Source organism: Pinus tabuliformis, chromosome Q, assembly GCF_031772625.1.
Source record: "Pinus tabuliformis cultivar Carrire ecotype Pingquan chromosome Q, CPIR1, whole genome shotgun sequence".
Lineage (NCBI taxonomy): Eukaryota > Viridiplantae > Streptophyta > Pinopsida > Pinales > Pinaceae > Pinus > Pinus tabuliformis.
In genome coordinates, this window is record NC_142296.1 from 1,326,083,307 (window position 1) to 1,326,227,485 (window position 144,179).

The 144,179-nt window shown below is 35.7% G+C and overlaps 1 protein-coding gene across 1 annotated transcript; it reads right to left on the minus strand.

Moving 5' to 3' along the window:
- Positions 1-79,250: 79,250 nt before the first annotated feature.
- On the minus strand, positions 79,251-79,919 carry LOC149224730 (uncharacterized). The gene has a single exon (XM_089388268.1). It carries the CDS (start codon positions 79,917-79,919, stop codon positions 79,251-79,253), a length of 669 nt encoding a protein of 222 aa, XP_089244394.1.
- Positions 79,920-144,179: the final 64,260 nt, after the last annotated feature.

Sequence of the window (144,179 nt, forward strand, 5' to 3'; positions counted from 1 at the left end):
CTATATTGCTAGTGATTTTTCATAACCTTGCTTGAAATATTTTGCCAGACCAGAGCCTATAGGATATACAAATATTGAGATATGGGTATGGGAACTTAACTTATCAGAACTACAGGGAATGGAAAAACATAGTAAAACTAAGAACTGAAATCTAAATTAATTGACAATGTTAGGCTAGATTCTACTCTTGGTGAATAGAAAACAATTATGAATATCACATTCAGAAACAGATTTGCGAGTTTATTCACATAAAATCATCACATTTAAAACATCCATCCTCAAATGTTCAATAACTAGGCAACTGTAAATAACTACAAACAATAGAACATTTATAGGTAATTAGAATATTATAACAACAACTTAGAGGTTATCTTTTTCTACAACACAATTAGCTCAAGTTTGTTGGGAAGCCTATTAGGGTAGTTTAATTTCCTTAAAAATGGTTTTCTTTCAATTTTTTCATGAAATTTGAATGTACAAGGATTAAACTCACACATATCAATTAATCTCTATCTCATGAAATTTGAATGTATAAATATTAACCCCACACTTAACAATTAATATATATCTTATAATTATATAAAAAATTTGGAATAATTAAAATATCATTGAAAGAGACATAAAAATCTTCCAAAATATAAACCAAAACTTGTTCTACCTTGATTTATCTCGTAGAAAGACCTTGATGGTTATTGGTAACATACTTTCCTTGCTTCTGTTGTTATATGTTCATTATGTTTCATTTTTCATTATGTGTAATTCACTTTGCTTCCCTATTCGCTTGGAACATGGGTCTTATTAACTTCCTAAGATGAGGCATAATACACTCAATTGAAGGTTCTTGTATTTTCTCTTTTCAAGTAGTAGTTTATTTTTTAGAAACATCTTTTTCATTTCTATTTTGTTGGGTGCATGAGATTGAAGCTAATTTGAGTGTTGGCATTTCTTTGTCATTTAGTTTTGGTGTTTTAATTTTAATGTTATTGGGTTGATAATTAAAGTATTGGCATTGGTTTGTCATTTATTTTTGGTGTTTTAATTTTAATGTTATTGGGTTGATTTGTTCTACCTTTATTTATTCCTTGCTTCTGTTGTTATATGTTCAATTATGTTTCCTTTTTCAGTATGTGTAATTCACTTCAAGATTCCCTATTTTATTGGAACATGGGTCCTATTAACTTCATAAGATAATGTAGAATAAACTTAATTCAAGGTTCTTGTATTTTTTCTTTCAAGTAGTAGTTTCTTTTTTAGATACATTTTTTTCATTTTTATTTTGTTGGGTGCATGAGATTGAATCTAATTAGAGTGTTGGCATTACTTTTTCATCTATTTTTGGTGTTTTAATTTTAATATTATTGGGTTTTTAATTAAAGTGTTGGTTTGCTTTGTCATCTATTTTTGGCATTTTAATTTTAATGTTATTGGGTTGACTTATTCTACCTTTATTTATCTTATAGAACTATTGTCCAAATGCAACAAAATGCTCTGAAGAGAATCCCTATGATTATCAAAAGGCCCTACTCGATCAAAATGTTATATCCTAAAAATATGGGCATATGATGCAGTGCCAAAGAATTAGAATTGATGCACCTATCATTAATGCTAGTAGCATTTGCACATCATCCTAGCACATAACCTTTTAATCGACAAAATGAAGAATTTGATCAACAAAGACGACATTAATGAAAAGAAAGATGATATCATGGACATTGAACAACCTTGATGCTTCTTGGTAAAATATTTTCCATGCTTCTGTTGTTATATGTTCATTTATGTTTCCTTTTTCATTATGTGTAATTCACATTGCTTCCTTATTTTCTTGGAACACTTGTCTTATTAGCTTCCTCAGATGAGGTAGCATACACGTAATTGAAGGTTCTTGTACTTTCTCTTTTCAAGTACTAGTTTCTTTTTGAGATACATTTTTTCATTTCTATTTTTTTGGGTACATGAGATTGAAGCTAATTAGAGTGTTGGCATAGTGTTGTTATCTATTTTTTGTGTTTTAATTTTAATATTATTGGGTTTATAATTAGAGTGTTGGCATTGATTTGTCATCCATTTTTGGTGTTTTAATTTTAATGTTATTGGGTTGACTTGCTCTACCTTGATTTATCTTGTAGAACAACCTTGATGCTTCTTGGTAACATAATTTCCTTGCTTCTATTGTTATATGTTCATTTATGTTTCCTTTTTCATTATGTGTAATTCACTTTGTTTCCTTATTTCCTTGGAACATGGGTCTTATTCCTAAGATGAGGTAGAATACACTTAATTGAAGGTTCTTGTACTTTCTCTTTTCAAGTAGAAGTTTCTTTTTGAGATACATCTTTTTTATTTCTATTTTATTGGGTGCATGAGATTGAAGCTAATTAGAGTTTTGGAATTTCTTTTTTATCTATTTTTGGTTTTTTAATTTTAATGTTAGTGTTTTAATTTTAAGAAGGCAACATAGATATTAGATTTACTAGAACAAAACTCGGTCTATCATCTTTCATTTTAATTTCTTTCCTCTTTATTAGCTATATTCTGAAAAAAAACACATATAAATAGATCTACTTAAGCCATGTAAATACACATGCATTATAGTTTTAGTAAGAACTTTTTATAACAAGGTAATATAAGTGTTAAATTTACTAGAATAAAACCGGTCTATCATTTTTCATTTTTCTTTTTTCTTTTTTCCGTTGTTAACTATAGTTTTTAAAGAAGCATATAAATAGACACATGTATGGCATTAATAAACATGTATTATCGCTTTAATAAAAAAATTTTATAACAAGGAAGAATAAATGTTAAATTTCAAAGAATGTAAATAAAAAACAACTTAAGAAAAACTTTCAAACTTAGGTGATTTTAAGCTAAGCTGAATTAGAAAGCTTTGTATATGTGGAATGAACATAAAAATAAATTAGTAAATACTTCCAAACTTTATTTGAGTTGAAATTAAGTTAAATGAATTATATATGTGTAGTTGAGTTGAATTAGAGATCTCTAGTTGTTTTCTTCTTTCAATTCTCCAACCATCCAACCAAGTAGAAACAACCTTTCTTGCTACCTAGTGTTTTGACAAATTGTGTAAACAGTGATTTTTTCCACAACCTAACAATACGTATATAAATATATTAAATTCATTTTATTGAATTTTGTTTTTATAGGGATCATAAAACCCATTAAATATGGTTGAAAAATGGAAATTATGCATAGAAGTTTCTTGTTATCCCAATACAGGGCAAGCAGTGATTACTTATGTGCTTACAATATTGTGATGAACAAAGTCATCCAAAGGAAAATGAATTTACCTGGAAGAACAACAAACAATGAAGTATATTATATTGCATTGATAGAAGGCTTGGGAACGACTAGGGAGTATGGATCCAATGGAATTGTAGTCTTCACTAATTCTGAACTTGTGTGAAACCAGATGAAAGGTGTGTACCAAGTTAAAAAAGAGAGGCTAAAACAACTGCATGGAGAAGAAAGAATATTGTTAGTCAATTTCAATAATTTAGCATAAGACATTGTGCAAATTTTAATAAGATGTCTAGTGATCTATTGTATGGGGCAATGGCAATTCAAAATTTGTATGTGAAAGATGAATTGTGTTAAGAAGTTATCCATCAATATTTATTGATGTACATTATAAGATATGTTTGATAGGTGTGTGTGTTTTAGCTATCAATGTGTCATTTTTAATGACCATGCGTTTTTTTCAATTCTATACCAAGTGTGCCCCCACTATGTAAGCACAACTTGATGAACTTGACATGGACATTGTAATATATCTTTGATATGTGTGTGTCTTTTAGTTATCAATGTGTCATTTTTAATGACCATGTGTTTTCTTCAATTCTATACCAAGTGTGCCCCTAGTATGTAAGCACAACTTGATGAACTTGACATATTTTAGAAAATTATGTATTTATTTAAAAACGTGCTTGCTTCAACATTTGTGTTTTTAGTCTTGAGTATATTTTAAATGAAGATCTTCAAATTGTTACATTAATTTTATGAATTCTTTCAGTGTTTTCAAATAACAATTTTAAGATCTTAAAATGCATGATGTAATTTCAAGGGTTACATCAATTAAATGCATGAGGTAACTTCAAGGGTTATATCAATTTTCTGAATTCTTAATCTTTTTAAATTGAAATTTGAATATTTTTAAATGTATGAGGTAACATCAAGGGTTACAAAATTTTTATGAATTCTTGATCTTTTCTAAATAACATTTAAAAAAAGAATTGTAAATACACGAGGTAAATTTTTAAATACCATGCATCTATATATCTATAAATATCCATATAATGTATGAGCATTTTCCACATGATTATTCGAGGCGAACATCAATTGAGTCTCATGCATCTATTAGAGCGAAAGGTCAAGGTCATGGATAAAAGAGAATATCAAATGAATTGGGGGAGGTCCATCATTCACATCGTGGTATATATATGTATGTATGTATGTATGTATGTATGTATGTATGTATGTATCTATATATATATATCTATATATATATATATATATATATATATATATATATATATATATATATATATATATATATATATATATATATATATATATATATATATATCTAAGTAGAATCGTATGTATTTACACATAAACATTGAATTGATTTTCTATTTTTTCTAGATCCTCCGCTCACAATGGTTTCATGTGATGGTGGTCAAAATTCTCTAGGTGGTCATCAATCTTAAGGTGGTCAACATTCTCTAGGTGGTCAACATCATTTTGGTCAATTATATATATATATATATATATATATATATATATATATATATATATATATATATATATATATATATATATATGTTAAAATGAATTGTATGTACATATGCTTATTCATGTCTATCTTGCATATATGTATGAATACATTTGTTCACATTTATGTAATTTTATATATTGATCCAAAGGGTGAAAATGTTGGTCCAAGTAGACATAAGAGAAGCTGTATAGTTCAAGAAGAATGTTAGACACCAACTACCATTTATCCATCTGATATTCCAGAAAATATTCCTTGGGATACTAACCTCCAACAATGCACATTACAAAGGCGCAAAAATCGTTATTATAAATTGAGGAAAAATCTTGGGAGTTTGGAGCTCCCTACAAAAATTAGAGAAAGCTTGGAAATAGTTATGCACTCTCTAAGCTCATTTCTTGATATTTACAAGAATCTTGGGCCAACCACAAATCCATTTATAGATATGATGAGGCATAGAAAAGAAGCAATGATGGGTCTCGATAAATGGGTCAAGGTTGATAAAAGGGTTACAAAAAAAAGTGCAAAATCTATATTTAATTTCAAAGAAGGGTCAAAAAGAAAGATGCTCAAGGTGCAATATTTCAAGCACCCTGATATAGCCAACCATTTGTATGATAGGTTCTTTGCAGTGTATGGAAAGCTCCCATGGAATGATGACGTTCCAGTTTATTTTGTAAAATTATTTTATGCATAATTTCTTTTGGGTATGAAACATGATTATACAAACCTTCCATCTAAATAATATGGTACTAGGAAAGGTCGGTTATATGATCATAAGGGCACATTATGTGATACTGAATTTCCTTGCCCTCAACCACTTTTGGTACACTAACCTCCTCGTTTGGTAACTTTGCGGTCAGAGATTGATGCCACTTCTCAAATTAGTTGAGAAGGAAGGGATGCCATTATAGAAAACATACAAAGTGCCTTGACTGGAATTGATATCATTCTAAATCAACAAAGAGCACGAGATGATGCACGTGATAATTTCGTATATAAAATAGATTAGGAGATAGATAATATGAGTACTGAGGAGCTTAAATCATATGCAAAGGCTTGCCATAATGGTTGGGAAGACCTAATTGTTCATGAAGAAAAGGGTGTGGAATCAGTATGTGTTAATGGTTAGGGTGGATACTCTAATGTAATTTGTAATGTATGTGTTAATGTCATTTCACATACATTTTGTTATTTTTTTCAGATATAATCTAACATAAATGTGTCATATGTTCACCATTTGCAATTAACTCGTTTGTTGAATGAAAATTTTGATAACTTCATGATCCGAGGTTCAGGTTCCAATGAAGATATCTTGAGAGATGTTGGTTTTTTTGAAGAGTTCATGTTGATACAATTATTATTTTACTTTTATTATACCATATATTGTGAGGACATATTTTTAAAATAAATAATTATGTATATATAATTAAATGTTAACATATTCTGATTCCACCTGATGTTTTGGACATAGTGCCACCCTCTTCCTCCTTATTAGGAGATGTACCACAAGTATTGAATATTTCACTTTTGTTCTGTTATAAATTTAAGTGCAAGTTTCATTAAAAAATGAGATAGATTTATCTTATAGTTTTAAAATTTTGGAATTTTAGGTTTGGGGAGATGATTTCCATTCTCCAAGGACTTTAGCGATGGAGTCAACAATGGGGATAGGATCATCTAAACAATTTGAAAAATTCGTGTAACAATTTTTTTAGTATTGTGAATTTATGCATAATTTTCATGTGAAATTTAAAATTTTTAACACATACATGTACATGTATTGTACAGGGTATCCAGGATGGCACAATGCATGGTGAACACCAAAAGGGAATAATGGAGGGGGAACACCATGAGGTATTTCATGGAATTTGAAACTTTTATAATTTTGTTTTGATGATATTACATTCTCATTTAATTTTAAAACATTAAAATTTAATTTTAAAGTACAAAATACTATGTATATATGAAATTACACATGTTGTGCAGGGCACCCATGATACTGATGAGAGCACGAGGATGTTGATAAATTGTATATTTCAGCAAGATTCTCTTTGATGCAACTTTTTACTTGACGGTGTTTTTATATTATATTTACTTTTATCATGATATAAATCTTGGACACATGTACATTTTGCATTCATGTATAGAAAGGCTACTATGGATGTAGGTTGATAGTTAACTTTTAATTTAAATTTGTTTGAATGCACATTTACATAAGTTAGATAAATTTGCATTATAAAACATGGCCTTCAATTTGCATGATGCATGCATGGTTGGATGCTTTTAAATGTTTTACATATTTGCATTTAGTTGGTACATTTTGCATTCAATCATTCCTATAATGTTAGTAGATGATTCTTAGTTTTTTTTTTTTTTTTAAGTTGTTTTGTCTTGCCTTATTTAAAATGAATTTATTAAAATTACAAATTACAAAATGTGATGTCTACATTTTGCATTTGAAGGAATCTTATAATTTGGTGTAAATGTCTAAAACAATGATAACTTAAAATTGAATTATAAAATATGGTATGTAAATTTTGCATTCATGTATAGAAAGGTTACTATGGATGTCGATTGATAGTTAACTTTTAATATAAAGTTGTTTGAATGAAAACTTGCATAAGTTAGATAAAGTTTCATTATAAAACATGGCCCACAATTTTCATGATGCATGCATGGTTTGATGCTTTTAAATGTTTTACATATAATTTAAGTTCATGAATATGTAGAAATGAAAGTAAATTTGCATTTAGTTGGTACATTTTGCATTCAATTATTCTTATAATGTTAGTAAATGATTCTTAATAAATGGCTTAACCAACTAGAATCACATATTAACAGAGTAGTAACATCGCAATATACATCACAAATTATTAGAGCAATAAATCCTCAATACAAGTCTACATAATAGGAAGTATACATATAACTTTGTAACTCAATACAAGACCCAATGAGTATCGCTTTCACATCATCACATTCTTAAGAATGTACAGCTTAAGAGTGCACAAAAAGAAATGTTAACAATCTACTTGAACTCAGTTCTCAAAGATGAATCCAAGTAGAAGAATACATTTAACTTTGTAACTCAATACAAGACCCAATGAGTATCGCTTTCGCATCATTACATTCTTAAGAATGTACAACTTAAGAGTGCACAAAAAGAAATGCTAACAATGTACTTGAACTCTAAGTTCTCAAAGATGAATCCAAGTAGAAGAAAATGTTGGGTTGTTCAATTAAAAAAATTCTAATGGAATGCCATCTTCAATGATCTGTTCATGGTCAACTTTTGAAATTATCCATTTTTTAACTTTTAATTGTCTTTTTGATTAAACTTCTATAAACTTTATGCGCACTGAGCACACCAAGTGACTATATTGACAAGTTATGACATTAGGTTGATAGTCTTGAAAGTAAACATTACTCTCAGTTTGGTGAGTTTCTTGGAAAAAATAACTTTTCAGTATAATAGACCCTCGTTCATATATAAAGCCATTATCATCATAGTCTTCCAATAACCTCATTTTTCGTCCAGTGCAACACATCAAATAATACTTGAAATTTTCTATGTTGTTTATGGGTGAAACTACAACAAAAACATCTCCTACACAATAAAACAAGTGTAAATTCAGATCATAATTAACATGAAATTAACTAAATATCAATATGGACTTGATTTTATTATCTATTTCGAGATCTCTATATTTTAACTATTATCTAGATACTTATATGCATTGATTTTAAAAACATAAAACACACACACACACACACACACATCTTTTGAAATCAATTGAAATGTTACCATCTCTAACAGGATCAGAAATTCGATCACCTTCATATTATACTATAGTATCCTCTAATTCCATATCTTCAAAGCTTGCAACTAACATTTTCCCCTTTATATTTAGTTATGTATGTTGCCAAGGTTTTACATACATATTGTTTTCACAAACATCATTGGATTGCGTGTCCTCTATGCAAACAGGACAAAAACAAGAATATTTTCTTTTATCAAATGAAAACACATTTTGGTAATCTTTTATTTTAATTGAATGCAATTTTTGAGTCCGTTTTACTGTTTCAACTTCATATATAATTGATCTATCTACTCCTTTGACTCCAATATCCCAAAAAAGCCTATAGTAAATTCAAACAAAAAGTTAAATATGTTATTTAAAATACAAATTATATATCAAAGACATTCATCCTCATACTGTTTAAACTATATAATTCATAAATGTTTCAAACCAGAAAATTAATAAAAAAATATCATATATTAAAACTATATACAAGTTAATTTGCATATACATACATACCTCCATATCTCCCTTGATGGATTAGTCTGATGGCTTAGTGCAACATTGTACCATTAAACAACTTGTCCAACTAAGACAATTCTATTTGTAGAGTGGTCCATTTGATATCTTCGAAGTGCTTATTTTATACATGCCCCTGCACCATCATGTTCTCGTTTTCCATGACTGGTCTCAAAGAAATTCAAACAATGTTTAATGTGAGTTTTCATATGAAGATGACACAATCGAAAAAATGATCGTGAAGATTTGAATTGACCTGCACATCCATCTGACCATATCCAAAGTTCATTGAATTCTATTCCACAACCTTTCAATGAGTCATAAATCTTATCAAAACAATGTTCTACAAAATCTGTATCCTGTGTACAATCATCGTTGATATAAAAGTGATATTCTTTAATAACATGTTGATCCTCACTAGTGCTTTCTATAGCATCAAAAATTTGTTCAGCATGTCTATATAGAATATGGACAAGCATAGAGACTTGGTTAGAATGATAATATTCACTCTGTATTTCATTTTGTGCAGGAGATGTGTAATTATCTACAAAATCAACTATTGACAAAATGGTCCCTAGTGGAAAAATTTCATGAGATTTTTTGAATTTTAGGTCCTGCCATCGAGCTCTATTTGAATGCTTGGTGTACTCATAAATTTTTTTCTAAAATTTCTTCAAAAACTCTATCATAGGAATTTCTTCTTCTTGTAAAGCAATCCTTTAAGCACTTGTACTATTATTTGAACTAATTGATGCATGTATATATTCATGTCTCTTCCATTTCACTTTTAGGTTAGAGAATGATTGATCATTTATATCAATAGAATGTTTATTGTGAAATAAAGTCGAATTTCCACAGTGAACACATTTTTACCACCAACACATTTCTTTCTCTTTCACATACAATTTCAGATATGAAACCATGGATAGTGGAAGGAGGAGGTGAATTTTTCAAAATGTTTTACCAAAATTAAGAAAGGTGTCATAATATAATTGAAATTCCACATGATAACAACAACAAGAAATTTCGTGTATAGTGGTAGGTTTAACATACCATGGCTTTTGTTGCACAAATAATCTAGGTGGATATTGGTGGCCACCCGCCTATTCCACTTGGATCCTTACCATTGTTCTGTCAGTTATATTCAGTTTCCTTAATTGTAGCAAAGTTGACTATTTTTGGTAGTCTTTCGGGTCTTCAACTTCTGGAGCCGTTTTGAGGCCCTAAATGAAGTTTTTTGGAAATATTCCTTTGGGAAATTTCATAGAAATCGCATTTTCAATTGTATTCCTCGGAGAGATATTTCCAACGAGGTATCATGCACGTCAAACAAAGATAATATGGCCAAGTTATGACCCCGGGAAGTTGGCTATCCAACTAACCCCAACGGGGCCCATAAATGCTTGGTGTTACATCTCCTCGGGTTAGGGTTTTGGTTGTTTAGGGTTTTCTCTTATTGTTCAATAATAAAAAGGCCCTTGAGCCTCATTGTAACTTAGTTTTAGAGGCATGTAGCCACCACATCTCTTCTCAGAGATAAGCTACTATCACCCGAGCCAGTCTCATTTCCATTAAGTTCGTAAGTATATTTCATTATTTGATATTAATGAAAGAAACAATTATTTCTACTGTATCTCTATATTTATGGTTATATCTGTAATTTGTTGTGTTCATGTTTAAATTCAGATCAATGGTATCAGAGCGAGTATGCTCTTTCTTTGTTCTTCATTGCATGTTCCCAACGACGTCGAGATATAAAGAATTATGGCTCGAACTGGTTGAACCTTTATGAGACTGGCCTCGTAAATATCGATGACCACCCATGGGGGAAGAAAAGAAATATGAGGGAGAAGGAGATCCTATCAAAATATTACTTGAGGAGGCCCTCAAGAAACAAAGGAATGCGGTGATGGATAACTTTTCCTAGATCCTTCAATGGTTGCCCACCAATGTCGAATCCACATCCAACAGCCACTTTGGAGGAAACACACCTTTTAAGGTACATGTAAAATTTGGCATTCCCATATTTGAGGGCCAAATATATTTAGACGCTATAGATAAATGGTTTAATCTACTAGGACATTTTTTTGCATGACTTTTCCAGCGGAGAAAAGTTTAATTTTTCTCTTGTTAAAGATACCCGCTACGTAAAGGACTGGTGGTAAACCTATAGTGAGTAGAAGGATGAAAGTACAACCTCACTGTTTTCAGCTGAACCCACTTGGAATTCATTCTGGGATGCCATCAAGGAGCAATACTACCTCGTCGAGAGCTACGAGGAAAAATACATGAAGTGGACCACGCTACGACAGGGAAGGGACCAAGATGTGTCGGAGTTTACCAATTTTTTTCATACCCTTCACATGAAGTTGGGTATCAAGAATTCTAAGAAATATTTGGTACTCAAGTACCATGGTTTCCTACATAGATACATCTAGGACAAGATGCAGTTCCTGGACATCTCCTCGCTCGACACAACATACTGATATGCCATCAAGATCGAGTAGAAGTTTATACGGATGAAGCGAGACTTTGGATATGCGAATTCGAAGCAAGGGAAAGGTACCCCCAAACCACATAACAAAGGACAAAGCCAAGGTGGGACAACCCAAGACCACCCGCTAAGGCCACAAGCAAAGGAAAAAACTTCAAAGTCGAATAAGGACATGGGAAAGTGGTTTGCATTCCATAAAAGCTCCACCCACAACACAAGTGAGTGTCGGGCCAAGCAGTCACTCATGGCCAAGCTGAAGGCTTCAGAATTAGATGCATGTTCTAGCTCTGAGTCAGAACCCAATAAGGGGAATGAAAAAGGGAAGAATATTATTGATGTAGAGCATGATGCCATTGTCCCCACCAGAAAGATGCAGAAGGAGGAACCCGAAGATCCAGAGGAGGAGGATAGTCTCTTCCACTCCCAGATGTTGGTAAAGGGTTCCCCACTACACTTTATTATCAACAGCGGGAGCTAAAATAACCTCATTTCAACAGAGGTCATGAAGCGCTTGGACTTATTGACCAAAATAAACCCACAACCATACACCATCATGTGGCTTCACCAAGGACGAGATGTGTGCATGAGCCAACAATGTCACCTTCTATACATCATCAAGCCCTTCACTGATGGGGTATTATGTGATGTTTCTCTCCTGGATGTTTGTGATGTATTATTAGGCCAACCATACTTGTGGAAGCAAAATGCTATGTATAAGTCAAGGCCTCGCATTGTTATTGTTACATTGGGAAATAAGTTGTATAGGATACAAAAGGTAGAATTGCCTACCACCATCTCTCTGGTTACTGCAAAACAATGTGGTAAGCTCATTTCCAAAACCGAGAAATTTATTTTCCTGGTGATATGCCCTCAAGGAAAGAACAAGACGGTGGCCATGATCTCCAGACAAGGCCCCTCCACACAACAAAAGATGGACAAGGTCGTGGAGGAGTACAAGGACATCTTCACCTTCCCCACAGGGGTACCTCTACACTGTTAGGTTAAGAACTCCATCGATATGACTCCGAGTGCACTGTTACCTAATGGACAAATCTATTGGCGCTCTGTTATGGAGAATGATGAAATGAAGAGGAAAATTCAGGAGCTGCTGCAAAAAGGTCACATTCAGTCGAGTTCATCGTCTTGTGGGAGTCTAATCTTGTTGGTATTGAACAAGGATAGGACTTGGAGACTTTTTATTGACTATAGGGCGCTAAACAAGATCACTATCTAGAATAGGTACTCGATACCATAGATTGATGACCTTCTAGACCAACACAAGGGGGGAAAATATTTCAGCAAGATCAACTTTAAATCTGGATATCACCAGGTAACAATATAACCCTTTGATGTGTGGAAGATTGCCTTCAAAGTCAAGGAGGGACTTTTCGAATGGTTGATTATGCCTTTTGAGTTGACAAATGCTCCTGCAACCTTCATGAGATAGATGGATGACATATTGCGGCCATCCACCAACTCATTTGTAGTGGTATACTTGGATGACATCTTGATCTTTAGCCAGAGTTAGGAAGAGCACCTCCACCACATCCGACATGTTCTCCAAACATTGTAGCAACACAAGCTATGTGCTAATTTGGAGAAATGAACTTTTGGCATGACCGAGATTTAGTATCTGGGATACATTATTGATGAATGGGGGGTGAATGTGGATCTAGCCAAGATCCAAGTCATTCAGGATTGGCCAACCCCAACCACACTGACAGAGCTCTGCATATTTCTGGGTCTTGCCAGTTTCTACCATAGGTTAGTGTTGGGGTTCTCTCATATCACCTAGCCCTTGAGTCAAGTCACCAAAGGAGGGGCGAAAGCAAAATTCTTTTGGTCTAAATCTCAACAGAAGGCATTTGCAGAGTTGAAACATCGCCTCTTCTTTGCACTAATGCTCACATTACCAGACTTGCAACAACCATTTGAGATCAATACATATGCCTTTGACTATGCTATTGGGGCAGTCCTTACTCAATAGGGGCATCCAATGGCATATCATAGTGAGAAACTTTCAAACACAGTCTGGAAGTACCCACTTATGAAAAAGATATGTGTTCCATTGTACAGGCCTGCCGACAATGGAAGCACTAAATTTTGGGGAAGGAAACGATCATCGACACATACCACCGACCCCTGTAGTTCATAAAAACACAAGGGAAGTTGTAGAATGACCGCGATTAGAAGTGGTCCATATACCTACAACAGTTCCATTTGAATATCAACTACAAGAAAGGAAGCACAAATAATGTTGCAGACTACCTCAGTCGACCACCGTGCTCAACCCTTGTGGGAACGAGACTTCTGATTGGCCACTTCTCTACCAAAGTGACCCATAATTTGACCACACATACCATACACTCTTGGAGGGTCAGCAAGTTCTAGGTTTTCACCTCCAGGATGCTTTGTTATGCCACCTAGGACACCTTCATGTTCCTGAAAGCGAGCGTGCGAAGATGATTTGGGAAGTGCACTACAGTCAGGCCACTGGGCATTTTGATGTCAAGAAAATGATGGCAATACTTCAAAAGTATTTCTGTTGACCGAATCTTCGACAGTATGTTGGGAAGTACTTAAGATCTTGCACTTCCTACACCATTGCCAAACTGATAATCAAGCAACAAGGTCTCTATACTCCACTGCCTACCCCTAGTCGACCTTGGGAATACATCTCCATAGATTAAATGTGAGGCCTTCCTTCTACTAAACATGGCAATTCCTATGTTTTCGTGGTTATCGAGAGATTCTCGAATATGACCATTATGGCAGCCTACAAGAAGAGTATCACAACAGAAGCCACTACTAAACTCTTAGTTAAATGGGTGTGGGTACACTTTGGGATCCCATAGTCTATCATCTTAGATCAGGAAAGGAGGTTCCGCAATACATTTTGGTCTAGTCTCTGGTCAATGCTAGACACCAAGCTCACTAAGTCCATAACTTTCCATCCCCAAAATAATGGTCAGAGAGAGGTCGTCAACAAGATGATCGTACACATTTTGTGCATGTACAATTCAAAGCATCCATGCACATGGGATGAGAGCCTTCCCTATGTCTACCACATCTACAACTGAGCTCTCCACAGTTGGACTGGCCACAACACTTTTTAGGTGGGCTTGGGATTCCAGCCACTATGTCCCATTGATGTGGCCATACCATTTGCAGTGACTCCAATAGATTCGGCTTATGTCCAATCCGAAACCGACAAGGAAAATAGTTTCATTGAGCACATTCAACACATCTGCCAATAGGTCCAGGACATATTGGACAAAACCAATGCTAAGTACAAGCAACAACATGATCAGCATCGGGTGCCACATAATTTCTAGGTGGGTGACAAAGTTTGCCTACATTTGCAGAATGAGTGCCCTGTTGGGCCCCACCGTAAGATTCACCCACTTTGTTATGGATCATACACCATCACCAAGGCCATGGGAGATAATGATTTTGACCTCAGAGTTCCCCCATTCCTTGGCCTGATTGCAGTGTTCAATGTGGATCACCTTCGACCATACTTTCCACCATTACTGGACACATCCAACATTGTAAAAAAACTCACACCAATAATGTTAAATCTAGACTACATGGAACAAGCTGCAACTAATTGGATCATGGACACACAGATCAAGAACAATGGCCAACAGAAGATCCAACTGTATCAAGTTGTCAAAGTTGGCCAACTCCTGCACCAAGGAAAATGTCTCACTAGGGACCAAGTTTAGCAGAAGTTTCTTCATCTCATGGAGGAACTCAATGCAATGGAAACCATTGCTTCGTAAGGAGGGAGGAATGATCTAGGTGGATATTGGTGGCCACCCACCTATTCCACTTGGACCCTCACCATTTTTCTGTTAGTTTTTTTTAGTTTCCTTTATTGTAGCAAAGTTGACTATTTTTGGGAGTTTTTCAGGTCCTGAACTTTCTAGAGCTGTTTTGAGGCCCTAAACGACATTTTTTAGGCAATATTCCTATAGGAAATTTCACTAAAATCATGTTTTGAGTTGTATTACTTGGAGAGATCTTTCCAACGAGGTATCATGTGCTTCAAATAGAGACAATATGACCAAGTTACAACCCCAAGAAGTTGGCTTCCCAGCTAACCACAATAGGGCCCATAAACTCTTGGTGTTACATCTCCTCAGGTTAGGGTTTTGGTTGTTTAGGGCTTTCTCTTATTGTTCAATAATAAAAAGGCCCTTTAGCCTCATTGTAACTCAATTTTAGAGGTATGTAGCTGCCACATCTCTTCTTAGAGATAAGCTACCATCGCCTGAGCTAGTCTCATTTCCATTTTGTTTGTAAGTATATTTCGTTATTTGATATTAATGAAAGGAAGGGTTATTTTTGCTACATATCTGTATTTATGGTTATATCTATAATTTGTTGCATTCTTATTTAAATTTAGATCAATAGAAGTACTGATTGAGACGTTAATTCCATGATTCGCTTCTATGAACTTATTGAACAACTCTATCTGAGTGGTGTCCAAGATATGTTTTACATGTACTTCATACTGGTTTCGTGTTATTTTTCGCTGCATCACGTCCCTTGGTTTTGGTGAAACACATGATATTTTCATCCAATATTCATATATTATTTTTTTAACATATTTTCCAAGTCTATCTTTGTATGGTTGCCTACAAATAACTGCCCAACAAGCGAGCTCATCATTTACATCTATTCGCAATCGAAATTTCCTATGTTTGTGCAATGTTTTTCGTGAGGTCCCTAATACTTTTGTGATGGATTTTGTCAAACAATTTTCTTTAGTACTTTATGAAACCACTTCTATTTGTATTTCTCTATGTGCATCTACATTGTTTTTCTTTCTAGACCTTCAATTTTTTTTTAGAGCACTATTTGTATTTTGAATCACATTTTCCTTCACCTTTGTATCTTTTGTTGATATCCGAATACCCAATATAGTTGTAGCATATTTTAATTTCTTTAATGTTAAGAGTCCTCTAACATTTTGAGCTTGATATGTCACACTTTCATCTTTGAACAACTTCTGAATAATGACTTTAACATGATATCATATAACATGGTCAGTTTTTTTATCTCCATTTATCTCAGTGTCAACATTTTCTAACATCTCATAATCGATATTGATTCCATATGTACATATGAAAACTAAATATAAATGGGTATAAATATTCATTAAATAATAAAATTGAAAAATAGAGTCTGAATGAAATTGAAATTAATAAACATGTATAATTTCAATAATACAAATGACACACACACACACACACACATATATATACTTGATGTTGGTTCAACTTCTTCACTTGAATCTCTTTCAACTTCTTCAATGAAATCATAAATCATTGGTTATTATATTTTTCACTTTGTTTTTCAACATTTTCCATATCATCATCAATGTTATGAGGAATTTCTCTCTCTGTTTACATTGCAAAATATTTTTCAAATTAGTTCATCATATAAAAATTAAAATTCACAATGCACTAGTTAAATTTTAAATATCATTTATAATATTTACATTTACATACCTACTTCAACTTCTAATTAAAATTGATTTGGCCTTTCAATATTTGCATGCTCTTCCTTCTTTCATTTATAATAGTTTCTCCCATATTCTCTACAAACCTCAATGTTTCTTGTTCAATCAAGTTTTCTCTTGCAATTTCTTTGATTTCCCATGATAATTCAATCTATATAGATTTTTAAATTCCAACTCAAAAAAAACAACTTCAAAATTCTGCAAAAAAAACTCACTTTCAAAATTTAGGCCAAAAACTCACTCTAATTAGTACAAAAGACTTACTTTAAAAAAAAATCACTTTAAAAATTCAGCCAAAAACGTTTACTTTAAAAAAATCTCATGTTAAAAATTCATCACAAATAAATCAATTTAAAAATTTAGCCCAAAAGAATTACTTTAAAAATTAAGCCCAAAAGACTTAAACTTTAAAAATTAAGCTAAAAAGTTTTACTTAAAAAATTTAGCCCAAAAGATTTATTATAAGAATTAAGCTAAAAAATCTCACTTAAAAAATTTAGCCCAAAAGACTAAGAATTAAGCTAAAAAATCTCACTTAAAAAATTCAACCCAAAAGACTTACTTTAAAAATTAAGTCCAAAAAATTCAGCCCAGAAGACTTAGCTTAAAAGTTCACTCTAAATGAGGAAAGAATGTGAAAATAATATTTCAGCTCCATTTATTTATATCGTTCGGGCGAAACATTTTTTTATGGAGGATCACATCGTTTCACTTTTGCGGCCGACGAAAAATATTGACACATTTTTTATTGAACTTTAAAAAATTATTCGGCCGAACTTTTAAAATAATTCCACCGAATTATTTTTCTGTATATTTTAACGGGCGTCGTCAACAAACACAAGTTCGACCAAATGTGGTTTTAGTTCGATGGAACTATTTTAACTTGCAACTCTGTAAAAACTTGGCTTTGGTCACCCTTTTTCAACTTCAGAATGCTTAAAATCCATCAAATTTGGTGAATTTACTATTAGAACTAATACCAACATTTGAAGAACTGAATTTGCTTTCGGCATATATAAATTTCATGGAAAATTGCTAATTTTAATGAAAAATGCGTGCAATTTTTTTTTGAAGGTCATTATGATTCAGTGAAATAAAAAATCCGTCTCTCCCAAAATACGATATAAAAGTATATGAAAAATTTAAGGTTCATTACATTGGTTCGTCTTCTATAATGGGTAGTTTTTAGTTTTTTAGTATATAACTAATATGTTGAGAAATTTGATGTTCAGTTAAACATCTTCAAAATCTGCAGTGTTTTCATATTGGTTCAGTTCAAAAAATCTAGTAATTATGATGTGCATCAGTTGGTTTTGTAAATAAAATGATATCGAAGTAAAGTCTATATAGATTGTTGCAACACATTTGTTTTTAAACACCAAGTTAACAAAGAATACACTAGTACTTAAAAACATGACGTGTTATGAAGCCCTTCATTTTTAAAGAACACACAGTCAAACAATTCCTAAGTTGACATATCAAATGTGAATAAAAAATTTCCAAAAAATAAGTAATAGAAATCTAATAAAATTTCTTACAAGTTTTTTTTATTGTAAAATGAAATTCTAAACAGAAAAAATTCTTGGGATTGAGAAATTTGAATAACTTCTAAAAATGAAGTGGCTTGTTGGGATAGGGTCCCTGGGGTCAAGTTTGGTCAAATTTTGGGTAAATTTTGTCATATCATTTTGAAAGAATGTAAAGTCTCCGCGAAATGTGGAAGCAGAGCATGAAGCTATTATGAGTCAAATGGGCTTTTGTCCCTCAGGTGGGTAAGTAATAGAGAATTTTGAGACTCTTCCATGGTTTGAGGACTATGGTATTGTAAGCGAAATGCTATATATAGATGAGTCATTGTGAGTCTAGGGAAGTAACCTTTTGATAAGAATGTTTGTAAGGGAAAGTGAGCTAAAGCAGGAAAGGTCTGTTTCCTGTACTTAGGTGAAAGGGGAAGGTTCTTGTAGTTGAGTACGTGAAGACCTTGGCAAGTTCGTAGGCTGAGTGTGCAGGTCCCTACAGCTGATTGCGTAGGGAAAAGAAGTCTGTACTAAATTGATTATACTTAATAAAGAGAAGTTTCGAGTCAATTCCAATGCATCTATGTTTTATTTATTACTTCTGCAAGTTGTTGTACTCTGTCTTATAATTTTTATGAATTAATGTTTATCTAGTGTGCAAAAATAGTAGATCACTAATAATTATGCATGTTATGAATGATTAAGAGCCTTCGCGAAGATCTAGAAGTTGTTAAGTGCATTCTCAGCAATTGTTTGTTCGGAAAGGTTAAGGGTTTGTAAAGATAGATCTAAGCCCTAGGAACTACAGGAACCTATCACATCGACCTTTGGATGCAGAAACCTAGTTCTGTCATCCCCAATACTGCTTTGGGTGAGACTGTAGCCTACACTAGACATGTTGTTGTCGAAATGGCCAACAATTATGGTTTTGTTGGTTGGCGCAGATAACAATAAACCTCAGTTAGGACCCATAAAGCCAACAAATGGCTTTGTTGCTGCGACTAGGATCTTGCTAAAGGGATGTGTGATAAATGGTTCCCTATGAAGAAATAAGTTGAGAAGTGGATTTATTGGAAACTACACGCATTTGCAGCATAGGAAAACGTAAATTCACACTTGTCCAAGGAAGAGTGGCTGAATAGATACATGTATACTAAAGAACACGAAATATTTTTTTACTTTTTCCCCTGTGAACTACACGAGTGGCTGTCCAAATTAGTGGATAGTTACAGTATGTGGGAGATTGAAGAACCTATTATGTGGACCCCAGAAGTGAAGTGCTTGGAAGCTTTAGAAAATAACATTGCGTGGGTCGTCGACCATTGGATTGACTGTGTTTTGGGAGGATTCATCACTAAATTCAAAATCGATACATCTATGAGCTATAGCGAAGCAGAGCGCAGATTCCTCAAGGGACCAAGAGGTAAGTACTTAAAATATCTAAGGTCCTGGATTAAAATGTTGTTGTGTGAAAAGTGGGTTATGGAATTACATTGATGTTTGGGACTACGCGAAGTGGAAAACCCTTCAGAAGAAACGAAGAATCAGGCTCTGAATATGGTCTGCTATTAGGATCTCCTGATAGTGATGGCGAAGGAATTATTCAGAGAACACCACGAAGAGCGCTGAAGATAGTAACCTAGGGTATCTTGGGGATACCCCATCCATCCACTGCACCCGCCACCTCCACCTCCACCACATATACCTAAACCTATACGTCCACCTCCATCTCCACCTCCGTATAAATCATTCAACATGGGAAACATGATGAAGATTCCCATATATAAATGGGTGGGAAGTGAGGACCTCAAACAATTTTGGTTCGTTACAGATGCTATATGGAAGGCACAACATGTTATTGATGATAATATGAAGAAACTGCAACTAGTCACAGCACTGTAGGACAAGGCATTGACTTGGTATATCAAGCTTTGTATGGATAAACCTGGAGCGATGATGGAAGAGACTCAAAGAAGCCTAAGTCTCAGGTGTAGTTTGTAACAAAGTTTAAGGAAATACAACACAAGGTAAATGAATCCTCGTGGGACTTTGATCAGAGGCTAAAATTCCTGACCTGGTAGGATGATATGATGATCATGGATGATCAACATAGAGACTGGTACATTGCATCACTATTGTCTCATCTCAGATTGCCATTATCATAGAAGAAAATAGGAATGTAAGCAGAGGCCATGGAGATCGTGATGAGGTTGGAAGCCTCACTATTGAAGGATACGAACATTGGAGTATAATAGATTCAGTTGCATCTGGAAAGCCTACACATGGAGTTGCAGAGTTTGAAGACAGACAAGGAAGCTCAACCTGAGGTGCACATAGAATTTTGGTGCATAAAATGTAAAGGTAAGGTACATGATAAGGATCATTGTCCCATTTATCAGAATTACCTGATTGGAGGAGGTCCTGTTCCTTTGAAGTGTGAGAACATTGTGGGACCAAGACCAAGAGTAACCTTATGGTGCGTTACCTGCCAGATAGCTGGGAAAGACGTGATTGACTATTGTCACCTCTTGCAAAATTTTGTACAAAATCTGCAACAATTGTTTTGCACCTTCTGTAAATCAGTTGGGCATGATGAGAGAAACTGTCGAAGCTACGAATTGATGATGGATCATACACCTACATATCAAATGCAAGTAGAAACTCAGCCTCAAGATTAGGGTGTAGGTGCAAAGCACAGAGGATTCTAGGGCCGAGGAAGAGGAAGAGGAGGAGTGGCTAGAAGAGTTCACGAACAAGCTATTTGCTACAACTGTGGAGAAGCAGGAAATTTTGCGGGCGACTGTTAGAACCCAATGCATCCATCCTGTCAGTATTGTAGATAGTTTGATCATGTGATAGAGGATTTCCTGGTCTCGATAGCGAAAATGGAGGAGAAAAAGAATCAACCAACCACGCAAATTATAGAGATGATGAGGGTGGAGCCTCATGAAGAGGACCATAGCATTAATATCATGATGTGAAGTGGTATTTCCATGGGAGAAGATAAAGGAAAGCAACCAGAAATCGATAGCTGGGAGCACAAGGCTGCTGAAAAAGAAGTTGGATTTGATACCAATAGGGCTAAAGAAACTTTCATGGAAGCTAAGAACTTTGTTGAGGCTTCTACATCAGGAAGTCAAGAGAAATTGACTAGAAACAATGAAGCATAGGATGTTGATCCCTCACTGTTGGTTACTTTTTTGAAAACTTGTATGAAGCTATTACGAGATAGGAAGACGGTGGAAGGGATCTAGGAGATCATTGATAACTATACGGGTAAAATTAGGATTCCTCCTTGGTTCGAATTGGATCCTCAAACAATTACATGATTGGTCAGGATGAATGACAGACTTCAAGAAATATTATAGCTATTAGAAATAACCTCTGAATAATGGCAATTTGCAGCCAGCACAGAACAATGAGGACATTCTATCAAAGCGCGCTGACTATTGGCCCATGGGGACAGCGCATGGTGCAAAAATGGCAATGGGAAGCTCAGATCCAGAAATGGAGGTTGTTTCTGATACGCAATTCGTTGGGAGAAACCCCTCGAGAAGGAAAATCCCTGAGCGCTCAGTCACAAGGAAAACCGGAAAACCATGGGAAAGCGCTAAAATCGACAAGGCTGGTCCTGCACTCAAAACCGGCAGAATATCGGAGGCATTTCAAGCGATAAGCAGGTTTGGCCAAGGACCCAGCAATTCCATACACCGAGTGACACATGTCCGGCGGATGAGAGAGAAAAACTGCTTACATCACGGAGTAACGGTCGAGCAACTCAACCGTGCGATATGAGCGAAGACTGTAGGATCTAGGGGCTCCAGATCAACGGTGGAGGTTCAACCCGATGGATGACCAGACTTGAGTGAGAAATAAACTGCAGCGCATAAGATTTGAAGTCCAATTTGACCGACGAGTCAACAGAAGGATCCGTTTCACAGGCATCTGGGAAATAATGGAAATAACGACCGTTCAAGAAGAACTGACACTCAGTTCACAAAGAGACAGGTGGCCACCTCTCTACGAAGCATTACACAGTGATGGTGATGCAGGGCAGAGGAGTTCTAGCGGATAGAGGCAGGCGATCCAGAGAGCCGGGAAGCAGAAATGAATAGTCGGAGGAATGAACTGGCTTTAAAGCCATGAGCAGACAGTGAGGCAAAGAGGAAGCCGAAGGCTGAGAGACACAGAAAGAGAGGCAAAATTGCAGAGAACAGAGAAGCCGAGCTGACCATCAGAGCAAAGGTAGCAACGAGTAGACAGAGACCAATTGAGGTCGAAATTCAGTAAGGGGAGTCTGTGAACTGTAAGGACTTGGGAATTCCAAGTGCCATCCTACTAATCATTCTTTGTTAAGTGAGACTTAGATTGAGCTCCTTATTGTAAAACTTTGTTTTAAAGACATAATAAAAAGGCCACCATTGAAGGCTAGACCAGGAGACGTAGCCTAGGAGGATTGGGTGAACTCCTTATTAAATTTTTGTTATGTTTATATTTTACTTACTGTGATCTCTTACTATTTCAAGTGTCTGTGTATTTCGTAATCTTATCAATCTGTTGCCTAAAATAACATAGACACAAACCAGCACATGAGTCTATAATACCTTCGTTAATTTCTTGAGGTCACTTAAGGGTGATTTCAAATCAAGTGGTATGAGAGCAGTAGGTTGTTAAGGTTAGACAAGCTTGTGCTGGATTTATCTTTTGAATGCTAACTAGATCAAAGCTCAAATTAGGAGAAGGAGAGTTGTTCGAAACTAAACCTGAAATTGGAAGACTCCATCCTCAAAAGAAAATTTCGAAGTAAGGTTCCTTGGGCCTAGACCCACAATTTATAGAGAGTTTCCTAGCCATGAGGTCCATGGTAGAGGAAATGTATAGGGACTTTAGAAAACAAAAAGATGAGGAATCATCAGGCTCCAAACAAGATAAGGGGGAAGAAGAATCTCTCCTCCATGACCACTCCAAAGGCAAAGGGAAAGAAGAAAGCTTTCTCTTACCTCCTAATAGCCCTGAACATACAAAGAAAGCATCTTTGATTAAACTAGATGTTAAACTTGATTTGCCAATATATGATGGAGAGTTGAATGCAAAGAAGCTAGACAATTGGATCAGACAAATTGATGTTTATTGCGGAGTGCAGAATATTGACTCAGACAAGAGCAAGATTTAGTTGGCCAGCCTACGCCTTGGGGGCACTCCCTTGGCATTGTGGGAAGCCAAGACCCAAGCTGACATGAAGAAACATGGTAAGACTCTTTCTGTCTAGAGTGAATTTGTTTCTGCAATCAAAAAGTAGTTCTATCCACTTGCTTACTTGCAGCAAGCCATGATGAGATGGAAAACTCTTCGCCAATTGAAAGGGCAAAGTGTACAAAGTTAGACTTAAAAATTTAGGAAGAGAGATTTAATTCTAGGAATTTCATTAGACTCACCTAATACTCTGTTGAAGTACATAGGTGGTCTACACAACTACATGAGGCACACTATCGTCATGTTTAATCCCACTAGTCTAGATGAGGTATCTGTTCAGGCTACGCATCTAGAAGCTAGAGGAAAGAATGGAACCTAGAAGTTGGGGGATCATCCCAACCCACTGTAAGCAAGAATAAGGAGAAAATAAAACAAAAATGGAAAGACAGGAAGGCAAACACTGCACAGAAGAGCAAGTCCTCATGTACTCACTGTAAGAAGGAGGGGCATGATGATGAACAATGTTGGATCTTGTATTGAGAGCTGAGACCTAAGAAGTTTGAGGGCAAGAAGAAGAAGACTACTGCAGCTATTCAGAAATATTTGGGTCAGACTCAGAAGATGAAACAACCATTGCAGCCACAGGTATAAGAGGTTGTCCGCTTTAGAGAATGCAGATATCAAGAAGCAGGTGCACGAGTTGCTTGAGAAAGGGTTTATCAGACCTAGCACATCACCATGTGGATCTCAAATCATTTTGGTAAAAAAGAAAGATGGCTCGTGGAGAATGCGCATTGATTATCGGGAACTGAACAAGATAACAATAAAAAATTGTTATCCCCTTCCTCGCATAGATGATCTGTTAGATAAATTGAAGGAAGCTGTTTATTTTTCCAAGTTAGACTTGCATAGTGGATATCATCAAGTTAGAGTGGCAGAACAAGATGCATAAAAGACTCCTTTAAAAAAAAAGCAGGGATTGTATGAGTGGCTAGTTATGCCTTTTGGCTTAACTAATGCTCCTGCTACTTTCATGAGAATGATGAATGATGTACTCAGACCTTTCCTTGATGATTTTGTTATTGTATATCTAGATGACATTATTATATTTAACAAAACATGGGAAGAACACTTAAATCATGTTAAGCAGACATTAGATGTTTTGAAAAGAGAAAAACTTTATGTTAAACTCTCAAAATGTGAATTTTGCAAAACATCCTTGAATTATCTGGGTCACATTGTAGGGGGTGGTAAATTGAATATAGATCCCTCTAAGGTTGCATTCATTGTAAACTGGCCTAAACCCAGGTCTGCCACAGAAGTTAGAAACTTCTTAGGAGCAGCACAATATTGGAGAAAGTTTATTTCTAACTTTTCCTTAATTGCAGCTCCCTTACATGCTTTAACAGGATTGAACAAGATGTTTCAGTGGGGAGGCAAACAACAGAAATCCTTCGACACCTTGAAAAAAAAGATTAGTACAACACATGTACTAGCACTGCCCAATCTTCAAAGACCATTTGAGATCCAAACAGATGCCAGTGACTATGCCATGGGAGAAGTGTTGATACACCATAGTAAACCCATATGTTATCATTATGAGACATTTAACTCTACAGTAGTTAACTATCCCACATATGATAAGGAATTGTATGCATTAGTATAGAGTGTGAAAAAGTGGAAACATTACTTAATGGTCAAAGAAACAGTGATACATACTGATCATCAACCACTTCAATATCTACACTCCTAAACTAAGTTGCAGCAATCAAGACAGTACAGATGGATGGGGTTCCTACAACAGTTTCATTTAGTCATCAGATATAAAAGGGGCATACATAATAAAGTTGCAGATATGTTATCTAGACCCATTATAAATGCATCTACTATACTTAAGCATAATTCTGTATTGCATGAGAGCTACATTGAACAATAAGCTCAAGATATAGACTTTAAAGATGTATATGCAACTTTAAGTGAAGGAAAACAAGTAGAAGAATTGGATTATCACATTAAGGACCAACTCTTGTATCATTGTGGGAAGCTATGCATTCCACAAACTGAAAGAGTAAAGATAATACGAGAGGCACACACTTCTCTAATATCAGGTCACTTTGGGGTAAGTAAAATAGTTGCATAGCTACAAAGGTTTTGTTATTGGCCAAAAATGAATGAGAAAATTTCTAGAAATGTAAGAGGGTGTACTATGTGTGCCAAAAGCAAGCCCGACAATAGGAAACTAGGCTTGTACACTCCAGTCCCAGTTCCTTCTCATCCTTGGAAAAGTGTTTCCATGGACTTTGTTGGAGGACTGCCTAAATCTAGGAAAGGTCATGATTATCTATATGTTGTTGTGGATAGGTTCAACAAAATGTGTATTTTGATACCTTGTAACAAACAGATTACAGCTAAACAAACTGCAAAATTATTCTTTTAGCATGTATGAGTTCATTTTGGATTACCCACTTCCATTATATCTGATTGAGACACCTGATTTGTGGGGAGGTTTTGGTCAGCTTTGTGGGAACTGATGGACACCAAACTGAAGAAAAGCATAGCTTTCCATCCACAAACCGATGGCCAGACAGAAATAGTCAACATGACAGTGATCTAGTTGCTCAGGGTATTACAGTAAGCATCCCAAGCTTTGGGATGAACATTTGTGTTATGTACAGAATGCTTACAACCAAGCCAAACATTCTTCCACACATAGATCTCCTTTCGAGACCTGTTTTCGTTTCACACCAAGGTCTCCCTTGGATTTTGTCTTTGGTAAGTACATATTAGTTGATGGACACAGTGACGTGGACAAGGTAACTAGGTTCATTGAACAAATCCATGAGATCCATTAGGCATTACAGGAATAGTTGGAAAGGAGCTAGGTCAAATACAAGGCAAGGCGTGACAAACATCAGATGGAGCATAGTTTCCAAGTTGGTGATCAAGTCTGGTTGTATATCAGCAAAGACAGGATGCAAGGTGAAGGTAAAAAGCTAAAACCAATAAGGTATGGACCTTTCAGGATCCTTGAGAAAATTGGTGAGAATGCATTTCACCTTGATTTACTAGCTTACATGCACATCTACTCAGTCGTTAATGTAGACAACTTAAGACTATTTAAACCTTCGTTAGTTGAATATCCAAAAGAGAAGAGTCAATTGCCTTCTATTGATGACCTATTACCTGAATATCTTAATGAATTGCAGGAATACATAGTTCTGGACAGAAAGGTGAGAACAATGCATAGGGGAGATGTTGAGTACCTCAGAATTGGACTCATGGGTTCAAAGCCAAGCAGTGCAAAATGGATAGAGATTGGACAGGTGAGAAAGTTGTATCCTCACTTAGTCGATTCTTGAAAACCAACTTTTGGTGGTCCAAAAGCTTTTTCAATGGGAAGGTCGTGATTCAAATTGGATCCTTAAACAATTCCATGATTGGTCCGAATGAATGATAGACTTCAAAAAATCTTATAGCTATCAGAAATAACCTCTGAATAATGGCAATTTGTACCCAGCACGGAACAATGAGGACCTTCGATCAAAGCACGCAGACAGTTGACTCATGGAGACCGTGCATGGCATAAAAATAGCAATTGGGAAGCTCAGACCTAGAAATTGAGGCTGTTTCTAATACATGATTCGCTGGGAAAAACCCCTCGAGAAGGAAAATCCCTGAGTGCTCAGTCACAAGGAAAACCGGAAAACCATGGGAAAGCACTAAAACTGACAAGGCGGGTCCTGTGCTAAAAACTGGCAGAATATCAAAGGCATTTCAAGCAGTAAGTGGGTTTGGCTGAGGACCTATTGATTCCATACAATGAGTGAGATGTGTCTGGCAGATGAGAGAGAAAAACCACTTACATCGCGGAGTAACAGTTGAGCAACTCAACCGTGCGATATGAGCGAAGACTGTAGGATCTGGGGGCTCCAGATTAATGACGGAGGTTCAACCCAACGGATGATCGGACCCGAGTTAGAAATAAACTATGGCAAATAAGATTTGAAGTCTAATTTGGCTGACGAGTCAACAGAAGGATCTATTTTGCAGGCATCTGGAAAATAACAGAAATAACGATTGTTCAGGTAGAACTGACACTCAGTTTGCAAAGAGACAGATGGCCACCTCTCCACGAAGCATTACATAGCAATGGTGACGCAGGGCAGAGGAGTTCCAGTGGATAGAGGCAGGTGATCCAAAGAGCCGGGAAGTAGAAACAAATAGTCTGAGGAATGAACTGGCTTTAAAGCCACAAGCAGACAGTGAGGCAAAGAGGAAGCCAAAGGCTGAGAGACACAGAAAGAGAGGCAAAATTGCAGAGAATAGAGAAGTCGAGCTGACCATCAGAGCAAAGGCAGAAATGAGCAGAAAGAGACCAATTGAGGTCAAAATTCAGTAAGGGGAGTCTGTGAACTCTAAGGACTTGGGAATTCCAAGTGTCATCCTACTGATCATTCTTTGTTAAGTGAGACTCAGATTGAGCTCCTTATTATAAAACTCTGTTTTAAAGACATAATAAAAAGGCCACCACTGAAGGCTAGACCAGGAGACATAGCCCAGGAGGATTGGGTGAACTCCTTATTAAATTTTTGTTGTGTTTATATTTTGCTTACTGTGATCTCTTACTGTTTCAAGTGTCTGTGTATTTTGCAATCTTATTGATCTGGTGCCTAAAATAACATAGACACACACCAGCACATGAGTATGTAATACCTTCATTAATTTCTTTAGGTCACCTAGGGTGATTTCAGATCTCTCCCAAACAACGCACTATAAGGAAATTGGGAAAACATAAGAAGCGGACAGGGCACGAAATGAGGCTGGCCGCGCAGATTGGAGAGTAGGAAATGGATTAAGTCATCCTAGACCTGAGATATGATGTGAACGTGCTGCCAAAACGGACATGGGATAGGATGGGAAGACTTGCACTACAATAGTCTCGTATACAGTTACGCATGGCCAATCAACAAAATATCATTCCTATGGGTTGCCTATACAGGGTAATAGTAGACATTGAGGGAGCTAGTGTTATGGACGACTTCCAAGTAATTGAAATGGTGGATGACAACAATACTTACCCCGCGCTATTAGTAATTGATTGGGCCTTTGACATGGATGTGGTAATTAATCTGAAGATGCGAAGGATGACATTTGAGAAGAAGGCACTTCGCATTACTGCACCACTGGATCCCGCTAAAGGAGTGTGCTACACTGAATGAGTCTGTGACTATGAAGAGGAAGATGATTTGGATCAAATATACAAGATCACTGCATGCAATGAAGATTAGATCAATCCCATTATATGTGGGCGAATTGCATGGGATAGAGATAGCTCATGTACCTTAGATTTAGATGAAGAACTTGATCATTGGCAGAATGGGTTGCACGAAATTTCAATGCTACGCTATAATATGATGACAAAATCACTTTGGTGCATATCAATGGAGGTAAGAAATCTTCCACATTCTGATGGCTTAGGTGATGTTATTTTATTTTTGGATAATTTTGAAAATAAGGTGCCACAAGAGCATTGATTCTATGCACTTGAGCTAGAGCTACGCGCTAAACCTACTTGTTGGTGGGGTACACATAAGGATAGCTTTGCTGACTCGAAAGAGTAAAAGAGAATTATGAAGCTAATGTTCGTGTACACGAATGAGAAATACTTAGGTAAGGATGATCCACGTGAGCATATGGCATGATGGACTAAAGCTTGGGGGGAGGAGCCTCAACCGGAATGGATACATACCTTTTGTCACACCCTATATAATATTCCAGTGATCTCTTAGTTAGAAATAGAGCTCCGCCATGGGATGGATGAGTGGGATATCCTGAGGAAAAGTTTCTTGTTAACTTTTAGCTTTGAGGATGGATTTGTGTGTATTGATGAGGCCCTCTAGGAAATTAAGGCCACAATCTTCAAGATGCCTAAGGAGCCTATGGAATGGGTTCAACTAGACTGTAATACACAACTATGCCGCACACTCAAATGCTACAACATTACTGCAGAAGAGGAAGAGGATCCATGAAATATCAGCATTCTAGGTTCCGAGGGACAACACGAGGTTGAAGGACCCACAGCAGCAAACCCTGATATCACAAAACCATTGAAGACCAAGCAAGTGAAAATTGGATTTGATGCACAACTTAAGTTTGCAAAGATAGATGATTATTTGGATGAAGTTATAGTCGATAAGGTTGTAGAACTACTGCATGAATACTAGGACTTGTTTCCTACCAAGTTCTCATATCTCAAGGGAATAGTAGGGGATCTAGGTGTAATGAAGATCACCTTAAAGCCTGATGAAAAGCTTGTAAAACAGAGACCCTACTATCTAAATCCAAAGTATAAGGAGAAGGTGCATAAAGAGTTGGACAAAATGCTGGAGGCTGGAATCATTGAGCCAGTGGAAGAGTCTGATTGGGTGAGCCCCATGGTTGTTCAGGAGAAGAAGCAAAAATATGAAATCAGGATATGCATAGACCTAAGAAAGCCCAACAATGCATGTTTTCATGACCCATTTCCAACACCATTTACAGTTGAAGTCCTAGAGAATGTTGGAGGGTAGGAAACCTATTCATTCACTGAATGGTTCTCAGGGTACCACCATATTAAGATTGCCTCGGAGGATCACAACAAAGCTACCTTCACAACAGAGTGGGGATGCTACACATTGATTCCATTTAGGTTGAAGAATGTGCTTGCGATATTCTCAAGGGTCGTAATTTAAGCTTTTAAGGAATTCATCCATAAGTTCCTATAAGTCTATTTTGATGACTGGACTGTGTTTGGATTTGTAAAGCGCCATGTTGCAAGTTTGCGCCTTATGTTGGATACTTGTCGTAGATATTAGATTTCCCTGAATTTGAAGAAATGTAATTTTTGTGTGCCCTATGGGATATTTCTAGGTCATGTGGTATGCAAGCAAGGATTAATGGTAGACACTGTAAAGATAGTTGTTATTGTCAATTTAGTGGCTCCAAAGAACGTAAAGAAAATGTGCACAATGCTGGGCCACACCGGATACTATAGGAAATTTATCAAAGCTTATGCACAGATAACTGTGCCAATGGAGAAATTACTGAAGAATGATGCGACTTTCTGTTGGAAAGAGAAGTGTCAGGACAATTTGGATGTTTTAAAGGAAAAGATGGTGACTACACCCATTTTTTTTTCCCAAGTTGGAAGAAAAAATTTCATGTTCATGTGGATGCTTCCTTTATTGAGCTAGGTGTGGTATTGACCCTGCCAGATGAAGGTGATATTGATTATCCTATAGCCTTCGCAAGCATGAAATTATAAAAGTCTAATAAGAACTACTCAACTACAGAGTGCGAAGGGTTGGAAATGGTATATGTGCTACAAAAATTCTAACATTACCTGTTGGGTGCGCACTTCAAAATGTATACAGATCACTCCGCTCTCAATTACTTGGTCAACAAGCCTATGTCAGGGGGTGAATTTGTCTATGGCTATTGCTTTTTCAGGAATATGACTATGAGTTGATTGTGAAGCCCAAACAATTGAATGTGGGACCATATCACTTATGCAGAATTGAGATAGGCGAAGAGCTCACTAGTTTGGAAGAAGGGTTGCGTGATTCGCAACTCTTTTCTATCCATGTTGCAGACGATCACTTCGCTGACATAATCTAGTTTTTATCCGCTCGTGTAGCCCTGGAGGGATATTATAGATTGCAGAAAAAGGAGTTGGTTGTCTAGGCAGCTGATTTTTTTGTGATCTCTCAACACTTGTATAAATGGGCTCCGATGAAATACTACATCGATATGTTCCAGAGTTTGGATGATCCAACATCCTTGCCGAAGCACATGGAGGAGTGGTGAGAGGAAAATATGTTCGCATAGCAACGACGCAAAATATCCTGCACGCAGGATTGTGGTGTCCAACGATGCATAAGGATTCTAAGGCACATTGTAGGGCATGTGATGCTTACCAAAGAACTGGAAAGCCATTGTGAAGGGATGCACTACCCTTAAACTTGCATATTTCGTTGCAGGTGTTTGACAAATAGGGAATTGATTTTTTGGGTCTGATACAACCACCATGGAAAAATACAAGTGTGCGATACATTACTACTGCAACTGAATATTTCACGAAACTATTGTTGTGAAGCTGAATGGGGAATTATTTCTGGGAAGAGTTAATGGTAGTCAATTGAAGTTGTACAAGGGTGATCCCACCCCTGCGCAATGACTATATGATGGCGAGATAGTATTATTACTCTAGGAAGCTGAAAGGAGGTAAGGAACTATGAAATACACTACCTATGAGTTGGAAAGACAAAGTAAGGGGGCTGCACGATGGAAGCGAAAGGGGCACCAGGAGGAGCTATGCCATGAGGGTTGTCCCTAAAGAGTGGTACTGCACAGCCGGGTCAAAATGTAGCCGTTGGGTGCATTGTAGATGATTGGATGAAAAAAAAAATTGTTAGGAGGAGCGGGTGGGGGGGCACATTTATTGGGAAAATCTTCAGAAATTTGCCAGCAAATATGCATTAATGATAGAAAATTGGAGGGAATGGTTGTATTTGAATTCAAATTTTCCATAAATATGGTAAGCTGACCAACATTCGAACACTTTTCTTTCAATGAGTTTTTCTTAGTCCCTTCTACTAGAGAGATTGTTGTATGTCTGAGAATATCTGGGAAGACATTTTAGCTTGACCATGATTTGCTAGCTTACTTGAGTGGCATCGAGATATCATCTTTGAGAGAATGATAACCACTCCCCCTGAAATTGTTGAAGCCATAACCAGTGAAGCCGCCGCCGCTGAAGTCCTGCCCCCAGTTTGAATAGTGCCTATGTCGCCTAGGGCTAAGACGTATTCCGTTGAGAAGAAACAAAATAAGCCGCAACAAGTTCCGATAAGACAGTCACCACAGAAAAACCCCACTAAGGTTTGCCAAAAGGGGAAAATAGATAAGTCACAACAACTGCATGAGCCCCTTGGTATTGATGAAAAAGAGCTTCACAGAGGAATTGAGGAGATGAAATTCGACAAGGGTGAGCCAATAACTTAGCTCCCAAAGCATATCCCACCACGGAAAGGAAAAGAAAAGGTGTCGAAGGACCCAAATATTGCAAATTCATGGTTTCTACACCACTCTTGCCAGAAAAGGTGGTGTTCGAAGGTGCGCTACTGGGGAGCATTCCCTTGCTCAAGCTAGAGGATTGAGATCTAGCAGACCATGAGAAGTTCCCACAACTTGTGCCGAAGTTCCCACAGAAGCTCGTTTCTACCTGCACTGTTTCTTCATAACATTCTGGTTCACTAGGATCAGTCAACAATACATAGTATAATGAAGGAGAGTATCGTTCAGTGGGTCTACTTATCCTGCTAGATCTTCCAACACCACTTTTCAGGTGTTTGAGGTGTTTGTTGTTGTTGTGGTTATTGTTGTTGTTCTGGTTGGTGATCATTATGGTTTTTAGGCACCATCACTTTTTTCTGTCATCTCATCAAGCACTGTGTATTCTCTGTTTTCTTTTTCTTGTTTCTTTTCCTGTAGTTCATCCTTATACAAAACCTTTTCATTGAATATGACATCTCTGCTTCTAATGATTTTGTGTTTTTCATAATCATAAAAGAAATAACCAAAATCATTAACACTATATCCAATAAAGGTACATTTCTTTGATTTTGCCTCAATCTTTGTTCTATTTTACTTATTAATGTGGACAAAGGCTTCACAACCAAAATTCCTTAAAAATGAGTAGTTTACCTTTTTACCTGTCCATGCCTCCTCTGGAATACCAGTGACCACCATCCAAGGAACTTGAAGGTGATTTTTTTATTGGATAAACAATAGTATCTATAACATCTACCCAAAATTGTAAAGGCATTTTTGCATGAAATCTCATGCACCTTGCATGCTCCATGATTGTCATGTTCATCCTTTCTAACACACCATTTTCTTGTGGTGTTCCTCAAACTGTCTTCTCTCTGCCAATTCCATTCTATGAACAATGCCTATCAAAATCTTTTCTACAATATTCACCTCCATTGTTTGATCTGAGACACTTCAACATTTTTCCTGTCTCATTTTCAACCAAACCTTTCCATTTCTTGAAAGTATCAAATGCATCAGATTTATTTCGAATACAATAAATCCATGTTTTTATGGTTGCATCATCAATAAAAGTAACAGAATAACAAGAACCATCGAGAGATGATACCTGAGCAGGTCCCCATACATCTGTATGCACAAGCTCTAATTTTTCTCTCTTCTTTTCTTTCCCAACTTTGACGAATCTGACTCTCTTTTGTTTTCCATACACACAATTCTCACAGAATTTAAATCAACATGCTTCAAACCTGGAAAAAAAAAATATTGAGTGAAGAATATACATCCCCTTCTCACTCATGTACCCAAGCCTATGATGTCACAATGTCGTATCTTCTCCTGTAGAGCATGGAAAATTTTAGGGGCTAATGTTTGCCTAGTGGGCTAATTTTCCATGATTTTTCCACAAAGAGGATTCACCAATTTCCAATTTTTATAAATTATGATTCGCCCAAATTTTAGAATATAAAAATATTTTACCTTAAAAATTGCCAACATTATATAGAGACTATATATAAAATCATTATAAAATTGAATAATTTTACAAATATATCAATAAACATTTTATAATTTGCATATTAGGGATTAGTGAGATTCACCAATGTTTTTAAAGTTCAAGAAAATTTTCCATCCTTAAAATTTTCCTTGCTATAGAGGTTAAAGCATTAACATAATTAGAAATACCATTGCATAAATACCATGTACCAACCTTTTCTCCTTTTGATATTACCATGGCTCCTTTAATGACCTTTTAGGTTTTATCTATAAAAGTAGTCACACAACCTTCACCTCCCAACTGCCCTATTGAAATAATAATTTTCTTCAGATATGGAACATGCCTTACCTCCTTCAATAGCCATTGATTTCCATTTTGTTGTTTTATGAAAATTGTACCTATTCCAATGATTTTACAGAGTTTATCATCACCCAATCGAAACTGTCCAAAATCTCCTTGAACATAATCATGAAAATGTTTTCTATCAAGTGTGGCATGGAATGAGGCCCCTGAATATACCACCCAGGCATCAATAATATTTTCTAGTGAAAGAATCAAATAATCTTGCAACACATTACCTATCACATTCTCTTCATGATTGTTTTCTTGATGTGCATCTCCTTCTTTTCCCTTCCGAGACTTGTAGTGTTTCTTCAGATGTCGTGTCTTCCCGCATTTCCAGCACACTATCCCTGATCTGGACTTAGATTTGCCTTTCCTTGACTTACTACGATATCCTGGGCTCTTTCCTCTTTCCATTTTTGTTCTACTAGTCTCTATAGGGTAAGCATTACCTGATGTCTCACCGGAGCTTTTCTGTCGCATTTCCTCGGTAAAGATTGCACTTACAATGTCATCAAAATTTAAAGTACTAGATCCAGAGATAGAGTTACTAATGGCCACACCTAAACCATTCCAACTTTCTGGAAATGAGCATAAAAATAACAAAGCCCTAACTTCATCATCAAAAGTTACCCGTATAGAACTTAACTCACTGGTAACTGTATTAAATTCATTTAAATGATCATCAACAGATCCACCTTCTAACATCTTCATATTAAATAAACGCTTCATAAGAAATACCTTATTTGAGGCTGAGGCCTTTTCATATAGTTTGGCCAATGCCTTCATTAAACCCTCTATTGTCGTTTCCTTTGAAATATTAAAGGTTAACGATGCCGCTAGGCACAACTGTATTGTTCCAAGTTCCTTTCTGTTGAGAATATCCCATTCTGTGTCTGTCATACTCGTCAGATTCTTTTCATTTCTGCTCAATGGTTGGTACAGATATTTCTGGTACAAATAATATTCCATCTACATCTTCCACATCTGGTAGTTTTTTCCATTAAATGTTTCGACACTAAAACTACCATGTTCTGCCATTGATCCTAGTCAAACTAGGAACCCTTTTCTGCTATGAGTTTATCAACCAAATAGAAATTCAGCTATGACACAATTTGTTAGAAAATTATATATTACAGAGCAATGGAACACATAAAATATATTGCCAAAATATAAACACAGAAAACAAACAAAACAACAGAGACATAGATATACATGGTTCACCCAATTTGGGCTACGTCCATGGGGAACAGCTTGTCCTTCCTTTTATATTATCCAACAAACTAAAGAGATACAACCTATAGTAGATCCACTGCATTTCCCTCCTCTCTTGCTCAATCTCCTCTCTCTTTCACGCTCAGAATACAGATCTACATAGGCACAATACTATTCCCTCATATATAGCAAGGGGTTGCCTTCTAGGGAAGAAAACCCTAAATTAAGCATAACTTCTACTGTTAGATATCTGCCTAATGAACGACCCGGATTGACTACAAAATTACAACATTTTACAAGGAAATTTTACATCTATTTTCAGCTTCAGGGGCATTACCCCCGATCCCCGCTGGGGGGGCTCCTAAAGATCATTGTCGCCCCCCTTGGATCCCCCTTTCAACGCAAATATTACGGGTGATTTTGCCACCACATTACGAACTAGGGTCCAATGTAGTGATACCTCTGAATAAAGAAGATAATCAAGCTCCATACCCAACACCAACTGCTTCGCTAGAAGTCTAGGAGCACCGCAAAGCATCGATTAAGGACGGGATGGCCAAATTAGACACAACAATCAAGGACTACACCAACTTATTTGAGGAGGCCATGGAAATTTGGACATCTTTGTAGGAGGACCCCACTCTATAGAATATTGGCACTAATATTAGGGAGAATTAGTAGAAGTTTGATGAAATGAGGTCGACTACACAAACTTTAGCGCCAGTCTAGTGCTTCACCCGACTACTTGAAGGAAACTAATTGTAGATAAGGATTGAAGAGCTGCACCATAAAGAGGCCATCTTGAGGTCTAGAACACAACCATGGACAAAGGAAGCAAGCTAGCTCACTCTATCAGTTCAAGAAAAGTTTAAGACCATCCAGGGGACACAAAGGATAATGGACCTTGTGGTGGAAGGCCCTACTATAAAGAAGTTGGCTGAAGAACTATAACAAGCCACAGTGCAAGGTATGCTGATTTGCATGTGCTGAAGATGGAGTTCCTTGACCTCCAAGACAACATTGCTGCATTGGTCGAGTGACTCAAGGGTGAGTCGCCCAATTTGTGTTGGGGGCTAGTTAGGATAGGGTCCCTGGGGTCAATTTTGGTCAAATTTTGGGTAAATTTTGTAATATCTTTTTTAAAGAATGAAAAGTCTCTGCGAAATGTGGAAGCAGAGCGTAAAGCTAATATGAGTCAAAGGGGATTTAGTCCCTTAGGTGGGTAAGTAATATATAGCTTTGAGACTCGCCCATGGTCCACAGACCATGTTATTATAAGCGAAATGCTATATATAGATGATTCATAGTGAGTCTAGGGAAGTAACTTTTTGATAAGAATATTTGTAAGGGCAAGTGAGCTAAGGCAAGAAAGTTTTGTTTCCTATACTTAGGCTAAAGGGGAATGCTCCTACAGCTGAGAGCATGGAGACCGTGGTAAGTTTGCAAGCTGAGTGCGTGGGCCCCTGCAGCCGAGTGTGAGGGGAAAAGAAGTCTTTACTGAATTAATTATACTTAATAAAGACAAGTTTTGAGCCAATTCTGATGCATCTGTATTTTCTTTATTACTTCTACAAGTTATTGTATTTTCGCTCTTTGTTATAATATATATGAATTAATGCTTATCTGGTGCGCGGAAATAGTAGATCAATAATAATTATGCATGTTATGAATAATTAAGAGACTTCATGAAGATCTAGAAGTTGTTAAGTGCATTCTCAGTAATTTTCTATTTGGAAGGGTTAACGGTTTGTGAAGATAGATATAAGCCCTAGGAACTACAGGAACCTATCACATCAACCTTTGGATGTATAAACCTGGTTCAGTCACCCCCCAATACTACTTCGGGTGAGACTGCAGCCTACGCTCTGTACTTCGTTTCCAAAAGGGCCAACAGTTAGGGTTTTGTTGGTTGGCACAGATAACACAGAACTTGGGTAAGGCCCCGTCAAGCTGACATGGCTACCTCTCTCATCCTCCCTCCTTGAGTCACCCCGCCCCCCTTTCCCTTTCTCACCCTCTCTCTATTCTTATACCTTTCTCTATTTATCTATTCGTCCCTCCATCCATCCCTCAATCTCTCCTCCATAATAACCGTCCCAATAAATTATTTCTTCCTCCCTCTATCCTTCTCTCTCAACCTTCCTACCCTCCCCCTCTTCACCCTCACTCTTCTCTTTCCATATTCCCCTCTCTCCTTCCCCCCTCTTTCTCTCCCCCCTCTCTCTTCCCAAATTTCTATTGAACTATCTGATGCAAGCCAAAAATCATTTCTGATTTTTTGTCAAATGCATAACCATTATGGCGTTGAACCTAGTCTTCTCAAAGGCGGAGTAAAACCTCTAGGGGATTCCTTTTATTCTATTCCAATTCATTTTTTGGTAGATTAATCCACTGCAATAACAACCCTATAACCAAGTAAAGGAACATGTATTTCTTTCCAACCTTTGTGTATTGTTCTGAAAAATTATGGGGGTGTGATCCTCTGTTTTTAGGGGGAAGTAATGAAAGGAAGGAAGTTTTGATCCCATTTAGCCTGTCACTTGTTCGAAATAATGCACATAACCTATGAAGGAAACTCTCCCCTACCCACTATAACTTGAGGTATAATATAATATAGAAAGTAAAAAAACCTTTGCACCATAGAGAAATGCATTCCAGAAAAAACAATATGCATAGAAATCTGAATTGAAACTTCAAGGGATGCACATACATACAAAATGCACAAACGAGATAAGATCCTTCACGAGATTCCACACTGGACCTCTCGATACTCTGAGTGAGATTCCAAGCCAATTTTATTATCAATTTTCAAAATAACAAGGAAATTACAACCATGTTTAGGCATAAATCCAAAAAACATGGATTTGTTCACGAACTTCACTAACATAAGTTAGTTTAAGCCTTGTTCGGTTCATTACATTGACTAATAAGTAAAATAGGCCATTACTTAATATTCAAAAATATCTAAATGTCCAATTAGGCCTTATGACATGCCACATCCATTAAAATGTCTAATACGATAAGAAAACTCATGAGGATCCAACCACTCAGGTAACGTTTGACCACATGGTCCTTTGAAATGGGAAATGCTCTTGCATCATGCTCTTGAGGCTGAAAACTATTCTTGGCTCCTGAAATGAGTTTATTAATGGACTTTCCACATTTCTGAATAAGTGTGGTTGTGATCCAAGTGGCATATTCCACTGGATGATCCATCCACCTGACTAAGTACTCATAGTACTTATTTCCTCTGGTTTCCTGAATAAGCCTATTATCTAAGATTTTTGCAAGTTGCAAAAGATTTGTTGAAGGCAACTATTTTCCCCAATTTATGGTTGATTGATGTTGTTGATGATTTTTTCTTGTTGTTGATGTTGACGATTATAAATATTTATAGAGGTATGAAACATTAAAAATAGGGGAAATTCCTAATCCTGGAGACAATTCTAATTCATATGCATTATTAGAAAATTTCCTGAAAATATTATAGGATCCAATCTTTTTCTATTTTAATTTGTTGTATTCACCTTTTGGAAATATTTCCTTCTTGAGGCAAAGCTAGTACAATGTCCCCAAACTCTAAAATCTACTCCTTTTTCCTCAAGTCCTCCTGAACTTTATACTTGATGGTGTTTTCTAGTAATTTATGCTTGACTTGCTTGTGAATTTCCTGCATTGTTGTTGCAAACTCTTCCTCTGCTACACTTTTGTTTTGATCTCCCTAGATTTTTTAGTTCAGAAATGCCCCATAATGCATGCCATACAAAATTTGAAAGGGAATTTGACCTATGCTCCTATTAAAAGAATCATTATATGAAAACCTTCCTATGCAAAGACTCGATCCCTTTACTTTGGGTGGTCTCCTACCAAACTTCTTAGGATGTTTCAAAGGCTCCTGTTTACTACCTCAGTCTGTGTATGGTAAGCCGAACTGAAAGTCAATCATGTCCCAAATTTCTTCCATAGGGTTCTCCAAAAATGTCCCAAAAACCTTGTGTCACAGTACGAAACAATACTTCTTGGAATGCCATGCAGCCTAACCACTTCCTTGAAAAACAAAATAGCTATATGAGAAGCATCACTAGTCTTAAAGCATGGAATAAAATGTGCTATTTTGGAAGACCTATCAACTACAACAAAAATGGAATCATTCCCCTTCTCAGTCTTTAGAAATCCATGCACAAAATACATGCTAATGGCATCCAAGACCTATTAGGAATTTGTAGAGGAGTGTACAACCTTGTATTTTGAATCTTACATTTTGCAAGTTGGAAAATTCTGCAATTGTTGACAAATTTTTGTACCTATGTTTTCATATTTGGCAAGTAGTAGAAGTGCCTGAGTTGTTCATAAGTATTGTCATGGCCAAAGTGACCAACAATACCCCATATTCTTCCCCATGGAACATCTAGGAATGCAAATATGATTCTTTTTGAAGAGTAGTCATTCCTATAACATAAAATCCATCCATGGGCTTCTATCTTGCAAGGTAGGATTCTTGCAAGCTTGGTAAGCCTCTTTAAAATCACCGTTTTCTTCATAAAGATCGTTCATAAAATCAAATCCCATTACCTGGATCTGATTCTCCTGCATGATTAAAGATCTCCGTCTTAAGGCATCAACACTTCTGTTATCTTGTCTACTCATATGTTTTTGTTGGTTGGTGCATAATGTACTGTAAGGCATGGTTGTTAGTAAATGACACAAACTTATTGGAAATGAAATAATGTATCCACTTTTTAAGTGCCTGCACTTCTGCATAAAATTATTTGTCATAGGATGAATATTTTCTGCGCGCCTCATTTAATTTTTCACTAAAATATGCAATTGTCTTATTCTCTTGACTCAGGACAACCCCAATGGAATATCCACTAGCATCACAAGTCACTTGAAATGGCTTTCTAAAGTTTGGTAGCCTCAACACATGTTGTTTTGTGATTTTCTTCTTCAATAATTGAAATCCTTTTTTTTGCCTTAGCAGTGGACCACTTGAAAGGTTGTTCGATCTTCTTAATGGTTTCTATAATAGGTGTACATATCTTACGAAAATTTGTGATAAATTTTCTATAGAAACTTGAAAGACCATGGACACTTCTTACCTCAAACAGACTCTTGGGTGAAGGCCATTCCATTATTGACTTGACTTTATCTGGATCAATCTTCAAGACATCCTTGGACACCTCAAATCCAATGTAAAATAGTTTTATCTTCATAAAAGAACATTTCTTCAAGTTTATTAACAATTTTTATTGTTGTAATCTTTCCAGAACATGCCTCAAATGCCTTATGCGCTCTTCTTTTGGTTGACTGAAAATTAAGATATGATCAATATATACTATATCAATCTTACCTATGAGCTCCTTTAGTACTTCGTTCATGAGCCTCATAAAAGTGTTGGGAGCATTTGTCAAGCTAAATGGCATGACAAGCCAGTCATATAAACCTTCATTTGTTTTGAATGTTGTTTTCCATTCGTCTCCCTCTCTAATCCAAATTTGATGGTACCCACTCTTTAGATATATTTTGGAAAAATAGTTTGCTCCACTAAGACAATCCATCAAATCATATATTCTAGGTAATGGAAATATATACCTGATGGCAATTTTTTTGAAGGCTCGAAAGTTTGTGCACATTCTCCAACCCCCATCTTTCTTCAGGCTTAGTAATGTAGGTACTGCACAAGGACTCAAGCTCTCCTAAATCATTTCTTTGTCCAAAAATTCATGCACTTCATTCCTAACCTCCTCATTCTCCTTTGGAGTCATTTTTTAGGCAACCTTATTAGGTAATGTGGCACCAGGTATCAGATCGATATGACTATTGATGCTTCTAACAGGTGGCAAATCATTTGGTATGTCATCCACAATGATGTCATTGTATGAATTTAACATATCATAAATTTCAATGAGAAAATTAGAAGTTGTAGTTGAAGTAAGGATTACATTGGGTTTCCAAACTACTGCATAGCTTATCTCCGCCTTTTCTAGTTGGTGTAAGAACTCCTTCCCACTAATCAGCAAGATCTTTGGGTCACTTATTTCAACAAGTTCTTCTTCTTGTATGGGAAGCAGGGAGTGATGATTCCCATCCTTGCTAAATTTGTAAGCATTCCTTTATCCATCATGAAAAATACCTCGATCAAAATTCCATGGCCTTCCACAAAGGATGTGAAAAACATCCATATGCATGATGTCACATAAGATCTTGTCTTTGTAGGTGCCTATTTGCAGATCTACCTCACACTGTTCACTGACTAAGAGTTGGTGACCTTTTTGCAGCCAAGATACCTTATAGGGTGTAGGATGCTTTCTCTTGGCCAACTTAAGTTTTTCCACCACCTCAGTGGACACCAAATTGTCTGTTCTCCCACTGTCCACCACTAACTTACAACATTTGCCTTGTATTTTGCAGGTGGTCCTGAAGATTTCTTTTCTCTGGGTTGGTCCAACAATCTTCTTCTCTTGCTTCAACAACACCTTATTAAGCATTAGGGACTCTCCTTTCTCAGGCAAGTCATCTGGTTCATTTATTGCAACCTCTTCTTTTTTATCCATTGGAGCCACAACAACACTCCTTTGACCAGGTTCTTTGTTTTCTAGGAATTCAAAAGACATATGCCCAAGTTTCCCACACCTGAAACATCGAACTTCTCTTCTGCATCTTCCTCTTCCACATCCTTTGGAAGAATCTCTCTGGCCTTTAGCCTCTTCTTCATGCTATGATGTTGTGGTTGCTCCACCATTGTTTTTAATGGACTAACCTTTTTTCATTGTACCTCTTCCTCTGTATGTTGGTTGTCCCCTTCCTCTACTGTCATCACCTCTGCCTCTACTTGTTTGCTTCCTACTTGTATTTTCCTCGATTTTTCAGGCCAACTCGTAGGCTTCTTCCATAGTTTTAGGGGATATCATAATAATTTCATCTTGTATTTCCATCCTCATTCCATTTATATACCTCGCAGTTTTCTCAGCAGAGTCTTAGAAATACCTTGCTCCGATGTTTAGTTTGTAAAAGTCCTTTATGTATTCCCTAATAGTCATGACCCCTGCCTCATATTTTGAAGGTGTTTATAAAGAGTAAGATGATATTCTCGTGGAAAAAACTTACCTCTAAGCTTGGCGATCATCGAATCCCAACTCTTTATTTTTTATTTTTTCATGTTAACTCTCCCACCAAAGTGTTGCATGCCCTCTAAGCTTTGTCACTGCAAACTTAACTTTTCTCTCATCTCCCATCTCCTTATAATCGGAAAAAAATGATCCATAGCGGTGATCCAATTCACCAGCTCCTTTAGACCCAAACTGCCTATATATGTAGGTATTTTAGGTTTTGGTTTTACTACAAAGCTCAAAACAACGTTCAGAGCTCGCACCTCTGCCTAGTTTTCTGCAAGATCGTCTTCATATTTACGTTCACCTCGTTCCTTTCTTCTTCTTCACTGACATGGCCGATCTTTGGATCTCTTTTAACACCAGCCTCTGTTGCTGCCATGTGAGCTTCCATGCGCTTCATGGTCTTGCTTAACTCTGCGTTTTCTTGCTAGGCTATAACTGCAGCAGCGGCTCTTCAAACTCCTTTTCCACGTCCTACATGAGCCATCGAACTTTTTTTGTCTTCTCGTTGGCTGCTTTGATACCAATCTGATGCAACCCAAAACCCATTTCTAATTTATTGCTGATTTTTTAAAATCAAATTCATTAACTGCATGAAAAACATTGTGATAACAAATCGTACACATTGAAATGTTTATAAATGGAAGACATGTTTGGAATATCTATAATATGATAAAATTATAATGGGAAGATATTCACACAAATTGGGGTTACCACACTACGGTTCTTTGCAATAACATTAATGACAACGTTTTCATTTTTAATCGCACGACAAACATTGAGAATGTGGTTTATTCCATTGATAAAAAAGATGAAGACGATTTAGAAATGGTAAAAGAAACTATTTTAGGTACATGACTATCTAAAATGGACAATCTTATTTTACATTATATGGTTTTTAAAGAGATTTATTAAGATTTAGTTATTAAAATTATAATATTTTTAAAATTGAAGGAATAAAATTTTAAGATCACTTTTGAATTTGGTTGTTAGTTAAATCCAGATTATTTGGGTTTGACCAAAACACTTTGCAAAATTTATATAGTTAACATTACATAATAATTTCTTTTTTTAAATAATTTAATTCATTTATGTCCATTTTGATTGGCTATTAAATTTATTGCAAATTTCGTAGAAATTAGTGTTATTAAAAACGAATCATTTTTCCATTTAATAGTTGTATAAAGCCAAGCTTTTCTACATAAAAGCTTGCCTTTTTCTCCCGTAAATCTTTTATGTTTTTCTCAATGGCTATTTATCTCCAATCCATCTAGCTTATCTAGAATTGAATCTAAAAGCTTTATCATGGAAGAATTACCCCTTTCCATTCACCAATGGGATTTGGCAAGAATCTCATCTCTTGGTGTCTTTCTTTTCCAAGTGATTAATTATTTTATTTATTTCATAAAGTATTTACTTTTCTTGTTACATATCAGACCTAGTTTTTCTCAGCTTAGGTTAGTAAAGTTTTACATACAAGGGAGGGGTGTTACATACTGCCCCACTTAAATTTACACCATCCTCGGTGTATTACTGCATCTTATAATGTTAATTCCTCGTTCATAGGTAGTTGTTTCTGAATATACAGGCTCCCATGGCCTAGCCATTTGATGCATATCTTCCAATAGAAATATATCAGTTACAAAGGAGTTCTCCCAACACATCTCCTTTCCTTTCTACCTGTAACATTGGTTTCAATCAATTTTGTGAGAGATTTTAGATGTAGAAACTCAACTATGTTTACCACAATTAATATCATAATTTGATATACAATACTACTATTTGAGTAGATATGACTTGTATGGGCCGCCATTTATTGTGTTTGAAGAAATGCATGTTCTTCCCCTGCATTCTTCCAAGCCTTTGTGTTCTTTCCGAACACTTGCTTCTTGTAGTTTCTCTGCATACAAAAAGTCACCTAGTACATTTGCCAAATCAATATGCAAAAAATATCATATCAGGTTAGCTCACACATAACCATCATAATCATATCTACTCATGACTTATATATCACCTGTAATCAACATAGGTCAGAATCATAATCACATGCATACAAAAATGAAAATAAACCAATGTTACTTATCCTTGAATCAATTCTTAGCTTCCTTCTTTTCTACTTACTCCAGGTCGGTTGCCATACCAGACAAGCACCCAACATCTTCATCCATACGTGCACATATTGTGTATTACACACACACAACTATACATGTCATATATTATCCTTCAATACTTGTATCTATACCGGTACCATATGTACCACTTGTACACCATACCAATGTCCATAGCATCACATGCACGACATATACCTCATTCACATGTTTCCAACCATGTTAGTATTATGCCTAAAAATTCCTTGATTTCTTTATATTACTTCTAGATAAGTTGATCAAATCGTGCTCAATTTACCGATAGAAGAATAAGGAATTTCATGGACCTGTTCAACTTTTGCAACCAACGAATATTTTTATGTCAAATTGATCAAGTGCTTTTATTTAGCAAACCATTTTCCGGTGCCATGTGGTTGTAGTACAATGTCAAAAAAATAGTATCATAAAAGTAATAATGCATACTACAACTTTATCATACCCATAACTTTGAGTTTTGGGATTAAATCTGTCACTTGGACCAAGTTTTAACAACAACGAAATATGTTTTCCACTTAACCATAAAGCAGACTATTGACTATGATACTTAACTTTATCTTTAACCAAGAAAATGATTGTTTGGTACTTAAAAGTACTCCATACTTAACTAATCATGTCATATGATCTTTCACACCTCTTCCAACATATTGTTGGCCACGAATAATTCAATGTAGGTATAAACCCATTTCACCTTCATGAGTTATAAATATAATTTACAATGTTTGCATTCCACACCATTTAAGTTTTTCTTGACATTATGTCTACCAGGGTGTGATCCTAGGGTATTTACATGTTAAAACCTTAATTTAACATTAAGTCACCCTAGAATAAAGAGATCAATTATCAATTTTATTAACATGAATTCCTGCTTGGTTTATGCAACAATTCTTATGTTTTCTTATTCAACTCTGACAACATTATCAAGTAAACTTCTCAATATTGCTTGGTAGGGAATAGTGGTACGACATATGTATTCTAGGTGCTATGATTGTGACTTAAGTGACTAGATTTCTAGATCCCCATATCCTTGCACAACAACCTTGATTACCAGTACCACATATTCGTCTCCATGGTTGAATCATCCTAATGTTTTTTATTGCACGAGTTTTTATCCTTAGAACCTTCTTGACACATGCGTTACATTATTAGTAGCATAAGATCCTTAGATCAACATAACTTGTATTAATGCGAAAATATTTTGGGGTTATCAAGATTTTTCTTATTATTTCAGACCATAATGTTCTGAATGTAGTGTACCATTCTTGTTATTCATTAGTATGCTCTAAATTGCATCAAGAACCATCATGTCTAATCTACAAGTATACTTTACTCAGCTAAGTAGAAACCCACTGATTATTATTCCTTATCACTTTCCTCAAAAAGTATAATTGTAAGATCTTCAATCATCCTACTGTAAGCACCTTTCTGAAAGGTTCCTCTTTGTGAGATATTAACGAAACCCCATCTATATCTAGATGGATATGTCCATTAAGGTTGTGGAGTTTGAGGTTGCACATTTTAAGTCATATTAGAAATTTGAGTGAACTTTTGAGAATGTGCTCATAAGCTTAATATTGTCTTTTTGCTATTAACCAAGAAGCACCAGGAGTTGCTTTTACACTCCCATTATGTATTTACACTAGAGGTACTTTTGTTGTCAGTCCCATTGACTTTCTTATGAAGGTCATACAATTATTAATGTATGATGTCTTCCTGCATACAGTGAGTTGTATTACATGTGTGCTTGTTCTTCACACCTTGACCATAACATTTGTGCTTTTTATTAATTACAATTGTTTGGGTATGGTTTCGCTCAAGAACCTGCATATGTTACTAGTTCAGGTTAATTTCCCTTCAATAGAACTTTCTCCAATGGAAAGAAGTACATTATGAAATAGATTACATCATTACATGTATATGCACTAATCAAAATATTAAATTGAAAGACAAATTTGTACAATTACATAGACTTATACTATAAGATGTTCTTTATGAACTTAATGCTATTTCATGGGAACCTTTATAATTATATATCCTTCCATAACACCTTATAACTTATTCTAGGGTGGAACCCACTTAATTAAACATCAACTTCTGTTAATGTGTATAGTATGTCCTGGGTCTCTTATCTGATGAGGTATATAATTTCATTTTATATACTTTTACTTTTGATATTTTTCCTCATGTTTTCCATGATCTATGAAAGGAAACACTTGATATTTTATCTCTTTTTGTTTGTGAGTTGCCTTAATAGAGTTTAACATTTCCTTTTTTTATATAATTATGCTTTTTTAGGATTTCTATAAAATTTATTCCACTAAGTTATGTCCTTCAGTGGACTATCCTTTCAGGTATTAGTTGGAATTTTATTAATCCATGCTGTTGTATAGCAATCATATATCTCATAATTTTCTTTTACTATGAGTAAAATAACATGATGACCATATCATTGAAATTTTATTCCAATAGACATATTTTAAAATTACTTATTTACCACTAGAATTTTCATGATAGAGATACTTCTTGTGATTTAATTGAATATGTCACCAATACTGTAGCTATGGTACCATACTTCACCCATATTACCAAATTGCTATGCATATTTATAACTATAAAAGTATCACTTTTAACTTATGGTTTATAATATCTGGGCCCCCATGATATCATTCATCAATAACTTAGGTTTTGAAAAATTCCACATATATAATAAACATAATTTTAAATTATTCACATCATCTGATAGTAACCAATTGAAATTAATCAATATGGTAATTTGTAGTTATCTTTTTTGTATTGCTCTTTCCTCCACTATAGTTCACTGAGAGCATATGACATGTTTAGCACGTTGAAAGTTGATTGAATTTTCAACAAAGATAATTCGATCGGAATAACTTGCAGGAAAATGGTGTTCTTTTTTAATGGTAAAAAGAAAATAGCCTTATTATGCAAGCAATATTTCCTAATTTCCTACCTCAATGGACCTTGACTCAACTATAGTTAATTTCATTGTGCTATTGTAATTATATTTACAGGTCCAATTTAACTCCCCTTTGCATTCGATGATTCACAACAATAGGTATTAGAGTGATAAAGAAATATTCCCATGTGGAATTCCAAGGGCCACGCCACAAGTTGTTTTTACAGTGTTAGAGTGGAGTGTTGTGCAACTACATAACTTTACGTGGGATTTAGAGGCCTACCATGACTTTTCTTTGGGATCCATACAACCTGGAAGACTTATTGTTCTAATATAATCCTACCTCGCTCATTCATCAAACTCCCTATCAGGTGTAAGGTACTCAATAAATGCAAGCAGCCTATGCATAATTACTAAAAATTGGCACCATCACTGTATGATGCACGCAATTACATCTTATGGTAAGGACACAATGGTCATACCTGTATGTAAGTACATGAGTGCTTTTGGTCATTATTAACATAGGAATCCTATGCCAAACGGGAAAGATACCCATACCATGTTCAAAATGTAATGAAATCACCAGAAAAAGCTAACCATACCATCTTCAAAGTGCAACTAAATCCACAAAAAATTATTCATGTCACTGTAATTTATAAAAAGAATTGAATAGTAGATTATCCCAAACTACTTTCTCCTTTAAAATGACCAACTGAGGGGTTTGAACCCACACATGATTATGCAAAGATAATCTTCATTCTGCTCTAGCAATTGAACTTAATTAAATAGAAAATCTGAGGGCCCTTGTAGTAAGGAGATTTCGACGCATACAAGGGAACGTGCCAATTGATTCAATTATTCCCTAAGAGCAAAGAGCAACATTGTGAGCATGGCCAGCTGCTCCATCAAGCCTCCTCTGAATAATGAGGTTCCACACAAATCTGAGTTTGGCCTGCTAGGGCAGCAAATAATTTACAATGTTTGGCTCTTCTCTTTTCAGCTAGAATTTTATGCTATGGTGGCCTCAGGGACGTTTCTCAGTCTCCCTTACTAAACTACCACAACACCTTGCAATAACTCCCTCTATGGAAGGATTCAAAGGAAAATTAAAGTAAGGGCTTCCCAAAATATGTTTTTTGCACTGAATAAGAGGTAATTTGATGCCAACGTATGGGTAGGAGGAGTATTTATATTGGAGAGCTGCTAGTCAGGCAGACACAGTGTGACCTCCAACAAAGGAGAAAATAGGACTAGAGAGGATAAGATTAGCGAGATTTTTCCAGTGTGACTTATCCTCATGCTAGTAAGGATAAATGGTACCCAATTGCATGAGAATACAAGGGAATAACCACTCGCAACAAGTTTCCATTTGTTGGCTACAAGTATGGTAGCTTCACTCGCTCGATTGCCTTAGCAATTCAATACTCTTGCATGCATGTCCAAACAAGCTACTTTTTCTCAGATAGGGTGGATACTCATAATTTTTTTCTCAGCAATAAGAAAATATAACCATTATCCCACACCACATGCTTTTGAATGCCTCGAGATTAGTAGATAAGCATTCAAAACGGAGAACTACAATCAACATAGAAAGGGAAACAACAATGCTACAACTTTTTTCCATCAGTCCTATTGGAAAAGTACCTTTGGAGCTTTAAATCTACGAGTTTTTAGCAAAACTTGTGAATTGCATGGTGAGAAAGCAATTGATTCTAAAAATCATTGTTGAAAAGGGTGTAATTCTCCACATAGCCTCATAACTTCACTTATCTTCATCCATCGTTCTATTCTATGACTATTGATATTAGAGAGAAATTTTGAAACCACATCAAAAAAATTTGGGGGAAAGGTATTTCTTGGCTATGGATGTATGAATATCACGACAACCTACTTGAGATCAAACGTGAAAATAGAAGGTTCAGTTGGTTACTATACTACTCACTTTTAGAAGGAGGCAACAATAGCTCTGTTGTAGCCCCCTGATTATTCAGGAATGCAGAGGCCATGTGTCATAATAGCAGAACCACTTGCAACTCAGGGTGTCAGAACTGACCTTTTATTACCATGCACTAGCAAGGTGATGAGTATCCCATGATTGTGGTCATTCAGTCAGCTACCCTAGTGCTAAATGTAAGGGTGCTAGCACACCTGAACTGCTTGGTAGGTCTGTACTCCACAACATCCTAACCTACTGACATTCATGTAATGTCCTCATCAAATTTGGTGATTAGATCAGACTTCCATTTCTCAAAAAACGGAAAATCCACGAAAAGACTATCAAACTAGAAAAACTCATTCCTTTGAGAGGAGCTCAGCCAATCACACTGTAATCTTAGAAATGTCTACAACACATTTCACCTTTGGGAATTTTGTTTTTACCCTATTCATATTGTTATGTAATAGAAACTTTATTACATCATTCCAAAATCTCTTGTAAATGACATAATTTCAATTGCGGTTCAAGGCATTGAAAATGAAAAAGTTGTACACCAATGACCTTGTTAATATATAAAGTGAAGTCATACAAATGTCCTCAATCCTACATAGTAATACATCTTACCAATATCGTTTCATAAGCCCATCTTTAATGACATGTTGGAGCTAGAATTTACATTATTGTAAATAACAACTGGAGGACCATACTACTTTATTATGTATCATCCTAAGTTCCTATGTACATCATTTTGGAGATCATTAATTTATCACATGCATCCCCTAAAATGGTTTCTAATGGTAATTTCTTAAATAATACAATCAACCCAATAAGAATCTTAATGCCTTTTGTATCCATTCCCCTTTTTGATGTCATTTCTTAATACAAAAGAATTATTTAAGGGACCAATTAGATTGATATTATTCAATTCAATATTTCATCTTAAGACAAAGCAAATTAGTTTTTCGCTGCTCATTTGTTCCTATAAAAAAAATGTATAACTAAAACCCTTCATATCTTACATAGGTGGCTTGGCCCATAGGCCGAAATGTTTGAACTATGCTCTGATACCATTTGTAACATACCCCCTCTACCAAGACTTTTTTCTTTAAATTATCTTCAGGTAAAGTTAAGATTCAATTGCCGACACAAGTAACAGTATTCCAACATTACATGAACAAATATTACTCATGCAACTATACTAATATTCTTTAACAATTGAAGAACATCAAGGTAATGAACCATAATACTACATACTCCTTCTATGCTTTACTGAATCCACAATGTGGTCTTTTAGACTAATTTCTAAGACTTGTATATTGGATCAACCCTTAAGCATAATTTACATTTTGGAGAAAGGAATTAGTCATGGAATGCAACCCATAAAATTATTTGCTGACTCCACACAAGCATTAATGGAAAATTATCTTGAGTCTATTATAGCTAGCATGGCCATGAAACATGATCATAGTCCTATAGGCATAATCAAAAGTGTTACTGACATAACTCTTATGCAACAGGAAGAAATAGATAAACTAACCAAATTGAATGCAATTCCTATGACGAATAATGCATGGCATAACTAATCGGTACCACAGGCTATACAATTTAAAACATTACGCCATAACGGTTCTGCATGCACCAATGTCTCATGCATAAATATTCACCCAATTAGAACATGGATATCACATAAGGTTAGAGGTGTACTATGTTCCTTCACTAAATTTAATGGTGATCAAATTTAGATTCAATAGATATCTCACACATTCGTATATGATCCACTCATAAACAAAGTTAATACATGCAATTCTAATTATGCATGCAGATTCTACCATGAGCAACATTTGTCAGATAGCTCCTTGACCCAAGTATTAACAACTACCTACTATGCTTCCATTACTAACTCTACACTTGGATGCAATAAAAATCACATGCATAAGAATTCAATCATTCTCATAATAAAGATAATACAAACATCTATACATCTGTGTTGAACAATTCCACAACATAAAAATTAAGGAGTACACATACAATATATCCCATGCAAGTGAATCCAACTAGATTAGAAGAGAGAACACCACTTGGAAAACGGAGCACCACCACCCAACCTAGAACTGACTCTTCCAGTTCACCCCCGAGCCGAGAGTTCTTGCCATGGATCAACTGTCCCTCTTGATCTCTGCAATATGTATTTAATACCCTCTTTCATGATATGATTTCCATTAGCAAGGTCCCACTTTTATGTATCTTTTTTATCCATTTTCGTAGGATTTTCCCAGGAAATCTCACCTTTCTCTCTCACGAGAATTTTCTACATAAAATCTTGCCTTTCTCTCCTGCAAATATTTTATGTTTTTCTTAATGGATATTTATCTCCAATCCATCCAACTTATCTAGAATTGAATCTAGAATCTTTATCATGAAATAATTATCCCTTCCCATTCACCAATGGGATTTGGCAAGAATCTCATCTCTTGGTGTCTCGCTTTTCCAAGTGATTAATTATTTTATTTATTTCATAAAGTATTTACTTTTCTTGTTACACATTAGACCTAGCTTTTCTCAGCTTAGGTTAGTAAAGTTTTACATACAAGGGAGGGGTGTTACAAATTTATTCATAAAGCTTGATTTTATATCTAAATTCTTAGAACATGGTTAATTGCTCACTCGGATTAGTAGAAATAGCTGAAAAATGGTTATATGTTTTCACGTTCCTTTACTTTTTACCTCCCTTCATCCATTTCACATGGTCAGAACTATGGTCCTCACTAGAAGTTTTGGGTGGGACAATGTGTTTACTCAACGCGTTTCAATGTAATCTCATCTTGTAAGACTTATGGAATCAGTGGAAATGTCTAATCTAATCTTTAGCTGTAAATCCTTATAGTCCCCCACAACTGGAATTTCTTCATGCATTTTAGATTTAATAAAAAGAGCACGCGAAGATTTTGGATTATCTCTAGAATTTGTTTGAAGAATATATAGATTTTGTTCTAGATTTAAATGTTTTAGGGAACATATTACCTTCTCATAAGTCAAATATCAAATAAACATCATCATTATTTGGAAATTTATGTAACAAGTGTTACATAGTAGCTATTCTTTGCCATTTAGTTTAAATATATCTAAATTAAAACAAAATTATTGAATTCAATTTACTCTTAAGGTTTAAAATTGAGTCAATTTAGATTTTATTAATTGGTAAATTGGGGTATTTTGTTAATTTTAATTAAGCATTGTTTGTAAGTATGAACAATCTCGTTGCTAATTTCATTTGTTAAAATATGAATTCATCCACGGTCACCCCTTGTCATCATTAAGTTAAAGGGTGATTTCAGTAAAATGATTACCTAAGAGTCTCATTCTTAGCCCATTAAAATATTGAGAGAATTATATGGAAATAAAAGCTATATATGTATATTTATTATATAATTATTATTTATATATATATGCATTAAAAATATGCATAATAAAAAATCAATTTTTTTTATAAAAAAATATATAAATATATCCATATTTTTAAACCTGTGTTGATAAACTTCGTGAAAATAGGTAGAATAGAGCAAGAAGAGTATTAAACATTAATTAACGATAAAATTTTATATAAAAAAATAAAATATTAGTAGACTAAAAGTTAGGATAATAATAATTAGTATGGAGAATATACAAAAAGAAAATTACCTATCAAATTATTAGATTTGTTTTATTATATATTTTTGATAATTTAATAATTTAAAAATAGAAAATATCTTTAATGATTTAAAAAGCTTTTTAATAATCCCAAAATGACATGTTTTTGTATAAAGTATAGACATAAATAAAAAATTTAATTTTTATCTAATGTTTTAGAATATTTTCCATGCTTAATTGTGAGTGTGATGCCCACCCAATAAATTTTAACTTGAACTCAGTCATCTTAAATTTAAACTTAGGTGATGTTCAATTTCTTAATTGCCTGCCAACCAATTTGACACAGATCCAACATTGGTTGTGGGTGTGCACGAGGTTAATAAAGACAAAGCTCTGATTTTTTAGTAGTCATATACCTTGCAATTTAGTCATTGCATCATTGAAAGTCGTGGATTATTGTCATTTATGAATGCATGTATTCCTTCAGAAGTCATCTATAAATGATACATAGTACATAGACTTACCCAGTGATGGAACCTTCACAGGTCCAAACACATCACTGTGCACAAGTTCTAATATCTGTTGCGCCCTCTTACTACCAAGGTGACCTCCTGGGAAGTCCTGGTTACCGGGTGCAAGCCCTGGAAGTGATGATTGATGCTATGTGATTCATTTCACTAGTTTCAATCCCACTTCTTCACCCCTGTGAGCATCACCCGATGCAATGAGTGCTAAGTGAACTATTCAAAAATCATGAGAAATTAGTCAGTTACGACTACCTCTCATGGAAATGGTCATACGTGAATGACTTACTTAACGCAGTTGAATCCCAAAAATGATATCTAATATGAGTATAGTTGCATGAGTAATATTTGTTCATGTAATGTTGGAATAATGTTACTTGTGTCAGCAGTTGAATCTTAACTTTAACCAAAGATAATTTAAAGAAAAAAGGCCTCGTAGGTAATTCTTAAAGTAAGCTCAGGGGTTATGTTACAAATGGTATCAGAGCTTAAGTTAAAACATTTTGGCCTATGGGCCAAGCCACCTATGTAATATATGAAGGATTTTAGTTATAATTTTTTTATAGGAATAAGTAGCAAAAAACTAATCTACTTCGTCTTAAGATGAAATATTGAATTGAATAATATCAATCTTATTGGTCCCTTGAATAATCCTTATGTATTAAGAAACAACATCAAAAAGGGGAAAGGATACAAAGAGCATCAAGATTATTATTGTGTTGATTGTATTACTTAAGCAATTATCATCAAAAACCATTTTAGGGGATGCATGTGATAAATTAATGATGTCTAAAATGATGTGTGTAGGAAGTTAGGATGATACATAATAAGGTAGTATGGTCCTCCAGTTATTATTTACAATCATGTAAATTCTAGCTCCAACATGTCATTAAAGATGGGCTTATGAAACGATATTGGTAAGATATATTACTATGTAGCATCGAGGACATTTGTATGACTGCGCTTTATATATTAACAAGGTCATTGGTATATAACTTTGTCATTTTTGATGCCTTGAACTACAATGGAAATTATGTCATTTACAAGAGATTCCAGAATGATGTAATAAATTTTCTATTATATAACAATATGGATAGGGTAAAAAAAAAAATCCCAAAGGTGAAATGTGTTGTAGACATTTCTAAGATTACAGTGTGATTGGTCGAGCTCCTCTCAAAGGAATGAGTTTTTCTAGTTTGATAGTATTTTTGTGGATTTTCCTTTCTTCAGGAAATGCAAGTCTGATCTAATCACCAAATTTGATGAGGACATTGCATGAATGTCAGTAGGTCGGGATGCTATGGAGTAAAGAGCTACCAAGCAGTTTAGGCATGCTAGCACCCTTGCACGTAGCACTCGGGTAGCTTACCAAATGACCACAATCATGGGATACTCATGACCCTACTAGTGCATGGTAATAAAAGGTTAGTTCTGACACCCTGAGTTGCTAGTGGTGTTGCTATTATGACACATGGCCTCTGCATTACTGAATAATTAGGGGGCTACAACGGAGCTGCCGCTGCCTCCTTCTAAAAGTGAGTAGTATAGTAACCAACTGAACCTTCTCTTATCACGTTCGATCTCAGGTAGGTTACCATGATATTCATATAGCCGTAGCCAAGAAATACCTTTCCCCCAAATTCTGTGATGTGGTCTCAAAATTTCTTTCCAATCTCAATAATCATTGAAGAGAACGATGAGATGAAGCTAAGTGAAGTTATGAGGCAGTGTGGAGAATTACACCTTTTTCGACAATGATTTTTAGAATTAATTTCTTTCCCGCCATGCAGTTCATGAGTTTTGCTAAAAACTCGTAGATTTAAAGCTCCAAAGGTACTTTTCCAATAGGACAGATAGAAAAAAGCTTCAGCACTGTTGTTTCCCTTTTTATGTTGATTGCAGTTCTCCCTTTTGAATGCTTATTCGCTGATCTGGAGGCATTCAAAAGCATGTAGTGTGGGATAATGGTTATCTTTTCTTGGTGCCAGGAAAAAATATGTGAGTATCCACCCTATCTGAGAAAAAGCAACTTGTTTGGACATGAATGTAAGAGTATCGAATTGCTAAGGCAAGCGAACGAGTGAAGCTATCATACTTGTAGCCAGCAAAGGGTAACTTGTTGCAAGTGGTTATTTTCATATTCTCATGCAATTGGATATCGTTTATCCTTACTGGCATGAGGATAAGTTACACTGGGAAAATCTTTCTAACCCTATCCTCTCTAGTCTTATTTTCTCCTTTCTTGGAGGTCACACTATGTCTACCCAACTAGTGGCTCTTTGATAGAAATACTCCTCCTACCCATACGTTGGCATCAAATTACCTCCTATTCAATGTAGAAAACATATTGTTGGAAGCCCTTACTTTAATTTTCTTTTGTGTTGGGTTGTGTTGTATTCTTTCCATGACTAGCCCATGTAGTTAACCAGGGGTTAGAGGGGGGGAGGTCACAGGGGGTTTGAGGGGCAACCGTAACCCCACTTTATGGGGTCTGGGGCAATGCCACAAAAAATTTTGGTTTTGAACCCTATGTTACGTTAGGCAGACCCACCTATGGTTTTGTGCATGATTTTTGCACATGTTTTTTTGGACGCAATGGCTTTCGGTCCATGGTATTGGACGTGACTGTTTTTGGTCCATGGTATTGGATGCTTCGGCATGTATAAATATGTATTATAACATTGAAAGAAACATAATGAAAAATCAAGCTGGTAGTCCTGGTTTTGGGATCCATGGGAAAATCTCTATGTATATGTGTTTTATGTGTTATGCTCTTGCATTGTTTATTTTTTGCATTTTAAAATTCGTATGCAGGTAATTTCTATATGGGGTTAAAAATTACATTTGGAATTAGAGCAATTTTGGCTTCAAGGGGATGCCTTTGTTGTTGAGGGGTTTTTCTCGGGCCTGTGGTAGACCCCGTTCAATGGGAGATCTGCGAGATCGATTCTAGTGGTGAAAGAAGATGGCGAGCAGTGGAAAGATAGAGATAGAGAAATTTAATGGTCAGAGTTTTGAGTTGTGGAAACTCAAGATGGAGGATCTATTGGTGGATAAAGATCAGTGGACCGTGGTAGATCGAGGCACTAAACCAACAAGAGTGTCTGATGAAGAATGGAAGAAGTTGGATAGGAAGGCAAAGAGCACAATGCGATTGTGTGTCTCAAATTCAGTATTTTTGAATGTATCATGGGAAGCTACGACAAAGGCTTTGTGGGACAAGTTAGGGACTTTGTACCAATCCAAGTCTGGTGAATAAATTGTTCCGGCGAAAAAAGTTGTATAACATGATGATGAAAGATGGAGACTCGGTGACAGAGCATCTGAATTCATTTAATATTGTGGTAAGTCAGTTAGCATCTGTTGATATTAAAATTTCAAATGAAGATAAGTGCATTAGTTTGTTGTATTCTCTACCAGATTTGTGGGATAGTCTGGTTATTGCAATAGGTAGCAATGCAACTGCCTTGCAGTTTGATGAAATAGTCTCAGCCTTGCTGACGAACGAGATGAGACGGAAAAATATGGAGAGCCAGAATGGTGATGCCTTGCCTATACGAGGATGGTCCCAGAATAGAAACAAAAATAAGTCATCGAGTGGGAGATCTAAATCTAGAGGTAGATCTAAATCTCCAGGAAAACTTGTAAAGGTGGTGTGCTAGAAATGTGGAAAGGAAGGCCACTTCAAAAGGGATTTTAAATCTAAAGCTCCTGACAAAGGAAAGGGATCTGATGAGGCTCCTTCTGTAGAGTCAAAAACCACCTCAGATGAAGGTGGGGATGTGTACTTGGCTCCTTCAAGTACACATGTGGATCATGAGGCATGGTTGATTGACTTAGGTGCATACTTTCACTTCACTCCCCATAGAGAGTGGTTCTGCGAGTATGAGAAATATGATGGTGGTGATGTCTTCTTGGGGGATGACAGGAAGGCTAAAATCGTTGGTCGCAGAAAGGTAAAGTTGAAGTTGAAAGGTGGAAGATTCAGAACACTTCCGGGTGTTCTACATATTCCTGCATTGGCCAGAAATCTAATTTCTATAAGCAAGCTGGATGATGCAGGTGCAAAAACAGTATTCGAGAAGGATACCTGCAAGATGGTTCAGGGAGCACTGGTATTGATGTGGGGAGTTCAGATTGGAACTCTATACAAGTTGCAAGGTAGCATGGTTGTTGATGGGTGCAACAGCTCTGTGGTTCTTGAAAGTGAAGCAGAAAATCTAGTGGTCTCTGGAGAGAATACCATGTTGTGGCATCAAAGGCTTGGACATATTGGAGAGAAAGGCCTTCGAATACTTCATGGTAAAGGTATGGTAGAAGGTATGAGTAATAGCTCTTTGGATTTTGATTTCTGTGAAAATTATGTATATGGGAAGCAGAATCGGATGAGTTTCCCCTCTGGTAGTAAGAGGGCGAAACAGATATTAGAACTTGTGCACAGTGATGTGTTTGGACCTGTGAAGGTTCCATCACTGGGTAAGTCTATGTACTATGTATCATTTATAGATGACTTCTGAAGGAATACATGGATATATTTCCTTAAGATGAAACATGAAGTCTTTGACAGGTTTAAAGAATTTAAGGCTCTGGTGGAAAACCAGATAGAGAAGAAGATAAAGGTGTTGAGGACAGATAACGGTGGAGAGTTTTGCAGTAAGGAATTTGAAGAATTCTGTAAGAGGTGTGGTATAGCACGGCAGAAGACTACTCCATATACATCTTAGCAAAATGGATTTGCAGAAAGAATGAATAAGATGTTGATGGAATGGGCAAGAAGCATGCTCAGTGGTGCCGGGTTAGGACAAGAATTCTGGGCAGAGGCGGTGGATACTGCATGTTACCTAGTCAACAGGTCACCTTCATTAGCATTGGAGGATAAGACTCCACAAGTGGTATGGACTGGTAAGAAACCCTCTCTTTCACATCTGAGGGTATTTGGATGTGATGCATATGTACATGTTCTGAAGGAGAAAATAACAAATTTGGATAGTAAATTTGAAAAGTGCATCTTTATTGGGTATAAGGATGGTTTAAAGGGTTATGAGCTTTGGAACCTAGTAACAAGGAAGGTTATGTACAACCGAGATGTGGTGTTTAGAGAGGTGAAAGATGTTATTAAACATGAATCCCAACCAAAGGAAATTGAGAATATAGAGTTTGAGCTAAAGGGGGAAGAATCAGACTCTATAGTAGAGGAGGAATCAGAAGATGAAGAGCCACAAACTCTAGCTGTGAGAAGATCAGTTCGAGAATGAAGGTAGCCAGAAAGGTATAGTCCATCTGCTTTCTGTTCCAATTTTGCTTTGTCTGTTACTGATGATGATCCCAAAACTGTGAAGGAAGCAATGGATTCAGAGGATGGAAAACTCTGGAAAGAGGCCATGATTGATGAAATGGCATCTTTGCGCAAAAATGAGGCTTGGGATCTGGTGGAGTTGTTGGCTGGAAGGAAACCCATTGGTAGCAAATGGGTGTTCAAAAAGAAGATAAATACAGAAGGAAGAGTGGAGAAATACAAAGCTTGGTTGGTAGCAAAAGCTTATTCCCAGGTGTCGAGAATTGATTTTGGTGATATTTTTTCTCCTGTTGCCAAGGTAACTTCTATTAGATTACTTTTATCTGTTGTTGCTTCTTTTGATTTTGAGGTAGAACAGATGGATGTGAAGACAACATTTCTTCATGGGGATTTGGAAGAGGAGATCTACATGAAGCAACCTGAAGGCTTTGCGGTGAAGGGTAAGAAAGAACTAGTATGCAAGTTAAAGAAGTCCTTGTATGGGTTAAAACAGTCACCAAGGATATGGTATTAGAAATTTGATACATTTATACGGGGACTTGGCTTCACCAGAATAAAAGTAGATCACTATGTGTATTTTAAATTAATTAGTGACCGTGTTATTTATCTGGTCTTGTATGTGGATGATATGTTGCTAGTTGGAAATGACAAAGAAATTATCCAAAATTTTAAGAGCCAATTGTCCTCCAAATTCGACATGAAATATCTTGGTGCTGCAAACTATATTTTGGGCATGGAAATTAAAAGAGATTGGGAAAAGAGGAAGCTTTGGTTAAACCAGAGGAAGTTTGTTGAGACAATACTTTAGAGGTTTAATATGCAGGATAGTAAATCGGTAAAGGTTCCTATTCTTGTAGGTGTGAGGTTATCTACTGAGCAGTGTCCCAAGACACAAGAAGAGGAAGAGGACATGTCCCATGTTCCAATGCAAGTGCAATTGGTAGCCTGATGTATGCAATGGTCTATACTAGACCAGACATTGCACATGTAGTGGGAGTATTGAGCAAGTTTATGTCAAAACCAGGGAAGGAGAATTAGATAGCAGTGAAGCGAGTTTTCAGGTATTTGCGTGGTACTAGTGATTATGGTTTGTGCTACCAAGGAAGACTAGGATTGGACAGAGTGTTGGATATTCGTGGCTTTGTTGATGTAGACTGGGCTGGAGATCTGGATCAGAGAAGATCTACAAGTGGGTATGTGTTTAACCTATTTGGAGGTGCAGTCAGTTGGATGAGTAGGAAAAAATATGTAGTGGCACTATCAACTATAAAGGTAGAATACATGGCAGCCGCTCATGCAAGAAAGGAAGTAGTTTGGTTGCAGAGATTGTGTTCAAGTATGGGATTACTACAAGAAGCTATAAGGATACACTGTGACAGCCAAAGTGCAATTTTCTTGACAAAGAACCCTGCATATCATTCAAAGATATAGCACATTGATGTTCAGTATCACTTTGTGAGGGATATGATAGAAGACAAAAAGGTTTTGCTAGTAAAGGTGGACACTTTGAAGAATATTGCAGATGCATTGACAAAATCTGTGAGCTCTGAGAAGTTCTCTTGGTGTAGAGAAACAATGGGCATTGCAGGGGTGGATAAATGACTAAGCTCTCTTGTGGCCCCTTGTGGAAAGAAAACAACAAGTGGAAGAATGTTGGGTTGTGTTATATTCTTTCCACGACTAGCCCACGTAGTTAACCGAGGGTTAGAGAGTGGGAGGTCACAGGGAGTTTGAGGGGCACCCATAATGTCACTTTATGGGGTCCAGGCCAGTGCCCCAAAATTTTTTGTATTTGAGCACTATGTTAGGTTGGGCGGACCCACCTATGGTTTTGTGCATGATTTTCGCACATGTTTTTTGGACGCGATGGTTTTCAGTCCATGGTATTGGATGCTTCGGCATGCATAAATATGTATTATAACATTGAAAGGAACATAATGAAAAATCAAGCTGGTAGTCCTGGTTTTGGGATCCAGGGGAAATCTTTGTGTATATGTGTTTTATGTGTTATGCTCTTGCATTATTTATTTTCTGCGTTTTAGAATTCGTATGTAGGTAATTTCTGTACGGGGTTAAAACCTACATTTTAAATCCTTCCATAAAGGGATTTATCGCAAGGTGTCATGGTACTTTAGTTAGGGAGATAGAGAAATGTTCTTGAGGTCACCATAGCATAAAATTCTAGCTCAAAAGAGAAGAGCCAAACATTGTAAATTATTTGGTGCCCTAGTGAGCCAAACTGAGATTTGTGTGGAGCCTCACCATTCAGAGGAGGCTTGGTGGAGTAGCTGGCCATGCTCACAGTGATGCTCTCTACTCTCAAAGAATAATTGAATTGTTGGGCACGTTCCCTTGTATGTGCTGAAATCTCCTGATTACAATAGCCCTTAGATTTTCTATTTAATTAAGTTCAATTGCCAGAGCAGAATGAAGATCATCTACGCATAATCATGTGGGGGTTCAAAGCCATTAGTTGGTCATTTTAAAGGAGAAAGTAGTTTGGGAGAATCGACTATTCAACTCTTTTTATAAATTGCAGTGATATGAATAAATTTTTGTGGATTTAGTTGCGCTTTGAAGATGGTATGGGTATCTTTTCTGGTGATTTCATTACACTTTGAACATGATATGGGTATCTTTCCCATTTGGCATAGGATGCCTGTGGTGATATTGACCAAAAACACTCATGTACTTACATGCAGGTATGACCATTGTGTCCTTACCATAAGATGCAATTGCATGCATCATACAGTGATGGTGCCAATTTTCAATAATTATGCATACACTGCTTGCATTTATTGAGTACATTACACCTGATAGGGAGTTTGATGAATGAGCGAGGTAGGATTATATTGGAACAATAAGTCTACCCAGTTGTATGGATCCCAAACAAAAGTGGTGGCAGTCCTCTGAATCCCATGTAAAGTTATGTAGTTGCACAACACTCCACTCTAACACTATAAAAACAACTTGTGGCATGGCCCTTGGAATTCCATGTGGGAATATTTCCTTATCACTCTAACACCTATTATTGTGAATCATTGAATTGCAAGGGGATGTAAATTGGACCTATAAATACAATTACAATAGCAGTATGAAAGTAAATATAGTTGATTCAAGGTCCATTGAGGTAGGAAATTAAGAAACGTTGCTTGCATAATGAGGCTATTTTTTTTACCATAAAAAAAAATACTGGTGTCCTGCAAGTTATTCCAATCAAATTAACTTTGTTGAAAATTCAATCAACTTTCAATGTGATAAACATGTCATATGCTCTCGACGAACTATAGTTGAGGAAAAAGCAATACAAAAAATATAACTAAAAATTACCATACTGATTAATTTCAATTTGTTACTATCGGATGATGTGAATAATTTAAAATTGTGTTTATTATATGTGTGGAAGTTTTCAAAACCTAAGTTATTAATGAATGATATCATGGGGGCCCAAATACTGTAAACCATAAGTTAAAATTGATACTTTCATAGTTATAAATATGCGTAGAAATTTGGTAATATGGGTGAAGTATGGTACCATACCCACAGTATTGGTGACATATTCAATTAGATCACATGAAGTATCTCTATCATGAAAATTATGGTGGTAAATAAGTAATTTTAAAATATGTTTATTGGAATAAAATTTCAATGATATGGTCATCATGTTATTTTACTCATAGTAAAAGAAAATTATGAATTATATGATTGCTATACAAGTGCATGGATTATTAAAATTCCAACTAATACCTAAAAGGATAGTCCACTGAAGGAAATAACTTCGTGGAATAATGTTTATAGAAATCCTAAGAAAGCATGATTATGTAAAAGAGGAAATGTTAAACTCTATTAAGGTAACTCACAAACAAAAAGAGATAAAATATCAAGTGTTTCCTTTCATAGATCATGGACAGCATGAGGAAAAATATCAAAAGTAAAAGTATATAAAAGGAAATTATATACCTCATCAAATAAGAGACCCATGACATACTATACACACTAACAAAAGTTGATGGTTAATTAAGTGGGTTCCACCCTAGAATAAGTTCTAAGGTGTTATGGAAGGATATATAATTATAAAGGTTCCCATGAAATAACATTAAGTTCGTAAAGGACATGCTATAGTATAAGACTATGTAATTGTACAAATTGTCTTTCAATTTAATCTTTTGTTTAGTGCATATGTATGTAATGATGCAATCTATTTTAGAATGTAATTATTTCCATTGGGGAAAGTGCTATTGAAGGGAAATTAACCTAAATTGGTAACATATGCAGGTTCTTAAGAAAAACCATACCCAAACAATTGTAATTAATAAGAAGCACAAATGTTATGGTCAAGGTGTGAAGAACAAGAATGCATGCAATACAACTTACTGTATGCATGAAGACATCATACATTAATAATTGTATGACCTTCATAAGAAAGTCAATGGGACTGACAACAAAAGTACCTCTAGTGTAAATACATAATGGGAGTGTAAAAGAAAATCTTGGTGCTTCTTGGTTAATAGCAGGAAGACAATATTAATCTTATGAGCACATTCTCAAAATTTCACTCAAACTTCTAATATGACTTAAAATGTGCAACCTCAAACTCCACAACCTTAATGGACATATCCATCTAGATACAGATGGGGTTTCGTTAATATCTCACAAAGAAGAACCTCTCAAAAAGGTGCTTACAGTAGGATGATTTTAGATCTTACAATTATACTTTCTAAGGAAAGTGATAAGGAATAATAATCAATGGGTTTATACTTAGCTAAGTAAAGTATACTTGTATATTAGACATGATGGTTCTTGATGCAATTCAGAGCAACCTAATGAAGGACAAGAATGGTACACTACATTCATAACGTGATGGTCCAAATTAATAAGAAAATCCTTGATAACCCCAAAATATTTTCGCATTAATACAAGTTATGTTGATCTAAGGATCTTATGCTAGTAATAACATAACACATGCATCAAGAAGGTTCTAAGAATAACAACTCATGCAATAGAAAACATTAGGATGATTCAACCATGGGGATGGCTATGTGGTACTGGTAATCGAGCTTGTTGTGCAAGGATATTGGGATCTAGGAATCTAGTCACTTAAGTGACAATCATACCACCTAGAATACATATATTGTACCACTATTCCCTACCAATAAATATTGAGAAGTTTACCTAACAATTTTGTTAGAGTTGAATAAGAAAACATAAGAATTGTTGCATAAACCACGCAAGAATTCATTTTAATAAAATTGATAACTGATCTCTTTATTCTGGGGTGACTTAATGTTAAATTAATGTTTTAACATTTAAATACCCTAGGATCACACCCTCATAGACATATTGTCTAGAAAAACTTAAATGGTGAGGAATGCAAAAATATAACTTCTATTTATAACTCATGAAGGTGAAATGGGTTTATACGTACATTGAATTATTCATGGCCAACAATATGTTGGAAGAGGTGTGAAAGAGTATATGACATGATTAGTTAAGTATGGAGTACTTTTAAGTGCCAAACGATCATTTTCTTGGTTAAATATAAAGTTAAGTATCATAGTTAATAGTCTGCTTTATGGTTAAGCAGAAGCCATATTCTGTTCTTGTTACAACTTGGTCCAACTGACATATTTAATCCCAAAACTCAAAGTTATGGGTATGATAAAGTTGTAGTATGCATGATTACTTATGATACTATTTTTCTGACATTGGTATGGTGTATAAGTGGTACATAACGTACCGATATAGATACAACTATTTCAGGATAATATATGACATGTATAGTTGTGTGTGTGTAATACACAATATGTGCAAGTATGGATGAAGACACTGGGTGGTTTTCTAGTATGGAAACTGACCTGGAGTGTGTACAGAGAAGGAAGCTAAGAATTGATTCAAGGATAAGTAACATTGGTTTATTTTCATTTTTATATGCATGTGATTATGATTATGATCTATGTTGATTACAAGTGATCTATAATTCATGAGTAGATATGATTATTATGGTTATGTGTGAGCTAACCTGATATGATATTTTGTGCATATTGATTTGGCAAATGTACTAGGTGACTTTTTGTATGCAGAGAAACTACAGGAAGCAAGTGTTCGGAAAGAACACAAAGGCTTGGAAGAATGCAGGGGAAGAACATGCATTTGTTCAAACACAATAAATGGCGGCCCATATAAGTTGTATCTACTCAAATAGTAGTATTGTATATCAAATTATGATATTAATTCTGGTAAACATGCTTGAGTTTTTGTATCTAAAATCTCTCACAAAATTGATTGAAACCAATGTTACAGGTAGAAAGGGAAGCAGATGTGTTGGGAGAACTCCTTTGTAACTTATATATTTCTATTGGAGGATATACATCAGATGGCCAGGCCATGGGAGCCTGTAAATTCAGAAACAACTACCTATGAATGAGGAATTAACATTAGAAGATGCAGTAATACGTTGAAGATGATGTAAATTTAAGGGGGTAGTATGTAACACCCCTCCATTGTATGTAAAACTTTACCAACCTAACCTGAGAAAATCTAGGTCTGATGTGTAACAAGAAAAGTAAATACTTTATGAAATAAATAAAATAATTAATCACTTGGAAAAGAAAGACACCAAGAGATGAGATTCTTGCCAAATCCCATTGGTGAATGGGAAGGGATAATTATTCCATGATAAAGCTTCTAGATTCAATTCTAGAGAAGCTAGATGGATTGAGGATAAATATCCATTGAGAAAAAACATAAATGATTTGGAGGAGAAAAAGGCAAGCTTTTATGTAGAAACGCCTCGCAGAAGAAATGTGATATTTTCTAGGAAAAGACTAGGAAAATGGATAAAAAATATCCATGAAAGTGGGATGCCACTAATGGAAACCATATCATGAAAGAGGGTATTAAATACCCATTGCCGAGATCAACAGGGGAAGTTGATCCATGGCAAGAACTTTCGGCTTGTGCGTGAACTGGAAGAGTCAGTTCTAGGTTGAGAGTGGTGCTCCATTTTCCAAATGGTGTTCTCTCTTCTAATCTAGTTGGATTCAATTGCATGGGATATATTGTATGTGTACTCCTTACTTTTTTATGTTGTGGAATTATTCAACTTAGATGTATAGATGTTTGTATTATACTTGCATCCAAGTCTAGAGTTAGTGATGGAAGAACAGTAGGTAGTTGTTAATACTTGGGTCAAGGAGCTATTTGACACATGTTGCTCATGGTAGAATCCGCATGCATAAGAATAATTGACTATACTAACTTTTCTTATGAGTGGATCATATATAGATGTGTGCGATATCTATTGAATCTAAATTTGATCACCATTAAATTTAGAGAAGGAACATAGTACCCCTCTAACCTTATGTGATATCTCTGTTTTAAGTAGGCAAATATTTATGCATGAGACATTGGTGCATGCAGGACCATTATGGTGTAATGCTTTAAATTGTATAGTCTATTGTACCGATTAGCTATGTCATGAATTATTCGTTATAGGAATTGCATTCAATGTGGCTAGTTTATCTATTTTTGCCTGCTGCATAAGAGTTATGTCAATGACACCTTTGACTATTCCTGTAGGACTATGATCATGTTTCATGGCCATGCGAGCTATAGTAGACTCAAGATGATGTTCCATTAATGCCTGTGTGGAGTCAACAAATAATTTTATGGGTTTGATGCCATGACTAATTCCTTTCTCCAAATTGTAAATTATTCTTAAGGGTTGATCTGATATGTAAGTCTTATAAATCAATCTAAAGTACCACATCATGGATCCAATAAAGCATAGAAGGAGTATGTAGTATTACTATTCATTACCTTGATGTTGTTCAATTGTTAAAGAAAATGAGTATAGTTGCATGAGTAATATTTGTTCATGTAATGTTGGAATAATGCTATTTGTGTTAGTGGTTGAATGTTAACTTTAACCAAAGAAAATTTAAAGCAAAAGGGCCTAGTAGGTAATTCTAAAAGTAGGCTCAGGGGGTATGTTACACAATGTTAACACAAAAATGTAAAATTGTGATATTGTTCTTATTAGTTCTTACCTTGCCACGGACTGTAGCATTCGCATCATTGTCAAAGTGCATTGAATCTATATTATTTCACTAGGTTTTTGCAATTTTAATCAAAGTTTTCAGAAAATGCTGAATATTTCTATTTTTTTGTAATTCAAAAGGAATTTTCTAATTTCTGGAAATTTTGTTTCTAATTTTCTATTAGTTGAGAAAGCCTCGATGTGAAATAATTTCCTTAGTGAAGGGAAATTTGTTTTTTGTATTTATTGCTATTTCAAAAATGATTCTAAAATCCAAAAAAGACTAATTTTCTGAGCAATCATTCTGTCAGTCAGTGCTATGACACTTACACTAAAAGAATGTTATGAGCAAGTTCTTTACATGACCCGAGGGGCTGGGGGGGAGAAGGAGGTTGGATGGGGAGGGGAATTTGTTTGGTTAGCGCTCTTACACTAACAACAAGGGTTGCATAGGGCCATGAATCTATGTGGAATGAAGGATGTGTAGAGGAAGGGGCATGTGTGGGAAAACAAAGATGCAAAAGGGATTTTACTCCGCAAACAGGAAATTAATTTTAAACTCTTTTCCATTTAAAAATTTTACATATTTATTTGTGCAGGGGAGCATTGGCATAGAGCTATGCATATGTGTACATGACGGGTAAACAATTTATTTCTTTTCCATTTACTATTAGACAAGTGACTGTGAAGACTGAAAGCCATCTTGTAGAGCTTGGAAATTCTTTGCATTATTTTAATTTGAAGAACCTAAAGCCCATTGAGGCTTTGATCAAGAAAGCTTATTTATTGCACGTCTAGGTGTCATTAAATATGAAAGATTGTTTACAAGAGTTGTAAAGAGAATCAAAGAGAGTCACAATGATCCAAGCAATAATTAAGAAATGGTAGCAAGTACTACATAAATTGTTGAAGAAGCGAGCATCAACATCGAAACAAAGTACAAGAAAAGAGGTGGAAACCCTCCGCAACAATCTTCAACTCTCACATCCATAACTAGTCCAAATTCATCTTTGATTCAAAGGAAGCAAAAAGATATTGATAGTGAAAAGTTAATTTATGATCATCTATCAGTTAGTAAATATGATGAAAATCCTCATCAGACATTTATTCCAGAAAAAATGCACATCATTGAATCATCCAAACCTAAAAATCCTTAAAAAATAAAAGGCATTGAACAATCTATGAACTTGAAGATTGAAAGTTCTATGCTACCTGATTGGTTCAATACTTGATTAATTGAAAATCAAAATATAATGGAGAAAATTGCCAACGAAACTTCTACTTTCAATGATCACCATGCCACTTTTCGAGATGAAAACTATAGCAAGGACAATAAAACAATTAAAATTGAAAAAATAAAGGTGCATCGTAAAAAAGTTATTGATAAAGTAGAAATGAGTGTTGATGTATCTGGAATTGCAGCCAGTAGACTCATGAGATTCCATCAATCTACTAGTAATTCACTTGTAGTGTCTATTGAACAACAAAAAGTAGAAAAACTAATACTAAAAGTAAGAATAGAAGAGTTGGAAAATGCTTTAAATCTGGGTTCTTTATTGATGATTCCACCATAATACAGACTCGACCATCTATAATTTCCGTAGCTAAAACATCCCATGATCTAATATTCTTAATGCAATCATATATTATATTATCACCAATACATGCCAAAGAGTAGAAATCATTGAACATGCATAGAAAGTAGTTTCCGATCTGCTACATTTAGCACCAGAAATCAACTTATTTGTCGATTCGGTTAAAAGTAATGTTAATTAAGACAAGCATTTTGTTAATAATGACTTACTTACTTTTAGTCGAAGTTTTGAATTATTGTATGATCTGGAAAGAAAAATAGAGAAATACCAAATGCTAATTGAATGAAACAAATCAGAGTTAGATGGTATAAAAGAATCAACACACTAAGAAACATTAGTTTTTAATGTGAGAGCATAAAGAATAGAAGAAGTGATGTGCTTCTAGACATGGTGAAAATTGTTCAAGATCTAAATGGTCCATGCATCATACAAAATTATGAATTGATCACAAAAGATACACTAACAGCTAAATTGAAAGAGCTAAAAGTGTCAATGGCAAGACAATTTGATGATATAATTGATTTTACTACAAAAGTAATTAGAAAATGGCTAATTTCCTTTGCTAGTATTAATGAAGATAATTTTGTCTTAGCTTCTCAATTATAGAAAGAGGCCATGGAGATCAAGAAACAAATACTCAATCAACATGTTAAGTTAAATATTACAATTGGTCCACTGAAAGATTTCGTTAAAGCTATGTTGAAGAGATTTGTTCAAGTTGTCATCGATTCATAAGACAATTGATAGTGACACAATTAACATATATGCTTTCACATACTAGAAGTTCCCTTAAATCTTCGCACATTCATTTTATGTTACTAGTATTTATTTATTGGGATTTCTAAATTGTGATAATGTTAGCTTATCTAATTCCTCAATGTAGTCCCTTGCTTTCCTTTACAGTTGATTTTTTACATATTATAGTTCCTAGGAGCTCAATCGCAGTCCCCATTAGGATGACCACATTTATTTTCCTAGAATGTAGCAACAGTTAGTTAAAGACAAAATTCCATAATCAAATAGTGAATGAGCTCATGAACTAATTTGATAACCATTTTCACTACCGATATAAGTGACTTCCACTCAAAACCAATGTTTTTAATGTTTTTCATAAGATCTTATATGCATATGAATTATGTGACATTATTCAAAAAGATTGATTGAACATAAGTTTTTGAGGATATGCTTTTAACTTTTAAATTATATCTTCTTTTTTGGTACTAATCATAGTGAGAATGAATAGTCAAGAATAAGTTTATATTTTAGATATATGTTCTGTGTATTATATTTATTTTAATCATAGTTATGTTGATTTAAATTTGAGTCTCGATAAATTTCTTGCTAATGTGATTGTGTCACTTAATTATCGAGACTTATGCTTCGAGATTTTTTATTATTTCATTCATACATTTGCCAAGAATTCATAAAAGAAATAAAGTTAAGATTTTTTTAACTTTAGTAGTTCTATTTTCTATGAAGCTTGAATAATGTTGATTGCTTTAATATTTTAAATTTGTGTGAAGTGCGGTACTACACAAAAGGATTTTATTGTTCTTTACCCATCTCTCCCTATTGTATATAGTAAAATCTTTTTCTGTATTTCGAAATGAAATTGAGATATTGATTTTGCGTAATTTTGATTTTTGACTATACAGTCGCTTGTTACAAAATGTTTTGATATTAAGTAGAATAAGAAATTTGACAAAAATAAAGCGTTAGTGTTCAAAAAAAATGGAGAAAAACATTTTCTTAGTTTTTATCTTGCTTCCATTATTTAAATTGATTTAAGATAATGATATAAATTATTTATACATTCGTTCACACATTCTAAAAAATGTAGTAAATTTTAATGGTTTTAATTTGTGCATAAAGCAGAAGTGCGGGAAAGCCTTTCATTGTTTGTTTCCCCTTCTTCACAATTAAAACATTGACTGCCCCTATGCAAAACAAACTTTTTTCACATCCCCACTCTATTACATTTCTAATAAATTCCCCTCCTCTGCACATACCCCATCCCCCACACATCCTTCATTTTGCATAGATTCATGGCTCTATGCAACTGCTATCTAGCGCAACGAAATCTGTAAAGTTTTTAATTTCAACAGAGTTTAAAATTAATTTTGTGTCTGCACCCATTCGCCCTTCTACATTGCACACGCGAAAATGATGTTTGCACTTTAATATTAAATGAAGTATCCTTTTAACATGTAATTATTAAGAATGTTCAGTACAATGTATGGATATGCATGTTAGCATTTCGAAAAATGTATAAAAAAATATTGATATTCGACTATAATTCTAAGACAACCTCTCCGCATTTTGCACTTGTTGCACTTATGAAGACGTGTAAATAATGATAAATTGCGGAAATGGAGGCATTTTCAAGTAACGAGAAAATGGAGGTTCTATAAAGTGAAAAATAACCTCTGTATCTAAGACGCATTGTCGAAGGACCATCTTTGTGAAGTGCAAAGGTGTCGAGAAGCACTATGTGTGAAGATAAGCGAGTTCGACTCCACTTTTGCATTCTTCACAAAGAAAATTTTCACTACCCTTCTGCAATATAGCCTTAGTATCTAATATCAAATGCAATGTTCTTTTAAATATTAACTATGTTCAATACAATGCATCAGTCTATATAATGTAGGAATTCGTAACTCTTCATTTCGTACAATGTATAAGAAAATATTAGTATTCTAACATAAGTTTATGACACGTTGTTGGGAAGCCATGTGTGTGAAGTGCAAAGGTACCAACAAGAGCTATGTGTAATCCTTTTCTTGTTGCTTCCTTCTCTTTTGTTGTTTTCTTTTGGCCAAATAAACCAAATTATTTTATAGCTTGTGATACTTATTATCCACAAGCAAATTCTAACTAAAATTGACCCTAGAAAAATGAAGAACCAAAAATTTAGTATTTTTCGAATAACGACAAAATTTAGGTCTTGCAAAAATAAAGATAGCCTTATTGCCTAAGACACATTGCTAAAGGGACACGTGCTAAGTGCAGAGGTTCTGACAAGCTCAATGTGTGGAGATAAGCAAATTCGACTCAACTTTCACACTCTATACAAATAAAACATTGACTATCCTTTTGCACTAAATCCTTAGTGTCTAATATCAATTGAAGTCTCCTTTTAAGTATTAGCTATGTTGAATACAATGTATGAATATACACCTCCGCATTTCATACAATGTATCAAAAAACCTTGGTATTTTGTTATAATTCTAAGACACATTGTTGGGCGGCCACATGTGCGAATACGTGCATGGAAGCCATAGTTGCAAGGATAAATGTCTCATTGTTGGCAGTTTCATTGTGCAGACGCATAGAGATTACAATGAAACCTTTCATTGTGTAGAGGAAGAATACACATTGTTTTTGTGATCATAATCATTTAATGAAAGCATGTAGAAAAGCTAGAGTGGAAGGGATCAATGTTTCATTGGGCAAGGTTTTCTTGTGCAAGAATTTCATTGTATAGAGATTTCATAGTGCGAGGCTTACAATGAAATAGTTCATTGTGTGGAGGAAACTATGTCATAATACATTAAACCATGGGTTTTATTGTAGCAATCTACTTCATTATGCGAAGGAAGCTTATCTCTATTTTAATTTGAATAAGTTCATTGTGTAGAGGAAGCTTTCTCCACACAATGAAATATTTCATTAAAAAACTATAAACCTAAAAATCATAAATATAAATTTAAAAAAATTAACTTTATGACCAAATCAAATTTATTTAATAATTATTTTTTATCAATTGCTAAAAATAATTAATATTATTATGAAAGAAAATTTAATGTCATTTATGAATGCATGTAGGGAAACAACTATAAACTTAGATTAAAAGATTCTAAATGAAAAATGACACTAATAATATAATATAGTTGTATCCACTAAATTATGTGATTTTTTTATATCTCAATGAATTTGATACCCAAAGTTAAAATTGAACACCTGATTAACATTAAAAGCATTGTATTTTTAGATTCTAAATGCAAAGTGAAAATTGAAAGTTGAATTAGTCAAAGTTATCATTTTCTAAAATTATCTTTATGTTTCTGTTATACTCGTCTTCATTTTCCCATATTTCATATTAAATTAAAATTTCAAAGCTACTTTCGCATATTTGTTTCCAATATGTTTTGCAATATCATTTTGGTGTAGTTCTCCCACAACCTTTCTCTTTAATCTATGTATAATAAAAGTAGCCTAATTAAACAAAATAGCGATGTAACATTAGTAGCTCTGATTTTTCCATGTAGCAATGATTTTTCTTGTTTCTAGAGATACTATACAAGTATTAACGCTCAATATTATGTTTAAGCATTCTACACAATGTCATCTCTTTAGCAATAACCATTGGCTTCTCAATCAATTTTAGCATGTACTTTCAACTAATGATCTTACAACTTTTCCAATAAGAAACATAACCATAATTGTAGAAACATGTTTCATTATATGAAGCTTTCCTTATGTGGCGCTTTCATTCTGAAGAGATTTCATTGTCCATAGCTTTTCTTGTGCAGAGATTTCATTGCTCAGAACTTTCCTTATGTGAAACTTTCATCCTCCTTTTCTTTGTTTATGCTAATGATTTGTTCTTATAACAAGGAATTCCTAGGACCTTAATAATAATTGAAAAATCGTCAAGCACTTTCTTTTTAGTATTGGTATGACACAAACAAAATAGAAGTTACATTAATCATATCAGATATGATCATTTATGACACTTTCATATATGACAATAATAGTTTGGAAGAAGTGTCTTTTCATTCTGTACAATGAAACATTGAATATGGCCAAATCAAATTTATCTTTAACTTTATGAGAAAATCAAATTTATTTAATGATAAATTTGTATTAATAACACTCTCTCTATGATCCAAATGTGTTCCATGTTCATTATTTTGCGTAAATTATTATTATTATTATTATTCCCTACCTCACTATTAGTCCCTCCCTCACTAGGGACTATAGTACTTGCCTCGCAATCAAAGCTTGCACATCGAATTCTATTGACTATTGATTATTTATATCCATGCGATAACTATAGTTTCGAAAAAATGCTAAATATTCTGGATTTAAGACCTCTGTGGTTTATTTCTTTTGAATCAGTTACTAGAAAATCCACAGTAAGAACCTTTTTCTACCAACGTTTCAAATCCCAACTGGGATCCATCATCAAGACTACTTGAATGCTTGATAGAAGAAGAGCTTAATTGAGAGATGAAATAGTAATGAGGAGAGTAAATTGAAATGAATGTTGACTCTCTTTTTTGAGAGTAAATTGAGATGAATGTCGACTTTCTTTTTTGAATAATAATTTTGATTAATTATTCATTTAAATTAATATAAATTATTATTATGTTGATCATTCTCATAATTAAAATTAATATTAATTATTAATTAATTAATTATAATATTTTTTATTTTTATTTTGCTAAGTAAGTTTAATCTATTAAGAGAAGAAAAAAGATACTTACAGAGTGGTTCTGGCTGTAAAGGAAAAAAACCTATCTCAACTTGCCGAAGAAATAGTTCTAAGGCTACCCCAACAAAGGGGAAACCAACCTGAAAGTGCGGGTATTACAAAAAAGAGTACATCATTGAACATTTGCCACAATTTTCTGGAAAGTGCTAAGAAAACAACATTGCTCTGTGTTGACTGGGTTTTGCTTTAAGTGTATCGCTCTCGAGGAAGGGCATCAGGGTGCTCTGAACCGATTCCTCAGAGAAGGAGATGGCAATGGTTGCAGTGATAATTGGCTGATTGAGAGTGCTGCGAAAGTGGAAGAGCGTGGTATGGGGGGAGGGATGTTAGGGCAGAGGGAAGGGAGCTGAGCGAAGGCCTGCTCAACCCCGTCCGCTTCTGGTATTGGGATAGTGAGGATTTTCCGCCGAGGAAGAGGGAGAGCCCGAGGTGCTTTGCCTCCTGACCTGCTGTCGAGAGCTTCCACCCCTCGACCGCCCCTTCTGCTGATCAAACACTGTCTCACCATGATGGGATAAGGAACAGAGAGAGCGGAAAGGTACTCTAAGAGTGGAAAGAAGAGCAAATTAGGAGCAGGTAGAGGGCGTGACTCAGAAGCCAAGCATAACCCAACAGTTGCCCATAACCCACCTTCGCCAGACCATCAATGCATATGAAGCTTCCAGATGAGACTGTTGCAATACATGAATTTAACTTCAACCGCCTCTCCTCGGTTATGCCCTGCCATTACTCCTGCATTGAATGGAGCCGAAGCCCAACTTGGCCTGAAGCATGCGGAGGTGATGGTCCGTTTCGTGTTCAGATTGTGCATGTCGTCTTCCCAATGCGTGAAGCCATGTGATCTCCCCTTCCTCTGTAATAAACGCATCCCTTCCTTTTCCAAGTGGTGCTGGGCTGGCAGGTGTCGTCCAGCGTTGCCGCACCACTGTCCCATCACCCTAACTGTCAGCTGAAGCACCTGCATCTGGGGAGGCTGCATCCTTTTGGACCAAAATGTTGCATTCATGTTCCTATTCATGATTCTGTATTATATCTTGGGTCCCTGTGAGAAGAGAGTTCCTATTTTCTACTCCCATGTTGGCAGGGAGATCCACTACCTTGTTGCTTTCCCTCCTGACATGGTTGAAACTAATTGCTTTGTTGGAGTTGAGAATATTTTCTATGGCTTCCAGTCTGGCCTCAAGTCTCCAGCTAGTGGAGATTTTATTCACATGAGCTCCATTGAGTAGCTGTTTGGCCATATTGATGAGGATTTGGGAGTCTCCTTCGATCTCCAGAGGCTAGAAGCCATGGTGTTGGGCTAAGAGTAATCCCTGCCAGAGTCCCTCCAGTTTAGCTGAGTTATTTGTGTCCCATCCTATATTGCCGAAGTAGATTAAGAGAGGAGAACCCTTATGATCTCTGAAAATTCCACCAAATCCTGCGTTCCCTGGGTTGCCCTTAGAAGCTCCATCAAAGTTGAGCTTGAATCTGTGTCTAGGAGGGGGGAGCCAAAGATGCTTACTGATGTTTGTTTTTCCTATGGTATTGCAATCAGGGGTTCCTTGCGGGAGTTGGAGGTTCCAATTTTCCCATATGGTTTTCTTGTTAGCCTACTTGGGAAAGTCAACTGGGAGCCAAGTTTTAAGCGACAAAGTCTCTTCCAGGTTCTTGCCGAACTTGTCCCAGATGATTTCTGAAGGAGTGCTTTGGTCTTTAAAAATACACTTGTTCCTTTCTTTCCATATAGTCCATATAAGGAGGCCGGGAATGGTTCTCCATGGATGGTTAAGGATAGCGCTTTTGTAGGGAATTTGGTGCCAGGGGTGAATGGAATTGATGATGTCCTTCGATGTTCGGTAATTTCTTTGATAGCAGAAACTGGTTTTCCCCCACAGATGGTTGGCCAGAGAATAGGAAACCAGGAGATGTTGTAACGTTTCCTCTTGAGATTGACAGTTGGGGCATATGGAGGGCCCATGTATGTTCCTTTTTCCTAAATTGTCCCAAGTTAGGATTTTACGATGCCCAGTGAGCCACAGAAATATTAAGACTTTGGGCCAGATGCCCGGAGTCCAAACCCTTCCCCAGATGGGATCCTAATGCACATCATCTTGGCATTTGATTTTGTATGCTTCTTTCGTGGTAAAGGTTCCCCTTGGGCTATATCCCCATCTCAATAAATCTTTACCTTCAGTGTATCTGATTCTTCATTTTTGGAGCTCTCTTTCTAGGTTTTCTCTTGTCTCGTTGTCGATATTTCTTATCAGTCTTTCAGGGTGCTTCCATTGTCTGTGGCCTTGGTTAATCTCCTGTGACCATTGTTGTTTGACCGTTTCCTTTTGTTGTTCTTCCCAATCATAGATGTGTGGAAGATTAAGAATGCTGTCAAGCCTGGGAAGCTGATTCCAGGCGTCCGTCCAGAAACGAGCTATATTACCACTTCTAATATACCAAAAACTGTGTTGTTGGATCAATGAGAAGTGTTGACTGGTTGCATTCCACATCAACGAGCCTTTCTCAATAGGGGTGAATCTGATAAGCTCCTCCACTGGTCTGTGGTTGGCATATTTGGCTATCCAGATGGCTCCCCAGGGCTTGTTTGGTGCAGTAAGCCATTGCCACCAAATTCTCACACCCATGATTTCATTGTTGTGACTAGGGTCTCTCAGACCTAAACCACCTTTTTCCTTGGGCTTGCAAGCTATAGTCCATTTAACAAGGGCCCATTTACGATTTGTTCCATGTGTTCCCCACAAAACGTTGTGCTGAAGATCTCTGATTCTTTTAAGAGCCCATTTATGCGCTGTTAGGATTGAGAAGAGATAGAGAGGCATTGCCTGAAGCACCACTATGATAAGTACTAATCTGCTGGCTATGTTCAAAGCTCTATAGGTCCACAAGGAGAGACAGGATTCAAGCTTCTCTAAGAGCCTGCGCTAGGAGGCATGCTTAATGGCAGAGTCAATGAGGGGGGCACCTAGGTAATTGGAGGGCAAGGAGGCTATGGAGAAACCAAGAATGCGGGCAATGGCATGTTGAATGATGGGAGGTGTGTGAAAGAAAAATATTTGTGATTTGGCTTTGTTTATGCTTGTACCTGAGGCATCTGAGAAGTCCTTTAGAAGGGCTTTGAAGATGGTAGCTTCTTGAACAAATGGGTATCCGAAAAGCATGTTGTCATCCATGAATTGTTGATGGGTGGTAGCAGGGGTATTGTGAATGGAGATTCCCTTAAGAAGCTGGGAGTGAAGGGCATGCTTGATGAGTCTCCCTAGCCCTTCTGCCATCAGTACAAAAAGGAAAGGAGATAGAGGGTCCCCTTGTCTAATACCTCTGGAGGGGCTGAATGGTCGAGAGCGGATATCATTAATGAGGATGGAAAAAAAATTAGAGGAGATTAAACTTTGAACCCAACGAACCCACATTGGTGAAAAACCAAAAGCATGTAGCATTTTTTGAATGTAAGTCCAACTTAATTAATCAAAAGCTTTGGAGAGGTCAATCTTGAGAATCATACCTTCCTATTTGGAGATCTTGAGGGAGTGTATGATTTCATGAGTGAGGATAATGCCATCCAATATTTGTCGACCTTCAACGTACCCTGATTATTCCGACGATATGAGCAGGGGTAACAGCGGCTTCATCTTATTTGTAATGACTTTAGAGATGACCTTGTAGATGAAATTACAAAGTGAAATTGGACAAAATTTGTCCGGAGTGATGGTGTTTTCTTCTTTGGGGATGAGAGCAATAAAATTTGAATTGAGCGAAGGCAGCAGCCAGTGAAGAGAACGAGATTCCTTCACCACTTGCCAAACTTCCCCTTTTATGAGCTCCCAGAATGAGTGGAAGAATGTGGTGGAGAAGCCGTCCAGACCCGGTGCTTTTCCTTGCTTGAGCTGCTTCATGGCTAAGTCCACCTCCTCAGGCATTACAGGTCGGTGAAGGAGTTGGTTGTGTTCTTCTGTGATGACTTTTGGCACATGTTGAGTGATCTTTTCTATGGAATCCCTTTTGTCAATTTGGGGTTCTTGTAGGACTTCATGAAAGTGATTGATGAATTCCTGTTCGATCTCTGCATGGTCCTCCACTCTTTCCCCCCCTTGCTTTTGGATAAAGGAGATAGTATTGTGCATTCTTCTTTGAATAATGGTTTTGTGGAAGAATTTGGTGTTTCTCTCGCCTTCTTTCAGCCATCTGATTCTGGATTTTTGCTTCCAGAGAATTTCTTCTTGCTTGTCTCTCTCCTCCAGTTGATTATGTATGTGATTCTCCCATTCCAAAGTTTCATCATTGTACCCCTCTGTTATTATCTGTTGCTGAAGATCCCTCATTTCCTTGTTGAGGTTTTGTTGGGCCTGAAAGATATTGCCAAAAGTCTCCTTATTCCATCTTTTGATTTGGGCTTTCAGATATTTGAGTTTCTGTTGGAATTGGAACATTTTTAATCCTTCTGGCACCGAGAAGTGGTTCCAAGTATGTCTGATGAAGTCTTTGAAAGCGGGATGAGATAACCAACATGCCTCAAATATGAAGGGACGTCTAGTGGAGTTACCTGGTCGCTACCATTGGAGCGCTATAGGCCAATGATCAGAACCAGACTAAGGGAGGATGGATGCTGAGAGGTCGCCTTCGAGATGTATTGCATTATCCGAGATGAGGAATCTGTCATGTTTTGAAGCAATTTGATACTTCCCAGCCCTACGATTGCTCCAAGTGTGCATGCCATTGGGAGTTTGCATGTCGATAAGCATGTCGTTGTGGATAAAATATTTGAAGTGGTTCGTTTCCTGATCCATCTTGGCCCGGCCTCCCTTCTTTTCCTCTGACTTGGTGATCATATTAAAGTATCCACCTATGAGCCATAGGGAGTGCTCTCTATTGGAGTTGAGAGTTGCTATGGTGTCTAAAAGAGAAATTTTATTGGGAGCGTCCTGTGGAAAGTAAACGCTGGTCAAGTGACCATGTATGTTGGTGCCAATTATATGAAACGTTTCCTGGATGATGTTGTGGGATGCGTGGAAATTTGATAGCAATATTGCTTGCATGTTCCATGCAATTTCTAAGCCTCCAGATGCTCCTAATGCATCCACTGCCATTGAATGAAATCCTGGCCAAGCTTTTGAAAGGATGCTTCCCAGGGTGTTAGTGTTGCACTTTGTTTCCTGCGGGAAGAATATTTGGGGTTGTTCCTGCCTTATCATATTTTTAATCATTCTGAGTTTCCCAGGGCTATTGAGCCCTCTTACATTCCATGAGGTGAGCTTCATTGTTCACTGTGTGGAGTGGGCCTATAGTACTTTGTCAATTTAGCATATCTGCCTGAGTCGACCAGGATTTTCCCTATTGCTATAGTTCTTTGGAGATCTGTCTCTCTTCCCCTCTTTTTGGAGTCCTTTGGAAGGAGGTTGCCATCCCATTGAATTCTTGGTTGTATTCCCAATTGTTGTTGCTGATATGCTCTAGATAATATGGTTTCCAGAGTACTGAGCTGATGCTCTTGGATTTTTTCATACTCCTTCTTTCTACAAGCTTGCTCCAGTCCAAAAATGTCTAGCCCTTTTAGATCTATGCTCTCTGGTTCTTCCTCCATATGCTGCACTTGACTGCTTTCCTCTGAGATAAGCGCTAGTTGCCAGGATTGATTTTGTGGTTCATCTGTCTCCATGGCTTTGGATGTTCCTTCAGGGTTTTTCGGGTCTGCTATGGGAGTTCCACTTGATTTAGATGGAGTGCCCTCAACTTCTATATCCTTTACTTTCCCATCAAGTCCCTTTTGGCTCTCTTTGGAGGATGCATTTTCATCCCTGGGGAAAAGTGATGCATGGGAAGAACTAGGGGGGGGGACGGAATGTAGAGGAGGAGATGGGCATGGAGCTGTGCTTTGAGTTCAAGGGTTGCTCTTCTGAGGCTTGTGCTAGAATTTCAAAGCTATAACTTGTGGATGGGATAGAAGCTATATCTTTCTGGGGGTTTTTCCCGGTGGAAGGCTTTTTTTGCGCTCGTTTGCAGCTAGGTACCTTGGTAAAACCATCTTGGGCCTGCAATACAAAGGGATCGGAGGCAGTGGCTTTGGAATTTAGTGGACAATCCCTAAAGAGATGCCCGTGGGCATGAAATTTGCGGCAGCGAAAAGGTACATGTTCATAATCCAAGGGTTGAATCCATTCATAGTCATCATGAGAGAGACTTACTGAGTCCAGTAGGGCTTTGTCCAGGCACATGAAGACACAGATGCAGGCATAGGATGTGTATCTTCGAAGCTTCATCTCTTCCGCTGCTTTTACGTATTCCCCCAGTCCACTTCCAATGTATTTGAGCAACCCTTCATCCCAGTATTCCTCTAGAAGTGAATACATTCTGATCCACACTGGAGCCCAGGTGAGGTCATCCTTATCTGGGTTAAATCTTGCTACCCAGTCCCTTAGATACAATCCTACTGAGTTGAAAAAGTATGGCCCCTCATCCATGATTCTAAACTTGTCTTCTAGGGACAAGAATATCACAGTAAAGAACCCCTTTGGTCCTAGCTGCAGTGTTATATGGCCCTTGGGTTTCCATTTAGCAGCAATCCAACCATACAAGGCTTTTTATGTCGGCCAGAATCCTATAAATTTCCCGATGAGTGCATGATCCGTCATATATTGAATTCGTTCATTGATCTTCTGACTGGGCAGTTCTATCTTGGGTCTTTCGGCTGCTATTGGTTTGCATGTTTTCGAGGTAACCTTGGTTGTTTCCTCTGGCTTGTCTTTTCCTTCTGGTGTTTCACTGCTCTTGTCTGACTGACTGGCAGGTGCATTGGGCTTATGTTGTTTCGGCATCTCACTGTTATCCACCTCTGCTTGGATTGATCCAAAGACTAAAGACCCCGTTTTCCCTGGCGATGAGGTATTGGACAAGGGGGAGGGCTTTGAGGCCCCCCCCTGCGGGGGATCCATGCGCTTTGTTGTTATGCCTACGGTACTCTGTCGAGACCAGGAGGTCAGGCCCCCGGTGGATGCTGAGTTGTGCTTGTCTGCGCCGTCTCAGAAGGTCACCAGAACCCTAGATGCAGAGCTCTCAGAATTAATTATAATATTATTAATAATTAGTTACTTTTAATTTAATATAATAATTATTATTATTATTAATATAATAATTAATAATAATAATGAATACTAATAATATTAACATTGATCATAATTAATATTAATAATATTAATCCTAGTATATTGTATTAATATTTTTATATATATATATATATATATATATATATATATATATATATATATATATTTATATATTTATATATATATTTTTTTCTGGATAAAGACTATTCTATTAAAAAGATATTTACAGAGAGGATTAAACCTCTGAGGGGGCCGTAGCCTGCCCTTCACCAAAAAGACTATTGCAGGTAGCAAGCTGCATTCCTTTTACAAAAATGAGAGTTGTAGAAGCGAGAATTGTAGTGAGCTTGAGAGACCAAAAACTAAATTGTTCTATAGGTGATCGAAGCTTCAGAGGTAGCTGATCACTTACAAAAATGCTATCCTTTAAAACTGCTATTACAAAAAGATTCAAAACCAGACTTTTGACCTGAAGACTGTAGTATTTCATGCTGATATCAAAAGAAGCCGAAGACATGCACATAATGAACCATGGGAACTTCACACGAGTACCAGAAATCAGAAGAGGGATTGCTGTCATGACACTAGAGCCAGAAGTCTTTAAACCTGCAGAGGAGAGCCTGTCGCGTCCACGTTTGCCTGGTTGGGGGAGCCAATCCAGGTCACCATTACATTGTCTTCAGCTTCCATCATACTGCCTTCTGGAGGAAGAACAAGATTCAGAACGCTTCCAGAGAGGCGCGCTGGTTCACAAGCAAGAATTTGCTCTTGTGGTGAAGCTGGCTGGGGTTGAGGGTCTTCCTGAAGGCCCTCCTCGTGCTGCACGGAAGTGTCATTGAGAAAAACTCCAGCCATGTCACCCTAAAAGTCACTTGAATTCTAAGACTGAGACTGAGCCCTGGAGGTTTCATCCGAGCTTGTAAGCTCATCTTCCTCCTCTGAGAAGATAACAGTAATAGTGGCGGAGATTAGAGGCTTATTGAGCCTACTTCTGAACTTGAACCGGGAAGTTTTAAAGGAGCTATTTAGAGAGGGCTGAGAATGATCAGAGGGCGGAGAGGATGGAGAGGCAGAGGCTAAAGGAGTGATGCATTGAGGGGCAGAGCCACCACGACCCCGAGAACCTCCACGAGAGCCTGAATTACTTCCACGCCGGGGGACGCCGCGTCGACGAGCCATTACAGGGTGCGCAGGCAGCTTGGGTGAGTAGGGAGACCGAAGCTGGGAGTAAGGCGACCAGACACAGGCTGAATGGACCCAGTTAAAGGACCAGACACCTACGTGATAAACCCAATTGCTAGACTCGCCACAGATGGAGTAGACCAGGTTAAGAAACCAGGCACAGGCAGAATGAACCCAATGAGTGGACCAGACACTGGCTGAGAAGACCAAATCAATAAACCAGACACAGGCGGAGAAGACCAAATCAATAAACCAGACACAGGCGGAGAAGACCAAATCAATATACCAGACACAGGCAAAGTGAGACCGGTTAAGAAGCCAGAGGGGCTTCCATACACCCTGAGCTGCGCAGGGGTGCTGAAGGCATAACAAACAGAGGAAAACCAGATTACCAATGCCTGAAAAACTCGTATCGAATGAGCCGTGATTAAAGCACGCCATGATTAAATCCCTTGCCTGAAGATCTCGAGCCGAATGAACCATAAATGCTATGACCAGAGCCTTGATATCACTTACCGTAAACTGCCGGATCCGTCCAAGTGTGTGGACAGCTGCCTCTGTCGCATGCATTGCGATTAACACGCAGTTATTACACCCGCATCCGGGTGTGTATCTTCCTTCGAATGCATGTCATTTTTTACAATGGTATGGAAGTTGGAGAGTTGGTTCTCTGATGTTATGCTGGAGAGAGGGCCTTCCAAGAATTCCATTCCGATGTCCACTCCTAAATTAGCAAGAAAGTCTGCCAGCTTGTTTCCTTCCCGTCTGATGTGTTTGAAGAAGATTGCTTGGTGATGAGAAAGCCATTGATTTAGAAGCTCAAGTCTTGGAGCCATTCTCCAGCTGCTGCTGACTTTGTGAATGGGGGATCCTTGCATAAGTTTTGAGGCCATATCGATGATAATTTGGGAGTCCCCTTCAACAATTAGAGGAAAGAAACCTCTTTCTTGCGCAAGATTAAGCCCTCTCCATAATCCTTCCAATTCCGCTGCATTGTTGGTGTTCCAACCTTTTGAGCCAAAAAATGTTAGAAGGGGAGTGCCCTGATGATTTCTGATGGCTCCGCCAAATCCTGTTTTCCCAGGATTACCCCTCGAAGCTCCGTCAAAGTTGAGTTGAAACACATTGATTGGCGGCGGAGTCCATCTTGCTGGAGGATTATGATACCTTGAGGAATTGTTAATGGAAGAGAGCGGATGATCTAAGTGAATCTTCCAGTTGTCCCAGATAGTTTGTTCTTGCGGGATTGATGGGAAGTCTTCTTGGGACCAGGCTTTAATAGACAAGGTTTCTTTAATATTTTGGTGCAATCCAGTCCATATCTGCTCAATCGACAGTGATTGATCTTTAAAGATTCTTCTGTTTCTCTCCTTCCATATATTCCACATTAGTAACCCGGAATAAGCTGCCATAGTGTGTTTAAAAGTTTGCTTTGATATGGCTCTTGGCTCCAAGTGCGAAGAGTGCCTTTAATGTCCCCATGTACTATGCCTTCCTTTTGACAGTGGAATGTAACCTTTTCCCACAATTTCCTTCCTAGCTGACAGGTTTGCATTAGATGTAATGCTGATTCCTCTTCCTGTTTGCAGTTAGGACATATGGAGGGCCCAGAGAAATTCCTTTTCCTGAGGTTGTCCCATATGAGACAGAAGCCACAGAAAAGTAGACACCTTCGGCCAGATAGATGAATTCCAGATCTTATCCCATAAATTATCTCTGATTATCCTGTCTTTGATAATGATTTTGTATGCTTCTCTGGTGGTGAAGGTGCCCTTCTCCTCGTATCCCCACCTGAGAATGTCCATTCCTGCCGATGATAGGATTTTTCGTTTTTGAAGTTCTGAGGAAAGAGAAAGTTGAATTTGCTCCGTGCTGTGCGGTATTATATGACTAGCTTCTTTCCACTTTCTGTATTCTTGTGTAGAGAGTGAGTCCCAAAATTGACTCACCTTATCATACTGATTTATATCTTGTTCTGGAAGGTCAGAGTGTCTCTGAGATTTGGAAGCTGCTGCCATGAGTCTTCCCAAAACCGTGCTGTGTTGCCATCCTTCACATCCCAGAAGCTATGCTTTTGTATTAGATTTCGATGTTGAATGGCTGAGTTCCAGATGACTGAACCTTTACTTACTTCTGACATTCTAATTCTATCCTCTATGGGTGTATTGCTCACATATTTCGCTGTCCATAGGGAGGCCCAAGGAGTGCTGGGATTTGAGAGCCATCTCCACCAAATTTTGGCCCCCATTACCATATTGCTGTGTTCTGGGTCTCTTAGCCCAATACCTCCAGCTTTCTTTGGGAGACAGACATTCTCCCATTTGACCAGAGCCCACTTTCGATTTGGACCTGAATTTCCCCATAAGAAATTGCGCTGAAGCTGCTTTATTGCTTTGAGAACCCACTTAGGTGCAGCTAGAATAGAAAAAAGGTAAAGAGGCATGGAATGAAGGACAGCTTTAATGAGCACCAACCTGCTGGCCATATTAAGAGCTCTGTGGGTCCATAGGAATAGTCTGGCTTCAAGTTTTTCTAAAAGGTCTTTCCAAGAGGAATGCTTGAGAGCTGAGGCAATTAAGGGAGCGCCCAGATACTTAGAAGGAAGGGAAGCAATGGTGAAGCCTAGAATGCGGGCAATGGCTCTTTGGGTGGGGGGAGGAGTATTAAAGAAGAATATCTGAGACTTAACTTTGTTAATGAGGGCTCCTGAAGCATCAGAGAAGTTTGAAAGAATGGATTTGAAGGAACGAGCTTCTTGAACAGATGGATGACCGAAAAGCATATTATCATCCACGAATTGCTGGTGAGAAAAGGAGGGAGCATGGTGGAAAGCGAGACCTTTGAGGCTTTGAGAGAGGAGAGCCGATTTGATGCTGCGTCCTAGTCCTTCAGCTAAGATGACAAACAGAAAGGGCGAGAGTGGGTCACCCTGTCTGATACCCCTAGAGGGACGGAATGTGGGCGACGGGATGCCATTAATGAGAATAGAGAAGAACGAGGAGGATAAAAGATTACTGACCCATCTGACCCAGGAAGGGGCGAAACCAAAGGCATTAAGGATTTTTTGCATATAGGTCCAACTCATACTGTCAAAAGCCTTAGATAAGTCAATTTTGAGTAACATACCTGGTTTTTTTGAATGCTTGAGAGAGTGGATTATTTCATGAGTTAAAATAATTCCATCTGTGATCTGCCGTCCTTCTACATATCTAGATTGTTCTGGAGAGATAATAAGGGGAAGCAAAGGCTTTAATCTGGAAGCTATAACCTTGGAGACAATTTTGTATATGATGTTGCACAAAGCAATCGGTCTGTATTTGTCCAGAGTATTGGATTCCTCTACTTTGGGGATTAGTGCAATAAATGTTGCATTCAGACCTGGATACATCCATCTTAAAGTACGCGATGTGAATTCGTCTGGTCCCGACGCTTTCCCTGCTTTTAGCTGATGCACAGCAGTCTCAACCTCTTGAAGGCTTATGGGCTTGAGAAGGAGAAGATTATGATCCTCAGTGATTAATCTGGGAATATGTCTAATGACTTTATCAATGGCCTCTGTTCTATCTATGTTAGGTTCTTGATTCACCTTTTTGAAGTAATTGAGGAATTCCTGTTCAATGCCTTCATGGGTTTCAATTTTGCTTCCTTGCTCATTTTTTATATGGGAAATTTGATTGTTCATTCTTCTTTGCACTGTAGTTTTGTGAAAGAATTTCGTATTCTTTTCACCATCCTTCAGCCATCTAACTCTTGATTTTTTCCTCCAGAGAGTTTCCTCCTGTAAGGCTCTTTCAAGGATTTGATTTTCTATGTACTGCTCTTTCTTGGCTAGCTCTTCGGAGCGTCCTTCTGTGATCATCCTTTGCTGAATGGTTTTCATTTCGTGATTGAGGGTTTCCTTAGCTTTGAAGATGTTGCCAAAGATGGATTGATTCCAGCGTTTAATTTCCCCTTTGAGATATTTCAGCTTCCGTTGGAATATAGACATTTTAGTGCCATCCGTAGGATTGAATTTTAACCAAGATGCTCTGACAAATTCATTAAATTCAGGATGAGATAACCAAAAAGCCTCAAACTGGAAGGGGCGCCTAATATTGCAACTAGGTCGATTCCAATGGAGGGCTATTGGCCAATGATCAGAGCCTGAGACAGGAAGGATAGAGGCAATGAATTCTCCTCCTAGGTGAACTGCATTATCTGATATCAGAAATCTATCAAGACGAGAGGCTATTTGCATTGGTTCTGCCCTCTTGTTGTTCCAAGTGAATAGGCCGTTATTTGAAGGGAGATCAATCAGCCAGTTGTTATGAATGAAGTCTTTTAATATGGATCCATCTCTATTGATTCTGCATCTGCCTCCCTTTTTTTCCTCCATTGTTGCTATCATATTGTAGTCACCTCCGGATATCCATAACGGGTGCATCCTCTCTGTGTTCAGCTGCGTCAAGGTATCCAGAATTTCAACTTTGTGCTGGGTTTCTTGAGGGAAATACACATTTGTCATATGGCCATAGATATTGGTGCCAATTATGTGAAATATAGCTTGAATGAAATTTTTATTTGCATGTATGTTGTTCAGTTGAATCACTCGTGCATCCCAGAGCACTGCAAGTCCTCCTGACGCACCCTGAGCATCAACAGCTGTTACTAACCCTCCTGGCCAGGCCTTTGCTGCTATTTTTTCCAAGACTGTCGAGTTACATTTTGTTTCTTGCAGAAAGAGAATGGTAGGTTTTTCCTCCATTAGCATGTTTTTTAGTAATCTTCCTTTCCTTGGGCTATTGAGCCCCCTAATATTCCATGAGATCAACTTCATTGAGAAGGTTTGGGGTTGGCATTGAAATACTTGGTTAACTTGGCATATCGGCCTGATTCTACCAACACTTCTCCTATCTTGATGGTTCTCTCCAGAGTGGTCTTCCTTCCCCGTTTTTTACTATCTTTGGTGATGAATTTCCCATCCCATTGGCTACCAATTTGAACCCCTAATGAGTATTTTTTTTGGGCTTTATTGAGGACTGCCACTAGATTATCCACTTGTCGATCAGGTATTTTGTCGAAGTTTCCCGTTTTACAGGCTTGTTCTAAGCCTAGAATATCCAGCTCGCCAATATCTATAGATTCTGTGTCCTCCTCCATGATCTGAGGTTCTTGAAAGTTTCCATCGCTTTCCTTCTCGTCTTCTATATTGGGATTGGTACCATCTATATCCATTCCAAGGAAGCTCCAGGTTTTTGAAGCAGTTTTAAGATGATTATCCGATTGTTCTGCTACCTTTTCCCCTGTTTTCGATTGAGATCCTTCAATCTTTTCCTGACTGGTTTCTTTTTCATTGGAAGGTGTGTTATCTGGATCCTGCATGTCTTCACTGGCTAAGGCTGCAAAGCTATTGCTTGTCGAGGGTTTTGATTGGTCAGCCGGAGGAATCTTTGTAGAGACTGCTGTTTTTTTATTTCCTCTTCTGCGATTCAGCACTTTAGTGAAACCATCCGGCGTTGGATTTTCTGGGTCCATTTGAAATGAGGGCTTACTATTCAGCGGGCAGTCTCTATAGAGGTGTCCTAAATCATGACATTTCCTGCACCTAAAGGGTACATGCTCATAATCAATCAACTGTATCCATTCAACATCTTCATGAAAAAGACTTACCGTATCAGGCAGAGCTTCTTTAAGGTCCATGTAGACACAGATCCGGGCATATGAGGTGTATCTATGTGTCTTTGTTTCCTCTGCTACCTTGACAAACTCGCCCAGAACATTACCAATCATCTTTAGAGATTCCTCTTCCCAGTATTCCAATGGTAGAGAATACAACCTGATCCACACCAGTGCGCAACTTAGGTCTTCCTTATCTGGATTAAAACGTTCGATCCATTCTTTGAGAAACAGTCCTGCAGAGTTAAAGAAGTAAGGCCCTCCATCTAAAACTTTGTTTCTGTCTTCCAGGCAATTGAAGACTGCAGTAAAAAACCCTTTAGGCCCTAGATGCAAGGTTATGTGTCCTTTTGGATGCCATTTGACATTAATCCAGGCTCTCAACGCTTTCTCATTTGGCCATATTCCAATGAATTTTCCAATGAGGGCATGATCTCTCATATACTGTATTCTGGCATTGATGTGATGGCTGGGTAACTCTACTTTTGGCCTATGCGTGGCAACTGGCTTGCATGTGGAAGAGCTGACTTTAGGCTTATCTTTCTGTGCTTGTTCAGTATGTACCTGCTCGCTGCTGGCAGCGTTTCCGTCATTGTGCCCTTTTTCACTGTCTGAGTCCTCGATCCGGCTCTTCTGGTTGTCGTTTGTTGGAGGAGGCGCCCCTCCTTCCCCCTGAGGGGGGTTCATGATTTCCGTCAGCCAAAACCCACGGATTGGAACCTAATGCTCTTCCGTGTTCTGCAAAGGATGATCGCTGTCAGGAGGGCCTGCCGTAGCAGGTATCTGCTGAAACCCTAAGTCGAGTTGCAGAGCGCCTCGTGACCTAATCCATATATATATATATATATATATATATATATATATATAATATGTTAGTACAATTTTTATTATGAAATGGAAGTGCGATATTTGTTATAAAATAGAATTATTATTAATATATTTTGGTATTTTATGAATAATGTATTATTGGTGATATTAAAATTATTTAAAATGTGTTAATAATAATAATAATTATTATTATTATTAATATTAACAATTAATATTAATAATTATTATTATATTAAATTAAAAGTAACTAATTATTAATAATATTATCATTAATTAATTAATGTTAATTTTAATTATGAGAATGATCAACATAATAATAATTTATATTAATTTAAATCAATAATTAATCAAAATTATTATTCAGAAAAGAAAGTCGACATTCATCTCAATTTACTCTCAAAAAAGAGAGCCAACATTCATTTCAATTTACTCTCCTCATTACTATTTAATCTCTCAATTAAGCTCTTCTTCTATCAAGCATTCAAGTAGTCTTGATTATGGATCCCAGTTGGGATTTGAAACATTGGCAAAAAATGGTTCTTACTGTGGATTCTCTGGTAACTGAGTAAAAAACAATGCTAAATATTACTATTCTTTTGTAAAATTAAAAATCATTTTCTAATTTATGAAAATCCTATTTATAATGTTGAATTTTCCAAATGAGGCTTGTATTTACTTAGCATATAATATGTATGTTGAATATTTATAATGTAGTGTGATAATTCTTACCACTAATTTTATTTATGTTATCTGTAGGAGCATTTGCTGAGTGTGCATCACACAATTTTTATAGCATACACTTTACGAATGCATGTTTGATCACTTTTCAGGGGAGCAAGTTACAAATAGATTTCTTGTGCGGGTTGTGCAGTGTTGCTCTGGTAGTTGCATGGTGTGACAGATTATATTTCTAATGTCATTTCAAACAAAGGTGCAGAACATATAGCATTTTTGTTAGTAAACAATGCATTCTTTGTTCTATATGTGAGTATTTAGAATGTTTATACAATATACGTTATAGTCCTATAGCAATGAGGTGCAAACTCTAAAAAGTGGATAATGTGATAGTGTTAAACATGTTTATACAAAATAGGTTACTGTCATATAACTGTTAAGCCTAAATTACCTTTTCCCTATGAAATTAGAACCTCTTATTTTCCTTAATTCTATATATTTGATGTAATTCATATCGTTAGAGTAGTGAAAATGAACACACGCATAATAGATATCATTAAAGATAATGATAACTTTACTAAGAGGTACATTTATGTTCTATTTATTTTCATTTGATTATTTTTACATTATACAATCCTTTGTTTTTTTTTTTGGTATATTTTTTATGTACTATAACTAAAAACAAGGCTTTTTATATTTCCAGGAAACATATAAAGATTAGAGATTGAAATCCAAGAAAACAATTACAAGGAAAAAGTACTTTGAACATTTCTATAAAACTTTTTTGTCTGTTGAACCTAAAGTATGTTTAGAATTTTACCTATATACATAGAAATTAGATTCTATCTAGTAAATATGAACCTGATATTAGAATAGTATTAATTATAATATCCTTTTAAGCACTGGTTTCAATGTATTATTTGTGAACATACTAAATATATTGGATTTGAATGATGTGACAGTAGAGATTAATGAGAGAATAGAAATAACAATGAACACTATTACATAAACAAATATTTCAAAAGACAAAAACAAAGCAATAGAAAGAAGGGAAGAAACAAAATCAAATAGGTAGTTTTGTCGAGGTTTAGTTAATTGTATATCAGATTTTTCTTTTTGAATTAATTTCAATTCAATTATCATGACTAGGAAAGAAGAGATCAAGCCTAAGCCATTATTGATCAAAGATATCAGTAACAATAGAACAAGGAACATTTTTCATGGCGTTTTCTTAGTTACATATCGAAGGTTTTTGGACAAAGCGAATATGACAAAATCAATACTCTGTGTAAATTTAACAGATAAGAAAGTCGAAATGGCAATAAAATTCCTTTTTCCAACACAATTTATCAAATAATATGAGGCAAGAATTATTTCAAATGTTGGTGTTTCTATTAGAGATTTTGAAATAATTCCAAAGCATAAATGTGACAATGGTGATTTTGAAGAACAAAATTGTCTAAATAAATTTAGCATTGTATAAAACATTTGTTCTGTTTGTGTAGAGTATCAATTCTTTCCAAACATGATCATTGAAAATATGTCCTGTAGCCAAGACACATTTCTAGTTAGCACAATCAATGATATTGAAAATTCGATAACACACACATCAATGCAATTTGTTCTGGAAGTCAAAGATGGAAATGCAGAATAGGGTAGGGAAATAATAAGATTTGATTTATTTGAATGTTTCACTGTTAAAAAGTTATCATCCATTTGTTATGCGGTTTCTATGTATTGTTTTACAAATGATGCATATGTAATGGGTTCAAGTACACAATAAACTTGTTTCAACATGCATTTCAATTCAAAGATAATTGCAGAAAATGTTTTCCACTGTTATTCCTAAAACATATATCTAAAAAAAAAAGAAATAGTTTTCAGAACTTCACAATTGACGTTCATATGTCCATTGAAAATAGGAAAGAAAGTAAAAAAGCCTAAAAGATGGTGTTCTTTAGTGAGTGGAATTTTCATGGTAAACTTTATTATATTGTGGTTATTGTGTGTGTGTGTGTGTAGAAAAAATGATAAAAATATATTTGATTTCATTTTGCTAAGCCCCTATTTTCTATATCATTTTTACAATACATCTAAGGACACATGATCGTCGCTAGTGCATATACAAATGCATTTTAGATTGTATGTGCAAAATGAAATAGTCCAATAAAAAATTCTAGAACCATGAATGAAACTATGCTTTACAATACCATTTCCAACAAGGATTATCACTTCGTTTGATTTCCATTTTTTAAAATGTAGTATACATGCAAATTACAAGACTAAAATACAATGTGTTCTGAGAGGCGTGGGACCGAATAATGTATTACTTAATCTACTAAAAGTCTCCTATGATAGATACTATGCAGAAAATCAACTATTATTGATTTGTTGTCTAGTTTTGAGACACATCGAACATTTACGATAAACCATCAAAATGTAGTTATGCATTTACAATTATGGTTTTCTTTGTCTATATTATCAAACAATCCAATAACAGTACAATTATGGTTTCTTGCATTGTCAAGCAATATTAACATTACCTTATGTATTCAGGTTGAGGAAGTTGAGTATTGTCAGAAAAATCTTTCATTTAATTAGATGATTAGGATTTGATTTCATGTTATGATAAGCTGATATACTATTCTCTTTGCTTGCATTGTCAAGTGATACACTATTGACTATTAGCAAGGGGTTCATTGTGCTATTTACTAATATTATTTACTATGTTTTGATTATTATGTGTAGTTGGTATATTATGCTATGTTGTGTCTGATTTATTACATTTTTTTATTCCTTTATTAGATTTGAAAATTCTATAATTAGTTAGACAATATTACAACTTAGTTACACAGAATAATTGATTAATAAATTTTCAATGAAACTATTGTTAATTAATGGAGTTGTCCCAGTAGCAGTGCTTATAGTTAATGATGACTTTGTTTTCCATACGATGATGTAAGTGAAATTTGTGGAGGTGTGTAGAAGCTTTTATGAAATGTGAATGCCTCTGCATTCCACACAGTTACTCCACTTACTGCAACGAAACCATTAGTGACTTTAATAATATTTGATAGTTACTATAATACTTTTTATTTTAACTCAAAATGTCCTAAATTTACACTCTAAAATGTCCTAAATTTTGTGGAATTGTTAATGTTCATACATTGTGGAGAGTTGCAAAAGAGAATTTGTTTCCCTCTCCACCCGATCATTTTTTCTTTTGAATTATGCTCAACGATCCCTTATCACTCTCTCTCGCCCACCTAGTCACTTTCTCATTCACACTCCACATAATATTTTTACCCTAACCATCCCCCCTCCAACCATTATCGACTATTGATGTTTGTACTATGCTATTTAATAACATTATTTACTATGTTTAATCCATAAACTACTGTGGATATTCCACTGGAGAGTTTGTCATAACAAATCTGATAATATTATATTAAAAATTTGAGAGTCTACACTATTACAATTTTATTTAATTTCTAGATCTGTAAATTTAACTGTAAAAGTAAATCAAATAGAAGAGTATAAAACAACAAAATAAGCTCACACACACATAATACACATCTCTCTGGGAAACCCTTTTAGGAGAAAACCCATCTGGAAGGTGAGGTTGCTTCGCTTTCTTTCCTTGTCTGGAAATATGGCCATAGAAACAAATAAGTAAGGGTTGTGGCCCGTGGCTGTTATAGTGCAAACCCTCTCTTTTTGCTCTACCACCTATCTCTCCTAGATATCTTTTCTCAACTATGGAACAAAATTCTCTTGAAAGAATGGAATGCCTCTTCCTCCTAGTGACCGAGTTATAACACAACCTGATAGCCTATTAATGGTTAAGTTTGACTACTTCAAATCTTAACTAGAGTTATAAAATAGAATATTCTAGAGTCTCTTACATCACAAACATGTATCTATCACCTTTTCCATGAATAATGGGGTATGACATGTCATCCTCCCGAACTATAGGTGTGAAAACAGGAAGGTCAACTTCTGAGTGGCATAAATGTTTCATACGGACTCCAATTGACACAATTCTTGCACCATTGGAAATCTTTATGTGTTTAAAATAGAATGGAAAGTTATTGAATTTAAGCAGAAAAGTTTTACCCCCAAAAAATATCGTTTGCTGCCTCAAAATGTTCTCGGAAGGTTTCAGACCCCGTTTTGCCAAACTGGATCCCGCCAATAAAAACAGTCTCGTGGGATGATTCCTCCAATTTTTCCACTCTAAATGCAATGAGATGGATGGATCAAAGTTTTCCATTTTCCTATGTCATGTGTTCTTCTTTCCAGTGTGATTTCTTACACTATTTTATTATTTTATCAAATTTGCAAATCTTTCCATCAAAAAGCCTCTCTCATACAAAATTTAAGCACATATATAATAAATAATTATTATACAAATCTTAAACAAATTTGAACATTGAATAAGAAAGACTATGATTTAACTTAGAAAATATTTTACATGTATGGACACATGTATATTCCACAATATTCTAATATATTATCTGTACTGTGCTAATAATATTACAATAAATAGCCTTTAACATATACTAAATTTCAAAACTTGGCAACGATTTCTTTATTGAGAAACAATTATTCCAGGAGATTAATGCTTCTACTGATTATGCTGTGAAAATGGAGGTGTGATAGTTGTGTTCATGTTTCGTGAGAGCTCTTCTAACAATGTTCTTACAACATCCAATTAATCTTTGAGATGCCTAAGCCTTTAGTGAAGTCCCAATATCTGATCCATTAGCATTAAAATATATTGACTAAGCATTAAGATATCTTGGCTGAGCATTAAGATATCCTCGCTCTTTACATATACCTCTTCCTTTATGTTTCTTCCATGATTTCGTTTTGCCATTTTTTTAGCTTTTAGTAATAAATTAGAAAAAAAATAGAAAAATGATAAATCAAATCCTGAAAACACTTATCAGTTGAAGAAACAAAGAAAGTCAGTTGCCTATATCTTTTACTGTCAACTTTAGCACTAACGTGTCTACAACAAGATGATCATTAACAGTTTTTTTCTAGAAGCTATTCGAAACTATTTTATAGAAAATATGACTACAGATAATGTGTGAAAGGTTATAAGTCATTTAAATAACAAATTTACATCAAATTTATGAAAGGACATCTAACTACTATTGATTTTAATGGTATCCATTATCTCATGGTCATCATCAATTTGGTTAGTACTGATTTTCTTTATTTTTAATTAGAAATTTCTGTTTTGAAGTCGATTACTTTAGATGATATATGTTTTACTTAAATTACAATTCGAGATAGTATAATTGATATGTCTACGTTTAATGATTGCTCTGATTGGCATGCTTTAGGAATCAATATCAGTATACTATTGTATTAATATCCTAGATCACATCCTATTTTTATTAACTAAAGCTCTCTTTCTAATAAATACATGACTTTTAGGCATTTATTCAATGAACCATCATGTATTTAGGACATTTACTCTATAAACTTGTTTTTCCATCAACCAATTTTGCATAAGTAATTTCGCATTTTTCAATTGAACTCATATTATCCATATCAAATGAAATTTGTTTTCAATCTGAATGAGGAAGAAATGTTGCATGGGAAAATAGACAAAGAGGCCATAGTACAGATTAGAAATTACTTTATCTTTGCAATTTTCTTCTATAATTGTGCAATTAATTTATCTATTCATTCATGCATTTCAGCATTGTTTTCAAATGACTAAGAAGGCGATGATTTTTCACTCAAACCAAATTTATGCACACAAGGAAATATCCACACAATCAAACATTTACTGTGATAAAATCAAATTTAACTTTAACTTTACGACCAAATCAAATTAACTTAATAATAAATTTGATCGATTTCTAAAAACATCATAGACTTAGACCATAAATTCTTTTGCTGAAGTTGAAAGCATGATCTCATAATACATTAAACTATGTGGTTTATTTTTCAAAGTGTTTTGAAAAAACTCCATATTTCATTTTGTAATAGTAAATATTGAATTACTCTTTTTAATTAATTTGTGGAGAAAGTAGAAAGACTATGTAGCAAGTGAGACAGAAAGGGTAAGTACATAAATTGGGTATAAGGATGTTTGTTAAGTAGCAGGAACTATATCGCATCATGTTTTTTTTCCTCCAAAGCATGCTAAGATATAGGCTAATTTTGTGAATAACTATTTTGTTATTGATTACTATGACATTGTTATGAATGAAATTTCTCTTGATCCCTAAGAAGATTTTATTTTAAACCTTTTTTTTTTTACATTTTAAACATTTGATCACAATGTTGTGAAATATGGCAAATAAAAAATATTTTTAATGCATCGAAGCAATTTCTAAATATAAATAAACTGTGAAGCATAAAATATTAAAGATTAGAAATGGAATAAAAAAGACATTAATAAACAATCATCTCATCGAATTTAAATGACATTATATGCAAATAAGGTGGTAAAGGAAACTTTCCAACAATTGACAATATTGGAAGGTATGCAGTATCGATAACAACTTAAAAAAAAATGATTCACAATCAGAAAAGGAAAATAAACATAGATATAGAAAAATTTGAAGAGCATCACATACTCAACATATACTAAATATGAGGGGTAATTATGGAACATGATTTTCTATCGCTAAGCTCATTGATGGTAGAAGCTGAAAATCGCAGTGTACATGTTTCTCCATATGAGCCAATATTCCTTCAAATTGGTTTAGTTTTTCTTGTAAATGCTCCTGACGCCTATGCAAATTTTCTAATCTATCCCCCATCTTCCACAGGTTGCATTGAATATTATTCATGAAAGAGATAATAACATTGTGGTCATTTTCTTAGGAGTTGTTCCAAAAGAATTTTGAGATATGAAAGCTCATTACCAATGTTACTTTGATCAAATGTAGAACCGTTAAAATCAGACCTTTTGATAGGGCTATGATCTATAGCCTCCCCCCGACCAATGCTTTATAGGTGACATCGACTTGAATTTTCTCATTCACCAACTCCATGCCTCACTCTTCCTCATTCACATGGCATCTTGTATTTTACCAAACGAGAAAAATTACCTAAATAAAATAATCTTATGATCGATCACGGGGGCTTCAGTGGGGGAGCAATATCATACCACGTGTGTTCATATTGGGGGATATATATTGAGGAAAAAATGACATAATATATTGGAGGATATATAGTGGGAAATGGTTTTTATATTGGTAGGTATAAAAAATGAAGATAAAAATTAATGAAAAAATATAAAGGGGTAATAAAAATGTTAATGAAAAAATAGATACCTACATTATCTAGTGGAAGTAGGGGTTTTTTAAATTGGGAAGGTGTATAGGGTTTGTATTCGTAGGGGGTTAAATAATGTGATTTTTAGGGGTATTTTCCAATATGTAGTCAAATTACGGGTATTTTTTAATATGCCACGAAAGCACATGATAGTTGGATGTTCACTGAGTGAAGCCCCCGTGTGATCAATGCAAACTAACAAAACATGTTACATTAAATAGAATAACGTGTCAGCTAATAAAAACAACAACCCACTTAGATTTGCATTGTAGTGAAAAAGGACCAGGTCACAAAAGAAACTACTAAGAATGAGAAAAAATATTGAAACCAAAGCATAGAAACATTTCACCTTAATTCACCATCGCATTCAAAACTACCATAATTAATTCCCTTGCATGACATTTATCTATATCACTCTATTTAATTAATTGGATATACCCTACATTAATTTAAATTGTCATTGATTTACTTTTTGCTTTTCTTTTGATATTAAATGTTATTTTCCCAATATTTTCGCAAACCAAAAATCATTTATCTAATTTCAAAATATTTTCGTAACTTAGTTTGCATATTTGTCTATTTTTCTTTCTGGTTAATGTAAGCATTTGTTCAAAAATTGACATTGTATAATGATTATTTATTTTTAACATATCAATCAATATTATAAAATATTTTTTTTAGCATTTATTCAACAAATTCATCCATAAACATTACTCTACAACCAATTTCCATTCAGGCAAGGTAGAGGGATGCGCATAAAGAAATATGTGTGATAGAATCTTCATTCATTCCTTTTTACATTTTCGTGTACGTTACCCATCTGCACATACCATCTTTTTGGAGCGTAGATTACTGAATATTAAAAAGTAAATTAAGGCTATTAATGTAATCGTTATTCCTCACATTAAAGAATTGTGTAGTTTGTGTTTGATTGTTAATAGCAAAAATTAGTAAATGATAACTAGAATACATGAAATAAGAACAAAGTCCATAATTCATGCAATTTGGACAAATAACACTAGATGCTTTATTATAATTTATTCTTACTTTGGACTTGAAATCACAGAAGCTATAAAAATATTATAATTTTACCATTACTCTCCTACAAATTATTATGATCTCAATAATACTTGCTATTAATATATGAAAGTATATATTCTAATCATAGAATTAAATCTTAATTAGGTTTTTAAGATATCCTGATTATGTACCGATTCACCGAATAACAAGAAATAAGTCTCATTTATAATATCTGATTACATGTCTATTCTATGAATAAATGATGAAAATACTATCTTATATGATGGGACCAACCCAACACTGTTCAGACTATCAATAATTAAATGATTGTAAAGTGTTTCAACTGTGGATTAATTTGTGATTACCAATGCCCTTGGATATTTCTGGAAAGTGATAGGTGGCATTTATTTTTGTAATCAATGTTATGTACTCACCTCGGGTCATGTTTCCCGCTTCTTGTTTTTCCAAAACTCCTCCTCTCTCACTCATTCAGTCATTTTGCTTGTGTCCACCAAGGGTTTATTCTGGTATAGTTCTGCTACTTGGGTATGTAGCTATGATACAACTTCTGGGCGCGCCTTCTAGTCTGTTTGCTAGTCTAACAGTGTGACTCTCGTGCTTGGTTTTTCTATGCCTGTGTGGATAGTCTCTGGCCTTGGTTCGTTGGGAAACCGATAATGACTCTTGCACTGCCTATGTAAGTAATGTTCTGTGCCTTTTCTACTATTTTCTCAAGCGATATTTGTTCCTCAAGCTCGTGGTCTGGTATGATGTTATCTTGTTTGCGAAACTCAGTGTTTGGCATGCATTCAGGGCTCGAAACAACGACGTTCTCTGGTCTTCGGCTTCAATGCAGGTAGCCTCCTCTATCCTTGATTCAATTTTCCACTTTCATTCCTCCGTTTCTGATGTGACTGCTCCTTTGTCTCAGCCGTTGGTTGGATTTCATGGGTTAAAGACTCGTTCTCTGGTCTCACTGCAAATCCTTCAGGTATGGTGAATGTATCCTCCGTATATTTGCTTTCATGCACTGTGGTTTCGTTTTCCCCTGTCAATTTGTGCTAACAACTATGTGTTGGCTCCTCTGCAGGTGTTGGGGTTTGTGGTTGGTTATTCTTGGAACAAACACGTCAGTCTTTGCCTGGTAGGCTCTGCCAACGTAATTAGTCTTCAGTCTTTTTCTTGTCTTTAGAATAGGCCTATGAGTATGAGGGTTTGTCTCCCCTCGATGCTAAGTCGATGTGGTTTTCAGTTGTAGCCAACATTCTAGCCATTTTTTGTCTTCGGGTTTTCTCGTTCTGGTGATTGTTAGCTGTAACTTTCTATGTATGGAAACAGTTCTCAAAACCCTCACCTAGGGTTTGTCGACCGTTGGCTTATATGACTGTCCGTGATTTATTTTGGAATTCTACTGTATATTCTCATACATTTCTTTTTGTAATTCGAAGAAAACTTTCAGGAAAGAATGTTGGTTTCGATTTACCTGAGTTTTAATTATATGATTAGGCCGTCGTTCTTTCCAATCTGGATTCTACGCCTTCGAACTTCAATTTTTGTTTTACAACTGTGCTTGTAATGCTTTTCCATGAACAGGAAATTATGTGGTTGTTCTGATAATTTGTTTGGTGGTCAATTTCGAAGTTAAAGGTTATCGTATGGCCTGTAGGTGCTTTACTTGTCCTGGTACTTAGTTGTGTTCACTCCTGTTTAATCAATGCTATTTTCTTCTATGGAAATACAAACCCTTGTTCTGGCATTTGCATTTCTGTCTCGCTGTCTGGACTGTCTTCTCAGGAAAACAAAAAGAATTAAATGAAATGGTCTGTGAGCATTATATTGTCTATTCAGATGTTCAGTGAATTAGGAAGCACAATGAAAGTATAATAGAACACACAGATGGATTGAATTGTCTGCTCTGTTATTATTATTACTTGAATGCAAAGAAATGTTGAACCCCTCCATGATTTTCCTTGTTACATTTATATGCTTTTGTCTACAGTTAATGAAACTGTGTAGTTACCTTCAGTTGTAGACCTTATAGTTACATAACTATTAAGTATTCAGTTCTGTCTTTATGGCAAGATTTTACATTTAGACACATTTGTCTTTTTCTCTTAAAATAACAGGACAATTATTAATCTACTGTTTATTAAAGACAGACAAGTAAATAACCCTAACCGACCAAACTACCTTTGACTAATACAGAGATTAAGATGAAAACAAAATCCTACCTCCTACTCTAACAAACTAAACATGTAAGACAAACAATATGTTAACTCAACTCTCCAACCTGGCAGAGACCAACACCCGGTCATGGTTCCTTAGCTGGATGCTCCTGCATCAAGCTCCTGGGGCAAAAAGAAATCACGGCTCCAGTCCATGAGCTACTTGACTGAAGAACCTGTCTGCTCAATCTGCGTGACATCAAGCCACGAACTGTCCTCAATAGGATGGTTCTTCCACTTGACTAGGTATTGCAAATACTCCTTCCACCGAGTTCGTTTAGCAACCTGAGTGTCAAGAATGCTCTCGATCTCAAGTGGCTGAACGTAAGGCATCTGTCTCATCCAAACTTCTCCTCCATCCTGGGTATTCTGTGTAGGCCGTGTAGTTCTATTTTCCTCTACTGGGTCAGCGACGTAACGGAACAGGTCTGCTATGTAAAAAATGGGTGAAATGCCTATTCTAGGTGGTAACTATATCTCATAAGCATTCGCTGAAAATTTCCGGAGGACTTTGCAAGGACCTAGCTTCTTATACTTCAATTTATTGTACGCACCTTTAGGAAAGCATTCCTTACGCAAATGTGTGAGGAATTCATCTCCGACATTGAACTGTACTTCCCTTCTCTTCAAATCTTCTTGTTGTGTATACTTTTGGCTACTGTGCTGCAATATAATTTTCACTTGCTCGTGCAAATCTCTCATCGCGTTAACAAAATCTTCTCCATCTGCGTTTTCCCTTTCTTGTAGTCCAAGATCCCGCAACTCATGCACTCCGTGAGGATGCATGCCATACATGACCTGAAATGGACTGTAGCTGGTATTATGATTAGGCGAGTCGTTATAAGCAAACTCTGCCTGAGCAAGCACTTGATCCCACATCCGTGAATTCTCACCAATCAAGCTTCGTAGTAGGTTTCCTAGACTCTTGTTTACCACCTCCGTTTGTCTGTCATTTTGTGGGTGATAAGTAGAGCTGTAACTCATCTGTGTATCCATCTTCTTCAACAGGGTACGCCAAAAGTGCCCTATAAGCTTCACATCCCTGTCTGAAAGAATAGACTTAGGCAACCCATGTAGCCTGACAATCTTCGTGAAAAACAAGTGGGCTACGTGAGTGGCATCACTGGTTTTCGTGCAAGGGATAAAATGCACCATCTTCGAGAATCTTTCCACTACTATCATAACCAAGTCATAACCACTTTGTGTCCTAGGTAGGCCCAAAACAAAATCCAAGCTAACTGAGTCCCACGGTCTACCTAGAACAGGTAACGGTGTGTACAGTCCCGTGTTTTGACTGTGACCCTTCGTTAACTTGCTTCCTAATCTCTTCATTGTCCTTGGGGCTCATTTGATATGTTGCCTTGTTCGGCAAACTGGCTTTGGGTATGAAGTCGATATGGTGAATTATGCTTCTTTTGGGGGGAAATTTGTCTGGAAAATCATCCACCACTATGTCTGTAAATTCCTGCAACATCTGTTGAATTTCTGGGGGTAAATTTGATGCCTTCATATGCAACAACACTATTTTTTCTCTTCTTACAACTGCATAACCCATCTCGCTATCCTCAACTTGCTTCAGAAACTGTTTTCCACTAATCAACAATGCTCTTGGCTCACTTGTCCCTGTTGTCCCTTCCTCCTTGATGGGCACAAGCATATGCTTGATTCCATCCTTGACAAACTTATAACAGTTCATCAATCCATCATGCACCACCTTCCTGTCATACTGCCATGGCCTGCCTAGTAGTATGTGACATACATCCATCGGTATGATGTCACAAATGACTTTATCCTTATATCTGCCTATTTGAAACTCCACCTCACATTTTTCATCCACTAACAACTAATGGCCTTTTTGCAGCCATGAAACTTTTTAAGGGGTGGGATGTTTCAATTTCTTAAATTCCAATTTTTCCACCATATCTGTGGCCACTAAGTTATCTATACTACTGCTATAAATAATTAACTTACAACACTTACCATGTGACTTACAAACTATTCTAAACAAAGCCTTCCACTGTGTTTGTTCGGTGGCTTCCTTGGTTGGTTTCAACAACACCTTGTTCAGCACCAGGGCTTCCCCTATTTCTGGAGCATTCTCTGCTTCTTGGGGAGGTGCCTCTGCTTCCTCTGGTTGTGCAACATACGCACCCCTCTGTCCAGCTTGGTCTGCCTCAGGACACTCAAATGATCTATGTCCCCATTTATGACACTTGTAACATTGGTAACCAGCTCCTCTACCTCAGCCATTTCCCCTGCCTCGCTGATATGGCCTACCACCTCTCGCATTATCACCTTTGTTTGTTGATCCAGAAGCTCTGGAACTGTTGCCTTCCTCATTACTACTAGCAGTCTGCCCTCTGCCATAGGACTGGCCTTTTCCCTTGCTGGTTCCTCATCCTCTCCGGGCATTCTGCCTTCTAGTAATTTTCTCTTCAGCTTTCATTGCACTCTGATATGCTTCTTCAATGTTCTTTGGAGACAAAATAATAATTTCAACTAAAATTTCTAGTCTTAAACCATTTACATACCTAGTTGTCTTTTCTGTGGTATCCTCTATATAACCAGCCCTTAGGTTCACTTGATAAAACTCTTATGTGTACTCCCTTACTGTCATTCCTTTCTGTTTTATATTCTACACTTGCCTGTGTAGTGCAATCTGATAATCCTTTGGAAAAAATCTGCCCTTCAACTTGGCCACCATCCTTGAGTGAGTTTTGATCGGAAACTTGTTCAATCTCCTTCTCTCCATTTGGACACTGTACCACCATAGGGCTGCGTGTCCCTTCAAATTCATCGCAACGAACATAACTCTGCGGTCTTCTCTGACCTCCTCACACTCAAAATACTTATTTAGCTCACTGATCCAATCCAATAGAACCTCTATGGACAGTCTATCGTCATAGTTTGGGAGTTCCGATTTGGGTTTACTGCTTTCCACTAAGACGGATCTCAATAGTCTCATTTTTGGGCCCTCTCCGCCTGATCCATTTTTTGTCACTTCAGCTTCCTCTTCGCTGTCATCGCCTACCTCTGGGTCTCTTCTTCTCCCTGCCTCTACTACCTCCAAATGGGCAGTAAGAATCCTGATCTCCTCTCTCAGTCCTTCCTCCGCTACCCTTCGAACACCTCTTCCACGACCTCTCCTTCCTACCTCCATTTCTTCAGTCAATTTCACCTGCTCTGATACCACTATGATGGGACCAGCCCAACACTGTTCGGACTATCAATAATTAAATGATTGTAAAGTGTTTCAACTGTGGATTAATTTGTGATTACCAATGCCCTCAGATATTTCTGGAAAGTGATAGGTGGCATTTATTTTTGCAATCAATGTTATGTACTCACCTCGGGTCGTGTTTCCCGCTTCTTGTTTTGCCAAAACTCCTCCTCTGTCGCTCATTCAGTCATTCTGCTTGTGTTCGCCGAGGGTTTGTTCTGGTATGGTTCTGCTACTTGGGTATGCAGCTGCGCTGCAACTTCTAGGCGCGCCTTCTAGTCTGTTTGTTGGTCCGACAGTGTGACTCTCGTGCTTGGTTTTTCTATGCCTGTGTGGATAGTCTCTGGCCCTAGTTCATTGGGAAACCAAGAATGACTCTACTACCACTTGTGTAAGTAATGTTCTATGCCTTTTCTGCTATTGTCTCAAGCGGTCTTTGTTCCTCGAGCTCGTGGTCTGGTATGATGTTATCTTGTTTGCGAAACTCAGTGTTTGGCATGCATTCAGGGCTCGAAACAATGGCATTCTCTGGTCTTCAACTTCAATGTAGGTAGCCTCCTCTATCCTTGATTCAATTTTCCACTTTCATTCCTCTGTTTCTGATGTGATTGCTCCTTTGTCTCAGCCGTTGGTTGGATTTCGTGGGTTAAAGACTCGTTCTCTGGTCTCACTGCAAATCCTTCAGGTATGGTGAATGTATCCTCCATATATTTGCTTTCATGCACTGTGGTTTCATTTTCCCCTATCAATTTGTGCTAACAACTGTGTGTTGGCTCCTCTGCAAGTGTTGGGGTTTGCGGTTGGTTATTCTTGGAACGAACATGTTGGTCTTTGCCTAGTAGGCTCTGCCAATGTTATTAATCTTCAGTATTTCTCTTGTCTTTAGAATAGGCCTATGAGTATGAGGGTTTGTCTCCCCTCGGTGCTAAGTTGATGTGGTTTTCAGTTGTAGACAACATTCTGGCTGTTTTGCTGTCTTTGGTTTTTCTCGTTCTGGTGATTGTTAGCTATAACTTTCTATGTATGGAAATAGTTCTCAAAACCCTCACCTAGGGTTTGTCGACCATTGGTTTATATGACTGTCTGTGATTTATTTTGGAATTCTACTATATATTCTCATACATTTATTTTTTTAATTTGAAGAAAACTTTCAGGAAAGAATGTTGGTTTCGATTTACCTGAGTTTTAATTATATGATTAGGCCGTCGTTCTTTCCAATCTAGATTCTACGCCTTCGAACTTCAATTGTTGTTTTATGGCTGTGCTTGTAACACTTTTCCATGAACAGGAAATTTTGTGGTTGTTCTGATAATTTGTTTGGTGGTCGATTTTGAAGTTAAAGGTTATCGTATGGCATGTAGGTGCTTTACTTGTCCTAGTACTTAGTTGTGTTCGCTCCTGTTTGATCAATGTTATTTTCTTCTATGGAAATACAAACCCTTGTTCTGGCATTTGCATTTTTGTCTCGCTGTTTGGACTGCCTTCTCAGGAAAACAAAAAGAATTAAATGAAATGGTCTATGAGCATTATATTGTTTATTCATATGTTCAGTGAATTAGGTTGCACAACAAAAGTATAATAGAACACAAAGATGGATTGAATTGTCTGCTCTGTTATTATTATTACTTGAATGCAAAGAAATGCTGAACCCCTCCATGATTTTCCTTGTTACATTTATATGCTTTTGTCTACAGTTAATGAAACTATTTAGTTACCTTCAGTTGTAGACCTTATAGTTACATAACTATTAAGTATTCGGTTCTGTCTTTATGGCAAGATTTTACATTTAGACACATTTTTCTTTTCCTCTTAAAATAACAGAAAAATTATTAATCTATTGTTTATTAAAGATAGACAAGTAAATAACCCTAACCAACCAAACTACCTTTGACTAATATAGATATTAGGATGAAAACAAAATCCTACCTCCTATTCTGACAAACTAAACATGTAAGACAAACAATATGTTAACTCAACTCTCCAACCTAACAGAGACCAACACCTGGTCATGGTGCCTTAGCTGGATGCTCTTGCATCATTATAATATCAATAAATATGTTCTTCTTGATATTTTGACAACCAATAATCATTATACATGTGTGGAATGCAGAGATGTAGAATAAGCTTTCATTATCCAGATGAAAATACAAATAGAAGTGTTCGAAGGAGATATCCACATCATTTCAATTTTCTATGAGGTTTACTCGCTACAAAAACCTGTGCATATACTTGAATTCATTGAATATGTCCTGAAAAGATTATTTTATAATAACAATAAATATGTTTTTATTGATATGTTTGTTGCCATCAATAATTACACAATGCATCAAAGTAAATTCTATTGGAGAATGTGGAGAGACACTGAAAATAATATAGTTGGAGACAAGGAAAATTTTAAGGATGGAAAATTTTCTTGAAGTTTAGAAACATTGGCGAATCTCACTAATCCCTAATATGCAAACTATAAAATGTTTATTGATATATTTGTGAAATTATTCAAATTTATAATGTTTTTATATATAGTCTCTATATAATTTTGGCAATTTTTAAGGTAAAATATCTTTATATTCTAAAATTTGGGCAAATCGTCTTTTATAAAATTGGAAATTGGCGAATCTTTTTTGCGGAAAAATCATGGAAAATTAGCCCACTAGGTGAACATTAGCCCCTAAAATTTTTCATGGTTGGAGAGCTTTCTGTGGAGATATTTTTATTCATTATGTAGAGAGATTTCATTCTGAAGATAGCTTTCATTATGCACATTTTTCTCCGCACTCTATACAACCTTTAATCAATTAATTAATAGTAATACGCATACAAAGATATGGATTGTTTAGTATTACAATATTAACAATAACATATAATAATAATAATTCACAAGAAAGGTGTGGAGAGAGATTGATAATAAGACAGGCAAAGATCTTTGTGTGGAAAACTTGCATTGTGCAAAGATTTTTGTGGAGAGATCTTTCATCGTGCGAAGAATTTTGTGCGGAGAGTTGTGTGAGCATAGATTTCATTGCACAGAGCTTTCTCCACATTTTAAACGACCTTTAATCAATTAATTAGTAGTACACACAAAGACTATGCTACATTATAGCTATTACCCTTTTTTGTTTTGCAATATAGATATTTTTTGAAACATTAGTGACACTACATAGATCTACTAGTTGTGTTTTTGTAACATAAATGTTTCTAATATTATTAGAAATTAATGTGTTTGCTAAATGTCAAAATAAAGTTTAATATATAAGATTTGTTTGGGTTAATTTAAAGTAATTTGAGTTTTATATTGTATAATTAGAATGTATTTGTACTAGAGTTTATAGTCTATAATAAGTTTTTTTAAGGTACATTTAAATTAATTGAAATATTAGAATGTTAAATAAAGATTTAAGTTGGATTTTTTGGGATTTATTAAAATATGTCGATGGAGGAAAACTCAATTGTGATTTGGTTGGTAACCCTAAAGGACTCACGAATTTTGACCAATTTTGAATATGATATATAACCTCCCCATCTATAACATGCATAAGGGAGATGGCTAGCTAATCCTTGGGATCACTTAATTTGACATTGTTACCATATATTTAATGTTAAATGACATTTTATTATTATTAATTAGAGTAACATAGTATCAATGTAAAGTTTAGTTAAAGTTGTTTTTAGTTATTTCAAATTATTTAGGTTAATTAAGTTTAGTAACATATAATTAAAAATTAACACATTATGGGTTCATTTGAGTAAATTTCATATTATTATTGATATATAATTAACATTTTATTAACAGATAAATAAGTTTTATCGTTTATTTTATTGGGTTATTGATGTTCTAGCATGACAAAAATGGGTGTGATGAAGTCCTACACATATTGTGATAGGAAACCTAAATTGCATCCCTCTGTTTATTTTTATAAGTTTCCATTGACGATTGCATCATGAAGCTTTGGTTATATTTGAAAATTAAACAAGTAATGACCATTTATATATAAATGGTACTAGTTAAATAAATGTTTGCATTACACCAATAAATGAAAATACTTGCAATTAATGATCACCTTATGGATTAAATATTTGAGAGTTTGATGTAATGGTGTTCTTTTATCTCTATATAATTTGGTCCTTTTATATATATTATGTTAAGTAACAAATATTATAAATAGCATAAGTATAGAAAAATTAATTATCTAGGCCTTGAGAACTTTACTAATGGAAGGATAAGAAACCCATTTAAGGGGTAAGATCCTTTTACAATACATCAAATGCACATGATATGTTTTATCAAATGAACCTCATTTATTATAAATACGAAGTAAATATTACATGATATATTCTACACTCTAAGTGGACATAAACCTATTTAATATAATAATAGTGAAATAGGGTTAGGAGCCTAACATTACCCCCCACTTTTAAAAATCATTTCCCTCAAAGCTTGTAATTAAGGGTGTTACTTCAAGACCTCCTCATCCTCCCCTGGAGCTTATTCCAAAATTTTATTCATCCAACTGATTATGTACTTTGTGATAGTTCTATTCAAGACAAAGAGAACATCAACCTATAACTTTTTCTAGTTTGATAATAATTATGTTCATTATTCATCTAATTCTAGAAGTATGTTTTGAATTGGCATGTTCTATCCCATAATATTTTATAGGAAAGATGCATGAAAAACCTTATGAATACACAACGAAGGAAAATCCAAGTCATATCAACTTCCCTAGTCTTATGAATGACCTTGAATGATTTATAGAATTTTGGATATGGCTATTGTTTAAAACCTAGATATATCAACTAACACCTTAAATTGTCTTTGAATTTGACCTTATCTACTTTTTACTTTATCTTTTTCTAGGCGATTTGAAGTTTTTATTTAACTCTTTTAAATATTTCTTTAGTTTTCTTAACATATGAGTATATTAGTTTATAAAACATCCAAACCCACACACTATTAGGATACTGGAATGTTTCAAATTTTCTTGTATCTCGCTTCAATTATTTCTTTATACAACTATGTAACATACCTAGTCCCCTCAGTTCCTAGTTCAGGATATGAGTTTCTCAATATTTTCTTCTCTTTTCATTTTTTTTATTTTTCTTAAAAAATATTCTAAGATCAATTCTCAGCTTACTGGTAAATTGCTCTCCTTAGGATGTTTTGAATGATTGTCTTCTTGCACAATTTTAAGCTCAAGGCAAGAAGTTATGGCCTTCTAGTGTTTTTATGAATTTTCTCTTTCCTACATCAACATGATGATATTGCATCCTTGAATAATGTGACATGACATGTTCCAATTCAAATGGATTCAAACATTTATAAAACACTTTGTTTTTGTGAAATAAATGTTATATTGCACAATATTTTTCTTTTGATTTAACATCACCTGAAAGATATAATATCCATGACATTTCACATTAATATTCTCTTTATTGTGATATATACCATTTTAAAATCAATTATATTTTGGGTGTGACACACAAACCATTTCATGCTACTTAAAAGTTCCTCTCATCATGATATCACATTGACACAAACTTTTGATCTTTGAGATATCGTACCACAAATTTTTTTAAAATTTATGGTTTATCATATGGATAATTTTTTCTATGTAATACATCACACATAAAATACATCATGGTACCTACCCGACACCACTTTCCACACATAGAATAAGGAGAATACCTTCCTTTTTTACTAAAAAATCTCTTATATTTTTCTCCCTCCAGTGCTCTTTAGTGCATCAAAATAAGTTATGTTTATTGTCCATTAATTTTACCGACAATTTATCGTGGTTGTTGACCTTTTTTCAATGTTTTAAATGCTTCTTACCCTAGTTGTTTATAACCACATTACCACCCCTGATTTGACCATGGGTAGTAGAAGGTGTTACATGCTAGCTTTAACTAGCTCGCCAAGGTTTGTTATGAAGATGAGGTTACAAAATGTATCTTCTCTCAATTTTACAAAACTATATTTTGACATCACCACGATACTTAATTCGTCGAGAAATCTCTAGAGTGATATAAAATTTACCACAATCTGACTTTCAAATTATAATAATTAGGGGGATTTTGAGGTTTGAAATGGGCCTCCTAAGGAAAATAATAAAATAATAGTTTAAATAATAGAATAATAGTGATAGATTTTTAATGGAAAAGAAATTAAAATATATTTTTTTAATTCTATTTTCGACTTATCTCTTTATATATTTACTCAAATTTCAAGTGTACATATGTGTTTGGATGTAACATTAGATTCTACATCCAACGAGTACCCACTCTACATACTTTTGAATAAACCCACGTAGAAAAGAATTAAAAGTACATGAAAAAACATTTTGAAGTATGTTTTTCCATATATTATTGGTTCTTTTCGAAAATGTGCTACTACATTTGCTTGCGAGTTTAGGGAATAGGTTTTTCATGACCTGTAGAAGGAATTACATGAATTTAAGGATGACATCAAGATGAAATAGCAATCTATTTATGATGTGGCAGTTATCGAGGATTTAAGATAATGGGTGTGAGATGTTGGTCACACAAGTGGTTGTTTAAGAAAATATTTCTTGACAATCGATCTCTAGTAGAGGGTGAAAACTCAACAAATGCATGCCTTATTGGATAATAATGACGTGAAAGATGATATTTTACTGGCATTAGATGATTTAATGTTAAATTAGAGTGAGATGAGGGTGAGCTTATAAAATCTTAAAGACCACATTCTCTCAGTCCCAATGGTGCAAAGATGACAACCAAAATCCTTTAATAGAAAATGTAAAATAAATCACAACCCCAATATTAACACCTCCACCTCCAATTTGTTTCTAACTATTGTTATGTATGATTAATGTTTTTTGTATTTTAAACTAAATTGTCTTCTCAAACAAAATCTACAAATATTTAACAAAATTCTTTAATGTTTTCCCAATAATCTAGTTTCTCAAAGAAAACCACTAACACATAGACATGTAATATTTGTTATTAATAAAATGCAACTTTAAAAAAACACAAAAAAGAGAATATTATAAATTAAATTTTTTATTTATATAATTTTATTTTTTTTTAAAATTAATTAATAAATATTATACTTTTTCTGTTCAATAATTTATTTTATTTTTATTTTTTAAATACAAAACGAGTTGCAAATTTTTAAACATTATAATTCATTCACAGACTTACATAAATATTGTTCTAAAATGTGATAAAGTGAAGTATATTTAAAAGTGGTTGAACTCGATGACAAATGAATAAAAAGATATTAAACGCGAAAAAAAATGCATCTAGCAAGTCAACATAGCTAAATATATGTATATACATAGTTTTTTAATCATATTTAATCAATAATAATGAATAAGGGAAAGTCATTAACTAAAAACAATACATCCCAACCCAAAAAAAATAGATGAACATACTAATCATAATCTTATTATTTTTATTTAATGGTAACATATGACTTTTCAGATATTTATATAATTATTATGATTTTTATACGTATTGAATTATAAAAAACTAATCCAAAAAAATCATATATATATTTTAAAATTAAGAGTATAATATTTAATTTATAATAATATATAAAATTTTAATTTCTTGTATTTATATGATGATAATGGTTAATGTCCACTGAGACCAAAATTTGGTCTATTGGACCTAAAAAAACGAATTATTTAGTTTGATTTAAGGTTTTATTCCTATGCTCAAAAAGCTTGGAGAGAAGCCTCCCAAGCTCACTATAATTTTGACATCAAAGAAGGGTAGGAAGGTCACTATTGCAACAAAGATTATGAAATTGAGATCTAATGTGGTTGTACGCGGGGCACTCTAAGAGGAAGTGATTTTCATCCTCGATGTTCATATTCTCACAAAGATGATAGATCCTTTCCATCCATAGTGTTTTAGGAACCACTCAATGACCCATTTCACTATGGAGCTCACGAGAGTTCGTTCTAATCTTGGCTATATTAATTTTCTTCTTTGCACTAGTTAAAACAGAGATATACTTTTGATCTTCTAGGGTGGGGTTGATGACCTCCTTATAATATCTTAATTTTCTTTTAGCTGCTAAATCTTTCTCACACCACATTTTTTTTGGAACTTATAAGTAACAATGTTTTTAATGTTATTAATGTTTTACAATGCAACATTCTCATCGATCTCCCAATGGTTTAACCAGGCCCTGGTGTCTTTATACTGACCTCGTTTGAGCCTTAAGTGGTTTTGGCTGGAATTTAAAGCTAACTTAGGAAGTCTATGGTCTCCTATGTTATTGAGTTTGTGCTTGTACAACAGAAGCATAGTCATAGTTAGGCTCTCGATAGGGGAAAGACCCACTTCTATAAGGAGAATAGGATAGGATGTATTGCTTTTAATTTTGATGTTATACGTTATAAAGTGTTTCTAGATTTGTTCAATATTTCTTCAGGATTATCTAGAGATGCTGCAACCCCAAACCTCACATCCATTAAAAATAATAGGAGTGACTAAAGTTTCAAAGAGGAACTTCTTTCTATCCCACATTACGAGGTTCTCCGTTTTACAATTATTTTCAAGGCCAAAATAAGCTTTCAACCCTCCACTAATCTTTTTCTCAATGCTATAGTTCCAGTTGAGCTTTTGATGAATATCAATTCCTAAGTACTTGTAGGAAGACACTTCCTCTAAGTTACTATTGTTATATATAAAATATGTAAATGTAATAATTTTAGATTTTGAATTACACATATATCTGATAATAGAAAACTAATAAATATAAATATATTTAAATTTTTTTTTATTAATAAATAGAAATATTAAAAATATATAATAAAATATTTTAATATAAATATATATCTTTTCAGTTTTAAACTTGTATAATTAATTTCAAAGTTATTTATAAAATTTATACATGATAATAGTTTTTTTAATTAAAAAAATATTTTAAAAATATTAATTGTTTTACACTCTATAGAATATATGCATAATAATATTACTAATAATACATTAGTTAAGATAAGAATAAAATTAAAAATTATGAAAGAAATTTTCCTTATACTTGTGAAAAAAATAAAAAAAATTAATAATATAATACACAATATTAAATTAAGTAGTAACAATATACTTAATTATTCCATTCCTTTTAACCTATACTATATAATAATTAAAACATTTAATTTTTAATTTTTAATAATATAATACAAAATACTAAATTAAATGGTAACAATATACTTAATTATTCCATTTATTTTAATCTATACTATATAATAAATAAACCATTTAATTATTAATGAAAATTGTATTATATAAACCATTTAACTATTAATAAAAGTTGACAAGTATTATTATTATTAAAAAATAATTATAATTATTCACCATTCATTTTATATATATATATATATATATATATATATATATATATATATATATATATATAACACAAAATATTTAGGATTTGCTTAATTTTTTATTTTATTTGAAATAAATTAAAAAATACAAAATATTATAATTCTATTTTTTTTTTAAGTTTAATAATCACATTAAAATAAATTTCTCAATTTTATATATATAATTTACTTTATTCATATAATTTTTCATTAAATTGTTAATTAAATTTATAGTGAAGTGATTAAATTTATAATTAAAATAGATTTTTTTTTAAATATATAATTATATAATACAAAACTCATCAATAATTAAGAGTTTTTAATCAATATGAACCGAATAATATAATTATAGAATGGCGAAAAACGCCCAACTTTATATATAGAGAGAGAAATACATTTGATTTCATGTTGCTAAGCCCTTATTTTCTATATAAATTTTAAAACACATCTAAGGACACTTGATCATGACCAGTGCATATACAAATGCATTTGAGATTGTATGTGCGAAATGCAATAGGCCAATTACGACTGTTAGAACCATGAATGAAACTATGCTTTACTATACCATTTGCAATGAGGACTATCACTTCATTTGATTTCCATTGGTTAAACTATACAATACATGCAAATTAAAAGTGATGGGACCAACCCTCGTCCTTCTGTCTGGATACAAAGATTTGGATTAATTAAATTATTAATGAAATGATTTTTTTATGGATTTCCGACGGTGGTTGATATTTTGCTGTGGTTAATGATTTGATATGGTTCAGGCTGTGAGGGAGACACCTGTCTCTACCTCGGGTTCTATCCTCCCACCTTACACTGTGCTTGAAACCCTAACTCTCCACTTGCCCAGTCATTTTCAACTTTCACTCCACTGTGCTGAGGGGTCTGCTCTCCGGTTTTCACTTGCGATTTTTCAAAAGGTTTCTCTGTGGCGCTTTGCTTGAATTCTTCGGCCACGGCTTTTCTCAGTTGGCGGAGCTCTACTAGTATTTTGTCACTGTCAATGGCTTGTTTTTGTTTGCTGGTCTGTCTGAGGGTTCTGGGCTTGTCTCTCGGCATTCTGCACGTAGCCTCCTCTGTTTGGAAAATATTGGCATGGTTAAGGGTGGCTTCCCCTTGAGTGTATTTGGTAACACTATTATTGTCTTTCTGTTTGATTACTGGTTCGATGGTTTCATTGTTTAACTTGTCACCAGTCACTGTGTATCCAGGTTGCGGCCACGAGGTGACCCAGTGCTCGACCTCAGCTTGTGGCTAACACAGGTAAGCTCTCTTTCGTTGATTCAATTTCCGCTTTGCATTTTCTATCGGTACTGATAGTTGGTGCTCCTTGTGAGCAAGGTTCCTTGTCAGTTCGCGGCCTGTTGAGACCTCTCCTCCTGCAACTTGTCGACTCCTCCTCTGGTAAGTGACAAACCCTTACTCTGTTTCCTTCATTCAGTTGGGGTTTCCATACTTCCCGCTGTTAACTACTGTGTGTGGTGGTTGCAGGTGGATGGCGAGCGTGCAACTGTGGCTTCGGCTCCTCTTGCGACTTGTTAGACCAGGTAGGGTCTTTCCATGTATCTCGTGCTTGACATCTATTGATAATGCTGAGTCTTGGTCTCAGGCTTCAGCCTCTCTGTCAGTCACTTAGTCCATATTTTGGTCTTTGCAGAAAATAGACAAGTCACTTGGTTTGTTTTTAATTTGGGGTTTTTAGAGTCAAATGTATATTCAGGGTTTCGAACCCAGGTTTCTCTGACTATCTTGTAATATGAGTTTGTCCTACCTTGGGACTGTAAATGAATTTAAAGACTTCTGTAATCTTTCTTCAAACAATATTTGCAATGAAAAGAATGATGTGTATTAGTTCATGTGGTACCTGGTCGTAGATGTTGTCTTCTTGCTAGAAATTTGGTTGTGCTTATTATGAAACCCTCTACCAGTTTTCTTTGTTATATGCTCGATACTCTTCAGGAACTGTAGGTAGTTGTTGTGAAGTTTGTTGGTTCTTCGACGGTTATTCTCTCCATGTGACTGTAGCAACACTTCCACCGGCCCTCAGTCTCACTGTCTCTGATATTCTAGATGTCTGTTAAAATATTTTAATCTGCCAATACTTGTCTCTGTTTGGAATTACACTCAATTCGTCTTAAGAACAGAAAAGAAATATATCTAGTTGCAAAATGGATTCAGATGATTTTGAAAGTTTCTTGTATGTTTCTATTATTTTTTGTACTATGATGGAAATCAACCTTTACAATGTTTTTTTTTCTCCTTTTGTATGATTTGTTGAACAGTTTTAAAACTGTCAACAGTTACATGTAGTTACCATGAGTAACTGTTAAGTTCCACCTGTCTAAATTCTAGAATTAATTTAAAAGAATAGAGTTTTGTTTTCTTTTTTCTTTTAAAAAAAAACAACTTAACAAAAATAAAACAGAACTTGCTATCATGTCCCAACTGCTAATAACTAAGAAAATAAAAAATAAAAAAGAAACTCAGGTACAGTGACTTGTGAACCTATTAACTCGTGAGACAAGCACCTTCTCTTTTTCACCCCTAGTTGGATGCTCCTGCATCAACAAGTCTAAAATACAATGTGTTCTAAGAGGCATGGGAGGAAAAAATGTATTACTTAAGCTATTAAAAGTTTCCTATGAGAAATATTGTGAAAAAAAACAACTATTATTGAGTTTTTGTCTAGTTTTGAGACACATGGAACATTCACAATAAACCATCAAAATGTAGTTATGCATATACAATGATGATTTTGTTTGTTTGCATTGTTGAGTAATCCAGTAATGGTACAATTCTGGTTTCTTAAATTGTGAAGAAATCTTAACATTACCTTATGCATTCTGGTTGAGGAATTTGAGTATTGTCAGAAAAATCTTTTAATTTATTAGATGTATAGGATCTGATTTCATGTTATGATTAGCTGATATACTATTCTCTTTGCTTTCATTGTCAGGTTATACACTATTGACTATTGGCAAGGGGTTTACTATGCTATTTACTAATATTATTTACTATGTTTTGATTGTTATGTGTAGTTGGTTCATTATGTTATGTCGGGTCTTCTTTCTTACAATTCTTTTATTCTTTTATTACATTTGAAAATTCTATAATTAGTTAGACAATATTGCAACTTATTTACAGAAGACAATCAATTAATCAATTTTTAATGAAACTATTGTTAATTAATGGAGTTGTCCCAATATCATTACCTATAGTTAACGATGACTCTATTTTCTGTATATGATGTAGGTAGAAATTTGTGGAGGTGTCGACGTTTGCAAAAGCTTTTATGAAATGTGAAGGCCTCTGCATTCCACATTCCATGCAGCTACTCCATTCACAACAATGAAACCATTAGTGACTTTAATAATATTTGAAAATGACTGTAATACTTTTCAGTTTAACTTGAAGTGTCAGAAATTTACACTGCAAAATGAAAGATATCAATGTTACATTATTATTTCATTTCAGTTTCCAAAAAATTAAAAAATTAAATAAAGTATAAAATATTTTTCATTTAACTGTGTTTGAGATGTTTTAATAGTTTGTGGAACTGTTAACGTTGATACATTGTGCATAGGTGTGAAAGAGAAGTTGTTTCCCCGCCCACCCGGTCACTTTTTCTTTTGAATTCCACACATTGATCCCTTATCACTTTCTCTCACCCACCTAGTCACTTTCTCAGCCACACTCCACATAATATTGTTACCCTAACCACCCCCCTCCAAACGTTATTAACTATTGATGGTTGTACTATGCTATTTACTAACATTATTTAGTATGTTTGTTCCTTAAACTTTTGTGAATATTCCACTCGAGAGCTCATCACAACAAATTTGATAATATTATATTAAAAATTTGGGATTCTACACTATTACAGTTTTTTTTTTTTAAATTTCTAGATCTATAAAATTATCTGTAAAGTAGGTTGGAGACGACCGCGTTTGAGCCCCGGAGTCCCGTTCATGGCTCCCTCCTAATCTTCCCCCGCGGGCCTGTGCCTGGCAGCGCTGCTGCTCGGCGGCGCCTGTCCCTCGCCCAGGGCCTCCTGCCCTCTCTCAGCTCGGGGCCTCTGCCCCCCCCATCCCTTTTTTCGGGGCCTCTGCCTCGCCTGCCTGCTGATCCCTTCTCCTCTGAGCGTCTGCGCCTGGCAGCGCTGCTGCTAGGCTCCTCCCCCCCTCTGGGTGCCTCTGCTGGAGAGACAGAGGTGCAGAAGCCATGACTGCAATGGATCCACCTCATAAGGAACACGAGGATCTCGAAAAGTCCTTTGCCTCACTTATTCCAGAGAACTCTTCAGAAAAAATCAGACCTACAGCAACAAGATTCATCAAAAAGCTAGATGAAATACCGGAAGTCTCGCTCCCTCCCGCCCTCCCGAGGAGAGCTGCAGTAGCCTTAGCTGACCGGGGCCTGGTTGGCCAGTTTACAGGACTATGGCCCTCTCCTCGCACGGTCCAACGATGGGTAGAAAGGAACTGGAACTCGATGGTCCAAGGAAAGATAGCGATAAGGTTCTGTGGAAGAGGGTTTTTCACTTTCCTCTTCGAAACAACGGAGGATCGAAACCTCATCTTCAGAAATGGCCCTTACTTTATGGACACTAGAGGCCTCTATTTGAACAGATGGACCCCTGATTTCGACCCAGAGATGGATGTTCCCAATGCTGTTCCCGTCTGGGTCCGTCTCCCGCACCTGCCGCTCCATTGCTGGGGAGACGAATCAGTGAAAGCCATCGGAAACGCAGTGGGAAAATATATCGACAGATCGGAACCAAAGGAGAATATGCATGCATGCGCAAGGATCTGTGTGGAAGTTGATCTGGGAAAGGGTCTGCCAGAAGCAATCAAACTCAAAGTCGACCAGTGGACGCACATACAGCAAGTGGACTACGAGCAACTACCTTTCAAGTGCAAGGTATGTCATGAATATGGGCATTTTGCAAACAGATGTAATAAATCTAAGTTAAATGTATCTGAAACTAATACTGAAGCTCCGGAAGAAGCATGGGAAAAAGTCAAGAAAAAGAAATCAAACCCTCCTCTAACAAGTCTCTCTAAATCCCCTCCCGAAAATCCTTCCTCCCCTTCTCATCCCTCCGGATCTGGCCCTCCTTTCCTCTCATCCTCCAACCCTTTTGAAACTCTGTCTACAGAAGAACCCCCTTCCCCCCCTCCTTCACCAAGAGCCCCCATTGTTACTCCTGAATCTCCTCACCCAACCTCTCCTCCTTCAACGGCAGAAAGAATCCTAACAATAAGTCAAAGGAAACTAGCTCTTCCATCGATCCCCCAAGAAAAGTTGGAAGGAAATCCAACAAAGAAATAAGGGATGAGACAGCTGCTAAAGAGATGGCCACAGGGACCCAACAGCCAATGGATACATTCCTAGACAAGTCTAAAGGAAGCGGGGAGAGAATGAAAGAGAAAGGCGGGGCCCACACAAAACATAAATGATGAATCTGGTCTCTTGGAATTGTAGGGGGATGGGCTCCTCCCTTAAAGTAAATGCAGTCCGAGATCTACTTAAATCAGAACATCCGGACATCCTCCTTCTCCAGGAGACCAAAATCACCGAGCAGGAATTTCATAATAGTATGAAAAAAAGCAGAATTTATGAAGGAACCGCAGTAAGTGCAGCAGGAGCCTCAGGAGGCATAGGGACGATCTGGGATAAGAACAAATGGAAGCTCAAAGATTATAGGCAAAGCAGATGGTGGATCAGAACAGACATGCAAAACATAGCATCAACAGAAGAATACACCATTTACAATGTGTACGCCCCCCCTCACTTCAGAGAAAAAGCCACGTGTTGGGAGTCAATCTCATCTGATCTAATGGACGCCCAAAGAAGAAACATCTGCTTGGGAGGTGATTTGAACCTAATCAGAAATGCAGAAGAAAAGATAGGAGGGAACTTCTTTGCAGACCCCTCAAGAGATGCTCTTGAAGAAATCATACAAGCATATAATCTGGTGGACATACAGCCTCAAAACGGGCATTTCACATGGTCAAATAAGAGAACAGGAAAGAACAACATAAAAGAGAGGCTGGATCGTATTCTGGTTCAAGAGACCATAGTGGCCAGTTTCACAAGCATTCAAAGCTCCATCATTCAAGGGTATATTTCAGACCATAAACCAGTGGCACTGAAAATGGACAAGGGGAAGAATATGGGTCCGCTTTCGTTTAAGTACAACAGAGCCTGGGACAGAAGCGAGGATTTCAAACCTCTGATAAAAGCTCAGTGGGCAACTGAAATATTAGGCTCCCCACACTTCATATGGGAAACCAAGCTCAAGCTCCTTCAGATTGCCATTAAAAATTGGGCAAGAGATAAGGCAAAAGAAGAAAGTAAAAAGAAATCTGAACTCCAAACAAAACTAACACAGTGGAATCTAGAAAAGGAAACCAGACAAGAAACGGATGAAGATCAAGCAAAAGAAACTGAAATGTACAAGGAGCTGTACAATCAGAATAGAAGAGAGGAAGAGGAGCAAAGGCAAAAATCAAGATGCCTTTGGCTTAAATCGGGAGATCGAAACACATCCTTTTTCCATAACAGTCTGAAACTAAGAAGAGCTGGCAACAACATCGAAAAAATAACAGTGGACGGTAAAGAGATAAAAGAACAAGAGGAGATTAGGGAGGCAGCGACTCAGCATTTCCAAAACCTCTTAACTGCTGACCCGCATCACATGCACAACCTGGATTTCTTCAAACATTTGAAAAACAAAATCTCAGAAGACCAGAATGCTGATCTGGACAAAGAGCTCACGGTTGAGGAAATCGAAGGGTCAATTCATAGTATGGCCTCAGACAAGGCTCCGGGGCCCGATGGCTTCACAGTGGATTTTTATAAGACTCACTGGGATATTATAAAGAAGGACTACATCAGGGTGGCAAAAAACTTCTTCACTAAATGCAAAATGGGCAGCGGTATGAAATCCTCCCATCTGGCCCTTATTCCCAAAGACCCAAATCCCCAATCCTTTGATAGATTCCGCCCCATATCCCTTTCTAATGTCTCCTACAAGATCATAACCAAGATCTTAGCAAACAGGCTTAAAAATCCGCTCCCCTCTCTCATCTCCGAGAACCAAGGCGGCTTTGTTCCTAGGAGGCAAATATCTGATAATGTCATCCTCATCCAGGAGGCTATTCAGAGCAGCATGTCAAGAAACGAAAGGGGTATGATCATTAAGCTCGATATGGAAAATGCATTTGACCGGGTTAATCACGTATTCCTTCAGGCAGTTCTAAAGGAATTCGGGATATCTGAGCTCTTCATCAACAAGGTTATGGAATGCATATCAGACAATTGGACGGCCCCCCTTATAAATGGCAGGCCCAGCAAAGCCTTCAAAAGCTCGAGAGGATTGAGACAGGGGTGCCCTCTTTCCCCCTTCCTCTATATCATCATGGCAGAAACTCTAAGTTTGCAGCTGGAGAATATGTGAAGGACAAAGGAAATAACAGGGGTTGAAATAGCAAGAGGTGTCAAGGGGATCAATCACTCTCTTTTTCCAGATGACACTTTACTAATAGGAGGGGCCTCAAGTCTCATGGCCCGGAGATTCAAAAAATCTCTAGACCTTTTTCTGCAAGCCTCTGGAGGCAAGCTAAATAACCACAAATGCATGATTTACACTTGGAATGTCCCCAGACATATAATCCAGAGAATTTCCATAATAATGGAAATCCCTGCTCAAAGGAATTGGACTTATTTTATGTACCTAGGGCTACCTTTAGCAAAAGAAATAGTAAAATCAGAGATTTGGGTCAAGCTGATCGAAAAATTGAGAGGCAAACTTCAAAGCTGGGGAGTGTATTGGCTAAACTTGGCGGGCAGAACAATACTAATCAAAGCCATTCTCACAGCTCTTCCAATATATCAATTTGCAACCACACTCGCCCCGGCTAGCATCCACAAACACATGGAGCTGATAATCAGAAGTTTTCTGTGGCAAGGAGGAAAGCAAAACACAAAAAAGTTTAGTCTGGTAAAGTGGGACAAGGTCACTCTTCCCCTAGAGAAGGGCGGACTCGGAATCAAAATTCCAAGACTAGCAAACATGGCCATGGGCTACAAACTAATTTGGCGAATTCTCAATGAGAGAGGAACCTGGTGGACATAAGTCATTAAGAAGAAATACCTGAGCAGGGTCAATAGCAATATCCTCACTGAAACCATCATTGATAGGCAGGGCACGCCCATGTGGAAACTTATTAAAAAAATGCTCCCTCAATTCAAATCCTATATATCCAGGGTACCGGGTAATGGCAAGGATATTAACATTTGGAAGGACAGGATAATGGGATCAAATGAAAGGGAATCCCTCCACAAATTCAGGCCCCTCCAGAGGTGGATGACAGAAGCAAAATTCAAAACCCTCTTCGATATCTCTCTATGGGAGAATAACTCTTGGATAGGGTGGAGATCCTTTAACCTCCCCTCGGATCTCACAAACCTTTGGGGTGAGCTCAAGACCTCCCTTACAGGTGCAGCTCCCATCAATAAGCAGACAGAGGACAAATTTGTCTGGGACCCTAATGGAGGAAGATACATGGTGAAAGAAGGCTATAAAGCTCTTCAGAATGCCTCAAAAGTTAATACATGGCCCCTACACAAAGCTGCATGGAGAATTGAAAGTCTGCCAAAGGTGAAACTGTTCAAATGGACCCTGCTCCATGGAAAAATCCTCACAGCGGAGAACCTCAAGAAGAAAGGCATCCAAGGTTCCTCTATTTGTTGCATGTGCAGGGCAGCGGAGGAAAGCAGCATTCACCTTTTTATAGAGTGCCCGTTCGCCAAGACTTGTTGGAAGCTCCTCACCAGCCCTTTAGACACAGGTGAGTTGCCAAATCAAATCACTCTTCTTCAGAAAAATTGGGGGAAACTCCTTCCTCAGAATAAAAAAGGCAAGACCCTAGCCGCAAGGTTTTGGAACAGTATTCCTCCAAATCTTTGCTGGCAGATTTGGAACGCCCGGAACAAGTGCATATTCAACAATGAGAAACCAAGCATAGCTAGCACTCTCGCAAAAGCAACTGCACTCATCACAGAGACTATCGAGGCTAATGGTATAACTCAGGTGGACTTGGACTCGACTGATGCAAAAATAAAAGAGTGGATTGGCAAATTTAATTATGGGACAACTCCTCCGAAAAATTCAAGCATTTGGAAAGGCAATCTGGATTGGAAGCTTCGAGGGACAAAAGAAGAAGTCACCCTGTGGATTCAGAACCAAAGGAGACCTGTCCTCCAGTTCGATGGAGCTTCCAAGAATAATCCGGGTCAAGCTGGAGCGGGTGGGATCATTAAAGACCCTCAAGGGAAAATTATAGTAACTTATGAATGGGGTTTAGGCACCATGACCAATAACAAGGCAGAGGCTTACAGCCTACTGTTGGGAACCTCTATCTCCAGGAAATTAGGCCTTCAGAACCTTCTTATTTTGGGCGATTCTGCAATTACCATTGCGGCGATGACTTCAGGGAGAGACTTCAAGCAGATGGCTCTGAATAACATCAAAACTAGGATAAGGGAAAACATCAGGTTTCTAGGAGAAGTCTCGTTCAAGCATATTCTAAGAGAGAACAACAGGGAGGCGGATGAGCAAGCAAACAAAGCCACAGGTAGGCAGCCAGGTCAGATAAGAGAGAATGACACAGTATATGGAAAGGATATCCCATAAAAAGATCCCTCACATCGCCTCAGTCCAGGACAACAATCATCTCAGACAGGAGGATCATCATTTCAGACCTCCCTCGAATTCTCCACTCCACTTCCCAAACCATCTCGACTGCATAATTCGGTACCAAGGATCTCGTCTCTGTCAACAAAATAAGGTCCATATCAGCAAGCTCCGTTTAATAATGAAATTCATTCTAACTAGCGCAGCCAATCTCTGTAGGGGAGGCCGAGCCCATCTCTCTCACACGATTCTGGGCGGCAGAGAAATCATATCAAAGGGCAGCCCTCTTCACATGTCTGGATTCCCGCATTGGATTGATAACAGGAGGAGTCTCCCGCACTCTATAAATTACTTCTCAGATCTCAGAAACCTCACAGCTCGCAGTCCTACAAGGCATAACACCACTGTTCTCATTAAACGTAGGCATCGTTTGACCTCCATCAGCTCGCAGCGGGATCAAGCCTCCACTCTGATCTTGGTAAACTCTGTTTCTTGCTCTGTGGTCTTTATTACAACTAACTCTTTGTGTTCTAATCTCTGCAGAGCTCCTAGAAATTTTCTTCAGTTCTCTTATCTCAGCTCTCTGAGCCCTTTGATCATCTTCTCTCCAATCCAGAACCTCTGTGACATAGCCTATTCTCCTTCTACAGCCCTGCTCTCAGCTCTTATCGGGTCCTCTCTTCTTCCAAAAACCGGTCCTCTTCTTGCTCGAATGGCTGATCAGCAAAACAATCCTCCCGCTCAGGCCCAACCCGGCATCCCTCTGGATAGGATCTTCAATAACAGGGACTGCACCATGTGCAAGGCCCATACGATTATGATAAACAGCCTAACAAAGCAACTCAAGGAGCTGACGGATGACTACCATGCAGACAGGAATTCTAAGCGAAAAAAGCTAGACAAAAGGAAGAATGAGATCGAATCTCTTAAAGAAAGATGCAGCCACATGGAGGCAGCCATTGAACACATTCGCTCCCTCACCCAGAGTTACCAGGCCGAAGCATCAACCAAGGAAAGCGCAAGGCATCAGGATGATTCAGTCACTCAATACCTCCCTTAAAAGATATGCAATGTAAATTTAGATGGATAGGCGGTTCCTTCGTTAGGCAGTATAGTCGTCTTCTTTTTGTTTTCTGTTTAACCAAGAGAAGCAATGAGGAATATGGGTCTGCGAACCCGCTTTTGACCCTCAGCTTTCAGATCCGTTTCCCCTATGTAATAGAATTCAGTAATGCTGGCTTTTATAATATATAAGTAACCGACTTCGTTAAAAAAAAAAATTATCTGTAAAGTAAATCATGCAGAAGAGTAGAGAACAAAAAAATAAGCTCACACACACATAATACACAAGATGTGTTCTCTCAGAAACCTTTTCAGGAGAAAACCTAGCTGGAAGGTGAGGTCGCTCCACTCTCTTTCTCTGTTTAGAAATATGACTGCAAATACAAAGAAGTAATGTCTATGGCCCATGGGCTACTATAGTGCACAGATCCTATCTATGTTCTATACCTCCTATCTTTCCTAGCTAGCTTTTCGCAACTATGGAACAAAATTCTCCCAAAAGAATGGAATGCCTCTTCCTCCTAGTGGATCAATTGTAACACAAATTGATTTCCTACTAGTGGATAAGTTTGACTACATCAACTCTTAACTAGAGTTAAAAAATAGCTCTTCTAGAATATATTACATAAAAAACACATGGCTATCCCATTTTCTATGAATAATGGTGGCTAACACGGCATCCTCCTGAACTATAGGTGTCAAAACAAGAAGAAGGTCAACTTCTGATTGGCATAGCTTTTGCATATAGACTCTGATTGACGTGATTCTTGCACCATTGGAAAGATTTATATGTTTAGAATAGCATTAAAATGTTTTTCATTTAAGTATAAAAATTTTACCCCCAAAAAACATCATTTGATGCCTCAAAATGCTCCGAGAAGGTTTCAGACCCCATTTTTCCAAACTGGGTCCCGCAAGTAGAAACAATCCTGTGAGTTGATTCATCCAATTTTTTCACTCTAAATGCATCAATATGGATGAAAAACAATACAATGATCTAATTTGGATCGACTTTTTTCCATTTTACTATGTCATGTGTTCTTTCCAGTGTGATTTCTTACACTATTTTATTTTTTTGTCAAATTTGCAAATTTTTCTATAAAAAAGCCTCTCTCATACCAAGTTTAAACATATATATAAATAAATCATTATTATACAAAGCTTAAACAAATTTGAGCATCGAATAAGCCAAACTAATAGCATCGAATAACATCTGATAGTTGTGTTCATGTTTTGTGAGAGCTCTTCTAATAATGTTCTTACGGCATCCAATTAATCTTTGAGCCACCAAAGCCTTTACTAAACTTCCAATATCTTATCCATTAGCATTAAAATACATTAACTAAGCATTAAGATATCTTGTTGAGCATTATGATATCTTGGCTCTCTACATATACCTCTTCCTTTGTGTCTCTTCCATGATTTCTAGTGGCCATGTGTTTAGCTTTTAGTAACAAATTAAAAAAACAGTAGAAAAGTGATCAATCAAATCTTGAAAACACTTATCAATTGAACAAACAAAGAAAGTTAGTTGCCTATAACTTTTAATGTCGACTTTAGCACTAACATGTCTACAACAAGATGATCATTGAAAAATTTCTTTCTAGAAGCTATTAGAAACTATTTTAGATCCAATAGGATTACATACAATGTGTGCAAGGTTATAAGTCATTTAGATAACAAATTGCAATCAAAGATATGAAAGGACATCTAAGTAATATCGATTTTAATGGTATTCATTATCTCGTGATCGTCATCATTTTGGTACTGTTTTTCTTGATTTTTAATTAGAAAATATTGTTTTGAAATCGATTAATTTAAATCATATATGTTTTACTTAAATTACAATTCGATATAGTACATTTGATATGTTTACATTTAATGATTTCTCTGATTGGCATGCTTTAGAAATCAATATGAATCTAATATTTTATTAATATCCTAGATCATATTCTATTTTGATTAACTAAAGCTCTCTTTTCAATAAATAGATGTCTTTTAGGCATTTATTCAATGAACCAACACGTATTAAGGACATTTACTCTATAAAATCGTTTTTCCATAGGCCAATTATGTATTAGTAATTTCGCAGTTTTCAATTGAACTCATATTATCCATATCAAAAGAAATTTGTTTTCAATTTGAATGAGGAAGAAGTGTTGTGTGGGAAAATAGATAAAGAGGCCATAGTATAGATTATAAATTACTTTATCTTTGCAATTTTCTTCTATAATTGTGCAATTAATTTATCTATTCATTCATGCATTTCAGCATATGACCAAAAAGGCGATGATTTTTCACTCAAACAAAATCATTGCACATAAGGAAAGCTCCAAACGATGAAACATTGGATGTGATCAAATCAAATTTAACTTGAACTTTATGGCCAAATCAGATTAACTTAATAATAAATTTTATCAATTTCTAAAAACATCACAAACCGAGACAATAAATTGTTTTGCTCAAGTTCAAAGCATGATCTCATAATACATTAAACTATGTGGTTTATTTTTCAAAGCGTTTTGAAAAAACTCCATATTTCATTTTGTAATAGTCAATGTTAAATGACTCTTTGTAATTAATTTGTGGAGAAAGTAGAAAGACTGTGGAGGAAGTGTGACAGAAAGGGTGAGTACATAAATTGGGTATAGTGAAGTTTGTTAAGTAGCAGGAACTATATCGAATCCTGTTTTTTTCCTTTGCGGCATGCTAAAAGATAGGCTAATTTTGTGAATAGCTATTTTGTTATTGATTACTATGACATTGTTATGACTGAAATTTTGATTGATCCTTAACAAGATTTAATTTTAAACCTTTTTTTACATTTTAAACATTTGATCACGACATTGTGCGATATGGTAAATAAAAAAGAAATTAATGCATCGAAGAAATTTCTAAATAGAAATAAAGTGTGAAGCATAAAATATTAAAGACTAGAAATGGAATAAAAACAACAAAGATAAACAATCATCTCATCTAATTTCAAATGACGTTATATGAAAATAAGGTGGTAAAGGAAACTTTACAACAATTGACAATGTTGGAAGGTTTGCAGTATCGATAACAGCTTAACGAAAAATGATTCACTGTTAGAAAAGAAAAATAAACATAGATCCAGAAAAATTTCAATATCATTACATACTCAATAGCTACTAAATATGATGGGTAGTTATGGAACATGATTCTCTGTGTTTGAGATCATTGATGGAAGAAGTTGAAACCCACAATGTACATGTTTCTCCATATGAGCCAATCTTCCTTCAAAGTGATTTAGTTTTTTCTATAAACGCCCCTGACCCCATTATAAATTCGTTAATCTATCCTGCATCTGCCATAGGTTGCATTGAAGATTATTCATGAAAGAGATAATAACATTGTGGTCATCATGCCTGTTTCTTAGGAGTCGTTCCAAAAGAATTTTTAAAAATGCAACCTCATTACCAATGTTACTTTGATAAAATGCAGAATTGTTCAAATCAGACCTTTTGACAAGGCTATGATCTATAGCCTCCTCCCTTACCAATGCTTTGTAGGTGACTTCGACTTGAATTTTCTCGTTCACCAACTCCATGCCTCACTCTACCTCACTCGCATTACATCTTGTATTTTATAAATTATGAAACTAACAAAATAGTTTACATGACAGCTAACAACAACAAGAACCCAATTAGACTTACATTACAATGAAAAAGGACCAGGTCACAAAAGAAACTACTAAGAATAAGAAAAAATATTGAAACCAAAGCATAGAAACATTTCACCTTAATTCGTCATCGAATTCAAAAATACCAGAATTAATTTCCTTGCATGACATTTATCTATATCACTATATGATCTAGGTGGCTCTAGAGACACACATAGGAAAAAGAAGGCTTATGAAAGCTTGAAAACCGAATAAATTGGAATGATTTCGAACTAGGGCCAAAGTGTAGATCTCGTCATCTTTATCGTGGTGGTGTGAACAGTTCATCAAACCGAGTCTGTATGCTAAAGTTAGGAGCAGTCAAAGTTCAGGTTGACTTTGGTGACTGGGTAGGCTTAAGGAGGCTGCAATTTGGAAAAGATCTATCCACCGAATTTTGGCCAACCTAGGCTATATTCCAGGCAAATTTGCGGCCTGATTAATTTGTCTCCTTTGCCCTAAAATCCAAATATTTAAAATGGCATTATAGCTATACAAATAAAAAAATAAAAATATATGTGAGGTGGTGGGCCACCACCCCTGCCACCCCAAACCATCTTACAACATTGAATTAATAAAAGGCCGATGGGCCATGACCCCCGTCAGCCAACCCTCCAACCGCACCCTCCATAGTCAAACACATAACAGTAAATGGGGTGGGCATAGGGCACCACCAGTGGACCCAGCCCACACCCCCCACAACCACCTCCAATGCATAATGATAAGCTGAGGGTGGTGGGGCTTGAACTTGCCTGGCCAGTGTGGCCGGCCCGCCTCCTGCGCACCCTCACTAATCTCACAACAAACAAGCAACAACCCAACCAACGAGCACCTCCCCCCCATTAATGCGTTAAACCTTAATTTAATGTGCACCATTCAAATGTTACGGGAGTTATGGGGGTGGGTCGCTCAATGTGGATGCGACCCCCCATTCAAACACATTTTGGTTTCAAAAAACAAACATTAAAACTATAATAGGGAGGGGTGGGATTTGATCCCCCGGCCCCTCCTCAACCATTTACCAATTTTACCAACACAACAAACCGAATCATTGGAATATCCTCCTAGAGAAAAATATATAAACATTCATTTCACCAGTGCACCCAAGAAGATGGAGGAACTAGGAATGGGCATGGAAATACAAGCGAGATAATTTTTTAATTAATTTTATGCTGGTGGAACCATGACTGAGCAAAATTTCCAAGAGGGTGAAATTTTCACAGTGTCCAAATTGGACAAACTTTATGTTGATCTTACTCCTCTTAGTGACACGAACCGGATGGCGTAGTCAATTCCCTGATCTGAGCAACCAATTTGTGGAGGACCCGAAGGAGGGAGTCTTTGAGGAATCTAGGGGCAATCTAAAAGATTCCTTGAGCCCTAGATTCTCACTTTCTCAGAATTCATAAATTTGACAGTCGATTTTGCACTATTCGACGCCAAAAATCTGATGGTGCATTCAAATTTTCCATTTTCTCATTCTATTTTTTGGCCACTTTTCTAAGTGGAGTGCAGGTGTTAGCATTCATGTGTGAGCAGTCATTTCCATGCGATTCGATGTCATGAGATCGATGGTCCAAATAGCTTAAATAGTTTGACATCCACTTCTTCAGATGGTCCCTGGATGTTAGGTATATGTAGTGTGTTCATGTACTTCTTTTGCTATGCATTATGTTGCACAGATCCTTGTTTGATATTTGATGTGGGATCCTGTTTCTTACTTGTCTCATGATTCCTGCTTGATGTGATGCAGAATCAGTTGTGTGATGTACTTGTTGTCATGATTCAACATGTTGTGTTTTGAGATCCCTTTGTTGTATGTTGACGGGATACTCATGTTGTCGCCATGTATGTTTGCATTGAGATCCCTTTTATGCCATGTTGGCCGGATGCTCATTATCATCATGCATGAGTTTGTGTCATACTGATAGGAGTCTTTTGACTAAGAGTTCCTGTAGTGGAACATCTCTTGGAGCCACTCCTATGCGAGGGCATTCTCCTTGTAAGCTAGCAACATCACCTCTTATGTACATCATCACTATTGACAACACTTAATGCAGCAACCTACACCATCTTAACACCAACACCCAGAGATGTAGCCCCTCTTGGACAAACTCCATTATCAATGGCTTATGTTTTCATGTGTTGATGAATGTCATGTTCCTCTTCTTTATAGCATGCATATGCATTCATTTATGTTATTTTAAAAATTCAATTTAACACATCACGAAAGTAAAAGGTCTTGGAAGGGTCCTTTGTCACACCCGGACCTGGATCAAGTGGTATCACAATAGTGTTTTCATGAATGTGAATTGCAAGCATGAAGAATGGAATGTGCAGCAACAGAGGATGAAAAAGCGATGTACGAGACCATCCTCAAAATCTCAAAAAGAGTGGAAATGATGTATGAAACTCTACAGAAAGAGACAGAGGTAAAAGAGCGATTGCAGCTTCAGTTGCAAGCCACGGAAGAGGCCTTGGAATAACTGAAGCAAAACAACCAAATTCTTCAAATAGATAATGCTCAATTGAAGATGTGTCTACACGAAGAGAAGGAGGAAAAACAAAGTTTTCTACAAAACCTACAAGCTAAGGACGAGGCCTTGGAAAAGTTGTAGCGTGACCCATGTGAGGTAAAAGGTAGTTCTCTGAATTCAGGTATGTTTCTTGATGATGATTTCACTATTTTTGAAAATCACACCACAAGAATTGACTCCAAACTGTTGAAGAGAATGGGGTATTAAGGAAGAGGCTTGGGCGTTAATGGCCAAGGCATTGTCAACCCCATTAAACTAGAAGAATTACCCCATGAGGCAAGACTTGGTATGTCAGAAAGGAAGTTGGGGAATACACCGAGACAGTTAGTGAGCCCCCAACAACAGATGATGAGAAGCCCTGATTAGTTCTTTCCAAATCGACAAATGAGGTAAAAAATGTTGATTTTATTTCAGTTTCGTCTTCACATAATATGATTTGTGTTGGAAATGTGGAGATCCCAATTACAGGGACAAACATGAGGCTCCTTACAAGGATGAGGCACGAGGAGGAAGAACAACTTGGTGTTAATCACCAAGGCATAACTCAACCATTGGAGGTTGTGCAGAGACCTCAATTTGCAGGCTCGAGATACACCAAAGGAGAATGCTCAAAGGTGTTAGACTCTTCCAAGACATGATCGAAAACATCGAGGAAAGTGAATGATGGGAAAACATCCACATCATTCCATGATAGTTTCCACTATAAGGAAAGAGTTGAGACAAGCTCTCATCGCCATACTTACACCAGAGACGGCAAGGAAAGGTATAACCACTTTTGACATTCGAATGTTCATTTTGGTTATGATCATGTTGTTAATAATGAACGTAAAACATGTCATTGAAAGACATGTACCTTTTGTGGATTACATAACCTTACATTTTTTAAGTGTTTGAAAAGAATGGTAGCGCACAAAAGGATGAGGCATGAAATACCCTCTCAACAGTAGGTTAAATAGATCTAGAGAAAGAAGATGTATTGCAGTCATTTTAACAGAAGTGGCCATCAAAGAGACACTTATTGGGGGCTCCATGCAGAGCAGCGCCTTAAAGAAAAAGTATCGGTGCATGAACCAGGTGAAGCAGTTGTTCGACAATCGAATGCACCATAAGGAGGTGACCCATTCACCTTGATAAGTGAAAAATGGTTTCTAGATATGTTAAAATTCCATGGTCGTGCTCTTGAAAATCATTTGTTTCATTTTAAAGTGTAAAAGTGATGATGTTTTCCATCACTTGTTAGGCAACAATGATGTATGATCTTATTTTGAGTTGCATGTTGAACTGTGAAAGTGATGTTGTGTTTCCATCACTTGTCAAAGAAAATAGTGTTTGGCCTTATCTTTGTAAATTATGTGTTGTAGTGATGATGTGTTTTCCATCACTTGTTGAAGCAACAATGATATGTTGGCCTTGCTTTCGTAGCAGGGGTATTATGTTCATCTTGATGTAAACTTGACCACCAAGTATGTGTTATAAACTCGTGGCAAGTGTGGGATTCTTGGGTCATTAGTTGGTCATGAAAGTCAAGCATGTAATTTACAAAACAATATACTACAAGTTGCAGAGGTTGGAGGTGTCGGCTCATCGCTTAAGGCTTCGAAGAACAAAGGTGAAGGATATGGAAGCGAGACCTTTTAGGACACTTCTGATGTAGACAAGGTACAGAGAAGTTGCAGACTATTTTTCATGCTTTTGGAGGACCAAAAGATCATCAATGGGGAGGATTGATCTAAGTGGTTCTAGAGACACACACAAGTCAAAGAGGGCTTATAAAATCTCAAAAATAAAAGCAATCGAAATGATTTCAAACCAAAACCAAAGCATAGATCTCGTTGTCCTGATCATGGTGGTGTGAACGGTTCGTCAAACCAAGTCCGTATGCGAAAGCTAGGAGCAGTCAAAGTTCAAGTTGACTTTGGTGATTAGGCAGGCTTAAGGAGGCCGTAATTTGGACAAAATTCGACCACCAAATTCTGGCCAACGGCCAGATTCTATGAAAACTTGCGGCCTGATTAATTTGACCCCTTCGGCCTAAAATCCAAATATTTAAAAATGGCATTATAGTTATATATGTGTGTGTGTGTGTGTGTGTGTGTGTGTGTGCGTGTGTGTGAGCTGGCAGGCCACCACCCCTGCCACCCCAAACCATCTTACAACATTGAATTAATAAAAGGCAGATGGGCCATGACCCTCGCCACCCAACCCTCCAACCACACCCTCCATAGTCAAAAACATAACATTAAATAGGGTGGGCACAGACCACCTCTAGTGGACCCAGCCCACAGCCCCCCTGCCCCAACCGCCTCCAATGCATAACGATAAGCCGAGGGTTGCAGTGCCTGAACCCGCCCAACCAGTGTGGCCAGCCTGCCTCCCGAGCACCCTCACCAACCTCACAACAAACAAGCAACAACCCAACCAATGAGTACCTCCCCACATTAATGTGTTAAACCTTCATTTAATGTGCTCCATTCAAATGTTACAAGAGTTATGGGGGTAGGCCACCCAATGTTGACCCGACCCCCCATTCAAACACATTTTGGTTTCAAAAAACAAAAATTAAAACTATAATAGGAAGGGGCGGGATTTGATCCCCCGACCCATCCTCAACCATTTACCAATTTTACCAACACATCAAACCGAATCATTGGAATATCCATTTGGAGACAAATTATATAAACATTCATTTCACCAGTGCACCCAGGAAGATGGAGGAACTAGGAGCGGGAATGAAAATTGAGGTGAGATAATTTTTTAATTAATTTTATGTAGGTGGAACCATGATTGAGCAAAATTTCTAGGAGGGTGAAATTCCCGTAGTCTCTAAATTGGACAAACTTGATGTTGATGTTACACCTCTTAGCAACATGAACCCAATGGCGTAGTCAATTTCCTGATCTGAGAAGCCGATCTGTAGAGGACCCGGAGGAGGGAATCTTTGAGGAATCTAGGGGAATCTAAAAGATTCCTTGAGGCCTAGATTCTCACTTTCTCAGAATTCAGAAACTTGACAGTTGATTTTGCATTGTTCAATGCCATAAATCTGATCATGCATTCAAATTTTCCATTTTCTCATTCTATTTTTCAGCCACATTTCTAAGTGGAGTGTAGGTATCAGCATTCATGTGCGAGCAATCATTTCCATTCGATTCGATGTGGTAAGCTCAATGGTCTGAACAACTTCAGCAGTTTGACATCCGCTTCTTCATATGGTCCCTGGATGTTAGGTATATGTAGTGTGTTCATGTACTTCTTTTGCTATGCATTGTGCTGCACAGATCCCTGTTTGATGTTTGATGTGGGATCTTGTTTCTTACTTGTCTCATGATTCCTTCTTAATGTGATGCTGAATCAACTATGTGATGCACTTGTTGTCATGATTCGTCATGTTGTGTTTTGAGATCCCTTTGTTGAATGTTGATGGGATACTCATGTTGTCGCCATGTATGTTTCCATTGAGATCCCTTTTATGCCATGTTGGTGGGATGCTCATTATCATCATGGATGAGTTTGTGTAATACTGATAGGAGTCTTTTGACTGAGAGTTCCTGTAGCGGAACATCTCTTGGAGCCACTCCTGCATGAGGGAATTTTCCTTGTATGGTAGCAACATCACCTATTATGTACATCATCACTATTGACAACACTTAATGCAGCGCCTACACCATCTTGACACCGAGGCCCGAAGACGTAGTCCCTCCTAGAAGAACTCCATTATCAACAACTTAAGTTTTCATGTGTTGATGAATGTCATGTTCCTCTTCTTTGTAGCATGGAGATGTATTCATTTATGTTCTTCTAAAAAACAATTTAACACATCACGAAAGTAAAAGGTCTTGGAAGGGTCCCTTGTCCCACCCAAACCCGGATCAATATATTTAATTCATTCGATATACCCTACGTTAATGTAAATTGTCGTTGATTTATCTGTTGTTTTGCTTTCAGTATTAAATCTATATTTCCGCAAACCAAAAAACATTTATCTAATTTCAAAAAAAATTGTAACTTAGTTTGCAGATTTGTCTATTTTTCTTTTTGGTTAACATAAGCATTTATTCAAAAAAGTGACAGTGTATAATGATTATTGCTTTTTAACAAATCAATCAATATTATAAAATATTATTTTTAGAATTTATTCAACAAATGCATGCATAAACATTACTCATTAGCTAGTATCCATTCTGGTAGGGTAGAGGGATGTACATAAAGCAATATGTGTGATAGAATCTTCATTCATTCCCTTTTACATTTTCGTGTACATTACCCATCTACACATACCAACTTTCTGGAGCGTAGATTACTGAATATTAAAAAGTAAATTAAGGCTAATAATGAAATTTTTATTCCTCACATTAAGGAATGGTGTAGTTTGTGTTCTATCATTAATAACAAAAATTAGTAAATGATAACTAGAACACATAGAATAAAAACAAAGTCCATAATTCATGTGATTTGGACAAATAACACTAGGTACTTTATTATAATTTATTCTTACTTTGGACTTGAAATCATAGAAGCTATAAACATATAATGATTTTACCATTACTCTGGTACAAATGATTATGATCTCAATAATACCTGCTATTAATATTTGAAAGTATATCTTTTAATCATATAACTAAATCTTAATTAGGTTTTTATGATATCTTGATTATGAATCGATTCACTGAATAACTGATAATAAGACTCATGTATGATATATGATTACATGTTGATTCTCTAAATAAATGATGAAAATTCTATTTTATAATATCAATAAATACGTTCTTGATATGTTTACAACCAATAATCATTATACATGTTTGGACTGTGAAGATGCAGAATAAGCTTTCATTTTGCAGATGAAATATATAAATAGAAGTGTTCAAAGGAGATATGCACATCATTTCAATTTGCTATGAGGCATGTTGGCTATGAAAATTGTGCATATACTTTAATTCATTCAATACATGCTGAAAATATTATTTTATAATAACGATATATATGATTTTATTTATGTGTTTGTTTCCATCAATAATTACACAGTGCATTAAAGTAAATGCTATCAGAGAATGTGGAGAGACACTGAAAATAATATAGGTGAAGAGATTTGTGTGGAGAGATTTGTATTCATTGTGCAGAGAGATTTCATTCTATAGATAGCTTTCACTATGCGGATTTTTCTTCGCACTCTATACAACCTTCAATCAATTAATCAACAGTAATAGGAATACAAAGATATGGATTATTTAGTATTACAATATTAACAATAACATATAATAATAATAATTCACAAGAACTATGTGGAGAGACACTGATAATAAGATAGGTGGAGAGCTTTGTGTGGAAAACTTGCATTGTGTAGAGATTTTTGTGGAGAGAGATTTCATTGTGCGAAGAGTTTTGTGCGGAGAGATTCATTATGTGGAAAACTTTGATTGCATAGAGAGTTTTGGGCGAAGAGTTGTGTGAGAATAGATTTCATTGTGTGATAATCTTCCACTGTGCAAAGTTTTCTCTACATTTCACACAACCTTTAATCAATTAATTTGAAATGGAGGCAAAGACTATGCTACATTAAAGCTATTACCCTTATTTCGGTTTGCAATCTATAGAGATTTTTTTAAACATTAGTGACACTACATAGATCTACTAGTTATGTTTTTGAAATGTACATGTTTCTAATATTATTTGAAATTAACATGTTTTCTAAATGTCAAAATAAACTTTAATATATAATATTTGTTTTGGTTAATTAAGGTTAATTTAAATTGATTTGAGTTTTATATTGTATATTTAGAATGTATTTGTACTAGATTTTATACTCTATAATAAGTGTTTTAGGCATAAAACCCTTCTCATTAGTGGCTCTTCATATTCAACAAATCCCCCCTAAGATTCAATGGGAAAGAGGGTTTGATGCATATTTCAGTTTCAAATTTTGCATCAATATTAAATAAACTTCAGGTATGTGCTACGTCCTCCATAGAGCATTTTCTTGGTCCAAGCGAGAAGAATTTTTCTTTTTTCATTTTTTTGCAGGAATGTTTTTGGGTGGGGAATTTTTAGATCTAATATGAAATATTTGATGCAAAATTTACAAAAAACAATAATAGATCTGGATTCCTTGTGAAAAAATACCCAAATTCAAAATACAAAATCGGTTGAATCAAAGTCCAGATGAGGGAGATATCGCTAATTTGAAATCAGTTACGTTGCAAAAATGTTTCTAACGAAAATTCATGGATGACGACTCTCTTATGTTTTTTGTTTTCAATTTTGGTTCATAATTTCATAAACATGATTGTAGATCTGAGCTCCTCTAAAAAAATATCTCGAATTCAACAAAAAAATGGGTCAAATAAGAGTTTGGATGTGGGAGATATCAGTGATTTTAAAATCAACTATTTTTTCAAAACTTTTGTGACGGAAAAAAAGTTCTAGCACGAATCTGAGATTCTAGTGTGTCCGAATAAGGATTTCCAACACATGGGAAGATGCAAAATGGTACTTATGTTTCCAAAAACAGGTTATAATAAATATTCTAAGTTATATTGACTGATTTATGTCTATCTGGAGTAGCATTCGAAGCAGGTTCCCTTTAGAGACCTCCCCTCCCACCCCGCTTTAGTAGGCACTTGCTTCACATTTATCAATTTCAACATAGCAGCATTCGGCTTGGGTTCTTTGGAGACGTTTCCTCCCACCTAGACTATGTAGGCACCTGCTACTTCATCAACAACCAACAGTATGGTTATGAGTCAACCACAGAAAATCTTTTTCATCAAAGTCCATTTGCTAGGTCTCACACTGTTAGTATCACAGTTAGTCACAAGCATTACAGGGTATCTCTATCCTCGATATTCGTTCATGATGGTTATGGGTCATCCACAAACCCACACTTCATCGAAGTCCATTTCCTAGGCCGCACACTATCAATATCACATTTTGTCACAAGCATTACAGGGTATCTATATCCTTGGATCTTTGCTCATCATGGTCATGGGTTAACCACTTAAAACCCTTCTCTTCAGTGGCTCTTCATATTTAACAGAAGCTTTGTAGGAGGGAACTTCACGCAATGGGGATCATTGGTTCTTAAGGAGGGAGGAATGATCCGAATAGAAAATGGCATCAACCCATGGTATTAATCCACCCATGTTATTCATCCACCCATGGAATTTACCCATGGTATTGCAAGTGACATCCACCCATGGTATTGTAAGTGACATTCACCCATGGTATTCATTCACCCATAGTATTTGCCCATATTATTGTAAGTGGCATCCACCCATGGTATTCATTCACCCATGGAATTGACTCGTGGTATTGTAACTGAAAAATACTATAAGTAACAAGTCACATTTTGTAAAAGGAGAGTTTGTCCGTCATAATGTAGCTTTTACAGTTATTCTTCATTTTAATAATAAAAATTCTTTGTGGTTTTTTTTATTGGGCATTCTCCTCTTTTTCCTCTGGCATTTCAATTTTTCAGATCTTAGGCGCCTTCGGCCCCAAGATCCATTTTAATTTTTTAGATCTTGGGGACCTGTGGGTTTGTGGATGACCCATAACCATGATGTTGGTTGTTGATGAAGTAACAGGTGCCTACATAGCCTGGGGTGGGAGGGCACGTCTCCAAATAAACCAAGCTAAATGTTGTTATGCTGAAATTGATGAATGTGAAGCAGGTGCCTACTAAAGTGTGGTGGGAGGGCACGTCTCCAATGGGAATCCGCTCTGAATGCTACTCCAGAATTAAAATGGACATAACTCGGTCAATATAACTCATAATATTTACCTATTTTTGGAAACAGAAGGGTCATTTTGCATCTTCCCATGTGTTGCAAATCCTTATCTGGACAAGCTAAAATCTCAGATTTGTGCTACAACTTTTCTGCCATCAGAAAAGCTCTGAAAAAATAGCTAATTTTAAATCAACAATATCTCCCACATCCAAACATTGATTCGACCCATTTGTTTTTGAAATTGAGTGATTTTTTGAGAGGATATAAAATCTATAATCACCATTATGAAATTATGCACCAAAATTTCAAAAAAATGTAGGAGAGCATTGTCCATGAATTGTCGTCAGAAACATTTCTGCAACATAGCTGATTTTAAATCAGTGATATCTCCCTCATCCGGAATCCGATTCAACCAATTTTTATTTTTTTTTATTTATTTATTTATTTATTTAAGTTGAGTATTTTTCCATAAGGAATCTAGATCTGTTATTCGTTTTTATAAAGTTTGCACCAAAAATTTCAGATCTGATTTGCAAAATCACCGCCCAAAAACATTCTTGCAAAAAAATGAAAAAAGAAAAATTCTTCCTGTGTGGCACATGCTTGAAGTTTGTTGAATATTGCTACAAATTTTGAAAATGAATTATGCATCAAACCCTCATTCCCATGGAATCATAACCTGCTCTGATACCACCGATCCGGATCTTGGGGGGAGGCCCCCAAGATCTAAAATATTGAAATGGATTTTTGGGGAGAGGCACCCAAGATCTGAAAAATGAAGAAAAAGAGGAGAATGCCCAATAAGCAAAATTGTCTTTGAATTCGACCTTATCTAATTTTTTCTTCATCTTATTCTAGGCCATTTGAAGTTTTTATTTAACTCTTTGCAAGATTTCTTTATTTTTCTTAACATATGAGTCAATTAGTTTATGAAACACCCAAACCCACACACTATTGGGATACTAGAATGTTTCAAATATTCTTGTATCTGGTTTCAATTATTGCTTTAATACCACTATATAACATACCTAGTCCCCTCAATTCCTAATTAAGGATATGGGTTTCTCAATATTTTCTTCTCTTTTCATTTAATTCATTTTTCTCAAAAAATATTATAATATCAATTCTTAGCTCACTCATAAATTACTCTCCTTAGGATGTTTTCAAGGATTGTCTTCTTGCACAATTTTAAGCTCAAAGCAAGAAGTTATGGCATTCTAATGTTTTTGTGAATTTTCTCTTTCCTACATCAACATGATGATATTGCATCATTGACTAATGTGACATGACATATTCCAATTGAAATGGATTCAAACATTTAGAAAACACTTTGTTTTTGTGCAATAAATGTTATATCACACAATATTTTTCTTTTGATGCAGTATATAACACCACCTGAAAGATATAATATCCAGGATATTTCACATTAATATTCTCTTTATTGTGATGTATACCATTTCAAAATCAATTATATTTTTGGTGTGACACACAAACCATTTCACGCTACTTAAAAGTTCCTCTCATCATGATATCACATTGACACAAACTTTTGATCTTTGAGATATCATACCGCAACAATTTTTAAAATTTATGGTGTATCATATGGATATTTTTTTCTATGTAATACATCACACATATGATACATCATAGTACCTACCCCACACCACTTTCCACACACAAATAAGGAGAATACCATCCTTCTCTACTACACAATTCCTCATATTTTTCTCCCTCTAGTGTTTTTCAGTGCATCTAAATAAGTTTTTCCTATTGTCCATTAATTTTACCAACAATTTATAGTGGTTGTTGACCATTTCTCAATGTTTTAAATGCTTCTTGCCCTAGTTGTTTATAACCTCATTACCACCCTTGATCTAACCATGGGTAGCAGAAGGTGTTACATGTTATGTTTAACCAGATCGCCAAGGTTTGTTATGAAGATGATGTTACAAAATGTATCTTCTCTCAAGTTTACAAAACTATATTTTGAAATCACCATCATACTTTGTTCATCGAGAACACTCTAGAGTGATATAAAATTTACCACAGTCTCACTTTCGAATTGTAATCATTAGGGAGATTTTGAGGTCTAAAATGGGACTCCTAAGGAAAATAATAAAATAATAGTTTAAATAATAGAATAATAGTGATATATTTTTAATGGAAAAGAAATTAAACTATTTGTTTTTAATTTTATTTTCGACTTATCTCTTTATAGATTTAATCAAATTTAAAATGTAGACACATGTTGGATGTAAAATTAAATTCTACATCCAATGAGTACCCACTTTACATACTTTTGAATAGACCCACATAGAAAATAATTAAAAGTACATGAATTTTTTTTGAAGTACGTTTTTCCATATATTATCAGTTATTTTCAAACATGTGCTACTACATTTGCTTGCCAATTTATGGAATAGGTTTTCGTGAGGTGTAGAAGGAATTGCATGAATTGAAGGATGACATCAAGTTGAGATAGCAATCTATTTCTAATGTGGAATTTATGGAGGATTTAAGATAATGGGTTTCAGATGTTGATCACATAAGAGGTTGTTTAAGAAAATATTTCTTGACAGTCGATCTTTATTGGAGGATGGAAACTCAGCTAATGTGTACGTTGTTGGATAATAATGATGTGAAGGATGATATTTTACTAGTGTTAGATGATTTAATGTTAAATTAGAGTGAAATGAGAGCGAGCTTATAAAATCTTGAAGATCACATTCTCTCAGTCCCAATGGTGCAAAGATGATGACCCAAGTCCTTTAATGGAAAATGTCAAGGTAAGTCACAACCCCAATGAGGTTGACACCTCCACTTTGTTTCTAGCTGTTGTTATGTATGGTTGATGTTTTTTGTCTTTTAAACTCGGTTGTCTTCTCAAGTAAAATCTATAACTATTTAACAAAATTCTTTACACAATATATATATATATATATATATTATTTATTTTACTTCAATTAATTAATAAATATTATACCTTTTCTATTAAATATTTTTATTTTTATTTTTTTAACATTATAATTCATTCACAAACTTACATAAATATTGTTCTAAAATGTGATAAAGTGAAGTATATTTAAAAATGGGTAAACTATATCACAAATGAAACAAAATTTTTAGACGCGGAAACAAATGCATCTAACAAGTCAACATAGCTAAATATATGTATATACATAATTGGTTAATCCTATTTAATCAATAATAATAACTAAGTGAAATTCATTAACTACAAAATAACATAGATAAACATATTAATCATAATTTTATTATTTTTATTTAATTGTAATATATCAATTTTCAGATATTTATATAATTATCTTGTAATGTGGGATAGAAAAAAGTTCCTCTTTGAAACTTTATTCACTCCGGTTATCTTATATGGATGTGAGGTTTGGGGTTGTAGCATCTCTAGAGAATCCTAGAGAAAGATTGAGCAAATCTAGAAAGATTTTATACTGTATAACCTCAAAATTGAAAGCAACACACCCTATCCTATTCTCCTTATAGAAGTGGGTCTTTCCCCCATCGAGAGCCTAGCTATGACTAGGCTTTTGTTGTATAAGCACAAACTCAATAACATGGGAGACCATAGACTTCCTAATCTAGCCTTAATTCCAACCAATGCCACCTAAGGCTCAAGCGCGGCTAGTATAAAGACACCAGGACCTGGCTAAACCATTGGGAGATTGATGGGAATGTTGCATTGAAAAACATTAATAACATTAAAAATATTGTTACTTCTAAGTTCAAAGAAAAAATGTGGTGTGAGAAAGATTTAGCAGCTAAAAGAAAATTAAGATATTATAAGGAGGCCATCAACCCCACCCTAGAACATCAAAAGTATCTCTCTATTTTAACTAGCTCAAAGAAGAAAATTAATATAGCCAATATTAGAATGAACTTTCATGGGCTCCATAGTGAAACAGGTCATTGGGCAGTTCCTAAAACACCATGGATGGAAAGGTTCTACCATCTCTGTGAGAATACAAACATCTAGGATGAAAATCACTTCCTCTTAGAGTGTCCAGCGTACAACCACATTAGATCTTAGTTTCAAAATCTCTATTGCAATACTGACCTTCGTAGCCTTTTACAATGTCAAAATTATAGTGAGCTCGGAAGGCTTCTCTCCAAGCTTTTTGAGTATAAGAATAAAATCTTAAATCAAGCTAAATAATTCGTTTCTTTAGATCCGATAAACCAAAATTTAGTCTCAGTGGACGTTAATCATCATCATCATTAAACTTAAAAGTACAATATTTAATTTATAATAATATATAAAATTTCAATTTCTAAATGTAATAATTTTAGATTTTGAATTATACTGGTAATTAAAAACTAATAGATAAAAGTTTAAATGTATTTATATTTTTTAATTTTTTTTTAATAAATAAAAATATCAAAAATATATCATAAAATATTTTAATATAAATATATTTCTTTTCACTTTTAAAATTGTATAATTATTTGAAAGTTATTTATAAAATATATAAATGATAATAGTTTTTTAATTAAAAAATATTTTAAAAATATTAATTATTTTACACTATAAGATATATGCATAATAATACCTTAATTAAGATATGAATAAAATTATGAAAGAAATTATCCTTATACCTACTTTAAAAAAATAGTTTAATACACCATACTAAATTAAGGGGTAACAATATACTTAACTATTCCATTTCTTTTAATCTATACTATATAATAATTAAAGCATTTAATTTTTAATTTTTAATAATATAATACAAAATACTAAATTAAATGGTAACAAGATACTTAATTATTCCATTATTTTTAATCTATACTACATAATAATTAAAACATTTAATTATTAATAAAAGTTGACAAGTATTTTTATTATTAAAAAATAATGATAATTAGCAATATTCACCATTCTATATATATATATATAACAAAAGATCTAGGATTTGCTTAATTTTTTATTTTATTTGAAATAAATTAAAAAATACGAAATATTATAATTCTAGGTTGTTATTTTCTTAATTTGTTATTTTTAAGTTTAATAATAACAATAAAATAAAATTCTGAACTTTATATATATAATTTAATTTATGCATATAATTTTTTATCAAATTGTTATATATATAATTTAATTTAATTTAATGTATGCATATAATTTTTCAGTAAATTGTTTATTAAATTTTTATATATAATTTTATTTATCGATATAATTTTTCATTAATTTATTAATGAAATTTATAATTAAGTGATTAAATTTATAATTAAAATAGAAAATATTTTTTTTTTTATTTAAAAAATCTATATAAATTTAATACTAAACTAATCAATAGTCTTTGACCAACCTGAACCGAAAAATATAGTTATAGAATGGCCAAAACGCCAGAGTCAGACAAGGCTTATCATTTGCGTCTTGATTAATTCATTCATTCAACCGACCAGAGTGCTAGTAATCAGTCGAAACTCATGTGCCAGAGTGCTAGTTATAGAATGGTATCTGGCCGGTTGGAAGCAGTCCCATCAGCAAATATGTTTTATCTTTTATTTGACTTTGGTACGCCATGGCATCCACTTTTGCCCGTGAACCCACTCAACAACAATAATCTCTAAGTAAATCAAATCTAGATCCTCATCCTTCACTTCGCTTACTTCAATCCGAAGCTTCCTGATCCTAAATCTACGGGTTGAAAATATTGGCTTTCTTTCATCATTATTAGACCTAAAAAGCACAGAGGAATAATCAATATCTTCACTTTTAATGGGCCTTCAAATATTCTTCCGTGATCTCTCAATCACTGTTAAACATTAGTGCTGCCAAAAAAATGCGTATGTAGTGGGCCATATAACCTAATGGATTCCGTGATTGGACCACATGAACCGGAGTTTAGGTTGACCGAACACAGACCTTGTCATGGTCTATAGCTTTCACTAATAAAATAGTGTTTTTTTAACTTTTTCAACCATCTTTATCGTATGGAAAGTAATATGGTTCTTTACCGCCTTGGTGCAGAAAATAATATAATGCAGTTGTTTAACGAGATAATAATTATTTTAAGATAATAAACGATAATAATAAATAATCAATTTCTCCTAGGCAAAATTATTGAAATTTGGTTTTTGGGTTAAAAATTTGATAATGGGAGTGATTGAATTGTATTTTTGATTGTGAAAATAGATTCAGCACATAAAAAAAATTAGTTCCTCAAACCTTGAAATTTGATAGTTATAATTTGGTTTTTCAAAAATT

What these genes read in the sequence shown, in the direction of transcription:
- LOC149224730 (XM_089388268.1), bottom strand. Translation starts at nt 79,919, where the DNA reads ATGAAGCTCACCTCATGGAATGTAAGAGGGCTCAATAGCCCTGGGAAA.